The sequence below is a fragment of the Euphorbia lathyris genome, chromosome 7, assembly GCF_963576675.1.
Source record: "Euphorbia lathyris chromosome 7, ddEupLath1.1, whole genome shotgun sequence".
NCBI lineage: Eukaryota > Viridiplantae > Streptophyta > Magnoliopsida > Malpighiales > Euphorbiaceae > Euphorbia > Euphorbia lathyris.
In genome coordinates, this window is record NC_088916.1 from 981,986 (window position 1) to 1,126,164 (window position 144,179).

The 144,179-nt window shown below is 35.0% G+C and overlaps 3 protein-coding genes across 3 annotated transcripts in view; 2 read left to right on the forward strand and 1 right to left on the reverse strand.

Moving 5' to 3' along the window:
• LOC136201169 (uncharacterized) overlaps positions 1-741 on the forward strand; it is a 7,203-nt gene extending 6,462 nt beyond the window's left edge. The window contains exon 9 of the mRNA XM_065991759.1: positions 181-741. Within this exon, the coding sequence (XP_065847831.1) occupies positions 181-366 (186 nt within the window). The 3' untranslated portion in view covers positions 367-741. The remainder of the gene's footprint in view (positions 1-180) is intronic.
• Positions 742-31,518: 30,777 nt separating this feature from the next.
• LOC136201280 (26S proteasome regulatory subunit RPN13) lies at positions 31,519-42,809 on the forward strand. Its single transcript, XM_065991904.1, has 14 exons — positions 31,519-31,621; positions 31,691-31,768; positions 32,747-32,839; positions 32,936-32,995; positions 33,097-33,135; positions 33,223-33,297; positions 33,416-33,482; positions 35,051-35,132; positions 37,040-37,158; positions 37,255-37,278; positions 38,596-38,690; positions 38,764-38,841; positions 39,645-39,699; positions 42,398-42,809. Exons 2-14 carry the CDS (start codon positions 31,730-31,732, stop codon positions 42,532-42,534), a joined length of 963 nt encoding a protein of 320 aa, XP_065847976.1. The 5' UTR covers positions 31,519-31,621; positions 31,691-31,729; the 3' UTR covers positions 42,535-42,809.
• A 7,072-nt stretch (positions 42,810-49,881) lies between these two features.
• LOC136235648 (cycloartenol synthase 2-like) lies at positions 49,882-73,462 on the reverse strand. Its single transcript, XM_066025481.1, has 19 exons — positions 73,407-73,462; positions 73,115-73,324; positions 71,121-71,318; positions 69,509-69,598; positions 68,430-68,624; positions 66,389-66,473; positions 64,440-64,606; positions 62,796-62,984; positions 62,596-62,709; positions 61,812-61,934; positions 60,832-60,954; positions 57,966-58,064; positions 57,792-57,848; positions 57,659-57,705; positions 56,712-56,855; positions 53,659-53,836; positions 52,371-52,451; positions 52,154-52,237; positions 49,882-50,107 (listed from the first exon to the last, which is right to left on the reverse strand). Exons 2-19 carry the CDS (start codon positions 73,310-73,312, stop codon positions 49,982-49,984), a joined length of 2,298 nt encoding a protein of 765 aa, XP_065881553.1. The 5' UTR covers positions 73,313-73,324; positions 73,407-73,462; the 3' UTR covers positions 49,882-49,981.
• Positions 73,463-144,179: the final 70,717 nt, after the last annotated feature.

Here is a 144,179-nt window from a genome sequence, read left to right on the forward strand (position 1 = left end):
ATTTTGCATCTCAGCTCTAAGGGAAAGCAGCCATTCCATGACCTGTGCTTCGGCATACATTTATCATTTGCTTTTGTTTGTCTTCGTGCGTTTGTTTAGTGTTCATCGACTTTGATCTAATACTGTATCAGTTCTACTATTCTTCATCTTTTTGTTTACGTTTAATTACATTTTCTGAAGATGGTACGAGTGCTTGTGGCAACATCAATAAGGGAAGCAGCTGCAGGTGCAGAAGATGATGCTTTACTAAAGCTGATGGATGCTTCATGTCGACGTGCTAGCGCTCCTCCGGCGCCCCCTGACGGGCTTTGTATGGTTGATGTCGGATACGCCGAGTTTGATCCTCAAATCTGCATTATTCCTTGAGTAATGTCATACTCTTACTCCTACTCATAAACGTTACATTTCTTTTGTATCATTGTTGGATTGCTTACTTGAGTTAGAGAAGCTGAAGTTAATCATAGGTTTTGATTAGGAGGGCAATGGAGATTTTCATTTTATGTTATACATTGTTGAATCAATTGTTTTTGGTAGATGGATGTTATTAATTAGGGCTGTAAATGAGGCATCCGCTCATGAGCGGCTCGGCGTTCGGCTCGATTTATAAATCAGCCGAGTTTGAGCAATCGGCTCCAAAGCTCGCGAGTTGACTAGGTTATGGGTTCATGAACAAGTTCGATTATAATGTTCATGAACAGATTTATGAGCAAGTTTTATTCGGCCTTTTTTTATATATATATAATATTTCTATAAATAGGGAAATGTAAAATTATATGAAACTTTAGAATGTTTCAAAGTGTATTTTTATGTTAAAGAAATCTCAAATCAACATAATTAACATAATTAATGATCACGATCAAAGTTCATGTACAGAATTAATGTGATATTTGCAGGTAAAACTCATGAACAAATAAACGAGCAATTTTATAGCAGTTCCGAATAAAATTTAGGCTCGACTCGATTATAGTCTTACTATTGAAATAGTCTCTTATGTTCGACTTAAGGGGGGGGGAAAACAATGTATTTTGATAAAAAAAAAAATTAACTATTTTTTAAGCTTTTAGAACAATTAGTTTTTTGATACGGTATTAGAACCTCTTAGATTAAACGGTTGAGGGTTCGAATTCTGGCATCTCGTTTATTGATTGACTTTCAACACATGGTAATATGCACATGTGTTATACAATGTACATGCTTTAAACTTGGGAGGCATGCGTGTGAGGGATTGTCGTAGAGATAGTAATAAAAAAAACTATTATTGAACCTTAACTATCCGCCTAAACTTTTAGTTGAGTTGGTTCATAACAGCTATATTAATGGTATCATTTTAAAATATACTTAGTAAGATATAGTAATACTTCTAAATATTCTATATCGTTTTTAGGTTAATCATGACCATATAAAAGTCTGCTAATATATCATGTTTAATTCGTGTAATATGTTTATCTACAATTCAAATATAGATATATGGAAAGTTCGAGTTGTGTTTACAATTAATAATTGTAATTTTTCTTACCTTTGTAATTAAGTTGTCATAAACAAACAAACGAGAGGATATGATAATAATTTTAAATATTCATGTCATTTCGTATCATTTTCAAATTAACAGATCAATCTTAATCCAATTCAAAAATATGTGTCAATTTTTTGGTCGACCAAAAATGATACTAAAGAAGTAAAAAAAAAAACATTACAATCAATTAATGCAAAAATATAAATCCCAAAATGATATAAAAATAAATAAATCACAATCATTTCATATTATTAATTTATTAATTTATCACAGCTTGGATGGCCTTCTCAGAACTCTTCAGAAGGAGTTGGAAGCTGTGCTTAGGCAGGAGGAGCTTCTTTGGTTTCAAAAATCTAGGAAAGCCTGGATCAGAGATGGGGATCGCAATACCAGGTACTTTCATCTCTCTACCATCATTAGAAGGCAGAGGAATAGGATTGATGCGATTAAAAACTCTAATGGTGACTGGGTTTATGAGGATGAAGATATTCGGAATTTGGCTCTGAACTTCTATAGGGACCTGTTTAAACAGGAACCTGTTGATCTAGATAGGGCTCATTCTGTTGCCACTTTTCCCATGGTGGGAGAGGATAGAATTCTGGAGGCCTTCCATCCTATATCCCTAAAAGATATTGATCAAGCCATTTTTAGTATTGGGGATACTAAAGCTCCTGGGATTGATGGTCTGCCTGCTGGCTTTTTCCATAAACACTGGGAGGTTGTGAAGGAAGTTATTTATAACTTTATCAAAGGTGTGTTTAATGGCTCTCAGGATATAGGGCTAGTGAACAGAACCCTTCTAGTTCTGATTCCCAAAGTTGAGAAGCCTTCTTCTTTCTTACACATGAGACCTATCAGTCTTTGTAATGTTCTTTATAAGACCATTACAAAGATGGTGGCAAACAGAATCCGTTGCATTCTTCATGAGATCATTAGTCAGAATCAGGGAAGTTTTGTGCCGGGTAGACAAATGATGGATAATGTGGTGATCGCCCAAGAGATGGTCCACACTATGAAGATCAAGAAGGGGAAGAAAGGTATTGTCGTTCTTAAGTTGGATTTGGATAAAGCCTATGATCGCATTAACTGGAGTTTTCTGATGGAGAGTTTGGAGAGAGCCAGGATCCCGGACAATTGGAGAAGATTAATAGAGGTTTGTATTTCTTCTCCTATTTTTCAAGTTATGATTAATGGGGATATGTCGGAGGAATTTTCTCCGGGCTGGGGTATCCGTCAAGGGGACCCAATGAGCCCCTTCTTATTTGTTATAGCAATGGAAAGGTTGTCTCACCTTATCCAAGATGTTGTTGATGAGGGGAAACTCCACCCGGTGGCGATAAATAAGTTCTGTCCCCAGATTACTCACTTGTTCTTTGCGGATGATGTTCTGATCTTTATAGAGGGTAAGGAAGAGCAGTTAAGTGTTATTATGGATATTCTTGATTGCTTCTGTTCTGCCTCTGGTCAGAAACTCAATGTTCAGAAATTCAGGCTGATGTGCTCTAAGAATATGAACCAAGGAGCCTGCAAAAGGTTGAGTGAGTTGTCAGGCATTCCTCTGACTCACTCTCTTGGGAAGTATCTGGGTGTTCCCCTCCATAGTGAAAGAGTGTCGAAGGTGTCCTTTAAAGATACTTTGGATATAGCTAATATGAAGTGTGTTGCCTGGAAAGCTAAGACTCTTTCTCTCGCTGGTCGTCTTACGTTGATTCAATCTGTCAATTGTACGACCCCTAATCACATTATGCAGGCTTGTCATCTTCCGGAGCCTGTGCTTAAGGATCTTGACAAAATTAACTGTAGGTTCCTGTGGGGTGAAGCTGGGGAGGGGAGGAAGATCCATCTTGTTCCTTGGAAGGAGGTGTGTCAGCCAAAGGAGAATGTGGCAGTCTCCTTCAGCTTTGTGGGTTAAGCTTTTATGCGGAAAATATCGGAAGGATAAGGTGTTTGGGGGCCCGAAGGATAGAGTGCTTAATTGTTCCTTTCTATGGAAAGGCATTAGTGCAGTTTTTACCGAGTTCTTTTCAGGGATTGGTTGGAATGTGGGTAATGGCAGGTCCATCAGCTTTTTGAAGGATATCTGGATAGGAAAAAAGCCTTTATTAGAGGTTTGTACTTCTAGACCGCCGTCGGACATTCAGGACTGGTGAAGACAAGGATAGTTACTGTTGGTCTTTGACGAACAATGAGGCCTATTCGTGTAAATCTGCTTTTCAGGCTTTCTATCAGGATTCGGAGATCTCGACACCTGAGGTGTGGAGGACGATTTGGGCTTTAAAAGTGCCTTACCGTATTAGAAGTTTCTTGTGGCTCGGGGTAAGAAACAGACTGCTTACTAACTCGGATAGAAAAAGGAGGCATCTGGTGGAGTCTGGAGCTTGTGGCAGATGCAAAAATTATGAAGAAACTTTGTGCCATGCACTCAGGGACTGTGAGAAGAGTAAAGAGGTTTGGAGGAGAATTCTTCCCAGGGAGTTGCTTTCTTCTTTTTTAGCCCACTCTGAGAATGATTGGTTTGTGGATGGGATTAATGGGATTCTTCTGCCTGATTTGCATCAGAGTGTGCTGTTATTTGTGGTGGTTTGCCATCAGCTCTGGAAATGGAGGAATGAGGAGATCTTTGGAGGAAACTTGGTGTCTGTGCCAAATGTTTTAGATTTATTTTCCAGGAAAATTAGCACCTTGGTGGAGAGCTTTGTTGAGGATCCCTTGGCTAGGACTACTAAGAGGAAGGAGGTCCATCTTCTAGGCTGGGGTAGGCCGAGCGAAGGTGTGGTGAAGCTTAATACTGATGGTTCTTGTCTGAGGTACGGGAGAATTGCCGCAGGAGGAGTTCTTAAAGATGATGGTGGCAAGTGGGTTTCTGGTTTCTCTCAGAATTTGGGGGTTGGGTCGTCGTTTTCTGCGGAGCTTTGGGGGATCCTTTCTGGCCTGAGATTAGCAAAGAGTCTGGGGGTGAATAAGCTTCTTGTGAAATCTGATAACCTTGAAGCAGTCAAGTTGATCTCTGAGAGCAGTGCCACTTGCCTTAGTAGCCTTAACTTAATTAAAGGCATTAGAAGGATTAGTTCCTCCTTTGATTCTATTAGTTTTGCTCATGTTTATAGAGAGCAAAATCGTGTTGCTAACCGTCTTGCGGAGGAAGGGCATTCTAGAATGTTGGGTTTCTCTTTCTTCTCGTCTCCTCCGTCCTTCGTTTCTGCTCTGATCTTGGAGGATGTGGTGGGGGTCAGTTTTCCTAGGCTGATCCCGGGCTGAGTGGCTTTTTGTTTGTTTTTTCCTTTCTTTTCCTACCCAAAAAAAAAATTATTAATGTATTACAAATACTAACCTATTACTAATTTCTGAAATATTAAATAAATAAATATATTTTCTAGACCTTTTAATTTTTTTTTTTTAAGGAAAAGCTCGATATATTAATAACAGAAAGAAGCATCCCGAATTAGAATGCTTTGAATAAATACAGGACTAGTCCAATGAATTAAAGAATTAGCATAGGAACGAGCATTTCGTGCCATGGCGTGAGCTGCCTCGTTCGCTAACCTTGCAACAAAATTCACCTTAAAATTTGGGTGATCATGAATAAAGTCTCTAATGTCTTGAATAATTTGCCCAAACTCAGTAAGATCACGATGTTGAGCTCGGATTGAATCTAGCACAACCTTTGCATCACTTTCGAACATAACTGAGTTATAACCTAAAGATAGAACCCAACCCATACTTTCCTTAAGTGCCATTGCTTCCGCCATTTTGACTGATACCACACCCGACTGATGTGTGCTATAGCCTTGGATGAAACTACCCATACAGTCGCGCAAAACTGCTCCTGCACCGTTTTGCCTGATCTGCTGTACGGCGGAGTCTCTTGAATTCGCGGCCTGACTGGCCTGCTGTGCGCCGGTTATGCCTGGATCTGCATCGTGTCCGATCTGCAATTTGTTATGCCGCTATCAACTTCAGGGAAACCATGAGTTGGTACACGCCCATCATTCTGACCCTGATGATAAGCCGCCAAAATATGGCTGACTGCTCCCGCGGCCGAGGTTCCAACATGTCCGCCATCGTCTTCTGGAGCTGCAAACGCAACACTATTTTGGCGTCTCTCCATCGGACCTGCAAAACAAAAATTGTTAAGAATAAATGTTCCTGGTCCCCTCCTCCCTTCACCATCCCGTGGTATCTCCACCCTAGCCAAACCACCTCTCCCATCATTTCTACTCACCTCACCCCCGCCCCTTACCCTCCCCAACTCCGTCTTTTTGGGATTTTGGGCCTCCTCCCATTCTTCCACAAATCGACATGACAATCTCATAGCCACTTCCGGCCTACAAGCATCCTGATCCCATAACATCTTATTTCTAGCTTGCCAGATAGCCCAAAGTACAGTCATGCTTTTCTGTATGACTATTTTTTCTGAGCAAGCACACAAATTAAGCGCCCACTCTTCGATATACTCCCAGTCCTCTCCAGGTGGAGCTAATCCAACTGAATCCCAACATACTTTGGCAAAAGCACAACCAGCAAACAAGTGCCACCCATGTTCAATATCATTTGGACATAACAAACAATTAGTTGCAATAGGGATCCTTCTACTAGCAAGTTTAGTTCGAAGAGGAACTATACCTGACATTAACTTCCATGCAAATAGCTTCATTTTGGGAGGTATCTCCAACTTCCACAATACCTTCCATCTAGCAATATCCCTAGGATTGTTCCTACCTGAGCCTTGTAAATTGTATCCAGACTTGGCAGAATACACACCATCTGCAGTATAATGCCAGATGAGTCTATCATCTTTTACAGAGAACGGGATAACAATGTCCCCAATAGTCTTAGCCGTTTCCTCATCAAAATAGCTCGCCAGTTTTCCACGGTCCCAAATTCTAGACCCTTGGATAAACAGTTCCCCCACCTTCATCTCCCTCCCTGCCCTATTCTCCACAGGATCAACCCATAACTTGTCCTTTTCCCAAATCCAGGTATCCTGGTGTGCAATAACCTGATCTCCTCTACCAATGCACCATCTTAGGCTAGATTTTAGTAAATCAATTGAACTCCAAATACTTCTCCAAACAAAACTGGGATTATTGCCCAATTTGGATGTAAGGAAAGTCCTCCCAGGGTAGTATTTAGCTTTGAGCATTCGACTAACCAATGTATTAGGTTCATCAATTAACTTCCAACCTTGTTTCCCAAGTAATGCCATGTTGTATTCTCTAAGATCCTTGAATCCCAGGCCACCCACACACTTTTTACCACACATACGTTTCCACTCGAGCCAATGAATCCTTTTCCTCCCATCTGCCTTCTTACCCCACCAAAAGGAATTCATCATCTTCTGTAGCTCATCACATGTAGATTTAGGAAGAAGAAAAGTGCTCATACAAAATGTAGGAAGAGCCTGAGCTACAGATTTCAATAGGACCTCCTTTCCTGCTGCCGACAGAAATTTAAAGGTCCAATTATTAAGACGTTTCGACAACCTCTCCTTTAAGAAGCCAAAGATGGCTCATTTCGAACGTCCAATTAGAGAAGGCAACCCAAGATATCTCCCAGTATCCAAAGGTGCTTGGATTTGGAGAATACCACAAATGGCTTCCCTAATATCATTTTTGACATTTGAACTAAAGAAAATCCCAGATTTTTCCAGATTAACAGCCTGGCCAGAGACCCTTGCATAACTTTCCAGAATTTCTTTAATCCGAATACTTTCAATCTCCGAACCCCCAAAGAACAAGAAGCTGTCATCTGCAAAAAATAGATGAGTGATGCTTGGCGCTCCAATACAAATTTGACAACCTCTTATATTACCTTCCACCTCCCCATTTTTTATCATTTGGGAAAGGACCTCAGCACACAACAACAACAACAACAACAAAGCCTTAGTCCCGAAATGATTCGGGGTCGGCTAACATGAACCATCATATAAAACCGTGAAAATCAAGTCGTGTCAGCGACACAGATTCGCTCCCTCCACTCCGTCCTATCCACTACCATATTTTCCTCAATTCCCAATAAACTCATATCACTCTCGATCACCCTCCTCCAAGTTTGCTTAGGTCTTCCCCTACCCCTCACCACTACATCCCTTTGCCACTCTTCGGTTCTCCTAGCCGGCGCATCAAGCGCTCTACGTCTCACATGGCCAAACCACCTTAGTCGGTTTTCTCTCATTTTATTCTCAATAGATGTAACCCCTACTTTTGTCCTAATTATTTCATTACGCACCCGGTCCTTTCTCGTGTGACCACACATCCATCTCAACATACGCATCTCCGCCACCGACATCTTATGGATGTGGCAGTGTTTCACTGCCCAACACTCCGTACCATATAACAATGCTGGTCTAATTGCCGTCTGGTAGAATTTTCCCTTCAATCTATTAGGCATGCCGGGATCACAAAGGAAACCCGTAGCACTCTTCCACTTCGACCAACCAGCTTTAATCCTATGGGCAACATCTCCATCTACTTCTCCATCCGTTTGGATAATAGATCCTAAATACCGGAAGCAATCCGAGGCCTGAACAACTCTCCCATCTAGGGTGATTGTCCCTGCCTCCCTACTCCTACGGCCGCTAAACTTACACTCCAAATATTCTGTCTTACTTCGACTCAACTTAAAGCCTCTAGATTCTAGAGTTTGCCTCCATAGTTCCAACTTCATCTCCACTCCTTCTTTCGTCTCATCAACCAACACAATATCATCTGCAAACAGCATGCACCATGGTATACCATCTTGAAGTGAACTTGTTAGTTCATCCATAACGATGGCAAAAAGAAATGGGCTTAGTGCGGAACCTTGATGCACTCCAATCGTAATAGGAAACTCTTCAGTTTTCCCAACACTAGTACGTACACTCGTGCATACTCCCTCATACATGTCCTTTATGATGTCAATATATTTCCGCGAAATGCCTTTCCTTATCAAGGCCCACCAAAGTACTTCCCTTGGTACCTTATCATATGCTTTCTCCAAGTCAATGAAAACCATATGCAAGTCTTTCTTCTTATTTCGATAGTGCTCCATTAATTGTCTCATTAGATGGATGGCTTCCATAGTTGATCTTCCCGGCATAAAGCCAAACTGGTTTTCCGAGATCTTCACCGTCCTCCTTAGCCTTTGTTCAATCACTCGCTCCCAAAGTTTCATAGTGTGACTCATTAATTTGATTCCCCGATAGTTGGCACAATCTTGGACATCGCCTTTGTTCTTATACAAAGGGATTAAGGTACTTTTCCTCCATTCTGATGGCATCTTATTGTTTCTCCAAATTTTGTTGAAGAACGTCGTCAACCATTCGATTCCTCTTTCTCCCAAACATCTCCAAATCTCAATAGGGATGCCATCAGGTCCTACTGCTTTCTTCAACTTCATCTTACTTAATGCCATTTTGACTTCACCCTTTTGAATTCTCCGCAGGCATTCATGATTTATCATATCGTGATGGATACTTATATCTCCAACATCTTGTTGGCGATCTCCATTAAATAAGTCATCAAAATAGGACCTCCATCGTTCCTTGATATCCTTATCTCCAACTAGGACTTTCTGGTCCACATCCTTCACACATTTAACTTTTCCGAGATCTCGCGTCTTCCTATCTCTCATCCGAGCAATTCTATATATGTCTCTTTCCCCTTCTTTCGTATCCAATCTTGTATACAGATCCCGATTCACCTTTGCTCTAGCATCTCGTATGACCTTCTTTACTTCCCTTTTAGCCTCTTTGTATTTTTCGTAGTTCTCGTCACTCCTACATTTCCCCAATAGTTTATAGGATTCTCTCTTACTCTTTACTGCTTGTCGTACTTCTTCTGTCCACCAAGATGTGTCCTTACCCGGTGGCATGCTACCTTTAGATTCCCCTAGAACTTCCTTCGCTACTTCCCTTATACTATGCTCCATCTTATTCCATATTGAATCTATATCTGAATCCATATTGCAAGTCCAAATATCTTTTTTGGTCATCTCATCCACAAATTTTTGTTGATTCTCCCCTTGCAATTTCCACCACTTAATCTTAGTCTCTACTTGAGGTGTTTGTTTTCTTATACATTTCCTACTTCGAAAATCTAGCACCACTACTCTATGTTGGGTTGTCGTACTCTCACCAGGGATCACCTTACAATCAATATAACTCTTTCTCCAAGCACTCCTTACTAAGAAGAAGTCAATTTGGCTCGCATTACCGCCACTCCGATAAGTCACTAAGTGGGATGTTCTCTTCATAAACCATGTGTTCATGATACTCAAGTCATAGGCTGATGCGAATTCCAAAATATCATTTCCTGCTTCATTCTTATCTCCAAAACCATACCCTCCATGAACACTCTCAAACCCATCTCGCCTAGAACCCACGTGTCCATTGAGATCACCCCCTAGTACCATTTTTTCATCCCTAGGAACCTGTTGCACCACTTCCTCTAAGTCATCCCAAAAAGCTTGTCTTATAGACACATCTAATCCTATTTGTGGCGCATATGCACTAATGACATTCACAACCTCATCCCCTATCACTAGCTTAACACTCATAATTCTATCGCTCTTCCTAGACACCGCTACTACCTCATCAATATACTCCCTATCAATAAGAATACCTACTCCATTTCTACCCTTATCCTTTCCTGAGTACCAAAGCTTATAACCCCAAGGAGCTATCTCTCTAGCCTTGGCTCCAACCCACTTGGTTTCTTGTAGGCATAATATATTTATTCTCCTCCTCTTCATAACATCTACAATTTCAGCTAATCTTCCTGTCAAAGAACCTATGTTCCATGTCCCAAAGCGTAACCTACTACCCTTACCCCTACCCCTACCATTACCGTGGACTAGCTTATTTACCCGCAACCCTTGCATATTTGACACCACCCCCGGGTCCTGGGGTGGCGCGCCGCTTTGGGGCGACGACCTAGCAACCCTTGCACATTTATCACTACACCCGGGTCTAGGAAGTGCAGCGCGTCGCTGAGTAGGGAACGCCCCAACGGTATTTATATGGAGACAAAGGGTCCCCTTGCCGGAGCCCTCTCCCCGGATAAATTGGCCCAACCAGGTTGTGGTTCACTGCAACTGAATAAGAAACCGTGCTTATGCATAACATAATCCATTTCATCCATTTGTCATAAAAGCCCAGCCTTCTCATCACTTCCTTCAAGAAACCCCAATCAACCCTATCATAGGCTTTGCTGATATCAATCTTTAAAGCCACTTCACCCTTGATTGATCTAAATATGACAGGCAGTCGGTTCACTTGGGAGCGGGGGAGAGGGTCTAGTAATTGGATCAGAGAAAGATTAGACAGAGCCTTTGGTTCGATTGATTGGTGCAGCAGATTCCCGCAATATGTGTTATCCAATTTGGTTACTGGATACTCGGACCACTCACCTATTTTAGTTGAGCCTGGTGGAGTTCCGAAGAGGAGAATTGATCGCCGGTTTAGATATGACAGAGCATGGACAAAGGAGATGGATTTTGAGGGCTTGGTTGCTAACAGTTGGTACCAGAATCGACAGGCAGGCTTCATAAAACGACTCGAACTGTGTTGTGTGGAGATGTCTGTCTGGGGAAGAAATTTTAAGGCCCGGTTTGATAAAAAGATGAGCAGGTGGAGATCGATCATGGAACAAACTCGAGATTGTACTGATCCTGGGAGGGTGGAGACGTTTCTGCATGCTCGAAGGAGGTTGAATGAGTTACTTAAACAGGAGGAGAGTTATTGGTATCAAAGAGCGAAAGCTTTCTGGTTGAAGGAAGGGGACTCCAATTCAAAGTTTTTCCATGCAAATGTAAAGGCTCGTAAACAGATGAACAGGATCTCAAGTTTGTTGAATGAGGAGGGAGCTGAAGTTTCGAGTGGTCATGAAATTTGTAATGTGGCCAAAGTTTATTTTGAGAGGGTGTTCCTGGGGAGTGGGAGGGCTAATTATGATGAAATTGTGGGTTTACCTGTGAAAGTATCTGAGACTATGAATGTGGATCTCACTGATGCCTTTACTTTTGAGGAATTTACAAAGGCTATACACCAAATGCATCCTGATAAGTCTCCTGGACCTGATGGGCTTAATCCGGGTTTCTTCCAACATTTCTGGCCTGCAATTGGTCGTGATGTGTTCGATGCCTGTGTTGATTGGTTGGAGAAATATGAATTCCCTCCAAAGCTGAATGATACCATCATTACCTTAATTCCTAAGTGTGAAAACCTCCGAAGTATGACAGAGTTGAGACCGATTTCCTTATGTAATGTACTTTATAAGCTAATTGCCAAGGTACTCGCCAATAGGTTAAAAGCTATCCTCCCTGAGGTCATCTCGGAGAGTCAATCTGCTTTTGTCCCTGGCAGGTCTCTTATTGATAGTGTGCAGGTAGCCTTTGAAATCCTTCATCATATGAAAAGACCTTTTAATTTTTTTAATGTATACATATTAAATTTAAATTAAAAATTACCTATAACTATATTATTATTTTTTGTAAATTTTTTAATGCGTAATAAACTGAAAATAATTTGCAATAATAAACTAATTTTTTCACGAGAAAACACCCAATAAATAAAAATATATATATAAGTTAGCAAATATAGTGAGTATTTACCAAAAGTGGTCATATTTCCAATAAAGAAGCTTTATTAAATTGGTTATACCACAAAAATTATATAGATACAATAAAAAAATCTAGGCATAAAGCTTCAAAATCATCAATTGGAATCTTCATCTTAAGCAAAAAAATTATTAATTGAGTCATTATCAAAAATCATTCGGTTGAACAGTTTCATACTCTCTTCTTCAAATTCATTTTGAGTCAACACATAGATCATTACAGTTCATATCAAATAGTCACTGTTTCTGATTTTAGGATAAAATAAGAGTTCAATTGATGATTTTTATTTAGTTTACGGACCTAATTGATGATTTTGATTCGTTTAAAATCCTAATTTATTATGAAGTTTTAATTTAAGGGCTTAAATGAGTGTTATACCAAAAATCTAAGATAAAATAAGGTAAGAAACAGATAAGATAATAATAATAACTTAAACTACTATAAATATTCAAAATTATAAAATATAAATATTTAACATGTGAAAAAAAATTACAATATTGTAAAAGTTAAGAAAAAATTATTTTCTCTTCCAAAAAAAAAAAGAAAAAATTAGTTTTTTTCTATATAAAAAAATTAGCTTTGAGCATAAAAAAATTCCAACATTTATTTTATAAAAAAAAATTAACCTAGAATATATTAATTTGAAGATAAAAAGAATAAAACTGTTTTTTTTTTTTTTTGAAGCAATAAAACTGCATTTCTTTTTTTTTTGGTAAGAATGGAAGAAAAAAAACAAACAAACAAAAACCTAACCCGGGATCAGTCTAGGAAGACTGACCTCAATCCTATCCTCAAGAAGAGAAGGTAACAGAAAAGAAGGAGGAACGGAAAGGGTAGAAACACCTAACATCCCCCCATGCCCAGCAGCTGCCAAGCGATCCGCCACGCGGTTTTGCTCCCTATAAATATGGGAGAATGTAAGAGAATCGAAGGCATGATGAAGCCTCAAGATGGCTTTAATGAGATTCTGACTCTTAAGACAAACAACCTGTCTATCCGAAATCCTGTTGATAGCCTCCAAATTGTCAGACTCCACCGAAAGTCTTTTAACACCCATGCGAATGACGAGTTTAATGCCAGACAAGATCCCCCAGAGCTCCGCAGTAAAGGAGGAGCCCGTACCTAAGTTATGGGTAAACCCAGCCAGCCAGGCGCCACCAGCATCCCGAAGAACTCCACCAGCAGCAATTCTGCCATTACTAAGGCAGGAGCCATCCGTATTCAACTTGACAACCCCTTCCCTAGGCTTCCTCCAACCAACTAACTGGACCTCTTTAACCGGGGAGGGGTGAACCAGGGGCTCTCCTTCAAAACTCTTTGTAATAACAGAGAGTTTTTTCGAGAAGTAAAACCGGAGGTCAGGAATAAAGACAGTCTTCTCAGCAAATAACTCTTCATTCCTCCATTTCCACATTTGGTGACAAATAATAGCGAAGAGAATAGCCCCGCGCTCCATACTGGCCAACAAATTCCCATTAACGCCTTCAGAGAACCAGTCAATATCAGAGAACCCCATAAAGGAAGGAAGGATGTGGTGAGGAAGGACCCCTTCCCAAACCTTTCTACTATTCGGGCAATCCCTCAAAGCATGGCACAAGGTTTCCACATGGCCGCTGCATCTGCTACAGGCACCAGATACAGCCAAGTGCCTTCTGTGTCTATCTGCATTCGTGAGGAGCCTGTCTTTGACTCCCAACCATAGGAAACTCCTAATGCGGTAGGGGACTTTGAGGGCCCAAATGGACTTCCAAATTTCCAAGGGAGGATCAGCCCTATTAGGGGTAAAAGCTTCATAGGCCGATTTGCAAGAATAAGAACCATTATTAGTCAAGGCCCAGCAATGTCTGTCCTTATCCTCCTCCTGATTACTAATCTTCACACCTCTAATATTAAGGAGGGTCTCCAGGCTAAGAAAGGAGTCGAACTTAGACCAGATCCAGTCTCCCTCCGAGTCCACCACATCAGCAATTCTCCAGGAGAGGAGATCATTCGGCGGAGGGGCGATGCACACCTCAATCAACGGTTTGTCACCAATCCAGGTGTCATACTAGAAACTAATGGATCTCCCATTACCCACCTCCAAGCCAATCCCCGTACAGAACTCAGCAAAAATAGCACTAAGCCCTTTCCAGAGGAAGGAACAGCTGACAACCCTCTCCTTCGGGCCACCAAAGATTCTATCTTTCCTATACTTGCCGCACAGAAGACGAACCCAAAGGGAGGAGGGGGATTGCCACATTCTCCAAAGAAGCTTCATTAACAGGACTTTATTATTGTCCTTAGCTTGCCTTATACCAAGACCCCCCCTGCTCTTAGGCTGGCAGGCTTCCTTCCAATGGACCAGGTGAATCTTCCTCCCATCCCCAGACTCTCCCCACGGAAAACGCCGATTAATTTTATCAAGGTCGTTGAGGACCGGCTCAGGGAGCTTACAGGCTTGCATGATGTGATTTGGAGCAGCGCATTTGATAGACTGGATTAAAGTAAGGCGACCTGCAAGGGAAAGAGAATTAGCTTTCCAGCTAGCACACAAACCGTTAGATTTGTCCAAAATGTCTTTAAAAGAGGCTTTGGACACCCTGTCACTATGAAGAGGGACCCCAAGGTATTTCCCAAACGATTGAGTCAGGGGAATGCCAGACATCTCACTCAGTCTTCTACACAAGCTATTATCCATATTCTTGGAACAAAGCATACGGGATTTATGGATGTTAATCTTTTGGCCAGAAGCCTCACAAAAGCAGTCAAGGATATCCATCACAGCCTTAATTTGTTCCTCATTACCCTCCACAAAAAGCATGACATCATCAGCAAAGAGTAAATGGGTAACAGGGGGGCAATGTCTATTGATGGAAACAGGGTGGAGAGTCCCTTTGCTCACCGCCTCTTGGATCAGGTGAGACAATCTTTCCATGGCAATAACAAAAAGGAAGGGGCTCATAGGATCCCCTTGACGAATACCCCTGGATGGAGAGAACTCATCCGACATATCCCCATTGATCATAACCTGGAAAACAGGAGAGGAGATACACTTTCCAATCAAATTCCTCTAGTTCTCCGGGATACCAGCTTTGGCTAAACTATCCAGAAGAAAGCTCCAGTTCAACCTATCATAGGCTTTCTCCAGATCCAGCTTGAGAGCCACGATCCCTTTCTTGCCTTTCTTAATCTTCATAGAATGGACAACCTCCTGGGCAATAACAACGTTATCCATCAATTGTCTTCCAGGAACAAAGCTCCCTTGATTTTGGCTGATAATATCTGGAAGGATCTTCCGGATTCTATTAGCCACAATCTTAGTAATAGCTTTATACAAGACATTACAAAGACTAATGGGTCTCATCTGGAGAAAGGAAGAAGGCTTGGCAACCTTAGGAATCAAGACAAGGAGGGTTTTATTAACCAAACTGATATCGTTCGAACCACCAAAGACACCTAACACAAAGCTGTATATACCCTCTTTAACAGTGTTCCAGTGTTTATGATAGAAACTAGCGAGGATACCATCAATACCAGGAGCCTTAGTGGAACCGATGCTGGAGAAGGCCAGATCAATCTCTTTAAGCTCAATGGGATGGAAAGCATTATTAATAGCATCCTCCCCTAAACGAGGAAAGGAAATGCCAGAGTGGGCACTCTCTAGGTCCACAGCTTCCTCTCTGAACAGGTCCTTGTAGAAATCAAGGGCAAGGCGCCGAATGTCCTCCTCCTCAAAAATCCACTCACCACTGGCGACTTTAATAGCCTCGATCCTATTTCGCTGTCTCCTAATGATCGTTGAGAGGTGGAAAAACCTGGTATTCCGGTCCCCGTCTTGAATCCAAGCCTTCCTAGATTTCTGGAACCACAGAAGCTCTTCCTGTCTAAGCACAGCTTCCAACTCGTTCTGAAGAGCTCTTAGGTGACCATTCAGGCTATGATCAAAACGAACCTCCAAGCAACGCTGAACACCTTCCATTCTCCTCCAGAGTTTGTTCTTCCTCTTGATAATATGACCAAAAGTATTTTTATTCCAAACAGCCACATTCCTCCTGAATTCCTCAGTAGCGAGGAGAACATCAGAGTGGGGGATGCCAATTGCTTTTAATGAAATCCTTAAACTCGGGGTCAGACTCCCAAGCCACCAGATACTTAAAAGGTCTATTACCTTTCAGCCGATTTCCTTTGACCAAATTAATGAGGATAGGGCAATGGTCTGAGTGACGGAAAGGGAGATTAAGTACCTTGACCTCAGGAAACCTATAAATCGCTGCAACATTAGTGTACACCTTACCCAACCTAACAAACACACTATTCCTTTTCCAGGTAAATTTGTGGCCAGCAGCACCCAGGTCCGAAAGCCCGCACATATCCATACTTTGCTTATGATTAAGACACCGGTTCACATAATGATTACCCCCTCCTCTCTGATCACTCAAGAGGGCAATGTCATTAAAATCCCCGGCAACCAACCACGCCTCCACCATGTTAGAGCTAAAAGAATGAAGGATCTCCCACAGCCTTCTACGGTTAGTCGAAACAGGATCAACATAGACGAAGGTAATAAAGAAGGGTTTATTACCCGGGTAACACACCTTACTATGGATGAATTGACTGTCCATAGTAACAATATCAATATTGACTTGACCTGGCTTCCAAAAGAGCCAAATCCCCCCTGCCCGGCGAGTAGCCTCCGACCTGACGCAATTCCAATTCTTAAACTTCCTAACCACCTCATCTGCTTTGGCTCCACTAACCTTGGTCTCAAGAAGGACAAAGCAGGAAGGGTTAAACTGTTTAATGAGATCATTGACATGAATGCGGGTAGCCTTGCTCGCCGCACCTCTAACATTCCAAACGAAGAAGTCCATCAGAGGGGGAGACTACAGACGCAGGCCCAAACCCTAGATTAGGTATTTGTTCGGGGCTCCGGAGAGCCTAGAGGCGGTCCCAGAAGGACCCCTTTTATCCAAAGAATTCAAACCATGAAGGTTCTTTTTAGGTTTCCCTTTGGGATTCTTCATGTTTAACTTACTCACTCCTATAGTCTTACCAATAGGAGCATCAACAGGAGGATGTAGAGTACTCGCCTCCCTACTCAAACCCTTCCCATCTGACAGGATAGACTGGGGAATCTCTTTGCCTTTAGCAGAAGCATTAGAGACAAAGAGAGGATTAATAGAATTACCCAGACTAGAGGCATGCTCTACCGACTCCAGACCAGGCATGCTTAAATCAATCTGCTTATCAGAAGGATCCGAGTCCTGATCTTCCTCCATAGACAAAACACCGAACCTTGACCCGGAACCTGAAGCTGAGTCCACTCCAGTCTCAATCCCCTTCTTAATATCCGGGGGTCTGACCTTGATCTCAGGAGCAATCTGGAGAGTAGTCATCTTCGTACTGATATCTGGTGAATGATTAGCATTAACATTAGCCCGTGGCTTCCTTCTCACTGGCCTCTTGGCAAGCATCCATGGGCCAAAGCTCCTTACTTCCCCTTGACTCTTCTCAGCTTCGCCTATGATAGGTTGCACCAACTCCTCCACGTCCTTCCTCCTCTTAGGACAACCCTCAAGGGTATGGCCAAACATACCACATTCATAGCAGATGTTGTGTATACCTTCATATTCAATATGATAGACCTTGTTTTGAGTACAGAACTGAGAAAGAAGAGGCTTAGCGAGATCAATATCGATACAGACCCTGGCAAACTTGCCTCTCAATGCCCCAATGGTAGTCTTATCAACATGGTGGACTTTCCCAACAAGGCTACCAATCTTGTTCAGGAACCTATCACTGTAGTATTCAAGAGGTAGGCCCGGGAACCTAACCCAAGTAAGGATCCTGTTAACAGAGCAATCATGGGGATCAAAATTTGGGACCCAAGGTCTCAGAGCCAACACATGATTGGAGATAATATACGGACCACCATTCACAACAGCATTGAAATCCTCAGCCCTTGTGAATTTAATGACATAATAGTCATTTTCAAGGTCTGTGATAGTAACATTTCCTTTCTTTGCCCATTGAGCCTGGATCCTCTGGGCAAAATAATTGAAACTGATCCTTTTCCCCAACACAGTGACGATTAACGCCAATTTCCACTTTGATCTCATGACCCGCTTGTCATCTGAGGACAGCCGGATCCTAGGACACAGCGGGTTATCAGGCTCTCCATCCTCAGAATCGGAATCAGAGAGAAAATCCCCGGAATCATTCTCAAAAGCATCCACCTCCATCATGGGATCCTCCTCTGACACCCCTAGCAACTTATCCCTCCAGGAGGGGCCTCCCAAATCCACGGAAACTCCCGCTTGAGCGGCTTGCGCAGTCTGTGCGGCTTGCGCGGCCTGCGCGTCCAACGAAAGTCGCACGGCATGCTCATCCTGCTGGGGAGAGACGGCCGGTACTCCCTGTGGCCCAAGCACCGGAAGCGGCCCTCTAACTCCGGAATCAGGCGCGCGTCCCTCCGCGAAAAACGAGTCCAGGGCCGCGGCCGCGGCACCAACACCTTCCAGCCCCCGATCGGCCGCCGCATCCCTAGAAGCCCCCAACTGCACCGACGCACCCCTAGCACCCCCCGTCGAAACCGCCGGATCCGCCTCCCCACCATCCACCCACTCCGATCTACTCCTATCCCTCGACCGATCCCTCCGAATCCCGCTGCTCCGCCTCCTCCCCCGAGGAGATCCCTCGGATCTCCCATCATCCGCCGCCGCCCACGCCTCATCGATCCCGGAGTCATTGCCCCGCCCGCGCCCCGCCACCACCAGATCCGCCACAGGCCAGCCGCCTGCCTTCACCGACCCATCCCCCTTAACCTTCACGATCGCCTTGGTCATCGCCGAGAGAGAGAGATTTACTTTTCTTAAATTCTACTATTAGTTATAGTTAATTTAGTTATAACTAATTGAGAGAGAGAGAGAGAGAGAGAGAAAATTGAGTTATAAAATTGATCCTGTGTTTTAGAGAGAGAAGAGTGATCTGAAAGAGAGGAGATAGATCTAAAAGAGAGAAATAGATCTGAGAGAGAGAAGATAGATCTCAAAATTCTCCATCTTCATAAAAATTCTTCACCATGACAACAGATCTGAGAGAGAGAAGCCAGATCTGAAAAAGAGAAGATAGATCTAAAAGAGAGGGAAAGATCTAAAAGAGAAGAGATAGATCTCAAAACTCTCAGAATAAAACTGCATTTCTAAATATTTGATAATTATATTACAAAATGCATATAATAAAAACATACATATCTACTCAAAGTTTATAAAATATTTTTATAACCACAAAATTAAAAACAAAATATTGTTAGTATAAAATCCTCAGCTAAGTTATTTATTGTTAATGCGATAAGGTGTAAAAATACTCCTAACGTTGACAGCCAGGAGTAATTTTATCACTAACGTCTAAAATGATGCAATTTAAACCCTAGTGTTGGCAGCGAAGAGCATATTTACTTCTAACGTTGACAAGTTTGGTCAATCTCATACACCAATATAAAACACATGTATTTTATTCTTTATTCTGCACTAGACATGTCCACGAGTCCGGATACCCGTCCGGCCCGTTCAAGCCCATGTCCATTAGACCGGACATGAACAATGAAAATTGATCATAGGCCCAGTCTGGCCCAAGTCTGCTAAATCCCGTCTATTTTTTGGACAAGTTTGGGATTGATAAAAATAGAACGGAGAACTCGGCCTGCCTATTAATATTAATTATTAATTTATATATTTATATATTAAATATTTAATTTTAAGTATAATTTTTTTAATTAAAAGTTATATATATATTTTTAGGTGAGTTTATATGGTTGGGTTGGGCTTGGATTGAGCATTTTTACATGAAAGTCCGATAGTTCCGGCTCATGGACAGGTCTATTCGACACCAGTTGCCTACCAATTGGGTTATTTTGTGATTTAATAGCAGAATTGGAGATTAGTATTTTTAAATTCGACAAACCATTTGGATGGTTTTTTAAGTTTTTTTTTTTAATTTCACGTCTATTTCTTTCGTTGTACTCTGTTACCAATGAGTGATAAAATGACTCACATGTGAAGTGTAGATATCACGATTCATAACTAATAAGACAATTTGATAAATTATTTCTCAAATTGACTCAACTTGCTAATATTATGGGTAAATTTACTCTTTACTGTCAATGACAATGGTAAAATTATATCATTTTTAACGTTAGAAGTAAAATTACTTATGACCGTTAATGTAGAAATATTTTTACAGCTTATTCTATTTTTAATTGAAATGTATCACAATGTAAATTTTTAGTACATTGGCTGAAAAACTATGTTAAATCCTGAGTCAATATAGGCAAAATTAAATGTAAAATTATATTGTGGGTGAAAATTAATTACTTAGAAGTTGAAGGGTGAGAATTATAAAAACAAATTTAAAGCGGCACGTGTTTTCAAGGAGCAAGGAAATATAGAAAAACAGGAGAAAAATACCAACAAAAAACGGAAGCCACTCTAATATCAGAGCCAGGTTTCGATCCTGGGACCTGTGGGTTATGGGCCCACCACGCTTCCGCTGCGCCACTCTGATTTGATGTTAGTATTTGAGAAGTAAATATTCATATTGTAATAAGCCTCGCACTTACAGAAAGAAATTGAAAAATGGAAAAGCGCCGTCGTATTTGTCATTCTAAGTATTGCCGTTGCCGAGATATGTGATAATGTTGAGGGATGGTTTTAATTTGATTCGAGAGTTTCTTTCGCTTTTATTTAAAAAAAAAATATATATATATTTGGCTAAAATCATAAGGAATCCCTTTAACTTTTAAAGTTCTAAAAATGGAATCTCTTATCGATTATTTTTTTATATTGGTTTCGATTGTTTGTCGGAAAATATTGTGTTTTGAAAAAATTTGGTGTTGAAAAATAAAATATTTTCAGGTGTTTAACTATAATACCGAAAAACAGAAAAATTGATGGGTGACTATTGTTTTAAAAATAGTAAGGAGGAACGACGTAGGATTCCAAAAGTTTAAGAAATACGTAAAAAAAAATCTCATTTTCTTCGTACATTTTCTGTTGACTGACATAAAAATTTTTGTTGATCTATTTTTCTAAGCAAATAAATACTGAAAAATAAGAAAAAAAATTCCGGATAAACAAAAAGGGTCAAGTCTTTTTTGTTTTTAAGTTTTAAAAATTAAGCCTTTGATCTTCAAATTTCACACCCAATAAACATTTCACTAAGGAAGCGTTTGGTTCAAACTTCGGAATACTACGGAATCAGAATCAGAATAACACTTTATTTCTTTTGTTTGGTTTAATCTGGAAATAGAATCCAATTAATTTTAGAGACTTTTTCGTTCAAATTTTGGAATCGAAATCAAAATAAGATAAAATCAAAATTTTGTTATATAATAATAATATATTTAAAATTATTTATATTATGAAAAACATTGAAAAATTGACTTAAAGAAAATTTAATTATAAACTATAGTATTAGTAATAGTATAATTTTTTTTAGTATATAATCCTGGAAAAGAAAGAAGTTGCATATAGTTTATAATTCAACAATATAGTGGAACATTATATAGATATATAAAAAAAAAATCAGTTATGAATCTTAATTTTTTAAAAATATTATTATAAAGTGGATTAGAAGGGAATCAAATGTGATTGAAGAGATAAGAGGTGGGAATCATGATTCCCATACTTTTGGGAATCGATTCCTATTCCACATAGACCTGGTAATTTTCGTGTTCGTGTCGTGTTCGTGTCGTGTCAGGTTTCGAGTTCGTGTCAAAACCTGAAACACGAACATGACACGAAAACTTTTCGTGTCACAAAATCAAAACACGAACACGACCTGCTCTTGACACGGTAAACACGACGCGACACGAATTTTTTACACAACCAATTAAATTGACACGATCTGACCTGCTAACACGACCTAACATGCTCAACACGACCCGACCTGTCATTCCAAATATTTTGAATTTTATTTCAAATTCATAATTTGAAAAATTAAAACCTAATAAGTTAAGATAATTATTACAAACAATCTGAAATATGTTTCAATTTTTTAGAAAAATGATTTTCCTATTAAATACCCTTACATTTCCAAACCCTAACATCATAAGGGTATATTTGTAATTAAATTTCGTGTCAGTTTCGTGTTTTCGGGTTGACACGGACATGACACAAAAATTAACGTGTCGTTTCGTGTCGTGTCATAAAACCATAAACACTAACACTAAAAAAGCGTGTCGTGTCATCGGGTCGTGTGTCGCTTTGTCGGGTCTAATTCCACACCAATTTTTGTACAACCAAACACTAAGAATGGGAATCAACCATTCTCATTCCCCTTCCCAAGTAAAAAATTCCTGAACCAAACACACCCTAATAGTTTTGTTAGCTATTGTTAGTGAATGACAAAATATATGTGAAAACTAAAAATCAATGGTTTAATTTTTAACACTTTAAAAATTTAATGAGTCAATCATGCATTTTAATATTTAATTACTTAACCACCTTATTATTTTAAAAATGTGATAAAGATTTATATATATATATGCACGATTAAAGAAATGGAAATGAAAAATAAAAGATCCATGAAGATGGTTTTATATTCCGTATGTCATTTGAATTAATTGAATTTAGAATTACATTTCCAAACTAGCTGTAGTATTCATATGGATTTTTAAACTTATTAACTATGAGTCATTGGATTTTTTTTTCCATTCCATGATTCTAGTAAAACTTAGATTTAATGGTGACTGATCAAATTAATTTGATCAGTCAAAGTCTATATCAACATTATTGTCCAAACCGATACATAAAAATAAAAATGACTAACAAAAAATATATTGGTAAAATTAGTTATACTAAATGACGTCATATAAAAGTCTCTTCTACTAGTTAATTTATAGGGTAATTAATTTATTAGTCCCCATATTTTGACAAAACACACTGTTTAGTCTCTGTATTTTCAAAAACACATGGTATGGTCCCTAACCTTTTTCTCAGTGAACTGTTTAGTCCTTCCGTCTGTTTGTTAGATTTTTTTACCATTTATGACTTCGGAAATGACTAAATTACCTTTTACTATTTACCTTCAAACTTTAGAAAAGGAAATCCAATTTAGAAGAAGAAGCTATTTGTGTGGAGAACAAGAAAAAGAATAGACCTAATGCTTACGAAGTTGAACGATTAAGAAGAAAATTAAGAAGAGGAACACTCAAGTTGATTTCAGATGCATTAGAGTTTAAAGGAAAGGAAAATAGATGAAAAGAATAACGCAAATCCAAATTGACTAACAAAATCTTTATGAGAGTCTAACGGCAGGGACTAAACAGTTCACAGAGAAAAATGTTAGGGACTAAACAGTTGATCGAGAAAAAGGTTAGGGACTTTATCATGTGTTTTTGAAAATACAGGGACTAAACAGTATGTTTTGTCAAAATATAGGGACTAATAAATTAATTACCCTAATTTATAATAACTTGAGTATTACAATTCATGCTCGTTTTTTATTGTTATAAACAAAATATAAGTGCACGATTGTGAGCGACCGCGGAACCCGATTACCCTTTACTCCCGCGAGGGAGGATGAATTTCCGCTAAATGGGATTCCGTTTTTACATAACACTGTCACTTACCGTTTTTAAGGACGACGCTTAGCGTGCCCCTTCCGTTGTATGCAATCTTTATGTTTTATACCTTAACCTCTTATCATGTTTTAGGCTAAGGTATTTATATCAGAGTCGCCACCCGAATTTAATGCTCTGGAACATATTTAAAAAAGTTAGATAGCATACGGGCTCACAACATGTTATCTCTTCGGAGTTAGGTTTGGGACTTAATCAGTTATAAGAGTTTGATTAATAAACACGTAGACTTGTCTTTTATTAAAGGGTAAATAATTTATTAGTCCCCTAATTTTTACCTAACACACTGTTTAGTCCTCCTATTTTGAAAAACACATTATAAACTCCCCAGCCTTTTCCAATATTAACCCTTTGGTCCTTTTGTCTAGTTTTTTTAGACTTGTAATCGTTATATTTTAGCATAAACAGATATATATAAAATAACAGAGTAACATGGTCAACTTGTATTGTACCGTGGTTGTCCTAAAAGCTAAAATATGTTTGGTTAAAAATCTAAAAAAAATAGATAAAAGGACCACAAGGTTAATATTGGCAAAAGATAGAGACCTTAAAATGTGTTTTTCAAAATAAGGGAACTAAACAGTGTATTAGGTAAAAACTAGGGGACTAATAAATTATTTACTTTTTATTAAAATACCAAATATTCTATTCCAGTTTCAGTTAAATATTGACAAATCTAACCCTAGGAATTAAATTTATTAAACCTGCAAGACAATAAACGTTAGCTGCAGGTATTTTGGGACCCGTCCTTCGGATTTAACTATGATGCCGGACTCGATCAAGTATGACTCATTTATTCCTAATGTCTAACACGTAACATGCAATTATTCCGAAGCCTAATTTAGACGTCTAGATAGGTTTTAATTGAAATGACTAAAATACCCTTATCCCGATATTGATTTTATCTTCATTTGCAAAGATGGCTAAAATGTATTAAATTTACCAAAAAAACAGGAAACCTAAACTACCCAGACATGAAAAAAGGATTCTGCCCTAAAAGTTCCCTATCACCGATCTAGGGAGATCCCCGATCGAAGAAGACATCTTCGATTGAGGAAGACTTTTCGGGCAGACCCTCAGTTTTACTGTCAGAACCAAAAAAAAAGGGGAGAAATGCAAAATTTAAATTACGTGCAAACAGTAAGGAACATGCTTTTAAAACCCTTCAGATGTTACTTCTGAGACGTTTTTCCAGTTTTCGTGTTTAGTAGGCCGACGGACGCGTGATTGAGACCTTGAACAGCAACCTGGACCCATGCAGCAAGAGATTTGAAGTGATCAAAATGTGGTATCCCACGTACTTAGATCGAAAACCTCTAAATTGGAGTAGATTTGACCCAAAAAGGTCAATTTTGGAAGTGTAATAACTTCATAATTGACGTTTAGTGAAGAATAGTTGTGATAAACGCGTTTCTTCGAACTAAAACTTTCTAAATTGTCATGTTTGGGTGTTTGAACCTCTCAAAATGTCTTGTTTTGGTAAGATTTTTGTAAAAACCTCACAATTTTCACTCACTTTCAAGTGGTTTAACTTTTTTTTCTTTTTTTCTTTTTTTCTTTTTGATTTTGCTCTCAAAAATGGATTTCTAAAGTTCTGTCTTCTCTCCCCGGTGGTTTCTTCCTTTCTTGTAGTGGAAATAGGGAAAAGAACCGCCAGAAAACTGATTAAAAATTGTCCGAAATCGGCAAGGATCGCTGATCGAAGACCCTCATCCTCAATCGAGAAAAAAGTCTTCGATCGAAAGTTATTTTTTACTTCGAGTATTTTTATTTCAGAAATGATAAATCAAAATAGAATTTGATAGAATAAAGTAAAACGAACTAAAATGTCTCAGAAAACGGAGCCCGGGCCTTAGCTCGTATCTCGCACAACACGTTGTGTGGAGCCCACCTACATCAACTGTTAGCTAGAGTGTAACGTAAACTCATCACTAGAGCCGGAAAAATTCTCACAAAGAACTCTCGTCCTGCAGTCGGAAATAAGGGTGAGAAAAGAATAGCAAAGCATCACGTGAGACAATGATGTTGAAAATTGATTTTGAAAAAGCATTGTAGCTGAAAAGTGTATATTCAGATCTCATTTAGAAATCTTGGTAAGAAATATGAAATTACCTTTATGATTCTTTCTTCGGACTTTTCCACTAAAAAAATGTTCACTTTTTAAAATATCCCATATATGTAGGTGAAAATAGATGAAATGGTCAGATTTTACCCGACGGTAACAAAAGTACCAATACGGTTTATAAAACTACAACCGTAAGGATAGTAAGCAAAACAATATGAAAAAGAAAAGAGGATACAAAATAACCATAACAAATGCATCATGGAGACATTAAATGATTGATAGTATACCTTCAGGATCAAACTTTTTATTTCAAAAGGCGAATATATCAAAGTTGATCAATCATTAATGAGTAATCCAATGTAGTTGGTTTTGGCGACAGAGATGTGGAAATAGAGGATCAACGAAGATACGACTTCAACTACTACACTTTTTTAAAAATAGGTTCATGGATAATCAACTACTTATCTAATATTTAAACGCTTAAACTTTGTAAATTTAATTTATCCTATAATTTCTATAATTGATTAATTATTGTATAGTAACACTATTAAAATGGTAAATAAAGAAATCAATTACACATAAATTACAACTCTAGAGGATCAACGAAGATACAAAAATATCAAATGAGAATTTACATCAAGGTGAAATAAGTACACTGAAATAAAAATAAAAATAAAAGGAATCATCTTAAATATAAATTTATTAAACCCGTAAAATAATAGATCATTAGAGTTGATGGTAATACATTGGATCTGTCTTTCATTCTTTTTTTATATGTCGGATTTAACTAGACCTGGGCATAGGCCGAGCTGGGCCGGGCTCGGGCCGGCATGTCAAGCTTTTAATAAAGCCTGACGAGCCCAAACCCAGCCTAGCCCGTAAGAAATTTAGTCGGGTTCGGACTCGGGCTAGGTTCAGACCTAAGATATGAATCCCAAACCCGCCCGTCCAAGTCGATCTATATATTAAAAAACAATACAATTAAATTATATTATAATTTATTACAATTAAAAATACAATTAAAGTATATTATAAATTTATAATTTATTGATTAAAAAAATAGATTATAATTTATTAAAGTTTGCTATAACACAGCAGCAAACTTTAAGTATAAATAATTTATATTTATAAAAATATATTATAATTATAACTTATATAATATAATTTATAATTTATATAAATATATAATATATATATATATATATATATATATTATATCAGGTCGGGCCGAGCCGGTCCGATGTAAAATTCGTAAAGTCCAAGTCCGTCCAATTTTTGGTGGGCTTATATAGGATTGGTCGGACCGGGTCTGACAGCATTTTATATGTCCAAACCCGGCTAAATGAGTTTGGATCTGGACGGGCTCGCCGACCTATGCTCAGGTCTAGATTTAACACTACAGGACTCAAATATGAACTCATCTAAGACAAATATGGAGTAATAAAGAATTAAAGAGTGCTACAGGGAAAATCGTGAAATGTAAGATTATATTATATATATATATCAACTAATTATTTTGATCAAATTACTCAAAGTAATCAATTTCTATGACGCCTTAGAGGAGTTATTGATCGAGAATACCTTCTCTTGGGTGATGGGCTTGGGAATGTGCCCTAGAGGTCTTAGTGGACTCCCGATTGGATTCTTCCACTTGCACGAGTTTTTTTCAGGTCCTTCGCCTTTTGCAGTTGACGTTGGAGATTGACCATCTCTAACTCATGTGCTACTTTAGCATCATCCATCTCTTTCTGCATAGCCACCAAATTCTGGCTAAACCTTTCGAGATACTTCTTTAGCCATAAGTTGATACTGCGGACCCATTTGAGGTTGACGATCCGCTTGTGATTAACTTCCTGCTTGTTATTTCGAGCATGACTAGATTGAGTCATCTCTGAATGATCTGATTAATCGTGGATAATTGGACTCGACATGCACTGCACCAATGATAACTAGTCACCTGATATTTTTGCTTACGCGTCGAAACCGCTCCAATGATCCGACGTCATTGTAAACCTACAAAACAGTACGTAGGTCAAACAGGGCTGAAGTCCGATGAACTTGCTCTATTGCCTAAATCATTTTATGATTTAGGACCGAATTGAAGGGCATGAACAAGTTGAGAGGTAATATTTAACGCACTGATCACCGTGCAAATACCTGTTTATTTATAAAGTTTTTTAGGTTAATGTTGTGTCACCTTATTAGGAATCCTTATCCCTCCGAATCTTGAGATGAATCTTTTATCTCATAAGATTCCGGAAGATTTCCCGTATTTGGAGGTTGGAACCCTATTAGCTGTGTCTGAGCCGTTATCGATGGGCACGAGCCATCAAAAGACACGTTTGGATTTGGGCCACAATTTCCACACACGTTTTAAGCTTGAAAGAGGATGATGCTGACGTCATGCATGTGACATCATTTTGCATGATATCACATATATTCTAAAATGTTAAATACATATTAAAAAAAGATAAAATTCAAAGACGAAAAAATATGAATTTAAAGAAGAAATTTTACCGGTTATTTGATGTAGCGTGAAATCGACTGGAGGTTTTAATCGTAAACCAACAAAGAATGCAATCTTCTCTAGCTTAACTAGAAGGTTGGATTAACCCACAAGGATTGACCTTGGTGCTCCAATGGAGGCTTCTTTAATTCAATATATCAAAAGTTGTGGAACATTACAAAGAGGAGAGTTTAAATACTCTTCCAAATAAGAAGGGAAAAGACCAAAACCCCATGAATAGGGTTTTGGCCAAAACATGTGCACAATGGCAAAATAAGGAGATAGGATAATTCATGGCAAAAGAGTAATAAGAAGGTAATGGCAAAACAGTAAATAATGGTGGTAGAAAATGGTCCCCTCAAGGTAAGAACTTAGAGGAGAAGTATTCTCCTGGACAAGTACGCCCCGCGCCCTAGCACCTACGCCCCGCGTATATGTGCCTCTGAACTGGGAGGTGCTGGTTCGTGCTCGTTACGCGCGGCGTCCTGTGGAACACGCCCCGCGTCATTAGGCTCCTGAGTCTTAAGGTTCGGTGGGTGGAGATCTACGCGTGGCGTCCAAGGTGTACGCCCCGCGTGTTTGACCTTCTGGGGAATTTCCACCTCGGGGTTGTCATCCACGTCCCGCGTACTACTGGTGGCGCCCCGTGTCCCCGCATTGCTTGATTCTCCTCCCATATCCACACTCTCCACGCCGTGCGTCTGGATAGACACGCCCCGCGTGCCCTCTATTTTGGTTTGTGCTTCCTTCTCCTTCGAGGGATTCTCTCGATTAGCTCCTTGCTGCTCCGGGCTCGGGCTTAGGGATAAGATGCCCTCATCATTATTATAACTCTTAGAAATTAGAGTGGAAATGGGAGCAAAATTTTGCACACTAATTGCTTTCAAATTTTTGGGATACGGTTTAAATTTGTCCCTATCGTTCTAGAGGGATTCAACCATAACGTTTGAAATGATTAAATTTTACCTCTAATGTTTTCAAGAAGAGAAATTTTACCCCTATCTCATTGAACATTTGAAAAGACTAGAGTTTGACCGTTATTTGACTATGTTAATAACGTAATAAATACTTTATGCATACGTTGTAGATTTTATTTTTAACATTTTGGCAGTTTTTTTTGTAACTATTTGAAACATAGTAAATATTATAAGCATAATAATTATTGATGTTTAGAAGTTTCGATGTAACGATTAAAAAAATGAGTTAAATTACGGTAAATTAGTTTATTCAAATTCTGTTTAGTAAGAGTAAAATTGATCATAGTTAAAAAAAGTTAATGTTAAAATTTTACCATTTTATACGTTAGATGTGAATTATACTAGAATAGGTATAAATTTAAACATAATCTTTTTTTTTTAATTTGGGTTCTCTTAATTGAGAGACCTTAGGTAGTCGCCATTAATTCACTACTCAGAACCGACTCTGAACTATGCTAAAAATGACGTACTCTTACGTATTATATAGTAACAATGAAAATTATATTTTTATTTACTAATTCAATTGCTTGAAATTATCACGTAATTTTTTAATGTAAAACCACATACACATGGTTATCACATGTCATGTTATATGATAAAACTAAATTCTTTCTATCATGATACTCACTACTTTTATATTTGAATAGTTTGAAATTACTTTTTTTTTTTGAAGGGTTTGAAATTATTATTCAATGAATTTGTTGAAACAGAATTAAATTCAGAGACCTTTTTGAAAATAAATTCAAAGTTCAGTGACCATTTATACAATTTACATGAGTAAATTACACTAATGGTACCTAGAATTTACTCTAATTCACACTTTGATACTTAAATTATATTTTGTCATAAAAATATACCTGAAGTAACAATGACCAGACAATTTAGTATATTTTACCGGCCAGTGGCCGATCAATGCGAGTTTGATGAGTAAATTACATTGATGGTACCTGAACTTCACCCTAATTCACAGTTTGGTACATAGATTTCATTTTGTCTAAAAAATATACATCAAATAAAGATGACTCAATATTTTAGTATATTTGACCGATCAATGATCGGTCAACATGAGTTTGACCATTTTAAATCAAAAATTAAGACCCATCATACACTTAATTAACATAAAAGAGTAAATTACACCAATGGTACCTAAACTTTATCCTAATTCACACTTTGGTACCTAGATTACATTTTGTTTCAAAAATATACCTGAAGTAACGATGACCGGACAATTAAGTATATTTTACCGGTTAATGGCCGGTCAATGCGATTTTGATGAGTAAATTACACTGATGGTACCTGAACTTTATCCGAATTCACATTTTGGTACCTAGATTTCATTTTCTCCAAAAAATACACTTCAAGTAAAGATGACTCAATATTTTAGTATATTTGACCGATCAGTGATTGATCAACCCGAGTTTGACCATTTTAAATTAAAAATTGAGACTAATCATACACTCAATTAACATAAAATTATAATACTGTCATTTAGCTCATAAATGACAATATTATAATTTTATATTAATTGAGTGTATGGTGAGTCCCAATGTTTAGTTCATGTTACCCGGTCACTAACCGATCAAATGAACTAAACCTTTCAGTCACATTTACTTGTGTTATGTTTTTAGGATAAAATAAAATTCCAGGTATCGAAGTGTGAATTATGGTAAAGTTCGGGTACCATTAATGTAATTAACTCATGAAACTCGCGTTGACCGGTCATAACCGGTAAAAATATACTAAATTGTCCGGTCATCGTTACTTCAGGTATATTTTTGGGACAAAATGTAATCTAGGTACCAAAGTGTAAACTATGTAAAGTTCAGGTACCATTGGTGTAGTTTCCTAACATAAAATTACAATTGAGTGTATAGTGAGTCCAATGTTTAGTTTAAAATGGTCAAACTCACGTTACCCGGTCACTATCCGATCAAATGAACTAAATTTTTCAGTCACCTTTACTTGAATTATGTTTTTAGGATAAAATAAAATTTAGGTACCAAAATGTGAAGTATGGTAAAGTTCGGGTACCATTGATGTAATTAATTCATGAAACTCATGTTGGCCGGTCATTAACCGGTAAAATATACTAAATTGTCCAGTCATTATTACTCTAGGTATATTTTTGAGATAAAATATAATTTAGGTACTAAAGTGTGAATATGATAAAGTTCAGGTACTATTAATGTAACTTACCCAATAATAATCACGACAATAAGAGAAATTAATAACTCAAACTCTATGACCGGATTAAAAAACCCTAAAGCCCGTAAAGTTCTCTTTATTCTCCCGGTCGTGCAAACGTACAGATTGAAATCGCAAAATTCATACGGATTGTACATAAAAGGTAGTCTGAATTTGTGAATGCGATTTTTAATTGATAAAAGGTAGTAAGAACTTTCTTTTTTTTTGCCAGTCCTTTTCTCAAGGAAAATCGCCCAATAAAAAATTGGTTATGGATTCTTCATCAACTCAAGATTTTCCAGCAATGCAGGTAATAATCTTCTCTGGCTGTATTTAATAGTATTCCTTTGCTTGAAATTTCCATCTTTGTTCCTTGCAGAGTCAATTTGATTACAGTGAAACACCTTTTTAAGTAACTGAAAGTACAGAACATAAGAGGAATTTAGGGTTTAGCTAAAACATTGAGAAGGGTTTTGGAAAATTACTCTTTTACTTACATGTTGGAGAAAGAGAACTAATTGCCAAACCACAAAAATCTTGTGGCATGCTTCTTGATTAACCAGACACATGTTTAGTGTATTTGTGATTCGGGGTGGAGACAGGGGTCAGCCCCTCCGGCCGCTGGAACCACCCTGACCTGGGGTGGTTCTGGCCCCTGTCTCCACAAAGTTTGAGGCTATGGGGTGCTAAATTAGTGATTTGATTAAACTTTGATTGGGTATTTGATAAATTGGCGATTTGACCTAGAACTTTGATTGTGTATTTGATAATTTGGGGATTGTTATATGATGAATACAAAATTAAATCACTGAGGTTGTATTTAATTAAGGTTCATAGTGGCTAATTAACTCATTGAATTTGTATTTAATTATAAAATTCAACTTGATTAATATATGATAGGTTATAAATTTCCCAAAATTTGTTAAAAAAGACTCAATCTTACTTTTGTAGTCCATATCTAGCTTAATTTTGAGAAGTTTTACATTGGTACGTAAAAATTGGTTCTAAACCACTCAGATGATAACATGTATATAAAAAGGGCGGCCCGGTGCACTATGCGTCCCCGCTAAGCGAGGGTCCGGGGAGGGGTCCCACTACAAGGGTGTACTGGGGGCAAGCCTTTTGAGTAAATTCGATTTTGCAATTTTTTTTACGGACGCAAGTGTAAAATCGCCCCTCAACGGACCCTGTATTCGCCACTGTTTGTGAATTATGAATGTTTCCATCTCTATATTTTTGGTATCAGTAGTTTGATGGTTGTTAATTTCCAGTTATCTGCTGCCTACAGGAAATTATGCTGGAGTTTCGTGCCGGTAAAATGCGTTTAGAGAATAAGAAGGTTGTCCCTGATACACGGAAAGGACTTGTTCGCATAGCAAGGGTACTTGATTGGTTTTCTCTCCAATACCCACATTATCAATATGGTAGTGATTTTATCTGTATCACTGTTTTTACTTACAAAATCCGAATATGTCAGGGTGACGAGGGATTAGTCCATTTTCAATGGCTTGATCGAGTTCAGAATGTTATGGAAGATGTATCCTATTTGCAAGAAATGATTTATTGTTTTTTTAGATGTCCGTTTCAATTATTTATTTGGAATGCTTGGCTTTTTTTTCCTTGACACTTGATTAATAGGATCAAATTATATTTCCTGATGAGGCAGTTTTTGAGAAGGTACTTTGTCTTCACATTAGGGATTGTAAATTTTGTAATATTTAACTTCGATAATGGATTTCAACATGACAATTCTTGTTTATTCAGGTTAATCAGGCATCAGGAAGGGTTTATATCTTGAAGTTCAACACAGATGACCGGAAATTTTTCTTTTGGATGCAGGTGACAGTTGTGTACTTGTGTTTCGTGTTTTTGCATATCCATTTATCGTTGTTTTAACCTTGATGTGTCATCTGCTCTATGAGAGGCCGCAGATTCACAATTGACATTTTTTTTGCAGGAGCCTAAAGTTGAAGATGACTGGCAGTTATGTAGCTCTGTCAATTACTTCATCAACCGGCCATTAGGTTATTTTAGTTTCTTTTTTCTTTGTTCTTGTGGCCTTTCTCGTCACCTAAAAGATTATTTTCTTAATCTTCTTTTGCTTTTGACAAATATGGCTCTTCATTACGTTGCTGGTTATTGCACATAACTCCATCTTGGCAAACACTTTAAGGATATAAATTACATACATAGTTATTAAAGGCGTGCCTTTGGCACATGGCGCACCAGGTGCAGGCCTTAGCGACATGACACCCCCATGGCGTGGCGCAACCGCCGTGGCGCGTGCCTGGTGCGACATTTTGCGCCAAGGGGCAGTTGCCAAAGGCGCGCCTTGGTGACACAGGGGCAGTTTTATGGGTTTTTTTACAGTTACAAGGGTCCCAAATGAGAAAAAAAAAACAAATATTAAAAAGGAAGAGAGAGATTATACGTTTGAATTAATTAGAAGAGGAAGAGATAGTTAGAAGAGGAAGTGACATAGTCTTATTATAAGGAGAAGAAGTTTAGTAGAACAAAACACATAAAACGAATCAACAGAAACAAAGCAGCGAAGAAGGGGAATTCGAGTTCAACAGGAGTGATGAATTTGGAGAGTTTTGATCAGGAGTAGAACTTAGGATTTAGGATTCAACTTTAGCTTTCTAACACGGGGTTTATTTTGTATTTTAAAATTTATTTATGCTTAAGAATATTGTCATGATTTAGTATCCATTGCATTTTTATGTTAGTTTTATAGTTTTACAATTTTTGTTTTTGTAAGTGCGCCTTGTCTTGCTATGGCGCCCCCCATGCGCCAAGGCTCCAGGACCGCTAGTGCCTTAGTGCGCCATGTGCCTTTAATAACTATGTTTATATATATATATATATATATATATATATATATATATAATTATAATAACCTTTCATTCTTTTTAAACGATCATTTACTAAATAAATGCGATTTAAAATTTAGTCATTTTTTCTTAACTAAATACTAATTTCTGATAAAATCATTCTCACTTTAGCGTGTACTCTTGTAATTTCATAACAGCTTACTCTAATTTTGAGTTATATTCAAATAGACATCGAATGATGCTTTGCAGCTTATAAAATGGCTCATAAATGGTCTTCAGTTGTCAGTCGAATTCTCCTTCAATATTAATGATATTTTGCAGAGATTTTCATTTCCTTAGGGATAAATTTTGAGATAGGAAGGGGTATTCTTTTGTATCGAAATAGATATGATTGTGCTTTTGTTATTTAATTTTGAGGGCGAGCCTTGGCGCAACGGTAAACGTTGTTGTCGTGTGACCGAGAGGTCACGGGTTCGAGTCTTAGGAGCGGCCTCTTGCCAACAAAATTGGCAGGGGAAGGCTTGCCCCCAATACACCCTTGTGGTGGGCCCCTCCCCGGACCCTCGCTTAGCGGGGATGCGTAGTGCACGGGGCCGCCCTTTTGCTGTAGGAAGTGGTTTCTACAATTCATTTGTAGGTTTAACTGATTTGCCTTTAGTTTTTTCCTCTATGTAATCAGTGTTGGACTTGTGCAGCTTCGATGTCTTTTGAGGAATTTAGTACTTATGGAAAAATAAAACATATTTCTTTTCTGGCAGAGTTTCTAGCTGAAGAAGAACCTGATGCATCTGCTCCTTTACAAGTTTCTGAAGATATGGTTGAGGATGATATATCATCAAGGTATTTATTGATCACCGAGAAATTTTAATCCGTGCACCTCGATGCTGTATGTACTCTCCTCTTTAAATTACTAAGCACACGGATGCGTAATGCTATGCTCACTTAATTTTTTTGGTAAAAATGAAAATTAGCAATACCTCGAATTTTTTTAAACAAAGAGTGTTTTTGGAAGCATTTTTGTTAAAAATTCAAATTATGAAATATATATAGTTTGAGAGCTCCTCAAGTAGATGAAAATGAATAAAAGGGACCCATAAAACCGGCTCCAAGTACTTTGAGATGATGTTCAATATACATCAGCAATGCATTGTTTCTTGGAAAGAAAAGTGTCGTGAAACTAATTGAACTAAAAGCTTAAGCTTGAAGTTAACAATTCATATTAATATCTAAATACCCCGCATGTGAATGCCCACTGGGTTTGAAGCGTGAACAACGTAGGCCCATCTTACCATGTGTTGAAATTAAATCAACAAATGAGTTGCCAGGAATCGAACCTCGGATCACTTGGTCAGAGAGGCTTTGATACCATGTCATGAAACCAATTGAACTAAAAGTTTAAGCTGATAGTTAAAGCCCAATTCATATTAATATGTGACACATCCCTGCACGTGAATGCCAACTAGGTTTGAAGCGTGAATAACACATGCCCATCTTACCATGTGTTGAAATTAAATCAACAAATGGGATTGCCAGGAATCGAATCCTTGATCATTTGATCAAAGAGGCTTTGATACCATGTCATGAAACCAATTGAACTAAGAAAGCTTAAGCTGATAGTTAATGTCCCAATTCATATTGATATCTGACAAAAAGAAAGAGTTGTCCTAGGATATACTTATATCCCTATCCCTTTAGAGGTCGATGTAAAGAATACGTATTGAAATACTGAATTTTTGGATGAAGGTTTAAAGCTTTCTCTAAAGCAAGACACATGATTGTGGCATAGGATCCTTGGAAGCAAGTTTCCGCTAACCCTAGAATAATTAGGATAATTAAATCCAATACCCTGAATCTTGGTGTCCAGTCAAACATCATAAAACATTACAATGGTGTTCCTAAGTATGAGCTTGGATTAGATTTCACCTATGTTGCACGGAAACTCTGCTTCATTAGCATTTCTGTGTTTCCGTTTCGATTACCATTTCCTATCTAAATTTTCTTAAAAATAACGTTTCCCGGTGTGTCCGTGTCGGCTTCAGTGCAACATAGGATTTCACTATTCTTCTTTCGCAAATGTTCTATTTGGAGAGAGAGATCACTGATCCATTTTGTTTTTGTCAAATGCTTTTATGGTTTGGATACCAATTCTATATACTTTACTGTACCAAATGATTTGTTGAGAATAATTTTAGATATGGAATCTTTTCAACTATACTTCTCAGCTTTTATTTGTGAAAGTGAAAGTAAGTCAAAATACATTTCTTGCTGTTAGGCTCCTAATTTCAAAATTTATGGAGAATATAAGAAGTTTTAGAAAGTAAAATTAAAAATGAGCAATTCAAGTTTTATGGTTGTATAGTTTAGGAATGATACCATAGCTCTCTTAAGCATGTAAATGATCCTCATAAATTGGTAGATATAATTATCCCAAAAGGAGCGAAACTATTTTATTGAATTTTAAGTACTTGGTTGATATGATTTCTTTTTTGACATTAAAATTGCATTTCTAGACTAATATTTGATAACATTTTGAGTTCAGCATGGTAAATATTTTACTTTCTATAATATTATGAATGTGAACCGAATCTTACAATTCACGAGTCACGATTTACAAAATGAGGATTTCGATACACGAGTTGAGTCTCGATTTGACAACTATGATCTCGACTCCTTTTGTTCCTTGAATGATATCATTTGAAGTTTCTTTTTTTCTTTTATGATTCTCTTATTAAGTTCATCCTTGACAGGGCTGGTAACTTAGTTCTACCAAACTTAGGTGCAGAAGTAACGAGTGATGTATCCTCTTCTTCTGGACCAGTTAAATTGGAAGACCTACAAAGAATATTGAGTAACATTGGGCAAGGAGGTACTTTCGAGATAGTGAATTCCGCACTTCCACACTTCTCTTTATTTGTTAATTTTAGAACTTTGACTTGTTTGATTTGATGAAATTATGCTGCAGGTAGTGCTGAAGATCCAGATGGAGGTATGTACCAACCTTTGTGTTTTATATGCAATAGCCTGTACAATTTTTTTATTGTTCTCCTTTTTGGACTTGTTGGATATCTTTCATATTTTTAATTCAAAAAAACAATGATTTTATTTATTTATTTTTGGTTTATGAATCTAAAGTTTCCATGATTGTCATGATTCACTTTTGGTATTTGAAGATGGAAAAATTGGTAGCAATATAGGCTTAATACATCCCTATCTCCCTGCACTTGTCCAAAAAAGTCAATTGCCTCCTATACTTTTAAAATGTTCAATTTACCTCCTAAACTTGTTTAAAGTGGCCCATTAATCCCCTCCTAAAATCCACGTGGCGAAGTAACGAGAGATTTTGGAAAAGTTGAAATGCGTACACTTTAAGAAAGTTCAGTGGGGGCTAATAGATCACTTTAAGAAACAACAAGAGTGAGCCAAACACTAACCCTAGAGTGTATAATTACAAATATAAGCCTAATATATATAAACCTATCAGTAAATAGGTACCTTTCAGAGTGTCAATTGGTCACTTTAACCAAGTTCAGTGGTTAAATATAACTTTTTCAAAGTACAGGGGGAGTTGACTTTCTTGGACAAATACATGAGGCTAAAGATGTATTAAGCCTCGTTTTCCCTTTTTCCCAGTATTCTAGAAGTTTGAACCTATATTGCACGGAGACTTCTAGTTAGTAGTGTTTCTTCTTTTCATGTCCGTGTCCATTTCGTGTCTTTGTCCATTTTCGTTTCTAGGCTATTTTATGAGGGTTATGTTTTAGAAATAACGTTTGCCATGTCTGTTTCTGTGTCCGTGTCCGTGTCCGTGCAACATAGGTTTGAACAAATTCAATTGAACGCAAAAGACTAACAACTTGGATATAAAAGAAAAATGGCTTACTATATCAGGAGCCCGTTAAACTTGGCCTAAAAAGCTAATTGGCCCCCTAGACTTACAAAGTGTCTTGTTAGCCCCTGAACTTACATAAAATCATCTATTAGCCACCTTAATATGTTTAAAGTGACTTATTGGCCCCTCAACTTGCTTAAAATGATACAAATTCCAAATTCAATCACATGTGGAGTTAGGGAGCTAATCATGTCACTTTTAGCAAGTTAAGGGGGCTAACGAGACACTTTGTAAGTTAAGGGGGCCAATCAGCTTTTTGGGCCAAGTTCAGGGATTAATTGATCTTTTTTTTTTGGTTTCAATCTATCAATAGATCCATTATCTTTATTGTGATCTCAGGTGTAAATAGTACTGCATAAAATTATCTCAGTTTCTTCGGTGCAACTAATTTATGGTGGTTTCTTTTGTTGCTAGGCTTAGGACTAGGGGATATTCTGAAGCCTGATTTGATAATGCCACTGATCGATACATTGCCATTAGAAGAAAGACTAGGGGCATATTTACCTGAGGTATGGAATGGAATGGTCCTTTGTTTTGAGATCTCTTATCCATTGCTGTATTCTGAGGTATTTTGCGGTCCAGGGTCCATGGAGCGCAGAAGATATTCTGGAGTTACTTCAGAGTCCACCTTTTCGTCAACAAATGGATTCTTTTACATATGTGAGATAATGCTGTTCTACCTACTTTGTTTTTTGTGGGTTAAATGCACCATTGGTCACTGAACTTTCATGGTTGTCTCAAAATGGTTAATCAAATTTCTCTCAATAAAAGTCACTTTGGCAACTTCAAGAGCAAAAAAACACCGGAAATATGATGTGGTTTCTATGGTACTAGTCAACTTTCACTTTTGACCGAAACGACACTTGGCTACCACCTGGTTTCGGTCAAGTAGGTGGCAGCCACATGTCAGCTAAGTGGTAGCCACGTTTCGTTTCGGTGAGCGGTGAAAGTTGACTGACGTGAAAGATACGTCATCTTTCTGATGACTTAGAATCAGTTTGTCATTGCAGAACGTGTTTTGGGGGAAAGTGTGGAAAAAAGCTGACGAGTGTTTGGTAAAAACACAATAAAAGTCGAGAAATAAAAAATAAAGAATATATAATATTAGGTTATATTGAGAGTTATGACTTGAAAAAATTTAATATCAGCTTTCTTAATAAGTTGCAGCAACTACTTTCCCTAAAAGCTACAAATTGTAGCTTTTCCCGAAAGCAATTTTCCCAGCTTTTAAGGAAAGAAGTTTTACCGAATGCTGCTTTTAACGGGGAAAACAATGCCAAACGTTCCCTTAATTGAGACAAAATTCAAAGTTGAATGATTTTCTTGAGACAAATTGAAGTTGAGTGACCATTTTGAACAACCATGAAAGTTCAGTGAACAACGAAGCATTTAACCCAGTTTTTTGCTTATGTTTGAGGTTCTAGCCAATTCAGCCCTTTGTTTTGTTTTGTTTTTTCTTATAGGTGCTTCGAACTGGACAAGTAGATTTGTCCCAATTTGGGATTGATCCTAGTAAATGTAAGTGATTTGAAATCTTACTGCTTATTTGATTCTCATTATCTTTATTGAAGAAGTAATTTGACACAAAAGCGGAGATACCTAAAGAAATTTTGAGAGAGAAAATCGCAAATCTTAGAGATGATTTCTAGGAAATCCGGAGTTTGAGTTAGGAGTTCTTATATTAAGCATCCGGTCTTTCATTTCATGGAGGATCCCCAATTCACATTTGGATATGTGTGTTGTGACCCCACTGAATAATTAAAATAGTGGGGCATCTTATAATATGTGTGGGTCCGTATTACATATGTCAAAATATGTATGGAAGGTCCTCCGTTCATGTCGGGTACTTCTAATAATTTCCCTGAGTTAGACCGAAAATCGTGAGTTGTGATAGGTATTTGGTTCGAGTTTGAGAGAAAATTGTTGGCCTTTCTCAAATTTAATATATGAGCTTTTTTTACTTAAAGTTTTGGGCGTAGTTGTCAAATTGAAATTCGACTCGTGAATCAAAATTCACATTTTGTGGCTCGTGACTTGTTGAATTGTAAGATTTGGTTCAAAGTCATAATATTGTAAAATAACGAAACATTTACCATGTTGAACTCAAAATATTATCAAATATCGAAATGCAATTTTAATGTCAAAAAGAAAAAAAATCATATCAACCAAGTACTTAAAATTCAAATTTAATGCAAATGCAATCCTAATAAAACTAATTCACAAATTGGACTATGTTTAATAACTTAGTGGAGATGGACAGTTTGATTTTTTGCCATGTTGTTAACTTGGTAACGATGGAATGGAACTAGTTTGAGTTGATAACTTGATAAATTACAATCGGACTAGAGGAGAATGAGTTTAGTAGTTAGTGTTGTTGAAGTTTTTGATAACAATGATTAGGATCCGGCTCAAAGTAGAGCTGAATCGAATCGAATCGTACGAATGGAATCTTAAAATTCTAATAACAGTGATATCATTTTTCCGGTGTCGTTTTGCTCTTGAAGTCGTCGGAGTGACTTTGTTGAGACAAAATTCATGGTTGAATAATTTTATTGAGATAAATTGAAGTTGAGTGACCATTTTGAGGCAACCATGAAAATTCAGTGACCAACGGTGCATTTAACCACCGCTTTCTAAGTCACTTCCACATTTCAAGAAGCCTTCTTGCAGTAGTTATAAGTAATAAAGAAGTGTATATTAGTTTAATCTTTCACGTTGCAGCTAAGTTCACAATGGTTTTAAGTAATAAAGAAGTGTATATTAGATAATAAATACACTGTCGCAGGGGTTAAATGCACCGTTGGTCACTGAACTTTCATGGTTATTTCAAAATGTTCACACAATTTCAATTTGTCTCAATAAAATCACTAGAAAAGTGACGTGGTTCCGATGTGAGCGGTAGTTAACTTTCACTGCTGACCGAAACACGTGGCTGCCACCTAGATGACTGAAATGACACGTTGGCTAGGTGGTAGCCACGTGTCATTCCAGTTAGCTAGCTGGCAAACACTTGTCGTTTCGATCAGCGATGAAAGTTGACTAGTGCTGATGTGGAAGCCGTATTTTTGGTGTTTTTGCTCTTGAAGTTGCCAGAGTGACTTTAGTAAGACAAAATTTAAAGTTTAATAATTTTATGGGTTAATTACAAAAAACTACCCTGTGGTTTGGACTTTTTGCGATGTGGTCAAAATTCTGTTAAAAAGATGATGTGGCACAGGGGCAATTTGGGAAATTCGATTTTTTTATTTTTAGTTTTTAGTTTTTTCTCTCTCCTTCTTCATCGTGTTCTTCTTCTTCTTCTTCTCCTCCATTTTCTTCTTCTTCTCCTCCATTTTCTTCTTCTCCTTCTTCCTCTCTTCTTTTCTTCTTCCTATTTTTTTCTTTTTAGTTTTTTCCGTCTAATTTTTTATTTCTGGAAATTCCAGACTGGAATTTCCAGACGTGAATCTTCACGTCTGGAAATTCCAGATTTCTGGAATTTCCAGATTCACGTCTGGAAATTCCAGAAATCTGGAATTTCCAGAAATCGGGAAATTCCAGAAATCTGGAATTTCCAGACGTGATTCACGTCTGGAATTTCACGTCTGGAAATTCCCGATTTCTGGAATTTCCCGATTTCTGGAACTTCCAAATTTCTGGAATTTCCATAAATCTAAAAAAAATTAGAAGAAAAACAGAAAAAGAAAAAAATAGAAAGAAGAAGAAGAAAAGGGAGGAGGAGAAGAAGAAAAGGGAGGAGGAGGAGGAGAAGAAGAAGAAAAGGGAGAAAGAAAAAACTAAAAATTAAAATAAAAATAAAAAAATCGAATTTCCCAAATTGCTCCTGTGCCACGTCATCTGTTTAACAGAATTTTGACAGTCTCCTTTATTTGTCTAACGGTGACAACCACAGGGTTGTGTTTGTAACAAAAAATACCACAGGTACCACATCGCAAAAAGTCCAAACCACAGGGTAGTTTTTTGTAATTAACCCTAATTTTATTGAGACAAATTGAAGTTCAGTGACCAATGGAGCATTTAACCCGTTATAAGCTATGTTGACACTCCTCTTTAGTAGAGTTTCGAGTCCATATCTATTTTTGTTTAAAGGCTATTTGGTTATGTTTTAGAAATAACGTTTCCGGTGTCCTTTTCCATGTCCGAAAAAGAAGTGTATATTAGATAATAAATGAATTGGTATTGGGGCTAATTATGAGTTCAATCTTTGACATTGCAGTTAAGTTCACAGTTCTATCTTTTCTGGAGGAGTTAGAAGATTCAGTATTGAACGCATCTGAAGAATCAAGTCGAGACGACAAGGATTTAACATCTCAGTCATGCGACCGAAGCGAACCGATGGACGAGAGCCGCTAGATGCGGCAGCATTCTATGTGATCGTGTTGTGTATTTCTCGTGCTCAGGTATTACAGGAGTAGAGAATGATTTACCTTCTATTACCTAAAATTTATGCCTTTTTTAGTTCTTTCTTTAAAAAACTGGTAGGGGTGGGGGAAGATAAAACGGTAAAACTTCAAAGGGTTTTTTACAGTTTAACTTTGTGGTTAAATTATACACAGAAGAACAACTTGAAAATTTCCCCATATGATTGGTCAATTTCATTGATGAAGATTCAGATATTGTAATTCTCAGATGGTCAATTGTGTGTGTTTGTCTGTTTTAAACTAGAAGAATTGCACTGTGACGGGTTTAGGATTTACTGACATGGGGTGTTTGTGGTGGTCTCTCGTGATTTATGGGTGCTAAATCGATATTTTTTGGGTGTTTTTACATAAAACATTAAAACCTCGTACACAGTTTCCATGGAATTTTTTATAATTTCCGACGACCAGTGGGTGCTCAAGCCCCTCCTAGCTCTCCCTGGATCCGTCCCTGATTGCACAAGTGACAGATCTAGGATTCACTGATAGTGGGGTGCTTGTGGTGGTCTTGATATTTTTTGGATGTTACACAAAAAAGTATACAGTTTTTATGGAATTTTTGACATAAATTCCCTGGACATGGAATTGCATGATAATAGAAGTCGATTGCTATTCACCGCCCTTAAATTAATGATCATCGCCTTTTCTTGGACACTTTTGCCCTTTTCATTTTTTAAATTCAAAAACTGAAATTCTCTCAAATTTCTTTGAAATTCAAAAACCCGAACAACATTCATGGGACTTAAACACGGTAGAAGAAAAAGACTAATGATTCCTCGGATAAGTATTTTTATTTGAAAATCGAATCGAAAATACGAGTTCCGTCTCCGGATTTGGAGATAAGCTCGTTGAATATGTGCTAAACGGGTGAGTCACACCACCTGACCTAGGCAGCAAACGGATGAGCTATCCGTTTTCGCTTAGGCATGCAGAAATGGTAGTTCATCCGTTTCTGCCTAGGCCAGGTGGTGTGAGTCACCCGTTTAGGCCAATTTGGATGATTTTTTTAATATACTGATTGGATCAGGTAGTTTTTGGAGACGAATTTCAATTAGTGTAAATAGAAACTGTAGTTATTCGATTTCCTCGATGTTCTCGGATCCATTTTTTAGAAAACCAATTTTTGGCTCGGGAGAGAGGATATTAAGTTTTTGAATGGAAAAATGAAAAAGGGCGAAAATGTCCAAGAGGGGCGGTGATAAGTAATTTGGGGACGGTGAATAGTAAAGTTTCATGATCCACAAACATTGAAAGGTTTAACCCAAACTTGTAGTTGTTAAAGGCGCGCTCGAGGCACGTGAGGCGCATTTTATTACTAGTTAAAACATAAACCAAAAAAACACTTTTGACCACACAAAAAAGACCACATAAAAGAATTTAAATGTTAAAAACATAAGTTAAGTTCATACTTTATAGAGACATACTCATATACTTAGATGCAATTTTATCCTTAATGTTGGTAGAAAAATGCAAATTTACGTTTAACGTTGATAAGTTTGATCAATTTAAAAAATAATTTATCAAGCTGTTTTCTCAATCATAAATCTTGTTATTTTATTGCTCATTAGTAATAAATCACAAACATATAAGCGGACATGAAAAAAATTAATTTAAAAACAAAAAATTATACTGTATTGTATGCGTCGGAAAAAAAATTAAAATATTTTGTCGAATTTAAAAATATTAATTTTCAATTCTATTATTAAATCACAACAAAATGTGAAATATTTTTTTAGACTCAACTGATATGCAATTTGTGCAGAATAAAAAATAAAATATATGTATTTCGTAATGATGTCTAAAATTGTTCCAACTTGTCAATGTTATGAGTAAAAATGTTCTTAGTTGTCAATGTTATGGTAAAATTTGCGTCATTTTAAACGTTAAAGATAAAATTGCTCTTGGATGTTATCGTTATGAGTATTTTTGCACCTTATCCATATTTAACAATGATAGTTTGTGTAGGAATCACTTTGTAATATTAGTGAAATGTCCTAACTTTGCATTTTATCAAGGGTTAAGTTCAAATAAAACCCATGTGGTTTCACTAATTTTTAGATAAAGGACTCTGGTTTACTTTTTGTCAAAATAAGGATTGAGGTTTCAAACTTGGATTAATGCTATTAAAACCATCTTTAACGACCTGAAAATGAAAAATTTCAAGAATTAAAGTTGTTCAATGTCATATTTTCTATCGAATTACATTTTCGACTTTCGAAAATCATCATTTTTGGAACTTTCTCTCTCTAAACACTAACTTTCTCTCTCTTTACCAAACATCATCTAAACAATCTCAAAATAAAAAAGTTGAAGAATTAAAGTTGCTTAGAATATCAGTAGTTCTTAAAATATGTCATTTTTGAAGTCGTCAAAGGCGATTTTAATAGTATCAATCGAAAAAGTCCTTATTTTGTTAAAGTTAAAAACCTCAATCCTCGTTTTAATAAAAAGTAAACCACAGTCCTTTATCTGAAAATTAGTGAAACCACATGGGTTTTATTTGAACTTTATCCTTTTATCAATTATTTTAAATCTTGAAAATTAGAGCGTAGCAAAATTTTGTACATTGCTTTCAAAATCGGTAATTGGTTTTAAATTTTTAGGATAAGTCAAAATTTGTCATATTGTTTCGAAAGAAGTGTAGATTTATCTTTAACGTATTAAATGATAAAATTTTGCTTCCAGTGTTTTCAAGAAGGATAAATTTTACCTCTACTTGATAGAAAATTTAAAAAGATTAGTTTGATTTTAAAAGTTCGTAGATAATTGAAGCAGTTTCGTCCATTTTGTCAGGTTGTTTGTAACTGCGTTAATAACGTAATAAATATTTTATGTAATTTTTTGTGATTAATTTATACATTTCAGACTTAATATCTGACATTTTGGTAGTTTTTTTTTTTGTAACTATTTCCAATATAGGCTTATAGTAAATATTTTAGAAATAATTGATGTTTAGAAGGTCTCGTATAACAGTTAAATTACAGTAAACTAGTATGTTTAAATTTTCTGTCTAGTAGAGGTAAAATTGATCCTACTTAAAAACGTTCGAGAAAATTTTATCATTTTATACACTAAAAGTGAATTTGCATTAAAAAAAAACAATAGTGATAAAATTGGGCCTTATCCCTAATCCTTTTCAAGGATTTAGGCCTTTTTAATTGAGGGCGCTTGAGTGGTCGCCCCTATTTGGTGCCCCAATATCTTCTTGACTTCATCATGGTCATGTTGAGTCGTGATATTTGGGTGCCTCTCCGACTGGGATCTTCCTTGTCTTTATGATCAGACTTTAATAGCTCACACGAAAAACCGGGTGTGACTCCAAGCGAGATGGCATTTTGCCGTGTTAGGACAACTTGTTAATCCTCTTCTTAATTGAAAATGAACTTTCATATCGTCTCACTAATCCATTGTATAACTTGACGCTCTTTTATCTTTGATTAGGAAAAAGCTCCACCATTACTAAGTCCCTCTCTTTGAACGAGTCCATTTCTTCATCTTCTTGGTTGCCTTGGCTCTGGAGGAATTCGTCAATTTCTCTTATAAATTCTTGGAAATTTGAATGCGACTTTTGCAACAACTAGGTCATATGGTGTAGCAGGATGTTGCCCTATAGAATTCTTGAACGAGTTTGTCAAATGATTCAGTTTTCTATAAATTTTAGAAGAATTGAGTAATGTCGAGCAACTTAGTCCAATCTCGTTGATTCACTCACACATAATATCACTCTTATGCAATGTCTCAAGAACATCTCCAACAACGCATTCACCCTTCCGGTTTAGGAATGCAAGTTTATGGAGAAGTTAGAGCTCGGTCCTAATGATTTGAATAGCATCATCCGGTACAACTAGGTCTTAGGGTGTAGTAGGTTGTTACCCTATGAAAATCTTGAATGAGCTAACTTTCAACGATTCAATTTTCTACAAATTGTAGAAGGATTAAACAATGTTGAGCAACTTAGTTAAATCTCGTTAATTCACACTCGTATAATGTCTCAAGAACATATCCAACAACGCATTCACCCTTTCGATTTAGGAGTGAAAGTTTACCGAGGAGTTGAGCTTAGACCCTAATAATTTGAATAGAGTAAATTACACCAATCATATCTGAATTTTACCCTAGTTCACATTTTGATACCTATATTACATTTTGTCTCAAAAATATACCTGAAGTAACGATGACCGGACAATTTAGTATATTTTACCGGTCAGTGGCCAGCCAATACGAGTTTGAAGAGTAAATTACACTGATGGTACCTGAACTTTACCCTAATTCACATTTTGGTATCTAAATTTCATTTTCTTCCAAAATATACATCAAGTAAGGATGACCCAATATTTTAGTACATTTGACTGATTAGTGATCGGTCAATGCGAGTTTAACCATTTTAAATTAAAAATTGAGACCCATCACACACTCAATTAACATAAAATTACAATACTATTATTTAGTAGTCTCTCTCTCTCTCTCTATATATATATATATATATATATATATATAATGACAATATTATAATTTTATGTTCATTGAGTGTATAATGAGTCCCAATGTTTAGTTTAAAATAGTCAAATTCATGTTATCCGGTCACTAACCGATCAAATGAAATAAATTTTTCAGTCACACTTACTTGAGTTATGTTTTTAGGATAACATAAAATTCAGGTATCAAAATGTGAATTAAGATAAAGTTTAGGTACCATTAATGTAATTAACATATGAAATTCACGTTGACCGGTCATTAACCGTTAAAATACACTAAATTGACCGGTCATCGTTACTTCAGGTATATTTTTGAGACAAAATGTAATCTAGATACCAAAATATAAATATGATAAAGTTCAGGTACCATTAATGTAATTTACCCAATTTGAACAGCTCCATACAAAAACGACTAGTGAAGCAAGTGTCTTTGAGCCGACATACTACACTTGTTAGAGATAGGGTATGTAGATAATTATATACTAAATCTAAAATTAATACATTAAAGTTCAAATAATTGATTCATCCTATTATCTAGGCTTAATACATAATTTGCTCTCTGAACTTGTCCAAAAAACCGAATTGACTCCCTGAACTTTTAAAATGTCCAATAGCCTTCGGAACTTGCATAAAATGTTCAGTTAACCCCCTGAACTTGCGTAAAGTGTAATCAATTGATCACTCGGTTGCAAAAAAAAAAAAAGTTAAATGAGGAAAATATATTGCACACGTCTTAGAAAAAGTAAAACAATCAAGATCGGGGTATTGCAGTTATAATATTAGACAATACAAGGTTTATAGTTGAACAAGTAATAACTTTATTTTTACTTTATTTTTTAATTATGTAATAACATTCTAAGACACATGGAATACATTTTTCGCATTTTACTTTTTTGCAACCGAGTGATCAATTGATTACATTTTACGCAAATTCAGGGGGCTAACTGAACATGTTATGCAAGTTCAGGGGCCTATCGGAACACTTTAAAAGTTTAAGGGGCCAATCAAATTTTTTGGACAAATTCAAGGACAAATGATGTATTAAACCTATTATCTACTAAGATTAATTTCATCTTACATACTATATGTTTCTATTTGTAATCATTAAACTGCGTTCATTGGTAAAATGATAAATAAATTTGAAAATAAATAAATAATATTGCAAATAATTATAACTTTAGAGGCAAAATAAAGTTTTGCTAAATTATAGGGTAATTAATTTATTAGTCCCTATATTGTGATAAAACATATTGTTTAGTCCCTGTATTTTTAAAAATACATGGTAAGGTTCCTAACCTTTTTCTCAGTGTTGTTTAGTCCTTCTGTCTGTTTGTTAGATTTTTTACCGTTTATGACTTCGGAAATGACTAAATTACCCTTTACTATTTACCTTCAAACTTCAGAAGAGGAAATCCAATTTAGAAAAAGAAGCTATTTGTATGGAGAACAAGAAAAAGAACAGACCCAATGCTTATGAATTTGAACAATTAAGAAGAAAATAAAAAAGAAAAACACTCAAAGTTGATTTCAAATGCATTAGAGTTTAAAGGAAAGGAAAATAAAGGAAAAAAAGAACGCAAATCCAAATTGACTAACAGAATATAGGGACTTTGCCGTGTGTTTTTGAAAATATAGGGACTAAACAGTGTGTTTTGTCAAAATATAGGTACTAATAAATTAATTACCCTAAATTATATACGTGGTATATAACCTTTACTACAATTTTCATTTTTAACATAAACTATTCCATTTTATGAGTGACCTCTCACTAAAATATATAACCGGAATTTATGGTCGGTCAATGCGAGTCAACCTGCCACATCACTAATTTTTAACCCATCGTTTAAGAAAAATGGGACCCACCTATCTTCTTCAAACTTATATTTCTATCATTAGTTTTTCTCTCCATTTTTTTTAAGCATCTCCTCTCTCTCTAACTCTAACTCTAACTCTCCCTCTTTCTAACTTTAATTTGGCTTCGTTTGAAATTTGGCGATGCGGTATTAGATACGACATACATATACGTGGGATACAAATGTTGGATCCATATTTATATATATTCAACCGTTTTTACAACATCTAAACGCACCTATAAAACAAAAGTGAGAGATATACCTTTTTCTCCCAAAGTTACGGGCTATTTTTGCCGATACCGGCTTCTTTTCAATAAATGAGAATTTTCATGGAATATACAATTAATAGTAAAATAAAGCTCGGGTAAATTGCATACGTAATGTACAACCTTTATCATGTTTCACGCTTTGGTATACAATATCTATTTTTTACGCAAAACTACTCCACTTTCTGAGTGACCTTCCACTAAAGTGTATGGTCAGAAATTATAATCAGTCAACGCAAATCAACCTGTCACATCACTAATTTTTAACTCATCATTTAAGAAAAATGGGACCAATCAATCTTCTTCAATCTTATATCTCTATTATTATTTTCTCTCTCCTTCACTTTTTCCAAACATCTGCTCCCTCTCTCTAACTTTAATTTATCTTGGTTTCAAATTTTACGATGCAGGTATCTATATTTACATACATTCAACCGTTTTTATAGCATTTAAACACACCTATAAAACAAAATTGAGAGACACTCCCTTCTCTCGTAGTTACGGGGCTATTTTGTCGAGTACCGACTTCTCTTCATTCTTGTAATCTCAACACAATATTACAATTTAGTTTCACAATTTTTCTTAATGTAAAAATTGAATGTTTTTTTTTCTATTCAAGAACTTGCCCATTTCAAAGGCTAATAAAATAAGCTTAATCATCTACATATATATATTTTTTAATGTTAAATAAAGGAAATAAAAAGACAAGTATTATATATAATTAATTATTTTCACATGAAGAATTTCTCAAAATTCAATATTCAATATAATTTTTTTTTGAATTAAATTTAACTATTATTGTGAGAAGAGAGCAATACATGGTTGAGATATTCTCCAAGAGCCCAAATGGGGAAGATGTTCTTATAATTTGAGTATGAAATCATACAATTCTTGTTGAATACTCCCATTATTTCCTATTAACAAAAAAAATTAAATCAATCAAATTAATTATCCCATTTAATATAACATAAAATAGAAAAATACAATATTAAATTAATTTACAATTATTTACTAATTAATGATATATTTTTAGGCTTAATTACAAATAAATGCCCTGTAGTTTTGTTGATTTACAGATGGGTACCTATTGTATTTTTTTACGAACGCAACCATGTGGTTTACAAAATTTTGTATTTTTTTTTACTTTGCCAAATTTGATCGATAACGACTTCAAAATGAAAATTTTCAAGAATTAAAGTTGTTTACTATCATATTTACTATGAAACTATATTTTTAATTTTTCAAAATCCTCATTTTTGGAGTTTTCTCTCTCTAAACATTAATTTTCTCTCTCATAAAATACAACACCTAAATGACCTCAAATCTAAAAGGTTGAATAATTAAAGTTACTTAAAATATCATTTAACTCTTTAAATTTTTTATTTCGAGGTCGTTATCGGCCAAATTCTGACAGAGTGAACTCAAATGAAAAATTATGCAAACCATTCCATTTGCAAAAAAAAATAAAAAAAAACCCCACAGGTACCTATCTGTAAATCGGTGAAACCACCACAGGGCATCTATATGTAATTAACTTTTTATTTTATTCAACATTTTAGTCCCTCTATGAGCGACTAAATTATTTAATACTTGGATAAATAATTTATTAGTCATCTCACTTTTACCTAACACACCGTTTAGTCCTCCTGAAAAACACATTATAAGGACCATATCTTTTGTCACTATTAACAGTTTGGTCATTCTGTTTATTTATTTATTTTAGATTTTTAACCGTTATTTTCGGTATAAACAGATAGACAGAAAATAGCAGAGTAACATAATCATTTTATAGCACTATGACTGTCCTAAAAGCTAAGATATGTTAGTCTTAAAAAATAGACAAAATGACCAAATAGTTAGTAGTGACAAAAGATAGACACTTTATAATGTGTTTTTCAAAATAGATGGACTAAACATTGTATTACATAAAAATATGGGGACTAGTAAATTATTTATCCTTAATAATTCAAATATTTGAGGACTAAACTTTTGAATAAAACAAAAATTAAGGACTAAATTATATATATTATTAATATAGAAGAACTAAACAGTGTGTTAGGTAAAAATGTAGGGACTAATAAATAATTTATCTAAAAAAAATAAAAGATCAGAATTTGACGCAACAGGGACAATTTTACTAATCTACCCTTCAAGCTCAAAAAGGTTTCATAAATATGGTCCGACTGTACTTTATATTTACGAAGTACCACTCTTATATCAAAAAAAATTGACACAACGTTGCACCAAAAATCAATGTCTCATATTGGCTCTGCCGTTTCGTTGCGGCAGAGATTATTATCGACATATTAAAATAAAATATCAGAAATTTAATGCACCAAAATCAAAATGATCTCGAAGCTCTCAATGCTTTTTTTTTTTAGTAAATAAGTAGTAATTATTTTATCACACAATTTACTAAAATAATATTTGGCATAAAGCATTATTTGGCCCCTGTCCTATCCAAAATTGTGTCATTTGGCCTCTGATCTATTATTTGGTCACATTTGGCCCTTGACCTATCCCATTTGGTGAAATTTCACCCAATTTGCATGAATATTTAACGGAATCGTTATCTCATTGATAAGTAATGATATTTGGACACTTAAACTTGAAACGTGATATTTCTTAAAGTTTTTTTTCTTCACATTATGTGAAAATAATTAATTAGATTAAAACAAAAAAAAAAAAACAAAAAACAAATTCTAAACTAAAATCTATTAAGTTAAGTGTCAAAATATCGTTACTTATCAATGAGGTAATGATTCAGTTAAATTTGAATCCAAATTAGGTGAAAATTCACCAATTTGGGTTAGGTCAGGGACCAAATGATAAAATTTTGGATAGATGAGAGACCAAATAATGCTTTAAGCCATAATATTTCGATGCTTTTTTGAATAAATAAGTAAATATTTTATCACACAATTTACTAAAATAATATTCTTAATTAATTAAAAATGTACCTGCTGTGGAAAATCTCCATTATCCATCATTGAATTAATTAGCAATTTTGCTGCCCGATGTAGAGGGTCTGGATCTCTTTGCCCCTAATATATCATAATAACATAACATTAGTTAAACTATATATTATATTTTCAAAAAAAATTAAACTATATATTATATGATTAATTTTGGTTTTGTATTATAAATTTCCATTATATTTATTTAAAAAAAAAATACCTGGCCAGCTTCAATGAGAGCTAGCATTGCCCATCCAGTGTTTACCACGTGTGATTTGTAATCTCTTAAATTTGAGTACACCTATTTCACAAAAATAAAATAAAAATAAATAATCTCAATTTTTTTTGACTCGTATTCGTATACGCATTATAATTGTTTTAATTGTTGTTTAATACGTGGATAAATAATAATAAAAAAATTTATTGGTAAAGGCTATGCTTACTTTGTTTTTTACAAAGTAAGCGTTACTTTGTATTAACCATTGGATTAATTTTATACTACATCATCCAATGGTGAAAACACATCAAGTAATGGTACTTTGTCAAAAACAAAATAACCATAGAAGGCACCAAATTTATTTATTTATCCACGTATTAAATCTATATAATTTTTTTTTAAAACGTCTACATAATTTTTCTTTTAATAATTATTACGTATTAAAAATTATGTCACGTGGTAAAAGTTAACAATTCCGTTGATCTTTTTTTATCTAAAATGGGTTAAATATCATATATGAACATATCTCAAAGCGTAAATATTACCAAATAAAGCAAGATTTAAATGCAACATAGGACAAATAAGGCTTTAATCCTATAATTGTTAAATAAATTTTACTTACAAAACATAAAATTTAGGCTTAATACATCCCAATTCTCAAAGTTGTTTAAAAACTGCAATTGACTCACGAACTTCAAAATGTTACAATTAACTCTATCAATTTATTTATTTGGAACAAATAACCCCTCAAATGCACGTAACAACGCATGATTACAGAGGGTTAATTGTAACGTTTTGAAGTTCCAATCACGCGGGTTAAATTGCCAAAAGGGATAATTTATGAATATTGTTTCCAACCTGGTAATTATTAGGAAATGATTCCTTGAATGAGTTTGTAATTAAAAATCGTCCCATTAGGACAGATCCACCGCTGTAATGGTAGCATTACAGCAATGAGTCTTCCGTAATAGTACAAAAGGCAAAAATTTTTTTGTCTTTTGTACCATTACAGTGGGGCCACTGTCGTAATGTGACTATTTTTAACTATAAAGTTAAAAGCAGTTCTTTGACGGAAATTATTTTCCAACCATTATCATATTGAGAATAATTCATTCAAATTACCCTTTTTGAAGGTTTAACTCCAATCACGTGATGTCATATGTCATTTAAGGAGTTATTTATTCCAAATAAACAAGTTAATGTTCTGAAATTCAGAAAATCAGTTGCAATTTTTAGACAACCTGAGAGCTCGAGGATTAGTTCTAAAAATAAGAAAGGGAAATGGACTAACCTTGTGTTGACTTGAAAGGTAACTTTCACCCCAACCACCAGAAGGAAGTTGTTTAGAAAGCAAAAAATCACATGCTTTTTTAATTGAATTATTATTATAATAATTTCTTCCACTTGCTATCAATCCTTCTATTCCAAACCATGTTCCATATGTGAAGCATACTCCCCATGATCCATACCTATTTTCATTATTCCATTTATTATTATTTTAATTACAAAATAAAAAATAAATATTACTCAACAATAATATTAATTATAATATTCCATAATTAAAAAAAAAAGAAAAAAAAACGGGTTAAATATCGAAAAAGGGCCATTTTAAGAGAATTATTCTCAACCTGTAATGGTTGGAAAATAATTTTTTTTAGAGAGACTATTTTTAACTCTATGATTAAAAACATCCTCATTACGGTGGTAGACCCGCCGTAGTGGCACAAAAGAGAATCTTATCTTTTGTACCATTACAACGGCCTGCCGCCGTAGTGGTACTATTGCAGTGCTTTAGGTGTCGTAATGAGGATGTTTTTAAATATAGAGTTAAAAACAGCCTCTACAATGGAATTATTTTCCAACCATTACCATGTTGGGAATAATTTTCTTAAAATACTCCAAAAAAAAGGGCTTAACATGAAAAAAGGCCTTGAAGGTGATCTCGGACGATAAGTAAACGCTTCGCATATCTGTTTGTTCCTGAGTTCGAACTTGGAGAGGGGGTTGGGGTTTTCTCGTGGGGATATACAGGCAATGTAATAAAAGAAACTGAATGAAAATGGAAAATAAAAAGAAAATTAACTCATGTTAATATTTAATAGTACAACTTTAATTGGATTGTCTCGTTTTATAAAGTCTAACTAACTCTAAAACGACGTAAAAGAAAGAAAGAGAAAAATTTAAAGAGAGATGAAGAAATAAATTTGAAACAGTGAAAGGGAAGAAGGTGAAGAGAGAGACTTACTGGGGTTAAAAAAAAGAAATGGATCAAATTAATCTTTTTATAATTCGTGGGTTCCACTTTTTTAATGGATATGATGAAAAATGGTGAGTTTGGATTGACCGGTCACAATCATAAACTGTACATTTTAATGGGATGTCACAAACAATTATATAATTTTATATACAAAATTGAAAGTTATACACCAAAATATAAAACATGATAACTTACCCTCTATATTTGAGTATCACAATAATTATATTAAGATATCATATCAAAGAAATTAGATGTGAAATTACCCAAAACTAACCCAATTTAATATTTATAATAGGCTTAATAGGCACCCAACCCTCTAAACTTGTAACTTTTTTTTCACATGACCCCCTCAATTTAGGGGACAACCTCTCAACCCCCTCAACTCTCCAAAAACATCACATACAGCCCTTTACACCCCTATGTTCGGTCAAAATGTTGACCCGTGTAGAAAACGTGCTTGACTGTTGACCACACCAATGCCACGTGTCATTTTTTTAATTAAATTTTTCCATTGAGACCTGCTCGGCGAGCAAGCCCAATTGTGCTCGGCGAGCAACTATCAGAGATGGATTTCGATCAGAATTCTTATGCTAGAATGAAAAATTTTGATAAAAAAAATGACACGTGACATTAGCGTGGTCAATAGTCAAGCGCGTTTTCTACACGGGTCAATATTTTGACCGAACATAGGGGTGTATGGGGTTGTATGTGATGTTTTTGGAGAGTTGAGAGGGTTGAAAGGTTGTCCCCTAAGTTAAGGGAGCCAGGTGAAAAAAAGTTACAAGTTTAGAGGGCTGGATGTCTATTAAGCCTTTATAATATGTTCGTTTCCTTTAATTTCTTTTATTTTCTTTTCCCTCTCCTTATTCTTTGTAATTTTTTCTATTCTTATTAATAATATTCGGGTTGTTGGAAGTGTGCTGGGGTGCCAACCTAGTTGGGATGTCCGGCATTTCCTTCACGTCCCATCCTTTTAGTTAAAAAAAATATTTATAATATTTATAATATCTAATTGAGGTTAGAATATCCTTTTCACACAAAATATAATTTTTGTGACACTAAACTAACATCAAAATTTGAAAAACCTGAATACTTTTAGTTTTTTAGATGAAAAATCACGTCACATTACAAAATTTAATTCAAAATATGTTATTATTTATTATATATCATAAATTAAGTATGCTTTTATATTCTAATTTATAAATTTTCTACTCCAATTCATAAATTCTAACCTTCAAAGATATATCCTAAATCCTTATAAATTCAACTGTTTAAAATATATTAAAAATAATGATTTTCTTAATTTGATATAATTTAAATAATAATTTTGATATATTAAGAATTAAATTATCAATATTGATTAAACAATAATATTTATGCTGAAATTCGACTCACATAGCAACGAACGGACAGATACCAAACCCGTGAACATGTCTACTTATGCAATTATTCGAGCTCGGTCAGATCGAGATTTTGAGTCTATTTTCAAGTTCAGTTTATGCATAGTCGAGTTTTAACAGATCTAAGCTGATTATGATAAAATACTTATGCCGAAGTTTGACTCTAGTTATGTTAAAATATGTATGTGAAAGTTCGACCCACATAGCAACGAGTGGGTAGATACTGAACCCATGAATGAGTCTACTTATGCAATTATTCAAGTCACACCGGACCTAGGTTTTGAGTCTATTTTCAAGTTCAGTATATACATAGTCGAGTCTTAACAAATCTAAGCTGATTATGTTAAAATACTTATGCCGAAGTTCGACTCTGGTTATGTTAAAATATGTATGTCAAAGTTCGACCTACGTAGCAACGAGTGGGCAAATACTGAACCCATGAATGTGTTATGCAATTACTCGAGCTACATCTGACTTAGATTTTGACTCTATTTTGAAGTTCACTCTATATGTAGTCGTGTCTTAACAGATCTAAGACGATTATGTAAAATATGTATACCGAAATTTGACTCCAGATACCTTTATTGAAGTTCAACCCGCATAGGATCGGTCAGGCAAATACCCGAACCCGTGAACGGATCCACTTTTTAACCCATAAGTTTTAGAGTGAGAAAAAAACTTACTTACCAAGAGCCATCAGGTCTTTGAATAGTCTCAATGAAATTAGCAGCCTTGAAAATGCATACTTCTATTTCTTTTTCTCTATAAGTTGGATATATCTTATTGAAAGTTCTTAGCCCTTTTATTGCAGCTGATGTGCATTCCACATACCTATTTCAAATTCAAATTTAATTAATTATAATCTTTTACAAATTATTAAATTATAGAGATTTTTTTTATTAAAATTACATTTTTAATGAAAAAAAAAATCAATTGATAATCCTTAAATGATATAAAAATAAAATAAAAACAGTAATAGCTAAATTGATTTTTTTTTTCATAATTAAAAAATTAAAAAGTTTGAATATTGAATTTATGAACTTCCATTTTATAGAAATGTATTAATTGAAATATACATTATTATTACCTAATTAAAAAATTATTGATAACTATATATTTTTATTTTATTTATATAAAATAAAATTATTTGTGTTTATAAAATAATATATTTTTTTAAATTTTTTTTTTTATATATTATATAGCATATTTAAGAGTATATATATATATATATATATATATAGGAAAAAAACACCCGACATCTTGATTATTTTGATCGAGTTTTTGATCTTTAATTTTATATATTGATAAAAAAAAACATCACGAGGAATTTGATTTTTCATGTTTTGATTCATTAACTCTCTTCTTTTATTTAGAAACATTACGTTTCTGATCTTTTATTTTTGGTCACATTAAGACTATGATGAAAAAAAAAAATCAGTTTTTAACATAAAATTCCATTGATAAAATATTATTCATTTCACATGCATTTCAAATTTGTATTTTTAACAATTATTTTGTTCTTTAAAAAAACAATTATTTTGTATGTTTGATTTATTTATAAAATAAACTATAAAAACTTTATTTTAAAATGTAAATAAACTATAATAATTGAAATTTCATTGGTAATATCTTACTGATAATCAATCATGATATCTCCAAATAGTTCTGCTGGATTGATCATCTGCAATTTAAAATAATATTTATTGTATTTGCATTAAAATTATATATATATATTAAAAATAAAAGGAAAAAAAAATGCTTGAGTACCTCTAACCAGGCATATGATCTAGTGAGTTCATAGGATGCAAAACCTCCATTTTTATTCTGTAAATTAATAAAAAAAAATTGAGTTTGAGAAATAAATTAATTATTTTTCTAAAAAAAAAGAAATTAATTAATTATTTTTTTTATTCCAAATTAATAATAAAAATAAATAAGTACCTGTAATGATAATAAGACATCAACAGCATCATATAAGCGATCAATTGATATAAATTCTCCTACAACATCTGATGGCATTTTAGATAATAATATTATTGCCTGCAAACAAATTTCAATTTAATTAACTCATTTATCATTTATTAATTTCTTGTATATATAAAAAAATACATGGTAAAAATTTAGTTCTATAGTTATCAGGGAGAGCGGAGAGCGGATTTATGTAAATAAAAGTTTAACTCACATCAAAAGTTACCATGAATAGAAATAGCTCTCTCAATAATTAATTTGGGATAGTTAACAATTTAACTTCAACGTAGAACCTACCGAAAATTTACTAAGTAGTATGATTTCAAACCTCATCAATAAAAGATACAATTTTTATAACCATCCGATCCTGAGTGGTGGCACCCGGGTAGAAGGCTTGATCAAGGAGCGGCTATAAGGGATGTCGATGGGGGTTGGAATGAACCGAATCCCACATTGGAATTGGAGAGGGTGTGTCTGTGGTTTATTAGTGATATCAGACTAAGACATCATCACCATTCTCATTACGGTCAAGGCCCAAAGAATGATAAGATCCCAAACGTATTCAGGATGGCCCCAACCTTATTCCAGCAAGTCTGAAATGATTAACGTGGCCTAAGCCCAACGAGCGGCACACAAGCCTTTAAACCTCAGCACCTCAAAAGATCTTTTAGAATCCCACGAGATAAATAATTCCTCCCAGAATTCAGAATCTGTGAGGGATACATAATCTTAAGCTCGTAAGGATTCCTAAAGGAGTTGACAATCTTACAACCTAACCGTGCACTATATATACACAAATATAGACATAAGGGGATCATTAATTTCATATCGCTAGATTTAAGCTGGTGTTTTCCTCTTTGTGCCTTCTTCTAGAGAATTATGGAAGGAAATCAAACAAGGCTATGACGAAAGTAATGGACCATTGATCTTTCATTTTCCCAAGGATATTTGTGGCAGGAGTCGGGGTACTTTATTAGTTGTTGAGTTTTTCAAAAAAATCAATATGCTCTAAAGCCGGTATTAGCTTGTACATATGGAGAGTCTCGCACAATTGCGAAAAGTGCATTCTCCATCCACGTCACCTTTTTCAATTTCAGGGATAAAAAATTCCCTATTCCCATCTCCTGGGGAAGTTTTTCGAGGATTCCTCGGATACCCCGGTAGGGATAGAGGATTCCTCGGATATCCCGTTTACAATCCTAACATTTTACTAAAGTTTAATACCTCTCCGGCCTTTTGAACTTGTTTCTTTTTGTCACTTAGCCTCTTATATTTAGTGGTTAATGTTCCAGCCCCTAAATTCAACAATTGTAGCACATTTAGTCCATTTTTGTTTACACGACAGTGACATGACACATGTTGGTGTTACCAACATCAAGAGGCACGTATGTATCATGTCACTGTCATGGAGGTAAAAATTGGCTAAATATAATATAATTATGGCTTAATGCTTCTCCGGCCCCCTTAACTTGTCTAAATTGGTCATTTTACCCCTCCAACTCATCGAATTTCCTATTTACCCCATTAACTCTATAAAAATGGTATTTCTCACCCCTTTTAACTTGTCCAAATTTGTCATTTTACCCCTTCTCAACTCATAGAATGTTCTATTTACCCCCTTAACTCCATAAAAGTGGTATTTCTCACCACTTAGGATCATATTTACCCTCTTAACTCCATAAAAATGGTATTTCTTATCCCTTTATAGTAGTCAAAAAAGTTGAAAAGAGAAAGAACTAATAAAAAATGCAAATAACAAGAACATTAATATAAACAAGTTAAATACATTATATGTAGGGATAATGTACCAAAATAGGCCTATGATAGAACATTAATATAAACAAGTTAAATACATTATATGTAGGGATAATGTACCAAAATAGGCCTATGATTTTTGGGGAAGTATCAATTTAGGCTTCGATAACGGATTATAAGGAGGTGAAAAATACCACTTTTATGGAGTTAAGGGGGTAAATAAAACATTCTATAAGTTGGTGGGATAAATGGACAAGTTGAGGGGGTGAGAAGTACCACTTTTATGGAGTTAAGGGGGTAAATAGAACATTCGATGAATTGATGGGGTAAAATGACCAATTTGGACAAGTTAAGGAGGCTGGGGAAGCATTAGGCCTATAATTATTGAAGTTATGGGGTTGAAAGATGGGTTAAATGCACAATTGGTCACTGAACTTACATGGTTGTCTCAAAATGGTCACTCAACTTCAATTTGTCTCAATAAAATCACTCAACTTTGAGTTTTGTCTTAATTATGTCACTCCAGAAATTTTAGTGGTTAAAACGCATCGAAATAATGACATGGATGACACATCAATATGAGTTAACTCAAATCTCTGATCGGAACGAAATGTGACGACCGCATGTCGGGTATTTTTATGAAAAAAACTAAATTTTAGTTTTTTTTTTCCATAAAAATAATCGACACGTGATAGCCATGTGGCGCATATGTGGATATCATGTGTCATTTTAGTTAGAAATATGAGTTGTCTCATATTGACATATCACTTATGTCATCATTCCGATGATTTTTAATCATTAAAATCGTTATAGTGACTTAATTGAGACAAAACTCAAAGTTGAGTGATTTTATTGAGACAAATTAAAGTTGAGTGACCATTTTGAGATAACCATGTAAGTTCAGTGACCAATGGTGCATTTAACCCGTTGAAAGATTGACCATTAAGTATAAAAGTCTAAGTGACGAAAAGGGACCAGTTTATGAAACTAATGAGACATTAACATTTTACCGAATGTTAAACTTAACTATTTTATACGTAAAACCAAATCCGCTGCATCAAGATAACTAATAATAAAGAAATACCTTAAGGGCTTCAGCTGTACAATCAGAAACAGGCCAACCATTATCTGGAGTTGAAAAAGGCCATCCTCCCTTTGCAATATGCCTGTACCATTTCCTTAAATCACCTTCACTGTTTCTCCTAACCTTAAAAATTAATAATAAAAAAAATCCATAAAAAAATATGAATCAATTAAATTAAACTAGGGTTAATTCCAAATAAACTCATGTAGTTACACTGGTTTACACATAAAAGACTGTATTATTGTTTTTATCAAAACGAGGACTGTGCTTGTGACGTTTGGAAATCGAGGACTTTTGGGTTAGTATAGCCAAATTTGACTGTTAACGATCTCAAAATAAAAAAATTCAAGAAATTGATGATATTTTAAGCAGTTTTAATTCTTCAACCTTTTAGTTTTGAGGTCATTTATGTGTTGTTTGGTGAGGAGAGAGAAAATTAATGTTTAGAGAAAGAGAGCTCCAAAGACGATGGTTTTGAAAAATAAAAAATGTGTTTCCCTAGTAAATGTGGTACTAAACAATTTTAATTCTTCAAAATTTTCATTTCGAGGTCATTAACGGCCAAATTTGGCAATATCAATCCAAAAGCGATCCAGAATTAAAGTTTTTTAGTACCACATTTTTATTTTTTAAAATCATCAATTTTGGAGTTTTCTCTCTCTAAACATTAGCTTTCTCATTTCTCACCATATAACACCTAAATGACAGCAAAACTAAAAATATTGAAGAATTAAAATTGCTTAAAATATTATTAAATTCTTGAAAATTTTCATTTTGAGATCGTTAACGGCTAAATTTGGTAATGTCAACCCAAAAGTCATGGATTTGTAAATGTCAACAAGCACAGTCCTCATTTTAATAATAATAATAATAAATACTACAGTCATTTATCTGAAAAACAAAAAACAGTGTAACCGCAAGATTTTTTTTGGAATTAATCCATTAATTTAAAAAAAAAGGAATAAAAATGAAAAATATACTTGTGAAATATTAATGAAATGGTGTGATTTCTTGAGCACTGAACTGTATTCCTCTCCCATATTTGTTGCAAGAATTGCTTGAACAGCAAACACAACATCCCATAATTGTGAACCATTATATCCCTGCAATTATTTAATTAATTAATATATTTAAAATATTATTTTTATATTCATATACCGAAAAATAATTCCGATTAATCAGTTGATGTTGATATGGGCAAATTATTAGAAGCACCCGGTTCTCCATGTCAAATGGAGGACCTCTCATATATATTTTGACACGTGTAACACAGATCCACATATATTATAAGAGATCCCACTATTTTAATTATTACGTGGGGTCACACTACACGTATCCAAATATGAATTGGGGGTCTTTCGAGTGACATGGAAGCAAGGCCGGCCCTGGGCATAGGCCCGGGGTGCGGCCGCCCAGGGCACAAGGCTAAAAGGGGCCCAAATTTTTTAATTTTATTGAATATATACTATATTTTTTTTATTATAAATGTAGTTATAATACTTATTCAGGTCTAAAAGTGGACCAAATAATATGATATATTAGGTCTAAAATGAGTCTAAATTTCTATTTTAGACTTTTAAATACAATTTAAGGGCCCATTATCTCTAATTTCGTCTAGGGCCCATAAAATGTCAGGACCGGCCCTACATAGAAGACCGGGTGCTTAATATAAGAACTCGTTGATGAGACATTTTTTAAGTTACCCTTCTCTCAACTAAAATCTAAAACCCGAATTCGAAATTTCAAATTTAAACAAAATGATACCTGCATTTTCATTCCGTCTTCCGCGATCCATAGATAATCTTTAATTCTTGGTAAATGACACTTATAAGCCTCTGAATTAGGATCCTCCACCCAACAGCAAAGCATGTTTAGCACCTAATTAATTAATTTTTTTTAATTAATTTAGAAAAATTTAATGAAAAAATTAAATTATTTTTTAATAATAATTGAAAAAAAGCAACCTTATTTACAGGGCCAAGGCAAATGTAGTTAGTATTATCATCTTCATAATGGATATGTTTCATAATAGTTTTGAGAGCCAATGATCTTAGCTTTGAGAAAGGCCACATGGAAAGAAGCTGTTCCCCAATGTTGTGTACAATATCCCATAACATGTCTTGAATTAATGGATGTGGATAGTACAAATCTTCCTGCATTATAAATATTTTATTATTATTATTATTTTTAATTTAATAACAAAATAATTTAAAAAAATATTGCTTAACAAAGTGAATTAAATGACTCAGAAACAAAATACTTGGAGGCATCGGGGTGTTAGAAACACCTTTCACTGTGATTGCATCATCACAGTGGAAGGTGTTTCGAACACTCATTGCCTGTAATAATTAATCATGAGATAGTCATCATTTGAGATACTTTTTAGAATGTGTTAAAAAAAATTTACATGGTATGAAAGATATGTTATGTACAATTTTGTTTATGTTTTGTGATTATGTTTCATCCTAGCTATCTATGCACTCTAACAAGTACGAGCAAGGAGCATCTTAGAGGAGAATTTCTTAGAGTTTGTGTTGGAAAATAGTTTCTTGATTTTCCCTGTTGCTTAGGAAAATAAGTGAACAGAAAATTTTAGGTTAGTTAAAAGAAAAGTTTAGGAAGGAAGTGGTAAAAATGTTTTATCATTTTGGAAAGAGTAAAACATTTTTCTAAACTTTTAAAACTCTACTTCATTCTTTTTAACCCGTTTAAAAATATTTTATTTTTCAACACAAAATTTTCTCTTAATTAAATAATTTGGACGGAAATGTATTATAAAGTTGACTTAATTGGATACAATTCTGAAGATTTTCAAATTTTAAAATTACTGAGTTATTTCGTTGGCTTAATTATATACAATTCTGGAGATTTTTAAATTCCTAAAATTACTAAGTATATATGTTGGAGATTCTAGAACCAGACCGAAAATCCGAAAAAAAAATCCAGAACCGGATTGAACCATTGACTTTTTCGTTAAAACCGAACTGAGTTGTACCATTGACTTTATTAGATACAATTCTGAAGATTTTTCCGAATTGTACCAAACCGTACTCACCCCTAGTTTGAGACATAAAAGAGTTTGTGTTCGGACATTCAAAGGAATTTGATAATTGTTTCAACCAATGATGAATACATGACTGCTCCGTTGAATGCCCAAGTTTACACCTGTCTATATAATTTTTTTTTCAGATGGGCTATTTTTTTTTTCAATCTCATTTTAAGCCGAGTTTTTTTTTTCAGTGGATAGGTTGGGGGCATCTTGCACTTCCATACCCCCAATTTGCTCGAAACAAGGGTCAAAACCACCACTACTAGTGGTGGTTTCGGAGGCAGAGACAGGGACTTCAAAACCACCACTACTAGTGGTGGTTTCGGAGGCTGAGGCCAGGGTCCCTGTCTCTGCCCCGGTTTCAACCAATCTTATAATCTTAAGTTTTAGAAATAATATTTTTCTTACTCTTCTTGAAGGTACACAGAATTAGTCAAATCACGTAAATATTATACATATCGAGCACAAAATTAGATGAATTTTTGTTAATTATAAATTAAATAATTGAATATATATATATATATATATATTGATAAAAATAAGAATAAGGATGGAATACCTTAGCACAAAGAAATCTAGCATTGTCCCAATTAATTTCATGATAAGGAATAGTGTAGAGCTCTCTTCGGATGGATAACACAAGGCTGGTTATGGGACCCACAAATCTCTTCCCATACAAATACGACATTGGTAGATACACCATACGACAATGGCACCATAACCTCCCTTTATTATAAAATAAATAAAAAGAAAACTTAATATTAATTCATTTATAAAAAAAAAATACTAATAACAATTTTCCTACTATTTTTATTTAAAAGACGAAAAATACTGAAATTTCAAAAAATACTTAAATTCTAAAAATACTGAAATTCCAAAAACCAGGAATTTCAGAATTTGAAATTCAACATTCTGAAATTCCAGGAACCTGGAATTTCAGAAATTTGTAATTATATAAATATGAAATTCCACCAAAATATAGAATTTCATATGTCTAAAATTCTAGTATTTTCTAGAATTCCTACATTTTCTCGAATTCTAAATTTCTGGAATTCTAGATTTCTAGAATTTCAGATTTTTAGAATTTCAGTATTTTCTAGAATTTCAAATTTCCAGATTTTCAGTATTTTTAAAATTTTGGTATTTTCTGGAATTCTAGAATTCTGGAATTTAAGTATTCACAAATCCAATAGTTCAGATTCAAAACAGTCTAAATCGCCATTTAAACCAAATAGTTTGTCATCTCTGATTTGCAATCCAATGGTCTTTCAGTGCAGAAATCGGAGGAAAGCTTTTGCAGGAGAGAAATCATCTAAAATTGTAAGAACTTGAATCTAGAGACGGTAGTAGAAGGCACGGGGTGCCAACACACCCTCGACCGTCGAAAACCATTCTTTATATCATTCGTTACGTATTTGTTCATATTTTCACATTTTTTTTAATGTTTTTTTGGTTTTTACATTCTTTTTATTATTTTTTTCTAATTTTTAATTATATGTAGTTAATTGGGTTAAACGAGTCAACTCATTTAATAAAAGGGTTGATCCAATCCAACCCATCCATTTATAAATGAGTTGGATTAGATCAACCCTTTTATTAAATGGGTTGGATCAACCCTTTTATTAAATGGGTTGGGTCAACTTATTTATTCATTTTGACATCTTTTTTAGATAAAGAGTGTGACTGCCTAAGGCCCAAAACCTGAAAGAATGCCCAATTCTAAAAAAAAAAAACAATACTATATATGTAAATACAGTAGTGTTCACATGGACCCTGATTACCAAATGAATTGTGGTCATTCACTGTTAGATCTAGGCTGATCAAATATAAACTTTAGGATGCTTTGAATCTCCATCCCATGTTTTTTATCAGCCTAGATCTAACGGTGAATGACGACAATTCATTTGGTCATCAGGGTCCATGTGAACACTATTATATATGTAAATAAAAGCAGGTTAAACCCCCAACAAGAATATTTTTAGAGAATTATTTTTCGCCTAATAATGATTGAGAAATAATTCAATCCGAAGTACTGTTTGTAATCCTAAGGCTAAAAACAACTCATTATGACAGTGTGCTCGTAATGGTCCAAGAGTTACTTTTATATTTTGGATCATTACGGCAGACTTACTACCATAATGGTGTTGTTTTTTACTTCTAAGGAATTATATTCCAACCATTATCCGACTGTGAATAATTTTCTTAAAGGGTCCTTTGTACATGTAAAAGAAATTAAAAAAGCGCATTGAAATATTTTTTTATCCTTTATTGGAATATATTTTAATTATTTAAGTAGATTTTTTTTTATAAGTGGATATTTATTTCGTGTTTCGCTTAGAATCTGTAAAATATAAAGATCAATCCTATTTTCACCCCATGAGGAAAAATAAATATGAATTTTTGTCTCCATTGAGGCGATTCTCGCAGAGAAGATATAATTCCCGAACTGTTTGCAGCCTTAAGTAGAAAGATAAAATACTAATAAAAAATGAGAGAGTAAACGAGAACCTGGGTGTATCGGAAGCATGTAAGGGAGTAGCCATATCTCGGGAGGCAACGGATTATTCCCACTCCACTCGTATACTCCGAGTACCTTACAATTACATATAACTATATCATTATTATTAAGAATTATAATAATTTCAAAATTAATCCGGAAAAATAAATGATTAATAATCGAAAAAGTTTTAAAAAATTAATAATAGGGTTAATTTCAAATAGATGTCTTATGGTTTCACGTTTTTACAGATTTGTACTTGTACTTTTTTTTGTTACAAACTGAACCCAGTGGTTTGCAAAATTTTCATTTTTTATTGGCTTTGTCAAATTTGGCTGATAAAGACCTCAAAATGAAAATTTTCAAGAAATAAAATTATTTAGTATCATATTTACTATGGAACCACATTTTTTATTTTTCAAAATCATAATTTTTGGGGTTTTCTCTCTAAATATTAACTGTCTCTCTCATAAAAAAAAATACCTAAATGACCTCAAACCTAAAATGTTGAAGAATTAAAGTTAATTAAAATATAATTTAATTTTTAAAAAATTTCATTTTGAGGTCGTTATCGGTCAAATTTGACAAAATCAACCCAAAATAAAAAAATTACAAACCATTTGTAACAAAAAAAAAAACCATAGATACCGATTTGAAAAAACGTATAACCACATTATTTAATTTGAAATTAACCTTTAAAAAAAGAATTATAATAATTCCAAAACTAATCTTAAAAAAATAAATGATTAATGATTCAATCTTTTCTTTTTGAAGAATTAATGATTCAATCATTAATTTTTTTTAAACAAATCATTAAAAAATTTAATTATGTGTTTTTCCATATAAATAACATGCATCTTTCTAGAAAAGTTTTCTAATATTGTTTTCATCGAAATAATATCCTACACTTTAAATGTTATTATTATCTAATCATTGTAAAAACATATCAAAACAATAATGTTGTCAACTTTGCATAATTGTTTTAATTACTTTCTCAACTAAAATTAATAATAATAATTCAAAATTTTATATATTACCCTTATAATATTTATCATAAAAATAATCTAGGATAAATTCCAAAAAAAAAATCCACGTAATTACATTTTTTTTGTTAATAACATGTTTGTAGTCATTTTTTTTACGATTAGGAGATGACTGGGGTTTTTCGATACTATAAAAATGACCATTAACAACCCCAGAATAAAAAATTTTAAAAATTAAAATTGTTTAGTACCATGTTTATTTTTGGAACTTTCTTGCTCTAAAAATTTAATTTTTCTCTCTTCACCAAATAACACCTAAATAATCTTAAAACTATAAAGTTAAAAAATTAAAGTTGCTTAGAATATCATCAATTGTTTGAATTTTTAAATTTTAAGATCATCAACGATCATTCTAATATTGTTAACCTAAAGGATTATTGTTTTTAGTAAAGCGAAAAACCTTAATCCCTATTTGGAAAAAAAAAAACAGATTAATACACATATATGTCCATTCTTCAAAAAAAAAAAAAAAATACATATATATGTCCTCATATTTATCTATTTGTCACATATACCTATATGTTAAATAAACAGTTAAATATACCATTATAATTGTTAATGATAGATAAATATACCCTTACAAGTGAGGTAGAGACTGACCACCCGTCTATTCGATTAGGACATTTTTTGTGTGTTAATTTGAAAAATATGAAAATATATTTGACTGTTTGTTTAATATATATATAGATATACGTAACAGAACAGATAAAAAGTGTAATTACGTAATTTTTTTTTTTGGATTTACCCAATAATCTATTATAAAGGGCGGCCCGGTCGTATTACACGTCCCCGCTGAGCGAGGGTCCGGGGAGGGATCCAACCACAAGGGTGTACTGGGGCAAGCCTTCCCCTACCAATTTATTTAGCAAGAGGCCACTTCTAAGACTCGAACCCGTGACCTCTTGGTCACACAACAACAACGTTTACCGTTGCGCCAAGGCTCACCCTCACCCAATAATCTATTATATTTTAAAAAAATTAATAACCTTAATTTTTTAGTATTACTTACCGAAAGCCACATCTTGCCCCATGATGGAATGTGAGTGGCCCCACCATGATCAATAATCCATTTTCTAGCTTTTGACATGGCACCATCTCCGCCGTCCATATCTTCCCCTATCAATCTCAAACTTACGTATGATAGAGCGGTGCAAAACATTGTACTGCACCCTTCTATATGCAATCCCCACCCTCCATCTTCATTCTGCATTTTATTTCCAATCATTTTTTTAATTGAATTTTCTGAAAATTTAAAATATTATATTTTATTTATTAAGCCCTTCATCTTATTATTTTGGCATAATATCCATTTAGCTCCTTAAACTAAAATTTCAAAATCAATTATGACCTGAAACTTTAAAAATCATCAATCAGATCTCCAAACTAAGTAAAAATCATCAATTTAGTCCTCATTCTAAACAAAAATCATCAATTGAGACCTCATCGAAAATAATTCGGTTGAACAGTTTCAAAACCACTTCCCAAACCTATTTTGAACCAACACAAAAATCATTACAGTTCATATCAAATAGTCACAATTTCTGATTTTAAGATCAGATGAGAATTTTTTTTGCTTAATTCAGTAACCTGATTGATAATTTTTATAGTTTAAGTTACCAATTGAGTTTGAAGCTTTAGTTTAGGGACCGAAATAAATTTTATACCTATTATTTTTCCTCAAATTATTATATTAAATTTAATTATTAGAATAAAATTATTTTATTAAAATGTCACTATAAATGACTTTGTAAAATACACTTTTTAGAAAAGTTTATTAAATATAATATAATATAATACATACTTTTTTCTAAAAAAAAGTGGATTTTACAAAGCCATTCACAGTGACGGCTTTAAAAAAAAAATCATATATAGTGACATTTTAATAAAATAATATTATTCTAAATCCAAATTTTACGAAACGTGACAAATAATTTTACGAGATAATGTATTCTAATAATTAAATTCAATTTTTATATTAAATACTTTATTGAATTTTTTTTATGAAACGTGACAAATAATTTTAAAATTATTCTTTTGTGCTAAATTGATTAATATTATGAAAAGCATATAATATACACAATAAAATACCTGATGATTAAAGAGATAGCGACGAATTTCATTTTGATGCGGTTGAGGCAAAATGACATTGATGGCCCCCATTATATATAAGCTAATCACCTACAATAATCAAATATATATTTCAATTAGTAAATATTTAGTCAATTTAACAAGTTGAAAAGTTATAAGTATAAAACGATATACGGCAAGTTGCGGATTCAGAAGTTTTTGAAAGGGGGCAATATCGGTAAAAAAAAACACAATCGATGAGAAGAGATTTTAAAAACGAATATGTCACTTTAAATAAATTGAGGTGACTAATATACTACTTTAAACAAGTTCAAAAACTAACGAAATATCCGAAAAAGACAAATGATTTTTTTTTACCAGTGGCGGAACCACAAAAACAGTACGACCGGGCGGGGGGAGGATACCCCTCTACATCTGCCATTGTATATAACACTTGTGATTATTTTGATTTTGATGAATTGAGTAAAATATTTACAAATTAATTAAATTGGGTAAAACTAAAATTATGTGTACGCTAATTCTTTTTCATATATTATCGAAACAAAGCATTTTGAGATTCGTGATGATTCTGATTTTGGTTGATTGCGCGTCTAGTATTTTATTTCAACACATTATATCATTAAGTTTTTTTTTTGTCATGTTAAATTCATATTTGAGTTAAAAGAGTATTACTCATTTTATCTATATTTGAAACTGTACTTTTACCAATCGTTCTTTACAATTTTTTTTATATTAAATTGTGAATACATGAATGCTTTGTGTAGGGGGAGGGGGGGTTTGGCCATAGGAAAACTCAACCTTAAGTATTGACGAGGTTACGGAGAGACTTTAACAAGGAGTGGTAAATAGAACATTCCAACGTATGCTGACCATGGATGTCAAGTTGGTAAGGAATACTATAGGGAACACAAACTCTCTGCGTTGGATCTTTATTACCCCCTGGATCAGTAGTTAGTGCTAACATAAGTGATCCACTTTAGTCCAATGGAGACTAGGAGAGTTGGACATTTGATTCGTGAAGAGATTTTGATGTCTCTATAGGGGTAGAACCCTATGGGCTCCGAGATCAACCCACGATGCATGCCCCATTATGGGGCGAGGTTTAATATACAAGAGACCTTCCATGATACATTACCGACAGATGCATGGACATGATACATATAAGGGGATAGACCACTTCGGTATCGATTGACTAGCCAAGGACTTGGGGAAGTCTCCACGCCACATAGGGATTTGCCCTACGCCAAACCCATCCCCATGATACTCTGCTAGGGGAGGGGGCAATTTAGCACCTACTTATATAAATTTTTTTCTTGCACGATATAAAATATAATCACATTTGTCAGGGTCAATTTTTTTCAATCTCATCTATGTATTTTTGAGCCAAAATTTTCATAGCCGATAAATTTGTAGGGGCCATTTTACACCCCAATCTACCAGAGAGAAAGGGTCGAAACCACCCCTGATAGGGGTAGTTCTTGAAGCCGGGGGCCCGGACCCCTCCTGGCACCCCATGTCCCACCCATGTTTATATCTACATGATACATATAAAAAAACCTATGTTCGAACTTAAAAATGTAAATTTCGAATGCAGATAAAATGAATAACGTACCAAACCGGGAAGAAGAAACAAAGGGCCACCATAATCACAAGGCCAGAAACCATCATCAGCTTGAAGAGTTGAAAAGAAATTCATTGCCTTTCTCAATGTTGAAATCACCATTTCTTCTGTTACTTCTTCTCCCTTTTTTATTTTCTTCACCATTTTTCTTTTATTTATCTCATTATTTCCTATTTTCTCCTTTGCAAACTATTTTTTTATCAAAAAAAAAAAAAAAAAAAATTAGTGCATTTTCAAAAATTTCAAAAATAATTTAAAAGTTCACGAAACAGTTAAAGTTTTATAAGTAACAGATGTATTAAGCCTTTTAAAAATAATTGATCCGAACCACGGAAGAATTCATCATAAATGTGAATATAGCATGTCATCAAATTCAAATAATGCTTCAACTTTTTTAATGATTGAAATCATTTAGGTTGTTTGGTAGAAAATATTGTGCAGAAAAATATTTTTATATGATTTTTCGGTGTTTGTTTGCTTAGAAAAATAAGTCAATAGAAAAGTATATAAAGAAAGTGAGAAAAATATTTTAGAATAATTTTTTTTCCTAAACCTTACTCAATTTCTTTTTACTATTTTGAGAACAACAGTCACCCACTATTTTTTTTTTCATTTTTCGGTGGGGTTAATACATCAGTTGCATCCTGAACTTGCTCAAAAAGCATGATTTGCCTCCTGAACTTACATGATGTCTCATTAGCTCCTAAACTTATTTAAAATAACATTATTAAGTCCCTAAATCTATAAAAACGCCATGAAAATGTAGAATATAGACAAATAATTTGTTTTAAAGATTTAGAGTCACGAACTAGACCTTTATTTTTGAAGTTTTGATTTTTTTTGAAGATTTAGATAAATTGCACTGTATATCACTTTAAACAAGTTTAAAGGGGCAAATAGATCGCTCTAAACAAATTCTGGGATCAATAAGTCACTTTAAATTTTTTTCCCTTGGCCAATATTTTCCAGCAAACAAAAAGTTTTTTAATGGCTTCCTTTACTTTTTCTATGCAATTTTTTCTGATAAATAATTTATTAGTCCTACATTTTCATTTAATATATTGTTTAGTCCTTATATTTTAATAATACACTGTTTAGTCTTTAAATTTTGTATTATTCAATAGTTTAATCTCTTATAGAGGGAGGAACTAAACTGTTTAATAATTCAAATATTTGAGAGACTAAAATGTTAAATATAACAAAAATTAAGGAATAAATAGTGTATTATGTAAAAAAGTACGGAATAATAAATTATTTATTTTTTTAATAATTAAAGCAGAAAATAAAATTAAACTTGGGACATGCTTTTTCTGACCTAATTCTTTTTTTTTTATGCAAAAGGGTTTCTGTTACAAAATAATAACAACTTTTACTTTTTCTCACCTAGAAAATGTGAATAATAATAATAATATTGCTTTTTATTTCATTTTTTTCATCAAATCTTTGAATAACAATAATAATAATATATTGTTTTTTATTTCATTTTTTCCTCAAATCTTTGAATAAATAATAATAATAAGTATATTGTTTTTTATTTCATTTTTTTTCATCAAATCTTTATTATTCTATCATTTTAATGGAATTCATAAATATTTATTAATACAACAACAACAACAACAACAAAGCCTTAGTCCCGAAATGATTCTTCTAAAATTACATAAAATTATATTTTTTTATTATATTATTTTCTTTATCAAAATTATTATAATTCTTCTAAAATTGACTTTTTTTTAATCAAAATACTACATTATAATATTTGTAATTAAATCAAATAAAACATAATATACTTTTACAATGTTTTTTTTATTAAAATGGACTACATATTTTGAATTTTTTTATAAAAAATAGTACAAAAAAAGAAAAAAGAAAAATACCAATTACACCAATTAAAAACATCATTAATTTTTCAAATTATATAAAAAATGAAATTGATTATAAATATATATATAAAGAAAATTAGTAATTAATTAATTAATTAAACTGACCTGAAACCTCACAAGAAGATCAGAACTTTGTTTAATATGAAACCTATTTTCTGAGAAGTTTTTTCTAAATTCATCAACTTGAGCTTTTTCTTCTTCACTCCCAAAACTTTCATCAAACTCCCAAAATTGCCTTCCAATATTATTATTTACACTTTTAATCCATTCTTCATTCCCTTCTGATATCTTCAGCTTCCACATTTTTCCTAATTTCTGCAAAATTAAACATAAAAGAACATTAATTTTAATTTCCCAAAACAAGAAAAAATAAAATAAATATAAATATAATTCTTACCTTTCTATTTTCTTTGTCATAAAAACAAAAATATGGAGTGTAGGAGGAAGAACAACTAGAGTAACTGTATTATAAGTTCCAAATTATATATAGGCATTATTGTGTGAAATTACTAAATTACCCCTTTAATTAAGAAATAATTTTTTTTATAATGAGAAAATTGATTTTTCTGTTTTGGGCCTTTTGGCATAGAATATTGAATGATGGATCCAACTTGTTTAGAAATAAAATATTATAAATTCAAATTATTATTTTTATTAATTTTGTGATTATTTAGGTTAATTTCAAATATATTATTTGTTGAGAATTGATGGAAAACTACATTTTGTGTGATTTTCGAAAATTACAATGAAATTGATTATTATATTTTAGTTGTCTCAATTATCTTCAATTATCTTCTAATTAAGTAATGGAGTTTTTAATGAGAGAATTTGATCATAATCATAATGATACCAATAATTAAAACATAATTTTAATGAAACAAAAGTGGTCAATTCTTAATTAGATTTATTTAGTTAACAAAAATACAAGATTAAGTTTATCATAAAAATAATTGATATTATTTTATATAAGTTTATAGAGAAGGAAATAAATTACATAGAGAAGAAGAAATCACACTTTGATCAAGTGAATATTACAACTGTATTGAACCAATATATAACTAACTTAACAATCTAACCAGAATTCTAACTGCTGGTATATATAATTTCAGTTAGTTTCACCTCCTTTCAGATTACAACTAGAAGATGCGAGCTCAGCCAAGCTCACATGTTTCTGTTAGTTAATTTGTAAAGAATTGGCACCTTCCTTTTATAATTGATCTTATTGCTTCTTTGTTGCGTGTACTTAGTTCTAAATAGGTGTAAAACTCCTTTTTACTCATTAAGAGAAGTCAATATTATTGTTGAATAGGTTTCTTTATAACTTTCATATGGTATTAGAGCAACTAGGTTGCAGACTCTGATTGTGAATTTTGATCTATAATGGCAAGAAATCAAGAAGAACTCAAGTAGGCCATATTTGTTAAGATAATGAGTATTCTGATAATGATACTGAAGAAAGTGAAAGAGAAAGTTTTGAGACACATAACTAGAGTATGAATCATTCAAAGAACAATGCTATGATTCGTGTGCTGATAGCAAAAGGAAAGTTGCATTATGTTCTTGATGATGAAGAGATACTTGCTTTTGGAACTCTAGAGCATCAAAGATGGAAGAAAAATGATTCTCATGTATCTTCTTGGATAACCAATATGATTTCCAAGGATGTGGCAGGGGATTTTCTCTACATTGCATCTGCTATAGAACTATGGGAAGAATTGAAAAAAAACATTTTGGGGGCAGTTATGGTCCTATGCTTTACAAGATAAAGAGGGGGATTAGTATGTTTTGGCAAGGTAATCTTTCTTTAATGATCTATTTCAATAAATTGGAGAGATATTGGGCTAGTTGTCAATGCGATGATGTGAGGAGATGTGCTTGTAATGCTTTTCAAAGATTTGTAGATCTAACTAAAGAAGATAAGTTGATTCAGATCTCGATGGGGTTGAATGATCATTATGATCATGTGAGGATCCAGATTCTTCTCCTGGAGCCATTTTAAGATATTAATACAACTTGCCTTATGATTTTGCATATTGAAAAACAAATTGAAGTAGCAAGTGATCAACATATTGAAATTGCCAATCTTGGCAGGAAAAACAATGTGCAATCGTGGGAAATAAGGGAAAAGGAAAGAAGATAAGTTTTGTAAGCACTGAAATACTCAAGGCTATACCAAGGAATATTATTTCAAGTTGATTGGCGTTATCACCATTTTAGATAGGGTTCTATAGTCTAATTTTGTCTTATTTTCGAGTCATTTTATGTATTTCAGGTAGTTTCAGGCCTTAAATGAAGGAAATTGGGGATTTTTGCGATAGTTGCTCGGTGAGCTGAACAAAGTTACTCAGTGGAATGGTTACCCGACGATAAAGAGATGCTAAGTCAAATTCACAGAATGCGTATTTACACAGTTGCTCGACGAGCTACAGACAAATCCAAAATCATAAACACTCAGATTATCTTGCTTCTGCAACTCTAATTCGACATGAAGGATAAAAGACTTACTGATTCGTTAGGGGATGTTTTAGGGTTCTTAGGGATCTTTGATCCCTATAAATAGGACCTTCTACCTAGTATTTCAGAACTTATCTTAGGATTTTTATACTTTTACATACTTTCATGTTATTTCAGATTGTCAATTCATTTTTACTTCAGTTTTAGTTGATAGTTTCGTTCCATAGTACTTAGACATCAGTTTGTTATTATACCTTTTGTTCTCAATTAGGTTTATTCAATTCAAGTTTCTCTTCATCTACATTCTCTTCCATTCTAACTTTGAATTGATAATCGAAACTTGTTGAGCATAAAATCATATACATTACATCCCATTAATGCCTCTATGTCTTAGCTCAAACATGAGCTAAACCACTATATAGGCTAGGATGGTGGTGAATTATGTTTAACAAGTATAGATCTTAAATAAGTGTTTATGTTGTGTTTTAAGAGTTTTAACTAGATAATTAACTAAACCATTGGTTACCTCTATCTAAGAAACCTAACCGAGTAATTAGATAGAGAAGTTGAATTGTGAAACTTAACCAAGTAAACAATTCAACTTAATGTTTTAGTTAATCATATTCCCTAATCGCATAATGCGGATCTAGGTTACAGCCCAACCTCCATTTTCATAGAGTCTATTACATGCAAACACAATTAGGGATCTTTCCTAACCAAGTATCAAATAAGAGTGTTTAAAGTAGATTTAGTGGTTCTTGGCCGGAGTTACTATTTTGTAATGGAAAATCTCCTTCTCGAGTTAGCTTTAATACACACAACATACACTTATTGATCCACATGAGCTAGTATGGGGATCCTAAATCCTTGCTTTTTGTTCATACATTTAACAAATTAATTGTTTAATCGCTTTGCTACTTTATTATTTTCTTTATTAGTTATAAAAACACACAATTCACTTAATTGATACTTTAGATAATATTGAATTTGAGTACGAGTAGGGCATTAAGTACTAGTATCTGTAGGATTGATGCTGTTCTTAAGAACTTTATTACTTGATATGATAGGGTTCACTTGCTATCAATTGGGTATCAAGATTGGTGGAAGGAGCTTCGATCCAGGAATGAGAAAACAAAGGAAAGAAAACAAATGCTAGGGAATATGCAATTAATAATGGAATCATAGAACTTCAAGAAGAAATGACAAGGATATGAGTGGTTTAGATGATGAAACAGAAACTTGAAATATGAAGCAAATGGAAAAAATGGTACAAGAAATATACAAGTTTATGAAAGGGAAGAATGTAATGGCAGACTCTCTTATTTAAGGATCAGACTTCAATGCTTTTACAGTAAAAAATGGATTGGGGATCAACCGTTAATTGATGTTTGTAGCTCCCCCCCTCCTAGTGACATCCATAACTGGAGGATTGCAGATGTAGTGGACTCTGAGGGGGACTGGATCTGGTCAAAGTTTGATACCTTCTTTAGCCTGGAGACTCTCCTTAGAATTCGGGGAGTGAAGGTTAGTAATCAAGAGGAGGACATGGATAGGCATTGCTGGGCGCTGACTAATAATGGAGTTTATTCTTGCAAGTCTGCCTTTCAAGCTTATACCCTCAACAGTTCCGATCCTCCCTCAGATATTTGGAAATCCATTTGGGCCCTCAAAGTCCCTTACCGTATTAGAAGTTTCCTGTGGCTGGGAGTTAAGGACAGGTTGCTTACTAATTCGGATAGGCACAGACGGCATTTGGCGGACTCTGGAGCTTGCAGTAGATGTAGTGGCCATGTTGAATCTTTGTGCCATGCTCTTAGGGATTGCTCTAAGAGTAAAGAGGTTTGGAAGAAAATTCTCCCTCACCATATTCTCTCTTCCTTCCTGGCCCACTATGAGTATGACTGGTTCTCTGATGGTATTAGTGGGAAGTTACTGACTTACATGGAGCATGGGGACATTCTCTTTGCTATCATCTGTCACCAAATCTGGAAGTGGAGAAATGAGGAGATTTTTGGTAATAAAACTGTTGTTATTCCAAACTTAGCTGAGTTCTTCTCGAAAAAACTCTCTACTATTATTGAGAGTCTTAAAGGGGATTCCCTTGCCAGGTCTACCCAGGATAGTGATGTCCATGTCGTGGGGTGGAGCAGGCCGAGCGAGGGGGTTGTAAAATTAAATATGGATGGCTCATGCCTTATCAATGGTAAGATTGTTGCCGGAGGTGTTCTTAGAGATGCGGGGGGCGCCTGGCTCTCTAGGTTCACACAGAATCTTGGGTTGGGCTCTTCCTTCTCTGCGGAGCTCTGGGGTATTCTCTCTGGTATCAAGCTTGCTAAAAGCCTGGGCGTTAAGAAGCTGTCTGTGGAGTCTGACAATATGGAGGCCATCAAAATGATTACTGAGAATCATGCTATCGGTCTTAATAGCCGCAACCTTATCAAAGCTATTAAGAGGATTTGCTCTTCCTTTGAGATCTTAAAGTTCAGTCACATTTTCAGAGAGCAGAACCGTGTTGCGGATCGCTTGGCTACGACTGGCCATGAGGGGATGTTATGTGTTACTACCCTTTCTGTTCCCCCCCACCTTTCTCTCTTCTCTTCTTTTAGAAGATAGGGTTGGGGTTAGCTTCCCTAGGCTAATCCCAGGTTAATTGTTCTTTGTTTTGTTTTTTCCTTTCCTATTCCTACCAAAAAAAAAAGTAACAAAGAGTTAAACTGTTACTTAGCCTAATGGATCGTTATAGTCAGTTAGTCACAATGGGTTAGTGGTTCTACATAAGGATTTAGTGCTTTAGAATGTCTTGGTTGTACTTGGATTTTAGTACAATTTACTCTCATTGGGGAAGTTAATAACAGGGTAAATTTCAAATAAAACCCCTGTGGTTTCACTAATTTTTAGATAAAGGACTGTGGTTTACTTTTTGTCAAAACGAGGATTGAGGTTTCACACTTGGATTAATGCTATTAAAACCATCTTTAACGACCTGAAAATGAAAATTTTCAAGAATTAAAGTTGTTCAATGTCATATTTTTTATGGAACTACATTTTTTATTTTCAAAAATCATCTTTTTTAGAACTTTCTCTCTCTAAACATTAACTTTCTCTCTCTTTACCAAACATCATCTAAATAATCTCAAAATAAAAAAGTTGAAGAATTAAAGTTGTTTAGAATATTAGTAGTTCTTAAAATATGTTATTTTTGAAGTCGTCAATGGTGATTTTAATAATATCAATCGAAAAAGTCCTTATTTTGCTAAAGTTGAAAACCTCAATCATCGTTTTGACACAAAGTAAACCACAGTCCTTTATCTGAAAATTAGTGAAACCATAATGATTTTATTTGAAATTTACCCTCAATAAAACAGTCAAGAGCTGAGATCAAATTTCTTTATGATAATTGTTGCTGCTTGCAGGAATATGAGACACGTAAAATGATTCCGGTGATATGGATGATAGATGGATTGTATATCATACTTCTTTATCTTCAAAAATCATTGAGAAATTCCATAAATGTTATATCAACAAGGCCTTAATAGTACAACACACACATGATAATGTTGATCTATGACATCTACGTTTAAGTCATGCTTCTTTTGATTGTTTAAGTCATATAGAGGATTTTGATTTGCAATGTAATTCTACTAGTTGTGAAGTTTGTCCTTGTGAAAAAAATGCATAGATTTTCTTTCATAAGAAGTGAAATAAAAACAACGTAGAGGTTTCAGTTGCTTCACTTGGATGTTTAGGGACCTTATAATATAATTGCTATTTCTAGAGCTAAGTATTTTCTTACCATAGTGGATGATTATACTCGTGTGACTTGGATTGTTTTATTACAACATAAAACACAAGTTTTTAAAACAATTGAAACTTTTCTGCTAATGATCCAAACAAAATATGATGCTTCTATTAAGACAATAAGAAGTGATAATGGTAGACAGTTTTATAAGCATTGTGATGAATTGTTTAGAACAAATAATATTGTTCATCAAAATGGGGTAATAGAATGTAAACACATACACTTTCTAGAATTTGCAAGGGCCATTTAAATACATGATGCTCTGCTAATAATTTTTTAGGGTGAGGCAGTCTTGTTGGTATTGTAAATGTACTTCCTAGTAGAATATTAAGCTAGAAATTTCCCTATTTCAAGTTCTATGGAACACAACCGGACTACTCAAATTTCCATGTATTCGACATTCTTTGCTTTTATAAAAATCATACATTACTAAAAGATTCTACCAAAAGATAAAAAAGGCATTTTTCTAGGTTCCACAGTAGGAAAGAATGGCTATAAGGTTTATGAATTAATACAACACAAAATTGTTACTTCTCAAGATGTTGAATTCTTTGAAGATAAATTTCCATACAAGGACCCTACTACTCTTGAAATTTCAGACAGTAAACATTCATAAAATGTAGTTTCCAGTTTAGTGTCTTTAGATAGTCAAAATTCATAGAACATAATTTCCAATTCACTGTATTTTGCTGATATATAGGTTATATGTCTAGAAGATCATTTAGATTCTCATCTTATGACCAATACTAACTCATCTCTGCACAGGTCAAATAGAATGAATAATCCTACATATTGGATGAGAGATTTTGCTACTCATTATACTACTACTAATTCTATTAATGCAGGATATATCATGGTCTCTATTACACAATTTTCATCAGAACATAGATTTTTTTATTTCTAATATCTTACAAAAAAAGAACCAACGAGTTACTAGGAAGCTACAACCAAATCGACATGGGTAAAAGCAATGGATTCTGAATTGGAAGCATTAGATAGAAACAATATTTGGATAGTAAATACCTTACCAAAAGGGAAGAAACCGATTGCATCCAAATGGTTTTTTTTTTGCATCAAATATAAATCAAATGTCCCAGTTGATAGATTCAAATCCAATTTAGTAGCCAAGGGCTTTAACGAATATAAGGTATAGAATTTCATGAGTCTTTTAGTCTTGTTGCTAGAATAGTCACTGTGATGCTTTTTTATGAACTGATGTAATGTATAACTGGAGTGTTCATCAAATTGATGTGAAAAATTCCTACATTCATGGAATCATAGATGGGGAATTTATATTTCCTCCATAAGGTTATTAGAAATCTTAGCAACGACATGTTTGAAGACTTGTTAAGTCACTATATGGCTTAAAACAAGATGACATGTAATGGCATAGTGAACTGCCAACTAAATTAGAAGGTTTTGGTTTTCTTAGATTAGCATATGATCATTTCATATTTATTAAGAAAGATACAATTGAGTTTATTGCTTTGATCACATGTGTAGATGATATCCTAATTACCTGTGGCACTTCTATTAAAGAGGTTAAAGTGCATATACATTGTCTTTTTTCCATAAAGGATTTTGGCTCTGTAAACTATTTTCTGGGAATTGAGATTGCTAGATCAACCGAAGGAATGATATTATCATAAGTCAAATACATAATAGACATGTTGAAAGATGCATGATTGCAAGATGCTAAAATTTCTATAACTCCTTTACCTTCAGGAGTTATGTTGACTAAACTAGGGAAAGAATAAAATAATCCAAAAATGCATTGACTAATCATCATCAGTCAATTATAATTGGGTTTTTCTAGACCTAATATTATTTATTGTAGTAATAAATCAATTCAATATATGTAGAAGCATGTATTCATCATTTTGATGCAACACTCCATTTATTGAGATACTTGAAGGGAACATAATACTTATGATTGTTTTATCCTCATCATGTAGTTTCTAAAATTCAAGCTTATTGTGATTTATATTGGGTGGGTGCAAAATTACAAGGAAATCACTTACATGATCTTGTATTTTCCTTGGTTTCTCTTTGATCTTATGGAAGACAAAGAAGCAGATTGTTGTCAATCGTTCATCTGCTAAAGTAAAATATAAAAGTTTAGCTTATAATGGTGAACTTAAGTGCATATCTTATCTCCTCACAGATTTTTATTTTCCACTTCAACTTCATATTCTGGCTTCATGTGACAGTCAATCAACTATTGCTATCTAAAAATTTTATTCTTCATGAAACTACAAAAAATGTTGATATTGATCAACACTATATTAGAGAATGTTTCAATCAAGGCTTCATCTAATTGACTCATGTTCCAACTCATCTACAAATTGTAGAAATTTTTACTAAAACTCTCAATCATTATCAAAGGCTTGCCTTATCGAAGATGAATCTTCGTGATTTATCATTTATTTCTTCTTGGGGGGAAATGTTGGCATATGAAATTTCATGTCATTTCATCAGAATTTTAGTTAGTTTCACTTTATTTCAGTTAATTCTAGTTTTCTTATAGAAGATGTCAGCTCAACTAAGCTCACATGTTTCTATTAGTTAGTTTGTAACAGAATTGACCCTTCCTTTAGTAACTAACCTTAATGCTCCTTTATTGCTTTTAATTAGTTATGAATAGGTATAAAACTTCCTTAACCATTAAGAGAATTCAATATTATTGTTAAATTTATTTTATTCATAAATTTCATACTAACTAACTAGTTAACCATGGTTAATAACCGGTTAAGACAACTTAACAACGTACTCAACACCCCTCTCACGTTGGTAGCCGTGTATTTCAAACAAACTTATTTTGTGGAAGAAACTGTAAAAAATATGTGTTGGTAATGCTTTAATAAATTAGTCTACTAATTGGTCTTTATAAGCTACTAGAAATAATTGAGCAACACAAGTTTGCACTTTGGATTATATGAAGTGACAATCAACTTCTATGTGCTTCGTCCTTGCATAGAAGGCTGCATTTTTAGCTAAAGAAATTGCAAAAATGTTTTCACAATAAATCAATGTTGGTTGAGGATGAACAATCTAAAAAGGCTTAATACATCAAAAGCCCCCTAAACATAGATGGTGTCTCATTAGCCCTCTAAACTTGCTTAAAACGTCATGTTTAATTCCCTAAATCTATAAAAACATCATAAAAATGTACAAAATAAAAAGTTAATTTGTTTTAAAGACTTAAAATCATGAATTAAGCCTTTGCTTTTTAAGTTTTGAATTTTTTTTACGGATTTAGACAAATTACTATGTATGTCACTTTAAACAAGTTCAGAGGGGAAATGGATCACTATAAGCAAGTTCAGGGGGCTAATAGGTCATTTTAAACAAATTCAGGTGGATAATATATTATTTTAAGCAAGTTGAGGGGGTTAACGAGACACTATGTAAGTTCAGGGGGCCAATTAATCTTTTTGGACAAGTTCGTAATTTTGTATTTTAGTTTTTTTTATATAATTTATGTGATTTCTTTGCTTGATTCTCGTCAGACACCCTTTAGGTGAATCATCTCCCAATTAAAGTTTTCTGCGTACTCTAGGACTCGAACTCGAGATCTAGTTTAAGCGACTTAAGGTCCTTAACCACTCAAACCAATCTTAATTGGTATGTTTTAGGCGTATTTTAAGTTGTCCGTTTATCTTTGGATTTTATCGTCAATTAGGATTTTTGTTTCCATTTTTAATTAGGATTTTTTTTTTGTCTTTAGGACTTATTTAACCTATTTAAAGTCTTGTTCTCCCTATATTGAATCAGGTGATCATAATAAAATTGTGAGTTTCGAAATACCAAAGTTGAGAATTTTAATAGTTTCTAATAGGGTATTCGTACGTCGAATAACTATTAGGTACATATATGTTTTATTCCCTGCGTCACAATGAGTACTTACTTTGATATAAATGGAGGCCTTTGATGTTCCTTACAACTTCCACTCACATCATAAATTTCAGCTTCCTTAGATCCTTAATGTTGAATTGTCGATGTAGAATTTTTTTTTGACTTCTTGAATCAATTATTGAATACCATTTGCTAAAATAATGTCATCAACATAATAAAATATTTCTTAGCCATTGATGAAAGAATGTGCTAATGTTTTCTTTCAACCAAGCCATTTTGTTGTGGTGTTTCATAGAAATTTGTTGATGTGAAATATCATGTAAAACATAAAAATCTTTTAAACTAAACTCATGACCATTATCAGAATGTATAACTTTAACTTGAGCATTAAAAATTGTGTTTTAACCATAGCAACAAAGTGTTTAACTAGCTTAGACACTTCCGATTTTGCTTTAACCAAGTAAAATGACTATGGTCATCAACAATAGTTAAAAATATATCCTTGTATAACACACATGTTGGAAATCAAAACAACATTGTGACGATAAATAAGAAATGATAATTTATTTTGTTTAACTTGATAACAAATGTCACAATATAAATTCTATTTAGTGTAGGTTGTTGCTCCACAAGATATTGAATAAACGTTGTTACGTCTACTCCACACTCTCTACAGAAAAAATGAAAAATGAAAAAAAGAACATATATAAGAAATATATTTTTTGTTAAAATCTATAAAAACTTAAAAAAACATAAAAAAATATATTACTTGGGTCCCTGCTGAGACAAACCTTTCACATACTAAAATTCTAACGAATCATTCAGAGATTTACCAATATATGGTTCAAATTGCAACAAATCTTGATAGACTGCAAAATTGAAAACCTATGAAGATACATTGACAAAATTCTAGCATATCTCATCTTTTTTTTTTTTATAGATTTTATAGTATAAATATTGGAGGTATTCAACGAATTGTATATATACATATTCCTCTCCCCAATAGCAAACATAGTCAATATCCAATGGCGATTCCCCGCATAAATAGGAATTAATAGTTCATCAACATCTTCTCACCTTCTGTAACACCTATAACTAGTGGTGGAGCCAGCCTAGGGCTTAAGGGTGGCCATCGGCTCACCCCTGAGTAGCATGGTGACGCCTTTTACAGCCCCCCTAATATTGATTTATATTAATGCTTTGTAGTATAATTTCAATATTTCAAACTAGTTGAATAAGTTTGAGTTAGCCATGAGTTCTAATACTATAAAGGTCATTCTTTTAAAATAACGTTTTTAGTTTTTTTAATGTTATTTTGTAAATAACGATGTTACCATTCTTAATTACTTTTAATGAACTTGTTATTTTCATAACATTTTTTAACTTATTTTTTCCTAAAATAGTTTTTTTTTTTTTTTACTTTACTTTTGAGACTAAAAAAACATAATTTTTTAATTAAATTTAATTGATGAAAATTATGAAAAAGATAAAACATAAAATAAAAAGGTAAAAATTTATAATTTTTAAAAAAGTTACGTTAGACTTATAAAAATTTAATGATGTCTAATATTTTTAGATTGGATACTTTTAATCTTTTAGCCTCCAACACATCAAAACAACAAAATTTTAGATTGATAAAGGCCAAATTTTTTTTATCCAACTCTAATAGGTTGGAGTTTGAAAAATTACTCTACAACATAGGGTTAAAATTAGCCCCCCCTTCCATGTGTGGATTCCTGGCTCCGCTTTTGCCTGTAACCACTACCATGCATGTAGTCCGACATTATATAAAAAACACTCAGTCTTTCAACTGAAATATCAACAACCAAATTATTAATAAATTGATGACATCGCATATCAGTTGTTGTGAATTCCAACTTAATATTGTCATTGTACTTCATCTTTTTCTTCAAATAAAAAAAAATACATCCATGTTCTGAGAAAAATAACAAACAAAAACAAATTCAAATTGCCTAAAAAGTTAAAAAAAAATGTACTTACAAAACAAGACCGTTAAATACTCATGGTGGACAATCATAACAAATGATTTAGATGAAACTAATTCAAGCCTTAAATTCAAGCCTTAAAATCAAGCTGTTCATTCAAGTTATCGATTTTAGAGTATATCACTTTTCGGTATTCCTATACAAAAAATTAGTTATTATTTAGGGTTAATTAAAAAAAACATTGTGGTTACACTGATTTGAAGACGAGGCCTTGCAGGTTTTTTTTGTCAAGACGAATACTATGGTTATCATCATTAGCAAATCAATGGCAAGGGACATTTTTGTCTAATTTTTTTTCTCTCTTTCTGACTTTTCAAAATCAAAATTAAATTTTTATAAATTTTTTAATTATTTTTTATTTTCTCTCTCCTCCCTCCTTTTTCTTCTTTAATTTTTCTTCTTTTTCCTCCTTTCATTTTCTTTTCATTTTTTTCTTTCAAAAGAGAAAAAAATCTTTTTAAGAAATTTCATGGCATTTCTCAAAAAAATTCCTAAGAATTCCTTTTGAGAAATTCATGTGGGAATTCCTTAAAAATGAATTCATTCCTTTAAGAAATTCCCAAGGGGAATTATTTTCAAGCAATTTTTTTTAAAGGAGGAGAGAGGAATAATGAAGAAGAAGTTAAATCTAATAACTCAAAAGGGAGAAAATTCACAAATTAACCCTTAATGTCACATCATCACTTTAATAGTGTTAGACGAAAATCTTTGATTTGCTGACACGACATTCATATTCCTCATTATGACAAAAAAAAAAACCTCAGAGATCTGGAAATTGGTGTAACCACATGAGTTTTTTTTATTAAAATTAATCCTATTATTTATACTCAAAGCATATATACATACAAATAAAGTAAGATATACATATACTTTTTTTAAGGAATAATTCAAAATCCAATCAAAGACTGATTTACTCATAGAAACATCAAGTGGCTCACCCAGTTTGTTAGCTAGTGCATATATTCCTCGAACAATTATTTTACATTCTACATGATAATAAACTGCACATGAACCAAACTTGTTTCAAAAGGATAATTTTCAAAACCATTCACAACAAACCTTGACTTCTTTTTTCTTTTAATTTTACTAAAAATTTCTTTTCCAACTAAAAAACATCATCTTCAATATTATTAATTTCACTTTCTTGACGTAAATTAAAAAAAATAAAATTAAAAACAAAATAATACATAAACAAAAAACAACATTAGAATCTGATTAATTTTTTTATAACATTTCAGCCAACATCAGACAAATTAAGCCAATTTCATCCATTTTTAGTTAATTGTGGCCATTTTAGTCCACTTTTAGTAAATTTCACACAATTTCACATCTCATAAAAATTGATTGGAAGTGAATGAAATCACAAATAACTCCTTTGAAAATGATTGAGATATTAACAAAATGAATACAAAATAATAAAAAAGACATCGTAAAAATTAATATGCAGAGGTAAATTATTGATCTGATACATCTCACCAAAAACAGGATCAACAAAATCTGAAAAGCACTCACCCTCGTCTTCACCCTAATTCTAATAATGATATTATTAATAGAGATAATTTTACCTTCAATATATCTAAAGCTTTCAATGCTTGATATTCACTTTAATCAACAACTTTCTCATGTACAACTTTCTCATCTTTATCACCATTCTCCTTATCCGCAACATCATCCTCATTCTTATTACCATGAGGAAACTCTTTTCTCAGTAGATATATGAAATTTCCTCGATGAATAGTGAACTATTAACACCATCTTCGTTCTCGTGATCACTGTTGAAACACCTTTCCACATAATTTTGATTTGACAAAATTGTTTAAGTATAATTGAAATACATATTCTAAACACACTAAGTTTAAATGCTTTGATTTATTCTACTAATGTGTTTGTTCAATGTTGAGTTAAATTGCTTATAAGATACAAGAATTGAAAGGCCCAAGCCCACTACAATCGTCAAAGCCCAAGTCAAACAACTCAGTACAACTCGGCCCGCGTTAGCCAAAACGATGTCGCTGTGTACAAAACGCAACTCAGCAATCGAAGGATCTGGAAGACCTTCGGGAACAACTTCGAGAGGAAGCTGCTGAGTAGATTCGACAAACGTACAAGACAGCAGCTGGCTAAGGAAAACTTCTAGACAAAGTATTTCCACTTCGGGTAAAGTTCAGACGACATAGTATGCTGTCAAGTTGACTTTACCATAAGTAGTGAGACATTCTGCTGAGCTGACCGAGGACAGAAGATACACAAATTTGATTGGCCGAGAGCTCTGAGCAAGTCAGGATGACAACGACAGGGAGCCGTTTCCCTCCAACGGTTATTTCGAAATTCAAAATGACCGATGCCCAGACATCTCTATAAATAGAGTGCCATCAGAAGCTTCAAGACACAGAACTTGACCAAGCCATTACGCTGACCAAATTTCTACGCAAGTTCTGCAAGCAAAAAGCAAAGCAATCTTACACTACATTTTCATATCTTTGTGTAAAAGTCTAGAGTGATTCTGAATCATCTAAAGTGTCTTAGCAAATCTTTGTTTAGGACAAACACTTATCATTTCTAGAGAATAGAAAGGAGAGGCTGAGTACTCGGTTATAGTACTCAGCGAGAGATTAGGATTGAGTAGAGGTATAGAGGAAGGTACTCTTGTTATACTCAGTAGCTAAGATTGTAAAAGGTTTGAAGCTCTACCTTTAAAGAGCTCAGTAGAGGATTTGAAATCTCAGAACGTGTTCCGGGGACAGGACGTAGGCTTAGAAGAAGCCGAACCTGGATAAATCTGCTGAGTAACGTATTTCTTACCTTAAACTCTTTATATATATTGCTTGCTTAAATAACCAAAACTGACCAAGTAAAAAGGTCAAGCTGAGTTGTGCGCATCGAACATCTGAGCTCAGGAATAGACTTTAAGTGCTATCTCCTGACTCAAGTCAAGAAATTGACCTAGTCACCAATTGACTAAGCCAGTATCTTACTGATCACTCAGTGCCGCTGTTAAAACCTTTTCTCTTAAGAAAAGAAGTTTGCCCAAACTTAAGAAAAAGTTTAAATAGTTCCTAACCCCCCCCCTTGGAACTATACTTACACTGTTATAAGGGACCAACAAGTGGTATCAGAGCCTAAAAGCTCTCTGTAAAAGGTCTAACAACCTTAAGCTGATCCCTACCATGGGCGCAAACAGTACTCGGTTTCTCCCAGGAAACCAAACAACTCAGATACTGCCTGAGGGGCTGTCCATCACTCGGCCTCCCCTATTCTTCGGGTCTAACTATACCTTCTGGAAGAATAGGATGAAAAATTTCATTCAGGCTACAAATATGAGTGCCTGGCTATCTATAGTTCAAGGCCCATTTGTACCTGTCGAAGTTGTGGCTGGCCAAACAGTTGTAAAAGCTGAGGCCAAATGGACAGAGGATGATCTTAAGAAGCTTCAAAATCACGCTTCGGCTATCAATATGCTTCACTGTGCGCTCGATGCTGCAGAATATAATAAAATCTCAGGTTGTGAGTCGGCGCAAGAGATCTGGAAAAAGCTGGAAGTCACCTACGAGGGAACAAATAAAGTAAAGGAGTCCAAGGTGAATCAGCAGATGAGACTGTACGAACTGTTCGAGATGAACAATGATGAGGGCATCTCAGACATGAACGCAATGTAAGAGGAGCTCGATCAATTCAGAAGAAACGATGTATGGGAGCTAGTGCCTCATCCAAAGAGTCAAAAGACCATTGGAACAAGATGGGTCTTCAGGAACAAGATGGATGAACAAGGGAATGTAGTCAGGAACAAAGCAAAGCTTGTAGCTCAGGGCTACAGTCAGCAAGAAGGTATTGACTACGGTGAGACCTTTGCCCCAGTGGCAAGGCTAGAAGCTATTAGGATCTTATGTGCATATGCATCTTACATGAACTTTAAATTATTCCAAATGGATGTCAAAAGTGCATTTCTTAATGGAGTTATAAACGAGGAGGTTTATGTTAATCAACCTCCAGGTTTTGAGGACCCTAAATTCCCAAACCACGTTTATAAACTCAAAAAGGCTCTGTACGGCCTCAAGCAAGCACCACGTGCTTGGTATGAGAGGCTGACCAGTTTCCTGCTGACTAGAAATTACGTCAGGGGCAAAGCTGATACAACCTTATTCATTAAGAGAAAGGGTAAAGATACCCTGCTGGCCCAAATTTATGTTGATGATATAATATTTGGTGCAACTAACGAATCAATGTGCAAGGAGTTTAGCAATCAAATGCAGACTGAGTTTGAAAATTCCATGATGGGAGAACTCAACTTCTTCCTCGGTCTTCAAATTAAACAAGGAAAGAATGGCATCTTCATCAGTCAAGCCAAATATGCCAAGGAGATATTAAAGAAATATGACTTGGAAAATTGCAAGCCAATATCCACTCCTATGGGCATTGACACTGTCCTCTGCGCTGACGAGAATGGTAAGTCAGTAGACAGCAAATTATATCGAGGTATGATAGGCTCTCTACTTTACTTAACAGCTAGTAGACCGGACATTCAGTTTTCAGTATGCTACTGTGCTAGATATCAATCTAACCCTAAGGAATCTCATTACATTGCTGTAAAAAGAATCCTTAGATATTTGTAAAGCTCAGTGAACGCAGGTTTATGGTATCCCAATACTCATGATTTCACACTCATCGGATACACTGACGCTGACTATGGACGGGATAAGCTGGAACGTAAAAGCACCTCTGGAGGATGTCACTTCTTAGGAAGCTGTCTTGTATCCTGGTTCAGCAAAAAGCAGGCGTCAGTAGCCTTGTCTACCACTGAAGCTGAGTACATTGCTGCTGGTCATTGTGTTGCTCAAGTCCTATGGATTAAGCAATAGCTTGAAGACTATGGTGTTCAAACAAAGACAATTGACGTCAAATGTGACAACAAAAGTGCAATTGATCTTTCAAAGAACCCAATTCAACACAGCAGGATGAAGCATGTCAGCATCAGACATCACTTCATTAGAGATCATGTACTCAAGGGTGAGATCAAGCTTACCGTTGTCCCAATGGACGAGCAGCTTGCTGATATCTTCACGAAGCCACTGGCCCGTGAGCAGTTCAGCATACTGAGAGAAGCTATTGGTATGTTTAATCCTCTTCAGTAAATTCCTGAACTAAATGAATATGCATGCTGAGTGAATTACTATGCTGAATGATTGTTTTTGCTGAGTACTCATTGAAATTAATTGAACAGCAAATACTGTGTAAATCTTCACACTAAGTAAGTTAGTTTAAATTTAGAAATCATCCCTTTATGCAATACTGGCCACTCAGAATATGAAACGCTTAGTATTCTAAATGCTGAGTGTTAGATCCGTTAGAATAAATGCAAGAGCACGCGTATAGCCACCTAGGATGACGTACGCGCCGAATGTGTCATAAAAGCCATGATTTTTGTCGTTTCACAATCCCGAGGCAAAACTGACACATGGATTCGATAAAATCCACACCACACCTCACCTCTATAAATAATGGGTAATTCCCCATTTTTTATTCTTTATGATTATCGAATCACTAAGGCAAAGAAAACTTTCTCACTAAACACACACTCTCTCTAAGATTTCCATACTTTCTTCTCCAAAACTATGACTAAAGTTACCTTCAACATCTCCGGTGCTGGCCACTCTAAGCCCAGCTCCGATGAAACTTCCAGGCAAACCTCTGTGCCGGAATCTACCAAAGTCACCTCGCCGAACAAAGGAAAAACTGGCCAAACCTCCTCTGGTAAGGGAAAGCCTGAAAAAGTCAGGACCTATTCAAAGGTCTTCGAAAATGTCCGAGAATGGAAGGTTGAACCCTCAAGATGGGTATCTGAAGCCTTCGTACAATCCGAACAACCCTTCTGTGAGTGGATTTCACAAAATGGATGGACTGAGCTGTTTTCGATTAGGGATCACACCTATCCTGACCTGGTAAAGGAGTTTTACCACAACCTTCGCGTTGCCAATGATAACCAAGACTACTTGGTAACCGTGGTGAAAAAGAAAACCATCTTCATCAACCCTCTCTATTTAGGAAATTTGCTCAAGTTAAAAACTGAGGGAGCAAGGCTAAGGAGGTCTGGAGATCAGGATGGTATAGGGTACGAGATCAACTTCTGCAAACCTGAAGGCCACTCAGGAGAAGTCTCCGCATCATCTATGGGTCAGCACCAGAAGATGGCTCATTATCTACTGAGTTATTTTATCTACCCAAAGATCAACTGCACTACCTCAGCAACGAACTTCAAACAATGCTTTATCTGGAACATGCTGACGTACAAGCCGATCAACATGCCAGTATTTCTCATTGCTGGCTTCCAAAGGAGTACGGGTACTCTAAGGCTAGGATCCATCATCACCAGGATCCTCATTGATCATAAGGTAGACCTAACTGATGAAGAAATAACTAGAGGATCTGAGATCACAGCGGCTTCACTAAGAGCGTTGAAGTTCGGTCAGCCTTTGAAGAAAGGTAAAGCTACTGCTGAGGGAACTGCTGTCCCACAGAAAGGAAGAAGGACTAAGGCCCCAGCTTCCCGGAAAAGAAAAGCTGTTGGGACTCCTTCAAAAGATGCTGAGTCTCCAGCTAAGAGACAGAAGTCAGCTGCTAAGTCAGCTGAGAAAAGGAGCAGGCAAGATGAGCCTGAAACTGAGGACACCAATGATCAACCTCAGAAGAAGCAAAAGTCTTCTGCACTGACTCCCCTCGACGCTATACCTACTGACATAGTTGTGCCTGGTGACTCTCACTACACACAGTGTTTAGGAACTTTGTCTGAGGAACAAGAAGAAGAAGTGCATCTGGACGACCAGTTTATCGCACAAGTAGAGGAAGAATTGGATGGGGACTCTGATGACGATGATGAAGAAGAAGAGGCCAGCGGTCAGGATGACGCTGAGGATCATGAGGAGACAGCTAGTGAGAACGCAGCTGAGTATGCCAATACTAGGTTGGCTGCTGAAGAAGAACAAGAACTTGACCAACACAACGTTGATCAAGCCCATGACCAAACTGATCAGCTATATGCTGAGCAAGAAGAATCTTCTCGATCTCACTCAGGAGAGTCTATACAAGCTGACACTCCTCCTAGAAAAAGAAGGTTGGTTAAGGCATGTGAGAAGATAGTCAGTAAGCCCCCTGTACAACCACCAACTCTTCCTGACTTCGCCATTCAACAATCAACCAAAGACCCTTCTGCCCTAAAACTTAGATTTGTTGGTAGAAAACCTGCGGCATCCATCGAAAAACAAGCCTCTGTTTCTTCCCAACAGGAACATGCCGACCAAAATGCCTCTTCCACCTCAACAAGTCAGGTTGAGATGAGTACTGTCAATGCTGTCCATCTAAGCATTGTGCTGACTCCAAACACATCTGCCCCTGTCAGCACAGACAGTATTCGAGTATCTACTTCTCCAACTCGTCTATCTGCCGATCAAACTCGTCCTCAAATGAACCAAGTGCAGATTGAAAACACCATTCCAGTCACTAACCATGTCATTCCTTTGACTCCTCCTCCTACCAGTCACACTGATGTCACTGAAGGCTCTCAAAGCTATCTGAATGCCACTGAGTCCGGCAAAAGAATAATCGACTCAGTGCAAGCGTTGATCAAAGACCTTCAACAATCCACTCTTCCTGCTGCTGGGTCTTCAACTATTGAGACTACTCAGCTTTCCCAGGTCACTCAGCTTCTTAACGAAGTTAAGGGATTCAAGGACTTGCTGAACGTCATCATCTCCTATCAAACACAGCAAGCTAAGCAAGACTCTATCGCCAAGCTGGCCGAGATCCAGCTGACAACTGTGCAACACTTAAACGCTCTACAACAGCAAGTACATAACTTGTCAGCTGTGAACCCTGGATATGCAACTTCTGATGAGGTAAAGATGCTTTTTGCTCAGCTTCACACTGAGCAACTCAAGACCAATGAGCAAATGGTCTCTTACTCTCAGTGCTCAGTGGAGCAAATTGGTGAAGCTGTTCGATTGCTGAATCTAAACAAGCAAGAGATGGATACTGACGCTATGAAACAAAATGAAATGCTGTCTATCACCAGACAAACCTTCAACCACATACGTCACATCAATATTCAGCGTCAATACTTTGACACCTACTTACTCAAAACATTCCATCAAGTCATTGCTGGCCTGACCGAAGCCCTTACCTGGGTAGGTAAATCTCAAGCTTTCATCATCAGCATGATCAGCGCTGCGGAGCTTACTATACCCGCCGAGGTCTCAGATAATGGAGTGGCTATTTTTGATGGTGTCAATGAAAGCGCTGACAGACTTAAAGCGCTGTCCAACGAACTGACCAGGACCGTCTTAACCGACAGCTTTAGAATTCCTCCTCCCGATGCTGACAAAACGGGGGAGAAAGATCAAGCGAGAACACCAGCAAGAACACAGCATGGGTCAAGTCAGTCCCAACAGAAGAAAAAGAAATAGATATATAGGCTAGTTTTGTATTTCTTTTCCCTATCTTTGAACTGTTGATTGTAAACACTGACTATCTATTTTTAATATCAATACATGTATCTTCCGTTCAAAACTCTGAGTTATGAATTATCTGTATACGATGATGTGTACTGAGTCATTATGTATCTTCAATTAAAACTGATAACATGTTTGACATTGACTTATATGCCTATATAACATTGTCTTATAGAACTCATTGAACAACAAATTACTCAGCGCACTCTAAATGTTTAAACCTTCCGCTTAATACTGAGTAAATAGAATATTTTACATAAGCTGACCTATATCTGAAAACTGACCTTAGACTTACTCAATTAAACCTTTAAATGTTTAGAGTAAAACTAAGTCAGTAGCTCAACCCTGACGGGGGAGTTTGCTAAGTTATAATAGGTCAACTATCATGGGGGAGCTCAATACTGAGTTCCTCGCTGAATAGTTTTGCCAACATCAAAATGGGGGAGTTTGTTGAAACACCTTTCCACATAATTTTGATTTGACAAAATTGTTTAAGTATAATTGAAATACATATTCTAAACACACTAAGTTTAAATGCTTTGATTTATTCTACTAATGTGTTTGTTCAATGTTGAGTTAAATTGCTTATAAGATACAAGAATTGAAAGGCCCAAGCCCACTACAATCGTCAAAGCCTAAGTCAAACAACTCAGTACAACTCGGCCCGCGTTAGCCAAAACGATGTCGCTGTGTACAAAACGCAACTCAGCAATCGAAGGATCTGGAAGACCTTCGGGAACAACTTCGAGAGGAAGCTGCTGAGTAGATTCGACAAACGTACAAGACAGCAGCTGGCTAAGGAAAACTTCTAGACAAAGTATTTCCACTTCGGGTAAAGTTCAGACGACATAGTATGCTGTCCAGTTGACTTTACCATAAGTAGTGAGACATTCTGCTGAGCTGACCGAGGACAGAAGATACACAAATCTGATTGGCCGAGAGCTCTGAGCAAGTCAGGATGACAACGACAGGGAGCCGTTTCCCTCCAACGGTTATTTTGAAATTCGAAATGACCGATGCCCAGACATCTCTATAAATAGAGTGCCATCAGAAGCTTCAAGACACAGAACTTGACCAAGCCATTACGCTGACCAAATTTCTACGCAAGTTCTGCAAGCAAAAAGCAAAGCAATCTTACACTACATTTTCATATCTTTGTGTAAAAGTCTAGAGTGATTCTGAATCATCTAAAGTGTCTTAGCAAATCTTTGTTTAGGACAAACACTTATCATTTCTAGAGAATAGAAAGGAGAGGCTGAGTACTCGGTTATAGTACTCAGCGAGAGATTAGGATTGAGTAGAGGTATAGAGGAAGGTACTCTTATTATACTCAGTTGCTAAGATTGTAAAAGGTTTGAGGCTCTACCTTTAAAGAGCTCAGTAGAGGATTTGAAATCTCGAAACGTGTTCCGGGGACAGGACGTAAGCTTAGAAGAAGCCGAACCTGGATAAATCTGCCGAGTAACGTATTTCTTACCTTAAACTCCTTATATATATTGCTTGCTTAAATAACCAAAACTGACCAAGTAAAAAGGTCAAGCAGAGTTGTGCGCATCGAACATCTGAGCTCAGGAATAGACTTTAAGTGCTATCTCCTGACTCAAGTCAAGAAACTGACCTAGTCACCAGTTGACTAAGCCAGTATCTTACTGATCACTCAGCGCCGCTGTTAAAACCTTTTCTCTTAAGAAAAGAAGTTTGCCCAAACTTAAGAAAAAGTTTAAATAGTTCCTAACCCCCCCCCCCCTCCCCTTGGAACTATACTTGCACTGTTATAAGGGACCAACAATCACCACCATCAACACCCTCCTTAACATTAACCCTCATCTTCCTTCTCATCATCATCATCATTATCGTCATCGTCGTAATTCTCATTGTCACCACTTTCCTTCTCCTCATCTTCATCATTCTTTATAATTCCTTCAACTTCACATTCTTTCTCATCGTGCATATCAACACTCTTCATATATTCAAATTCATTCATACCCGTCTAATCAGACTCAATAACATTATCAGCTTTATCATCTTGAACATGTCTCATATGAACATCCCCATCATCCGCAAAAATATATCCAAAACATGCATTCATCTCAAAGTTAATCGTTTTAACATGAGCAACATCACTTCTAGTCAAATTTTGTAAAATAACACAACATTTCAAAAAAAAAAAACTGAATACAATGCATGAGAAAAATTAAAATTTCAACAACTTTTAGGAACTTGAGTTAGTTTCACGAATTTCAACCAATCTAAGCCACTTTCAGTCAACTTAACATGCATTGTAAATTGCTTAAATTGGATGAAACTTAGTATGTATGTATGTATATCCATTTATTCGATCTTTTGTTAAGATTATCAAACATCTTAAAAACTTTATGAAATGACTCATCCACACGATCACTTAAAGCATCAATCATCTTCATTACAAAACTTTCTTCACTCTTATCACTTAAATACCTTCAAGCGAAGTAACATTCTCTCTTAAATAAAGAAAAATACCCTCATGACAGCCAGAATCATCACCAAACTCATAAGAACCTAAAACTTCTTTAGCCAAATAATCTTTCATTTTCTTCAATTCATTCTTATCATTTTCAAACGGAGAAATATCATTCAAATTCATCTAATAACAAAAAAAAACACAAAAAAACAAATATATTTTTTAAAGAAACATATAAAAATTTTCCAAAAATACCTATGATGAAGACTTTGAAAATAGCATGTTTTCAAACTCTATCAGGCCCGTCCCTGAACATGGACAGGAAGGGCACCTGCCCAGGACCCAAGGATGAGAAGGGCCCCAATTATAGTAATATATTAGTACCTATTAAATTATACTTGATTAAATTCAAAAAAAAAATTATAGTTGATTAAAAACGTTGGCATTTCTTTCCAAATTAGTTTTTCCAAATAAAAAACGTTGGTATCAGTTATTAAATAGTCTTTCTAAATTCTCTAATTTATCTCGGATTTTTTCCAAATTTCCTAATAAAAACTTTGGGCATCAATTCCCTAATTTATCTCAAAGTATTTCTATAATTATCTTTCCCACCTATTAATCCCAACAAAAATTTATAATTTATCTCTCCTTTTTTTAATCACACTCCAATCCCAAAGAATATTAAACAGTAATATCATCCTACATCCTCAGTTCATCTTCTCAAGTCATCAGCTATATAATCAATTTTGTTTTCTAATCACCTCACTGTGAAACTTCCAATTACTAATAGTCTTTTTTGTTGTTTTTGAGAAACTCTATCAGATTCTGATTTACTCGGTCTTCAAAAGAAGTTTGGGAAAAACGTATCAAAATCTTCCAATTTCAAGAACTTAGGCGCTAAACCTCGTTAAATGATGTGGTTTTCAAATTTGGTTTTTCATTTTTCTGTTATCATGCTTTGTATCGTAAAGAACATAAAATCTATTAGAACTATTTCATAATTTATTAAATTTAAGAATTTTACTTCTAGAAATGCTCATAGACATCATTTTGTATAAGTACTTAAAGCAATATAAAAGGTTTTTATTAAATATTTTGTTAAATGTAACAAGAAAAGTGACATTTTTAAGTAATATTCTTTTATACAATTTACTTTTCTACTTTTTTTTTATTTCCACTTATTTATTAGGATCCCATTTGGTAATTCGCCCACGGGCCTCTAAAATCTCAGGATAGGCCCTGAACTCTATTATGATATAATATTTACCAATAGAATGCTACTGATAAGTGCATAATTCGACAATAAATAACTCCGCTTTTGTGCTTTATAATTGTCATGTTTTGTTATTTTTGCGGGTTTTATTGTTTGTTTTTGGTATTTTCATCTCTACAGGCCAATGATGGCTAAAGGGAGATAAATTGGGCTTAATTTGGGCCAAGCTGATGTTGGGTCGTGATACAGAGCTGATTGGGCAAATATTGGTCTGAGTCAGAGTTAGTCTTGCACAAGACTAAGGCAGTTACGGGCTGACAATTTCCTGGTTCGAATAGGACTGCTTTCCTGATCCGGATTGGACAATTTGAGAACAAGATTTTCAGCTAAAGCACGAAATTATAGGAGACAAAGGAGGAGGCAATTAATTTCAAATTTGAAGAAGGATTCTAGAGCTAATTTCAAGGGATTTTAATTCCTTATTTTGAGGGCCATAAAAACACTAAAGAACGTAGATTTTCCAAGCATCTCTTCACTTCAGTTTTTACATTTTTACATTCTTATTCTTCCACCAGAAAAACATATACTTTTCATGGCTATTGATAGCTAACTTTTTAATTTCGGTTAAGGGATAGTTCAAGGGATTCTTCTCCGTTATCGTGAGATCGTTGTATTTCACTTTTCTCCATTTATTAAGTCGTTTATTTGTTCATCGTGTTCAGAGAATTATTCTCAATTGATTATTTGTTCCATGAATGATTACTGCAGGTTGTTTGTCGAATTGAATAATCATAGGGCTGATTTGGTTTATTAGAGTTTCACCTAAGACAATCGAACAAGGTAGCTATTGACTATTTGAACCAAGCTAGTTTCGTGTTTGGAAGAACGGACCCAAGTCTGACAAACCTGAGTTTGTATTCCGCGTGACATTAACACGAATCAAGTTGGGTTTATCTCAGTCAAATGAACAGATAATTTAGTCCAAAATCGCCGACGCTGAGAGACGATTAACTAAGATCAGGTTCTTCTAATTCCTAAGCTGTCAATAAATTAAATCTTAGGCGCTGAGATAAGATTGTTTGTTGATTAGGATCTAGTTATTTGCCATGCTTAACTAGTTCGTTACTAAGGAAGAACATTCAAACTGACCCGACCAAAAAATGAGAATATAATTTTATCTGTCAATGATCGTTAACGAATGAATTATCCTGCGATTTCCCTTGACTGAACTTTTCCAAATATTATTCACAACCCATCTTTAATTTCTGTTCTGTTTTTTTTGCCATATCTTTTACTTGCTACCTTTAATTTAATAAACTCCACAATTTTAAACCCCCATTTAATTATTTTGGTAGGTCGTTAGAAGTTTTAAATCAATATTATTCCCTTGGGTTCGACCCCTACTTGCTCTATTACAAATTAATCGTTTAGGGAAAGTGCGGATTATTTTTGGTGGATTCGGCACCCATCAAATTTTGGCGCCGTTGCCGGGGATTAGTTTAACTTGATTTAATTTTATTAATAATCAGGTTTGTATTTTTTGTTCATTTGAGTGATTTTTCATAATTATGGATCATGTGCTTCAACTCATCAATGAGTACCGCTGGAATTCTGATCCATATTACTCTCCATGTCCCAATTTCTTTTGCAACCAATCAAGTTCAGATAATTATCAATCATATTCTATTAATTCTTCAACCTCAGGTATGTCTCTTGATGAAATTGTTTTGAATTTATCCACTCCAATTTTAGTTCATGACTATGCGTTTGAGGAAGATGAAATAATAGAAAATGACAAGGTAATTGATGATAAAAAATTGTATAGCTGTCGATGAGTTAGATTATTCAAAGGATTTTTATGTTTTGGGTGCAAATAACAATTCAACAATAAATTCTGAACAAAATTTTCTGATTGACTCATCTAAGGCTAATGAAAATTTGGATATTCAAGAGGGTATAATTTTATATCCAATTGAATTTAATTGTGCTTTTCAGGTTGGCTTGATTGATTCCACTTTGCAGGAAAAGAGTAACCCGGACAATCTTGAAAATATTTTTGGTTATGATTGGGATGGAAAGGAGGATGAACGGTTAGGAATTGGATAATGTAAAATCACAGACGTCAGGCCAAAGACGTTAAATAGAGGCGCTTTTGGGAGGTAGCCCATTGTTCAGACTACTGTTTAGATTTAAATTCTTGCATTTGTTTTTTTGTTTTGGTTATTCTTGTATTGTCTTCTTCTTTCTTGATCGGGTTGTTTCTCTTTTATTTATTTACTTTATCCAGGAACTTCATGGATTACGGTGCTTAAATATGGAAATATGGGTTCAGCAACGTGATAATTACCAGCAACGCAACTCTCATCAACAAGTCATCAATTTCAGTTTATCGAGATGAAGCCACGGAGACCTCTACATTTGATCATCAATCACAAGGCAGTATCATCTCCATCTTTTGTTTATTTTTTTTACTGTCATTTCTCCTAATTGTGCTTTGTCTGTGAAAAATTAAGTGTAAGGTATTTAGGGGTCTCTAATCTAATTAGAAGTGCTGATTTACTTGGTTTTTGCTGCTGGTATATTTGAGATTAAATTTCTAAATTTGCTGCTGAAATTTTCTGGTTTTGGTGCTAATTTGCAGCTTAATTTTGGGTGAGTTATCTGCAATTTACTGCTGGTTTTTGGCGCTGATATACTGTTATAAATTGATGAATTTGCTGCTGTAAATTTATGAATTTGCTGCTGAAATTTGGATGGATTATGTGCAATTTTCTGTTGCAAAATTAGGCATAATTTTATGGGATATGTGTTGAAAATAGTGTGAGGTGTCCACCTCTTGCTTCGTCCCTAAAACTACCAATGTTAGCTCTCTGTTTTGCGCTCGATTGAAACTAGGTTGCTGACTTAGTACTGAAATCCTTAAGTTTTGTATTGAGTAAGGTTGTTGATTTCAAAATGTCAGGATTGCATAATTGCCTTAAGTATGCATATGAACTACTTGATTAATCACCCATGGCATGAAAAGATGTTTTGAAAGAAGCAACACCATTTGTATCCCTATTTTTGGAAAGACTTTGAGCCTAAATGCAAGAACAAAATACATTACACTTTGTTCTATTTTTCTGAGTGTTGTCCAATTTTAGTTTGAAATTCTAGAACTTGCCATGTTATACATTTCGAGACCACATCTGATGAATTTGAGCATTAAAAATGATAAGGGCAGTAGGTTTTTTTTGTTAGCCATTTCAAATAAATTCGAACCCTTAGTCTTGCTCAAGACTAGCAAAAATAACAGTATCCAGCCCTTAGTTTAGCCACATTTGAGCCTTTTCCCCATTCTTAACACAACCCTTGTTTGAGTCCTTTGGTCAGGGACAATTAAGCCATCAGAGTCTGTATATTCTTTTACTTTATTCAATGATAATTGCCGCTTTCAGCAATTTCCATGTTCGAAAACCACAAGTTCATCAAAGTATAAGGATTCAATTGAATAGTCCTTTAGTTATAGTATATGTGGGTTTGCTTCAAAAAGTGTCTAAATAGACATTATCGGCAAAATAACAGTTTTCTTGTTCTAGTTCAAAGGTGTTCTATATTAAAAAAAATTTCAGGAAAAAAAAAGCCTCAGAAAAAAAATAAGAAAAAAAGTCAGAGGAATAAAAAAGAGGCAGAAAAAAAGAAGAAAAAAAAAAAAAAAAGAAACAAAGAAAAATTTTTTGTTAGTTTTTTTCTTTTTTCATTTCAGTCTGTTTATAGTTGTTAAAGTTCATCTTGAACATTCATTCTGAAGTTTGAGAATTGTAAGTCGTTTGTAAATAATTGAGCTTTGATTTCCATTTTGGCCATTTTCAGAGTACAATGTACATTTTTACTACTCTCGGTTTCCCTTTCTTCATCCTTTCCTTTCCAAACCTTACCCATAGCCTATATTACACCCTGTTTTAAGTCCCTTTGATTTATTGACTTGAATTCATACTAAGTGGTGGAGATTTGATATATTGGCAAGCTTATGGTAATTTCATTCTAGGTTGTGAATTGAGCGATTTCTTGAAAAATTAATCATAGCCTAAAACACTTGAGTGCAATGAGTGAACTCCGTGAGGGTGTTGCCGAAATTTGATTCATCTATCATGCACATGGTTAAAAGCTTTTTTTACTGAGATTTTTCAACTAGTTACATTGTGTGTTTAAACATGAATAATTTCTTGACTTGGAGGATTAACGGCTGATAATCTTTGCATTATGAGGGGGGATCGGGAAAGGTTAGTAAACACGAAATCATTAGAGCTAAGAACTGTTGACATGATCTGGTATGCTTGAGGACAAGCATTGGGTAAGTGTGAGGTGTTTGATAAGTGTCTATTTCAGCGATAAAATACCCACTTATTATGCTTATTTGTTAGCTGGTTTGATTGTTATCACGACTTTTATTGCTGTTTTGTGTATTATGCCTCTACATGGACTTATTATGAAGAAAGGAGCTTAATTGAGGCTATTTGGAGCTAATTTGGTTGAAGATAAAATCTGGAACTGTTTTAAAGACCTGACGACGAAACTGGGAGTTAGTCTTGCGCAAGACTAAGAAGCAGACGGGCAGAAATCTTTCCAGATATATCAAGTGCGAAGCTGTTCAATTCCATCACGTTTTCAGATGTCTATTAAAGAGTTTTAAGCCTACAAATCAGGAAGGAAGAAGCCAAGTAGTATTAGGAAGTTAGAATTTTTATTTTTTATAATTAGCTAGTATTTATCTCCTAATTAGGGTTGGAGAACTCCTATAAATAGGAGAGGATCTATCTCTAATGGGAGAATTCGGTTTTGAGTTCAGTTTTAAATTCCGTTTTTAGTTTTTAGGTTTAGCTTTTATTTTTATTTTTGTTCTCTCTTTCACAAGAGAGAAAGGTTGTTCTTCATGGCTATTCATAGCTAAACTTCTATTTTCAGTTAAGGGTTAATTCAAAGGAGGTTTTCTTCATTATTGTGAGGCCGTTGTGCTTTAATTCTTATCTTACCGCTTATTTGTTCATTGCATTTTAGGGATTTATTCTCAATTGATTATTCATTCTTCGAATGATAACTGCAGGTCGTTCTTTGAATTGGATTGTCATACGGCTGAATTGGTAAAGTTAGAGTTTTACCTAAACGAACCAATCATAGTAGCAATCGATAATATAAATTAAGTTAGTTTTGTATTTGAAAGAATATATTCAGATTTGACAACCTAAGATTGTCTTTCATGTGACATTAATACAAAACTAATTGGGTTTATTTGAGTCGAATGAACAAGTAACTTAGTTTTTGAATCGTCGTAAGGCTGTCAATGGATTGAATCTTGACCGCTGAGGCTGGATTATTTATTGATTAGGAACTAGTTATTTGCCGTGCTTGACCAGTTTAATATTAAGGAAGAATATTCCAAACCGATCCGGTATGTGTATAAGAGTCTATTTTATCTGTCAATGATCAAGAATAATTGAATTCCTTGTCTGAGAACCCCTTAGCTGAAATCTTTTTTATTTATTATATTCAACTTCAATTTTGATTTCGTTATTCATGTTAACTTAGGTGATCAATCTACTCAAAACCCCCCATTTTATTTTACTTGTCTTTTTGGTTATTAATTTAGTTAAATCAGTACTAATCCTTTGGGTTCGACCTTTATTTACCCTTGTGCAAACCTGTTACTGAGGGTTGTGAAGTTATAATTATCTTTGGTTGGCCTCGTTAGCGGGAAGGCCAACTCTGATAAAATCTGCATTAACGGGTGCTCTTATTCACTCACTTATGATTTACAAGTGGCCTTCCTCTCTCACCACTAAGATTGCTAAAGCGCTCAGAAACTTTCTTTGGACTGTGGACAAGGATCAGAGAAAGCTTCTCACTGTTAAATGGAAGAAGTGCTGTGAATCGTATGAATTCGGGGGGCTTGGTATCAAGGATATCGGTCTGTTCAACAACTCTCTTCTTGGCAAGTTCAGCTGGGATTTGATTAAAACAAATGGTTTTATCCCTTCTTTGCTGCGAAATCGTTTCCTTTATCACTCCAGTATGCCCAAGCGCTATATTTCAAACTCTACGGTTTGGGTTTCTGTTCGACCAATTTATGAGCAGATTAATTTGGAAGTGAGCTGGTGGTTTGGAGACAATCCTGTTTTGAATTTCTGGACGGACTCTTGGATTGCCCCGACGGTTGCAAATCAGCTTGGCATCTCGACAAATATACAGCGCAAGCTTTATGATCCGCTTCACTTCTTTCGCGCTGATGATTCCTGGACTAATATACATCGCCTTCCTGGTCCTGTCCAATTGAACATCCAGAAGGTTTCTGGTAACCGGGATGGAAACGATACTTGTGTGTGGAAGCCGGCTATGTCAGGTATGTATACTGCCAAAGGGTTTTATAGCTCATTCTACAACAGCACTCCAGTTGAGTGGAGCAAATTCCTCTGGAATGCCTTTGTGCCGCCTAGACGGTTTGTCACTTGCTGGTTAGTGATTCATAAGAAAATTGCAGTACAAACCAATTTACAGGCATGTGGTTTTTCACTTGCATCGAGATGTGAGCTGTGTAAATGTCATATTGAATCAATTGATCATCTTTTCGTCACGTGCCCAGTGTCGAATAGTCTATGGAATGTTGTCTTCTCTATTTTTGGCATTCACCGTAGTAGTATTCTGACCTTTGGGAGTCTTTTTCGGGATATTAGAACTGTTCGTTTACATATCTCTATGGGAAAAGAGTGGAATTTGGCTTCTATAACTGCTGTTTGGTACATTTGGTACATCAGAAGTATGGCTATCTTTGAAAATGATCTCCCTTCAATCCAATTCCTGCAAAATCGCCTTCATTTTTACATTCAGGAACCTAAATGGATTGTCAATTTGCCGAGCCATGCTAGGCCTCCGCCGGATCCTATCATTGTTCATTGGTGCCCGCCACCGTCAAACTGGATAACAGTTAATACCGATGGTGCGATGGATGGTGCGACGGGTATCTGATAGGGGTTTAGCGCCTGGGTAGAGCTCTATGAAATATATTATGATAAGTGCGTTACGACTATGGATGTGATCTTCCTAACTGCTCTATCTCTACTAGACGCCACTACTTAGGGGCAAGTGTACCCCGTCGTATCAAGTAATAATCTGGTTAAGACCGGGTATCGAATCTACGGGATTTATAACTACAAGTATTAAACGACTCGGTTTTATATGTTATCTAAGCAGTGAATACTTTGAGTTGATTCGGGAACAACTACAAACTACTCCTAACTACGGGTGAGACGAATATATATAACAAAAACTCTACGAAATGATACGGATGACGATAAGTTATAAATATGACAAACAATGACTCCAAATATATATACGGTTAATGATTTACTCTTGCAATGACGACTACGTGTAGTGTGACCGACCCGTGAAGTACTTAGACTACGTGGTTCCTAGTCAAGGCGTGTCTAATGCTTGGGACCAGAAATTAGGGCCCGTAAGTTCCATGGTTTGTCAATTCCTACGGTTTCCGGAGTGTCACTTCCGGTAAGGCAACACCTATATGAATCCCTAAAGATAGCCCGAATGGCGTCGGAAATCGCGTTCCCCTACACAATAATCAATTACGAGTATCAAAACAAGTAGCAAACATCAACACATATATAGAAAAAGAGATTATGAATTATAAATTATAAATATGGAGAATGTAAATATGGAATACAACCAAGCCTAGTACATAGGAAGAGTACAAGCTAATTAGCAAGTGAAAAGGGAAGAATCCACCCTCGGAACTAGCTAACCGGACTCAAGGCTGTCTCTTAGGACTTGGAGGTGGAGCTTTCGAGCTTGATGGAATGCCGGAATCAACGAACAAGCTCTCAAGATGATAGAGTTTTGCTATGTAAAATAAAATCTAAAACTAAGAAGCAAGAATTTAATCTAAAGCAAGAATTGTATATGCAAAAAGTGTTGCTTCTAAATGAGTGCTAGTCACTCCTATTTATACACATCAAGTTAGGGGTAGAATTGTAATTTTACAAGATACAAGTATGGAGGAACATGATTTTCTGCAGATTTCCCATGACACGCCTCGCGTATGGTGGAGTACGCCCCGCGTATTTGCCCATTCCGTCAGAAATCTTCTGCATGTGGACCAAATCCAGATCTTGTTGTCTCAACCACGCCCCGCGTAGACTGGGATGCGCCTCGCGTTGTTGAGTTTCTGAGATTTTATTGCTTGAATTGGGTATTTTACGCCACACGTAGTTGAAGCACGCCTCGCGTAAGTGAGTCTCTAGACTTTTAGACTGGAGAACTTCCCATACACACCCCGCGTGTATGGTTATACGCCCCGCGCATTTGAAAGTTGACTTAGAAGATCCTGTAGTCTGACATGCATGATTGAGACATTATTGCTGATCATTGCTCATACGCCCCGCGTGGCAGTGGGTGAGTTCCACGTGGTGTCTGCGGATTGAGCAATTATTTCTGACAGTGTGTTCCACGCCCCGCGTGGAGGGGGATACGTCCCGCGTATGTCGGTGGATTTTTGCTCCTTGCTCGTACCTGAAATACAATTCTCGAGAGCCGAGTTAGCTTGACGTTTTATTTTCTAAATTTACTCAAAATAAAGACAATTAACCGAAAGTGCGGAATTTATTTTTATTTTGTTATTTTATTAAAATCTACTTATTTTTGTAATTAAACTTATTTATTTAGTCTCAAATTAAACCGTAAATCACGCTAAAAGATAGGGATGAAACGCCCCTATCAGTATCACCGGGGCTGGTGGGATTTTCAGAAACTCTCATGGGTTTGTTATTGGTTGTTATGCTATTAACCTCTCTATTTCCTATGCGCATATTGCTGAGTTGTCTGCCATTATTTTCGCAGTAGAATCTGCCTGGGAACGGGGGTGGCACAATCTTTGGATTGAATCAGACTCCGCATATGCGGTGGATATGATAAACGGAAAGATTTCTATGGCTTCCTGGAAAATTAGACAGGACTGGCTTCAGTGTTTATCTAGGATCTCGAATATGAATTACAGAATCTCTCATATCTATCGAGAGGGTAATCAGGTGGCGGATCAGCTTGCTCGTTTTGGCAAATCAGCTTCGGCTATTACGTGGTGGCATTCGGCTCCTCATTTTTGTCAATCGTCTGTTTTTGATGACCTTTGTAATGTTGCTCATGTTCGGTTTCATTAATTTCGCTGTTTTGAACCTTTTTGCTTTTTCTTTCTCTCCCTTTGTAATTTTCCTTTTTTTATTAATAATATTTCGGGTTGATTTGGTGTGTTAGGGGTGTCAACCTAGTTGGGATGTCTAACCACTTAATCGCGTCCCAGTCTTTCATGCAAAAAAAGGTCGGGTTGGGCTAGGCTCAAAATTTTGAGACAAATTTCAAGCCCAACTCACTTTATATGCGGACTTTTATGAATCTGAGTTATTTTGGGCCAAGTATTAAATATGTATGTTTAAGTCCAACTCATGAAGGGCGAGTTAGGTGCGAAAATGGATTTGTGAATCTATCTACTCTTAGCTTAAACTCTTGGTTAATTAGTTTCTTCACATAAGTATTACTTAGGGATAAGGTGCAAAAATACCCCTAACGGTTAAAACCATGAGTAATTCTACCATAACGTCTAAAATGGTATAATTTTACCCTTAACGTTGGTAGCAAGGAGTAATTTTACCTCTGAGATTAGCAAGTTGGGTCAATTTTAGACATTATTATAAAATACATATTTTATTTCTTATTCTGCACCAATTATATATATGTTGGTTCTAAAAAAGATTTCACAATTTTTATGATTTAATAATAGAATTGGAGATTAATATTTGTAAATTCAGCAAAATATATGATTTTTTTGTTTAACACGTACAAAAGACAATATTTTTTTAAATTCTTTTACATGTCTAATCATATATATTTTATTTATTACTAATGAGTGATAAAATGACTCGCATGTTGAAATATAGATGACAAAATTCATGCCCGAGAAAACAGTTTGATGAATTATTATTATCACAATAATTATTATTATTATTATTATTATTATAGTAATTTAACGAACAAACTAATCACATGTTAAATTATTATTATTAATTAAATAATATTATATTAAAGAAATTATATCTTGAATATAACATGTTAAATTAATTATGTAAGTCATATTAAATTAAAATAACATCACATGAAATTAATTTAATCAATTTCATTTCTTTTTTTATTTGTGATGAAAATCACATGACAATATTAATAATTTATGACAAAACAAATCATGGGCCTTATTTTACAAAAGCATCAACAATAGAATATTTTTCTAACCAACACAAAATTATATAAAATTTAGGCGTAAATCATACGTAGTCCCCTGAACTTGTCACTTTTAGTCATTTTGCCCCCTGAACTTACGGGACGATCCATTTGCCCCTTCAACTATTTAAAAGTGGTATTAACAACCCTCTATTTTCATTATAACGGAAATAATTATGATTTGTTCTCATTGCAAGCACCAATGTCATAATAAAAGCGAGTTACTAAACCCAGCCACTAATTTATACTTCTAGCCCCGGGAATAGACCGAACTACCCTTTGCACTAAATTTGAAAAAACCCAAAACCTCTCAAGAACCCTATACAATTTTTGCTCAAATCCGGACAAATTGTGAACCGAATCATGGATGGTGACAAAAGCCGTAAAGGGGAAGCTAAATTCGTAAGATTTACAGTTTTATTTCGTTGATTTTAGCTTTGATTTGAAATCAGTGGTTCGTTTTCTGAAATCGCCGGAATCGCAGTCGGGCGTATGAACATCACGCCCGACCTGTGGTTCCGGCGTAAGACAATCACGCCCGACCTGTGGTTCCGATGTGAGACAATCACGCCCGACCAGTGGTGCGGGCGTGATAGCCACATTTCTGCACCTAAGGGCGGGCGTGATGTTCATACGCCCTAACCTTAGGTCGGGCGTGATGTTCAAACGCCCGACCTAAGGTGAGGGCGTGATGTTCATACGCCCTTTGGGTTTTTTTTAAATATTTATATTATTTACATTTAAATTAATTTAGTTCAATTTATAATTTAGTGTAATATTTATTTACATTTAAGATTAACTTCAGTATAATTTTTTATTAGACGGAGCGGCCTACTAGGGGTGGGAAATCCATCCCGTCGTCTGCTCGTCGTCTAGATATGGACGACGAGGATGATACACCACGCCACACGAAATTACGTGGTATAGATATATCCGGTCGTAGGCGGAGAGGGGTTGCGACGGAGCAGGTGAGGACGGTGGCGCATGTGGATCAGCCCGATATTCATGGAGGATCGGAGGGGGCGACAGATTTTGCTGACAGAGAGCCTGATAGCCAGTCTGTGGAGGACTACCTGGCGGTGGTAGCCCAGGCAGTGCGATAGTCTGCCTCTGCACGTGACCGCGCCAGTGAGGATATTGATGATCAGCCGACCCTGATCAGACAGCCGACCCAGCGCGTAGAAGGTCGCTTTGCCGCTACAGGTATTTTTTAGTATAACTTTAGTATAATTTAATAACTTTAGTATAATTTTAGTATAATTTAATAATTTTAGTATAACTTTAGTATAATTTAATAATTTTAGTATAATTTAATAACTTTAGTATAATTTTTGTATAATTTAATAATTTTAGTATAACTTTAGTATATTTTTAATCATTTTTCCTCATATGTTTTTTTTAACAATAACTGCCTTCTTGGTCTTTCTTTTCCCTCTCTATCATGATTTTGATCGTTTGATTTTGTAGGGTGTTCTTCCCCAATTTTTGGTGGATTGTTGCTGTTCTAATGTCTTCTTTTCTTTTCTGTTTTCTTTGTGGTGATTTAGTGTATGTTTATTTTTCTGTGAGTGAAGTGTGCTTTGTTGTAAGCATGAGTGGAAGTTTAAAGGGTATGTTGGAACAGGTTAAGTTGACAGATTCTGAAGATGTTTTGGTGGATTTGGCTAGCGATCCGGTTTCGGAGGATATTTCCAAGAAGAAGATTTGTCTGGTGGGAAAGACACTGTCCCAAAAACCACTTAATCTAAAAGCCATGGCATATGCTTTTTCAGTGGCATGGAAAGTGCGAAGTTTCGAATTAAAGGATATAGGCAATAATCTTTTTGTCTGTGAATTTACAAAGGAGCGTGATTTGATGAAAGTTCTCCGGGAGGGTCCTTGGCATTTTGAAAGACAACTTGTTATTCTTCGAAATGTGTCTGATGTTGAGCAGTTATCTGATATTGCCACGGATGTCTATGATTTTTGGGTAAGGGTTTTCAATCTTCCGCTGAATAGAAGGGATGTTAATTCTGTGAAAGCAGTTGCATCATGTGTTGGTTTTGTTTTGGAATTGGATGACGATGGCATTAGTTCATGGAGTAGTTATGTACGTGTGCGAGTGCGGTTTAACATTTTGAAGCCACTTGTACGTGGAGTTAAAGTCAAAATGAGTTCAGGGAAAATTGTCTGGGTTACATTTCAGTATGAAAAATCGCCTAATTTCTGCTACTGGTGTGGATGTTTGGGCCATGGTTATGATGAATGTCTGGAGTTTCCTAATGAGACTGAAGTTACAATTTGGCCATTTGGGCAAGGTTTACGTGCTTCGCCAATTCGCAACAAGAATGTTCGTGTTGATTCTTCAAGTAATATTATCTTGGACAACCCAATGGAGAGTAGAGGTCCATGTAAGCGAATTAATTTTGGTGTTGATAATACATCTCTTGGTTCGCCTAGTGTTGAAATTAAACACACTAAGGAATCAATTTCAACTGTTCTGGTGGCCTCAAGTCGGGATAAGGGTAAGGGAGTTTTGGGTCTGCCTGGAGATGGTGTAGTGTCTGATAATAATCTCAGGGAAGAAATTTCTGATGTTTTTCTAAGTTCGAAGGGTGCAGATGTGGGGGAGGCGGGAATGGTGGCATCTTCTGTTATAAAATCATTTAATGCTGCTTCAGGTGTTGGATTAGCGCAAGAAGAAATAATTAATTTAAGCGAGTCTACGCCTATGGTGCCTGCTCAGAAAGGAAAAAATAATGGAGGAAAGCTGTTTATTAATTTGTCATGTCCAAAAATATCTGCTGAGAGAAATAATGAAATTGAGCAACAAAATTTAACTGCCCCAACGAAGATTGGCTGGAAGTCTTCAGCAATGAAGCGTCTGGTGCGAAAAGATATAGCAGAGGGTGGGATTTCTAAAGATAACAGATGTGAAAAGAGAAAGGGAATGAAGGGTTTGGAGAGGGATGATATGGAGTGTGATACTGCTAGCCCTAGGAAAAAGGTATGTCCTCATCCTACTCTATCAGGAAGAAATATTACGGTGGAGGCTGTGAACCAGCCCCACAAAATATTATGAAAATCCTAAGTTGGAACGTTCGAGGTTTGGGCAATCCTCGAACGATCCGTGTGTTGACTCGATGTATTATGAGTCATTACCCAGATGTGGTTTTTCTTATGGAGACAAGGTTGTTTGGTAGTATTGATGGTTTGAGGAGAAAATTTCAAGGGTATCAGTTCTTTAAAGTTGATTCAGTTGGGCATTCGGGCGGGTTAATTTTAATGTGGAAAAATGATATTGTGCTGCATATTCTTGGTTATTCATTACATTGTGTACACTTTGGCATAATGAATGATGAGGGTGTTTTATTTTGGCGTGGTACTGGAGTATATGGTTGGCCTGAGGGTGCGAATAAATATCGCACGTGGGAGATGTTACATGATATTCGATGTTGGGAAAGTTTGCCATGGGTTTGTTTTAGTGATTTTAATGAAATCATGTATTCTCGGGAGAAGGAGGGTGGTGCTTTATTTAATTATCGTTCAATGGAAGCTTTTCGAAAGTGTTTGGATGATTGTGACCTATTTGATTTGAGGCTTTCTGGGGGTAATTATACATGGACTAATTGTCGAAGAGGTGTTAATCGAATTCGAGAGAAGTTAGATCGTGCTGTTTGCCAGGTCCAATGGGAATTATTGTTTCCAAAAACAATAGTTTCTGTTTTAGCAAGGGTATCATCTGACCACTCGCCTATGTTGGGGTTTTGTGTCCTATAGTCAATTGTTACAGGATACAAACTTATTGTAAATGAATTGTTCTTTATATCATTTGTTTTAATGAGATATATGTTTTATAACTATATAAAGGCAATCCCTTTTAAGCACTAAATAAAGTCTAATAAAAGGAAATCCGTAAGTTTGTTTAAAGTGATTATAAAGTGTTCATACAAGCATGAAGTGAGACAAAACTTTATAATAAACTAATAAACTTAAAACCACCCCAAGTCAAGTGATATATTTAGGATTGATATATCACAGTTGAGACTTGTATGTAACAATGTCTTCTGTCCAACAGAAAGCTGATCTCACAAGCTTCACATATATAGATATCTGGACAGTTACATAGATCCGGTGAAACGTTGTTCATTAGGATTGGGGATCCGACTTGAGATAACAGGATGGGTAGATTCATCCTTGTCAACTGTTCATCTCATTGGTATTAATAGGTATAACTAATCCTCGGACTCAAAGGAATGTTAATTGGTCATCCTGAATTACTGAATGTGAGACTTTGATCCTATGGTCCTACGATCCTTAACAGAGATGACTCTGGGGTGTGAACTGCAAAGGTTGGGTGTCACAGGAAGTAATTTCAGGGTAGTTATACATTGGATTGAGCATTTATCACTCCCGATTAATGGGAGATACATCCAAAGATCGCTTGTGGAAGACTCGACTCTAAACCCTTGCAAGGTGATAGCTTAAGAGTAGAAATTCGGATTTCACTTAACCTATCTTTTTGAGTTGACTCGGCCAATAACAAGTAAAACGAACGTCTCGCTATATGTGACTTGACATTACCCATAGTCATAAGATTCAGTTCAAGGATGTAGTTGATAAAGGATCGTATTATACCGTAACTAATATGGAAGGGTTAACGACAGAATCAACCTGTCTTCTTAATGGACTCTGGGGGAATGATTACGGACTTGCCAATAACATACTCTGTACATCATTCCGTTATGCAAGGGATTAAATATAATTCTTGAAGAAATTAATTTAATAGGTTGCATACGGCCAGAAGTAGTAAGGACCTAATGGATCACACATAAGACTTGGAACCAAAAGAGAGATGGATATGATTAATAGATGGAAGCCCAATTAAGCCCAGTAAGGCCCAAATACTAGGAGGGGGCCGAAATTTATATATGTTAGTAAGGAATTAATTTTTATTCCATTAATCCTAATTAGATTAGGATTATGAATTAAATTAATTAAGAGATAATTTAATTAGGAGTTTTAATTAGATTAATATTCTCCTATTATTATCCAATTAGGTTATTTATTAGTATCCTAAATATATTAGATATATAGTGAGATAATAATTAGGAATCCTTTTCCGAATTGGATTCTTATTAAGTAACCTATTCCTATCTAACTAGGGTTTAGATACAAGCTAATATATATACCCCTCCCCTAATGAATTTCGACTAATGCACATATCCCTCCCCACTTGTGATTTTCAAAATTGCTTAAGAGAGAGAGAAAAGAATTCTATTCCCAAGTTCGTGAACAAGAATTCATACGACATTCCATCGATTGATTAATCTTATTCATCCCTCTTTCTCTTTGATCTTGTGTTGGTTTATTAGAGGCAATCTATTTTGGTTGCATGTCATAAGGGTTAATTCTAACTTAATCTCACCGTGTTCACGAAAGAAGGAAAAACAATCAAAAGGGAGAAATTCGTTTTTCTTCGCCTACATCAGGTCAGTTCACTATTTCGGGGATTCCCGGAGATTGAACCGTCGGATCGTCGCGATTTTTGGACAGTAGCTTCTAGACATATTCTTCCACGTTTCCACCGAAGGGATTGTCGTTCGGAGGTCTGGAAGGTCTGTTTCGGATAGCGGCAGATTGGTAAACAGTTTATATCTCCTTTGAAGTTGTGGGCACTTCGTTTGCAACGGTAGATTGATCATCGAAAGGTATTTCTTCTTATCCCTCTTTATATGAAATAACGATTAACGGATCCTATGGTTAAAAGGAAGTAGGTTAAAATTTTTATATTTCCGCTGCTATACCTTAGCCTTAATTTCCTTCAGTGGTATCAGAGCCATCGTTAAATCCGTTATTTCATATATGAAAATATAGAAGTTTTCAATAGGATTGAATAAATATTTATGGTTAGGATTAATTGACAAATAGTATTGATTGATTAATTCTAAAGATAAATAAAGTTTTGATTAATTGTTAATTAAAACTGATTATGCTTATGTTCCTAATTATTTCGGTTGATAATCATTATAACAAAATCTATTAGTTTTATAGTTAGGTTGATAAAATTAGTTTTATTAATTCTAAATGATAAAACGGAAATCTATTGTAGATTATCCTATTTCTGAAAACCGTTTTAAAATTGTTTTAGAATGTTTTTAGAAATTAATAGTTTTCTGTTTTGATTATCGAATGAATAATTCGTTTAAATGTTTGTTTTTACCAATATGTAAATCAAAGTGTTAAATGAATTAAAATCAAAATAAATGGGACGAGCATAATCAACGTTTTATATGGTTATATTAATCTAAGGATTAATATAAAGATACAAAACGATTAGAAGTAAAATTGGATGAAAGTTAATTTGACGAGTTAATGTGATTAACCTAAATATTACATAAGCCGGTTATGTAATCAACCAATTAAATTTATTTAATTGAGTCTATGCATGTTTGGAGTTATGGACATATTTGTACCATCTTTTAGTCTTTTGGTATTTTTGAAATAGGGCCTGCGCGTCCTGCCTTTCTACTATCTATTGTAATTTCTCCTCTCATCTGATTCCCTTCAATTCAATTGAAGTTTTCTTATAGTAGTATAGAAATTAATATGTAATTTCAAGGCGTCATGGAGAAGACGGAGGACCTAAAGAGAAATATGTAATAGTTAGTATTTCCTTAGGTTTGGCCTTTTATTCCGTCTCTGGCTCGACGGAATAATTTAGATGATATGTCCATAACGCCAATGTATGTGAATGTATGTATGTCTGATGTATGCTAAAGCAAATCAAGACTAAGTTAGATTATGAGACTTAAATAAAATCCCTCGTTAAAAAGTTAAGTAAATAAGCAAGTTATTAAAATCGGTTGCCCCTCCCTAATATTATAATTCAGCCGGCAGTACTGGGGGCCTTTGGGTTGTTGGCTAAAGTCAAGCTCGGGGTCTTATGGTAACACCTGGATTATCGAAAATCGTTCTTTCATGAATATGGGGTAATACTTAAATTAGATTATGATAATTGGATGAGCAAACTCATGTTGTCATAAACTAATGGGCAAAATGGTTGGGATTAATATGAATGACATATTAGTTACTAATGTGGTTAGTAACCCAATAACCTAGGAATCACATTCGAGATGTGATTGATTATATGAATCTACCTAACAAATGGGACTAGCTTGTTGGCTAAAGTCAAGGCGAAATCTCAGGAGTTAGGATCCTAGCTCACTAAAGGATTTGTGAAATTCTTCGAATTAATATGGAGGGTTATTAATTTGGCAAAATAGTGGGAGCAATCTGAAATAAATTAAAAGGCCTATCATTTTGGATTGTTAAACTTTAAAGCAAATGAATGACATACGTTTACTCTTTCTCACTCTCAGGTTTTGTTTAAACACACTCTTAAAATCATGACTAAAACCAATCTGCAAAACATTCTTACCGATAACAAATTGAATGGTTCAAACTTCACCGACTGGTTTCGTAACCTCAAAATTGTTTTGAAGTTCGAGAAAATTGGGTATGTACTTGATACATCGATACCCCCTGTCCCTGAAGATGATGCTCCCATCGAGGAAATTGATGCTTACCAGAAGCACAAGGCTGATGATGATCATGCCACTTGCATCATACTTGCATCGATGACATCGGAATTACAAAGGCAACATGAGGAGATGAATGCCTATTCCATCATCATGCACCTAAAGGAATTGTTTGGGAAACAAACCAGGTGCGAAGAGCTACGAGATATCAAAATTGTTATATCGTTGTAGGATGCAAGAGGACACATCTGTCATGACACATTGTGTCAAGATGATAGGCTATATTACCAAACTTTCTAGTATTGGATTTGTGATGGACAACGAATTAAGTACCGACTTGGTTCTTCAGTCTCTCCCAAAGAGTTATTCATAGTTCATCATGAACTATCAGATGAATGACTTGCAAACCTCTCTTGAAGAGTTTGCAAATATGCTCAAGTCAGTTGAGCCTAATATAAAGAAAGACAAGGCAATATCGGCTATTGTCATAGAGGGATCAAAGAAGTGGAAAGGGAATTCTCCCAATCCTAAACATCCCAAGAAAGGTAAGAAAGCCATGCCCACTAAAGTTAAGGGAAAGGAAGTGAAGAAGCCTAAAAGAAAGTGCCACTATTGTGGTGACGTGGGGCATTGGAAGAGAAATTGTTCTTTGTACCGAGCTACCCTCCAGAAGGGAAAAGCCGGTACTCCAACATCTGGTATGTTCTATATTTCGATAAAGAACAAACATTGCGATTTTTAATAGAGATGGGATTTTCTATTTTTCAGGAATATCACAAAATGGGATTTATGTGTTAGATTTCTGTTTTCACAATTGATACCAAAAGACATAAGCTAGATAATTCAACTTGCTTGTGGGATTGTCATATAAACAAGAGACGCATACTAAAAGCTACATTCAGACGGGCTTATAGATCCAATCGATTCTGAATCATTGGAAACATGCGAATCATGTTTAAAAGGTAAAATGACAAAGACACCCTTTAGCAATAAAGGTGAGCGTGTATCAGACACTCTAGGACTCATTCATTCAGATGTATGTGGTCCTATGTCAGTCCAAGCAAGAGGAGGATTCAGATACTTCATTAGCTTCATAGATGACCATACTCGCTATGGTTATATATACTTGATGAGGCACAAATCAGAAGCTTTTGACAAGTTCAAATGCTTCAAGAATGAAGTGGAAAATCAATTAGGAAAGAAAATAAAGACACTTCGATCTGATCGAGGTGGCGAATATCTTTCTGATGATTTTCTGAATTATCTAACTGAATGTGGGATATGCTCACAATGGACACCTCCCTATACACCACAACACAATGGTGTATCCGAGAGGAGAAACCGTACCCTATTAGATATGGTACGATCCATGATGAGCATGGCCTTACTTCCAAAGACGTTCTGGGGCTATGCCTTAGAAACTGCCCTCTTCACCCTGAATCGAGTACCAACTAAATCCGCTAGTTCCACGCCATATGAATTGTTCATTGGTAGGAAACCCGTGTTCTCTTTCATGAGAGTATGGGGTTGTTCAGCATATGTCAAACGCGTTGCGTCCGACAAATTAGATTCTAAATCTGATCAATGTTTCTTCATTGGATACCCTAAGGAAACTATGGGATATTACTTCTATCATCCAGATGATCAGAAAGTGATCGTATCCAAACACGCAACCTTCTTAGAGAAAGAGTTTCTCGAAGAAACACAAAAGGGAAGCGTGATTGAACTCGATGAAGTTCAAGAGGAAGAAACACCAACTGAAACAACGGAGGCGGTCGAGGTACCCGAAGAAGTCCCATTAGATAAGACTCCAGTGGCACCTATTCGTAGATCACGAAGAGTTCGTGAACTCCTAGTTAGATATGGTTTTCTAGTGGGAGATGATGACGAGGTTCCCGTGTTAAACGACGAACCCGAAAACTACGAAGAGGCTCTTACTAGTCCAGATTCTAAAGCATGGCTTGAAGCCATGGATTCTGAAATGGATTCCATGTATACTAACCAAGTTTGGACTTTGGTTGATCCACCCGAAGGGATAAAACCCATAGGGTGCAGATGGATCTTCAAAAAGAAGACTGACATGGATGGAAAGGTTAGCACCTACAAGGCTAGGTTGGTAGCGAAAGGATATCGTAAAAAACAAGGTGTTGATTATGACGAAACCTTCTCTCCCGTTGCTATGTCCAAATCAATCAGAATCATGCTTGCAATTGCCGCTCATTTTGATTATGAGATTTGGCAAATGGATGTGAAAACAGCTTTCCTAAACGGAAACCTGCTTGAGGATGTATACATGATGCAACCTGAAGGTTTAATATCAAAGGATGCAAATAAAGTTTGCAAACTTCAGAGATCCATTTATGGACTCAAGCAAGCATCTAGAAACTGGAACAAGCATTTTGACGAAACCATAAAACAATTTGGTTTCGAACAAAATTGCGAAGAAGCTTGCATTTACAAGAAAGCAAGTGGGAGCTCTATAGCATTTCTCATACTATATGTGGACGATATACTGTTAATGGGAAATGACATTGCTCTTTTACAGTCAGTGAAAATATGGTTATCCGGTAACTTCTCAATGAAAGACCTCGGTGAAGCAGCCTATATACTTGGTATAAAGATCTATAGGGATAGATCACGTAGACTGCTTGGTCTTTCACAGGCTACATACATTGAAAATGTGCTAAATCGGTTTAGCATGCTTGAATCGAAACGAGGTAACTTACCCATGGTACATGGAGTAAAGTTAAACAATCATCAATGTCCTAAAACTGATGATGACAAACGACGCATGGCTGTAGTCCCGTACGCCAGCGCGATCGGTTCGATTGTGTATGCTATGCTATGCACTAGACCCGACATAGCGTTCGCGTTATCTGTAACGAGTTGTTACCAAGGGAATCCGGGAGACGAGCATTGGATTGCCGTCAAGAACATTCTTAAGTACTTGAGAAGAACTAAAGATATGTTTCTAGTGTACGGAGAAGGAGATCTGAAAATACAAGGATTTTCAGACGCTAGTCATCTCACAGATGAGAATGATTTTAAATCCCAATCAGGATACCTGTTTATCCTGAATAGGGGCGCGGTCAGTTGGAAAAGTTCCAAGTAGGGAAGCGTAGCTTTCTCTACGACCGAGTCAGAGTACATCGCTGCTGCGGAAGCAGCAAATGAAGCAGTTTGGATTAGAAAGTTCATTACAGAACTAGGTGTGGTGCCTGACATTGTCAATCCCATTACTCTGTACTGTGATAACAATGGAGCCATTGCGCAAGCAAAGGAACCACGGTCTCATAATGCATCCAAGCACTACCTAAAGCGATACCACATCATTAGAGAGATTGTGGCTAGAGGAGATGTGAGAATAGAAAGAGTACCTATAGAGGACAACGTTGCAGATCCGTTGACAAAGCCTTTAACCCAGAAAGTACATGATCGTCATTTAACTTCTACTGGGATAAGTTTTAGAAACAATTGGCTTTAGTCCAAATGGGAGTATGTTGGGGTTTTGCGTCCTATAGTCAATTGTTGTAGGATACAAACTTATTGTAAATGAATTGTTCTTTATATCATTTGTTTTAATGAGATATATGTTTTATAACTATATAAAGGCAATCCCTTTTAAGCACTAAATAAAGTCTAATAAAAGGAAATCCGTAAGTTTGTTTAAAGTGATTATAAAGTGTTCATACAAGCATGAAGTGAGACAAAACTTTATAATAAACTAATAAACTTAAAACCACCCCAAGTCAAGTGATATATTTAGGATTGATATATCACAGTTGAGACTTGTATGTAACAATGTCTTCTGTCCGACAGAAAGCTGATCTCACAAGCTTCACATATATAGATATCTGGACAGTTACATAGATCCGGTGAAACGTTGTTCATTAGGATTGGGGATCCGACTTGAGATAACAGGATGGGTAGATTCATCCTTGTCAACTGTTCATCTCATTGGTATTAATAGGTATAACTAATCCTCAGACTCAAAGGAATGTTAATTGGTCATCCTGAATTACTGAATGTGAGACTTTGATCCTGTGGTCCCACGATCCTTAACAGAGATGACTCTGGGGTGTGAACTGCAAAGGTTGGGTGTCACAGGAAGTAATTTCAGGGTAGTTATACATTGGATTGAGCATTTATCACTCCCGATTAATGGGAGATACATCCAAGGATCGCTTGTGGAAGACTCGACTCTAAACCCTTGCAATGTGATAGCTTAAGAGTAGAAATTCGGATTTCACTTAACCTATCTTTTTGAGTTGACTCGGCCAATAACAAGTAAAACGAACGTCTCGCTATATGTGACTTGACATTACCCATAGTCATAAGATTCAGTTCAAGGATGTAGTTGATAAAGGATCGTATTATACCGTAACTAATACGGAAGGGTTAACGACAGAATCAACCTGTCTTCTTAACGGACTCTGGGGGAATGATTACGGACTTGCCAATAACATACTCTGTACATCATTCCGTTATGCAAGGGATTAAATATAATTCTTGAAGAAATTAATTTAATAGGTTGCATACGGCCAGAAGTAGTAAGGACCTAATGGATCACACATAAGACTTGGAACCAAAAGAGAGATGGATATGATTAATAGATGGAAGCCCAATTAAGCCCAGTAAGGCCCAAATACTAGGAGGGGGCCGAAATTTATATATGTTAGTAAGGAATTAATTTTTATTCCATTAATCCTAATTAGATTAGGATTATGAATTAAATTAATTAAGAGATAATTTAATTAGGAGTTTTAATTAGATTAATATTCTCCTATTATTATCCAATTAGGTTATTTATTATTATCCTAAATATATTAGATATATAGTGAGATAATAATTAGGAATCCTTTTCTGAATTGGATTCTTATTAAGTAACCTATTCCTATCTAACTAGGGTTTAGATACAAGCTAATATATATACCCCCTCCCCTAATGAATTTTGACTAATGCACATATCCCTCTCCACTTGTGATTTTCGAAATTGCTTAAGAGAGAGAGAAAAGAATTCTATTCCCAAGTTCGTGAACAAGTATTCATACGGCATTCCATCGATTGATTAATCTTATTCATCCCTCTTTCTCTTTGATCTTGTGTTGGTTTATTAGAGGCAATCTATTTTGGTTGCATGTCATAAGGGTTGATTCTAACTTAATCTCATCGTGTTCACGAAAGAAGGAAAAACAATCAAAAGGGAGAAATTCGTTTTTCTTCGCCTACATCAGGTCAGTTCACTATTTCGAGGATTCCCGGAGATTGAACCGTCGGATCGTCGCGATTTTTGGACAGTAGCTTCTAGACACATTCTTCCACGTTTCCACCGAAGGGATTGTCGTTCGGAGGTCTGGAAGGTCTGTTTCGGATAGGGGCAGATTGGTAAACAGTTTACATCTCCTTTGAAGTTGTGGGCACTTCGTTTGCAACGGTAGATTGATCATCGAAAGGTATTTCTTCTTATCCCTCTTTATATGAAATAACGATTAACGGATCCTATGGTTAAAAGGAAGTAGGCTAAAATTTTTATATTTCCGCTGCTATACCTTAGCCTTAATTTCCAATAGCCTATTCTACTGGATACAAATGGCGTTACAGTTCAAAGAAAACGACCCTTCAGGTTTGAACAAATGTGGGTTAGGGATCCTGGATGCAGAGATGTTATAAAGTCAGTATGGGAATCTGGGGAGGTGACACATTTGGATGTGTGTTCAAAATTGGTGCAATGTAGCATTTCTCTTCAACAATGGAATAGAAGGAGCTTTGGTCATATTGGTCATTCTTTGAACAAATTATTTAAGGACCTTCGGGCTTATGATAATAGTCTTATGACGGATACCAAGGCAGAGGCTATATCTTGTATAGAGCAGGAGATTGTTAAGCTACAAAAAGATGAGGAAATTATGTGGAAACAACGCTCAAAGGTGTCTTGGTTGCAGGAGGGGGATCAAAATACTAAGTTCTTTCACTCCAAAGCAAATGTGCGGAGACGTGTGAATTATGTGCATAGGTTAAAGGATGGTAATGGTGTTTGGCATGAGACGGAAGATGAAATTGAAGATGTTATTATTTCTTATTTTTCAAATCTGTTTACTTCTACAAATCCATCTCCTTGTGAGGAAATTATGAATTCTGTGGATCTTCACCTTTCATCTGAGGAAGTTGATTCTCTCTCAACTCCATTCTTTACTGAAGAAGTTTTAACGGCAGTAAAGCAAACAGATGGTTCTAAGGCACCTGAACCGGATGGTATGTCTGGCTTTTTCTATAAAAACTATTGGGATGTTGTTGGTGATCAGGTTTTATCACTTGTCCTTAGTATTCTTAATGGTGCTTCGATGCCTCCTTTGCTAAATCACACGTTTATTACATTGATCCCAAAAGTGAAAAATCCTGGGACATTAAAAGACTTTCGTCCAATTAGCCTTTGCAATGTTGTTTATAAGCTTGTCTCTAAAACAATTGCAAATAGACTTAAACATTGCTTAAAATCCATTATACACCCTTCTCAAAGTGCTTTTGTTCCGGGACGATTGATTACTGATAATGCATTAATTGCTTTTGAATTATTCCATTCGATGAAACATAGGAATAAAAGCAAAAAAGGTGTGTGTGCTATGAAATTGGATATGAGCAAAGCATATGACAGGGTAGAATGGAGTTTTATTAAGGATATGATGGTTGTAATGGGTTTTCCTGGTTGCTGGGTTGAGTTGATTCAAAGATGTCTTTCTTCAGTTTCCTTTTCTTTCCTATTAAATGGGGTGCCTAAAGGCTATGTTAAGCCGAGCAGGGGTCTTCGTCAAGGAGATCCATTATCTCCCTATTTGTTTCTAATTTGCGCGGAAGGGTTATCAGCATTGATAAGGAAATCTGAATGTAATAGAGCTTTGCATGGTTTTTGAATTAGTAATTCAGGCCCTGTTATTTCACATCTATTCTTTGCAGATGATTCTGTTATTTTCTTTAGAGCTACCTCTACGGAGTGTGTTGTTGTTCGAGACATTCTTGTATTGTATGAAAAAGCACCAGGTCAATGTATTAATTTTGAAAAAACAGATATTACTTTTAGTTTAGGGGTGAGTGCTGATAATAGAGTCCGATGTGCTGAGTTTCTAGGTGTGAGGGAAGTCCAATCTTTTGATAAATATTTGGGCTTACCATCTGTAATTGGTCGTTCAAAAAAAGCAGTTTTCAATTTTCTCAAGGAGAGATTAATGAAAAGGGTTAGTGGCTGGCATGAAAAATGTTTATCTCGGGGAGGTAAAGAGGTTTTAATAAAGTCAGTGGCTCAAGCAATTCCACAGTATATCATGAGTTGTTTTTTGCTACCAAAGACATTCTGTGATGAATTTCAACAGCTTATGGCAAGGTTTGGGTGGAATAATGATGCTAAGGGTAAACGGATTCACTGGTTGAGTTGGGAAAAAATGTGTTTGCCAAAAGAAGATGGTGGGTTGGGATTTAGAAATATTTATGCTTTTAATCTTGCTCTCCTGGCTAAACATGTGTGGAGACTGATTGAAAATCCTAATTCTCTTTGTTCACAAGTTTTTAAGCATAAATATTTTCCGAGAGGTGGAGTAATGGATGCAACAGTGGGGTATTGTGTTGGTCATGTATGGCGTAGTCTTTTGAAGGCTAGGCAAGTAATAATTGATGGATGCTGCTGGAGAATTGGAGAAGGTCGATCAGTTAATTTGCTAAATTCCAGATGGATTCCTGATGTTCCCTGTAATCGGCCTCTTTATTTATTAAATCAAACACCTACTAATCTTGTATCTTGTCTAATTGATTTTGATTCCTTTAGTTGGAAAAAGGAGTTAATATGTTTCTGTTTTTCTACTGATGTAGCAGATGCTATTCTAAGGATTCCTTTAAGTAGGCGAAATGTATTTGATTCTTTGTTTTGGGTTTACTCTAAGACAGGGGAATATCTAGTTAAATCTGGATATAAGGTTGCTCTCAAGGTGGTGAAATCATTCTCTAATTTAGCGGCTTCTTCTGTGGGTGGTAATCATTTCTGGTATTCTCTTTGGAAAGTTAAAGCGCCAGCTAAGTATATTCATACAGTATGGTGTGCTGCAAAAAATGTTCTTCCATGCTATGATAATTTATTGTCAAAAGGGATAAATGTGGAAGGAGTGTGTTGTTTTTGTGGTTCTAATGCTGAGTCTCTTCTCCATTTATTCAAAAATTGCAAAGTTACTAGATTGTATTGGAAGCAGGCAAACCTGGTGTATCCCGTGTATAAAATTACAGGTTCTGACTGTCTTGAATGGTTTGCTGCTATTTTTAAACTTTTATCATGGAGAGAAATTGCAATTTTCTGTGGTTTAATCTCATCCATTTGGTATGAAAGGAATCAGCTAATTCATGGAAAAAAGAGATTGGGTTGTGTCCTCTCAGTTGTTGGGGTTTTGGAAACAATTGATGGTTTTGCCAAAAGTTCTATTTTTGGGAATCTTGTTGAAGAGAATTCGAGATTTCCTTCTATTTCTGGTTTTTCTACTGTTCGGGATGTCATTACTGGTGGTTCTGGAACTTCTACTATGGTTGTCGCTGCTGGTGTTGTAGGTATTGCAGTTTCTGATGTTTTTAATGCTACTGCTGTTCGTGATGTTGTTGCTTCTGGTTCTGGCATTACTGCTATGGCTGTCGCTGCTTGTAGAACAGGTTCAAATTTAATTTTTTGGCAACCACCAGTAACCTTCTGCTATAAGTTAAATTGTGATGCGGCATTCGCAATTCGCACTTTTAGCGGATCTTTTGGATTGGTGGTTCGTGACTGTAATGGATTAGTTTATCTCTCTGGTGGTGGACCTATAGAATCAGCAATGTCAGCTCTTCATGCGGAATTATTAGCGATCTTGTATTCATTACAAGTTGTTCATGATTGTGGATTTCATTCAATCTTGGTAGCATCTGACTCGGCATCTACAATTTCACTGCTTAGTGGGGGTCAACAACTAACAAATTGGTTGCGCATTATTATTAATGATATTTATGAGGTTGCCCGATCTTTCGTATCCATTGAATTTGTGCATGAGAGAAGAAAAGCTAATACAGTGGCGCATTCTTTAGCAGCATGGGCAAGTACTCTTGATGAAACGGAAATTCTCATTGAAGATTTTCCTTTATGTGTTTTTTCTTGTATTCAAACTGATTGTAGTTCTTTAACTCGTTAATACAAGTGTTTATTTATAAAAAAAAATAACTTTAGTATAATTTTAGTATAATTTAATAATTTTAGTATAATTTAATAACTTTAGTATAACTTTAGTATAATTTAATAACTTTAGTATAATTTTAGTATAATTTAATAATTTTAGTATAACTTTGGTATAATTTAATAACTTTAGTATAATTTTAGTATAATTTTATAACTTTAGTATAATTTAATAATTTTAGTATAATTTAATAACTTTAGTATAATTTTAGTATAACTTTAGTATAATTTAATAACTTTAGTATAATTTAATAACTTTAGTATAATTTAATAACTTTCAGGGACTAGCAAACGTCCCAAAGGTAGTGAGGACGAGAGCTGGCTAGTTAGTGGACCAGTGGATGGGGGGGCCCGTTGATGGTTCCGTGATTCCTAGTTTTCTAGGACATGTTGCCTCACGGATGCTGACAGGAGAGATTATGTCGTTTCTGACATGCTACAACAGATCGACAACATGCAAAGATTTGTGGCAGTGGTTTTCTGGTGCCCCACCCGAGGTAAGAAGAATAATTTAGTTTGTCAACATTTATTATAATTTGTATTTTTAACTATAAACCCCAAAAACATTCAGTAATTGTTTATGTGTCATTTTACAGCTGCATGAGATGATCGAGAGGACTGCTTTATCTCACCTTCCACATATCATGTTTAAGAATCTCGACACTCCGTTGTTGACTGCGTTTGTGGAGCGGTGGCAGCCTGATACGAACTCCTTCCACATGCCGTTCGGGGAGATGACTATCCAGCTGCATGATGTCTGGGAGATTCTTCGGATCTCGATCGATGGTCAGATGGTGTCCGAGTCTCCCAGTACTGACCGACTTCATGTCATGTGCATGATGATGTTTGGGGTGGATCGTCAGCAGCTTCTGGCACCGACCAGTCATTTATGGGGTGGTGGAGGTGTATTTGTTGATGCTGTACACAGGCTTGTCAGCGAGGATAGGGATGACGCTACACGGGCCACAACGTGGATGTGGCTTATGCTTGGATCCACCTTGTTTGTTGACAAGAGTGGAGATAGGATTAGGCCGACGATTCTTGCTGAGGTTTATGGCGGTGTCAGAGGGGCAGCTTGATTTTCATGGGGGTCTGCTACACTTGCCACATTGTACCGGCAGTTGGGGATAGCGAGCAGAGGAGATTGTTCTGGTATATGCGGTTGTTTGACCCTACTACAGGCGTGGATATATGAGTATTTTCCAGTGTTCCGGCTGCATAGACTAGCTCACGCGATCCCAGGTGACCGTGCCCGTGCACTTAGATGGGAGGTCGGGGTACCAGGCAAGACGACCGCCCGACTAGATACCATACGCGGGCAGCTGGACCGTATGACGGCAGTAGAGGTATTTTATAAAATTTTAGAATTAATTTATGTATTATTTATAGTATATTATTATTTATTATTAAGTATTATAATTTTTTTTCAGGTGACGTGGTTGCCTTATGGTCCTGTCCCCGATGATGATCGGCTTCGAGTGTCCTACGCCGGTTGGATACGGTGTAGAGACATTGTCGAGCCGTATATGCCCGATCATCAGGTTGGATATACTCAGCCTATCCCAGCTGAGCCTTACATCAGGTTGGATATACTCAGCCTATCCCAGCTGAGCGTATTAGACCTGATAAAGCAGTACGACCATGGAAGTCTATATCGTACAGGCTCACGCATTCATCTGTCACAGTTGAGGACACCTGGCGGAGATTTCCATCGGCTCGGGGCATTGATCGAAGGAGATGCCGACCAGTTGGATACGATACCACTGCCTGTGATCCTACTTATATGGACTGGTATATGCGATATTCACATCCTCATCTCCTTCATGCACCACAGACTGGACCGGTCCAGCATGATCGCGCCAACAGCGAATTTGTAAGTTTATTATTATTTAATATTATTAGTTAGTATTAGTTTATATGTGTTTATTTTTTAATATTTCTTTATTTTATTTTTTTACAGTGGGTTAGCTGATTGTGGCGTGTCACCCAACCAGCGGCTACCCACCGATCTGACGATGATGTTCCACGCATTAAGAGGGAGATGGATGCGTTTATGGATGCGTGGCGTCGGGCGAACTAAATTATTTTTGTAGAACTTAATACATTTTAACACTTTTGATATTATATTTACTCTTTTATGTATATAATTTTTATGTTTATTAATTTTTATTTTAATGTTTATGTTTTTAAATTTTGTTTGTTAATTGGTAATCCGAGTTAAAATGCCGTAATTTTATTTCTAAACGGGTAATTCTAACCACAAGCATCAACAGTTTTTTTTTTGTGATTTATACATGCAGGTGTGAGGCTATCACGCCTCACCTTAAGGTGAGGCGTGATAGCCTCATGCCTCACCACAGGGTGAGGCGTGATTACCTCACGTCCGCGTGCCGGGAGAGGTTTTTTCCCCCATTTTCCCACCTCAAAGCATCAAAGGGTACTTTCGTCCTTTCACGGGGCTAGAGGTGGGAAATTGAGGCTGGGTTTAACAACACCCTAATAAAAAGGGTTGTGCACTACTAAAACAAGCTGCAAATGAGGTTAGTATAGACAGTACACAAGTTTTCTTGTAAAAATTGCATATAGGGTTGTGCATTACTAAAACAAGCTGCACATATATGCAGGCTGGTTCCAATACTTCCATGAACACTTGTACTAATGTTTGAACTTTATTTTGTTTCCGTTATAATGAAAATAGGGGGTTGCTAATACCACTTTTAAATAGTTGAGGCAGTAAATACGTCGCCCTGTAAGTTCAGGTGGCAAAATGACCAAAATTGACAAGTTCAGGGGACTACGTATGGTTTAGGCCTAAAATTTATTATTACTATCCATGCACGTATATATATATATATATATATTCGAATCAATGTTACGTGAGTTTTGAATATTATTATTAAACGGATTATTATTTAAGGTAATGTCGTAAGGAAAAATTTGTCCAAACAATGATTGGGGTTTTCATTTGTGATAAAGAGAAATGGAGGTTTTCGCTTTACTAACAACAAGGACCTCAAAATTAAAATGAGTGTTGACAACGTCAAAATTGAAAATTAAAAGAGTTAATAATATTCTAAATAACTTTAATTTTTCAACTTTTTAAATTTAAAGTCATTTAGGTGTTGTTTGGTGAGGATAGAAGAAGTGAATGTTAGAGAGAAAAAGCTCTGAAAATGATGATTTTGAAAAATAAAAAATTTGGTTCTATAATAAATGCTGTACTAAACAACTTTAATTCTTGGAATCGTCCATTTTGAGATGGTTAACGGTCATTTTTATAGTGTCAAATTAAATGAAAACTTCGGATCTTGTTTGGACAAAAAGAAATTTACAGATATCAGTTTGATAAAAAGTGAAAAAACGTTTTTTAATTTTACCATATTATTTATTATTTACATGTATATTATATATTATTAAAAAAATTATTAAAAGAATATATTATAATTATATATTTTTTAATTAGAGTTTACCTTAATTACAAGTTATAAATGCATAACTACACAACAATAGAAAGCTTATTATAGTCTCTCTCTCATATTGCACTAAGTTCGTGGAGTCATTATTTTTTCTCTTGAATAACTTTAGTATAGAAGTTGTGTGGCCACTAATACGATATCTGTGTTGAATTCTTCCACTATAACAACCCAACGATAACCTGCCCTACAAGGGGTAACCTGATTACCCATGTTTTACATTCAAATGTATATATGAATAATTTCTTCATTGGTATCAGAGCCACAAATATCGTGTTCTGTCGAATTTGATCCATGATTTAGCGCAAAAATTTGTTTTTGATACGTATAAATAATATTTTTTTATTAAATTTGATTTATTATGCATGAATATGTGTTTTTTATTAAAAGATGTCTCAAATCACCGAAATACACTATATTTTGCAATTAAGGTTTCCTGATTCAGATCTGAAATGGTTTCAGTCTCAGTGGAGGGATATGACTCTCAAACCTTAGCATGCGTTTGTTGGTTAGACAAATGAGCTTCACCAATGTGATCAAAGACTGATAACCCCCCACTAAAAAATGCAAGGTTAAAAAAAGGATGGGAAAGAGGCACATGTGTTACACACGCCACCATCGGGGGCATTACACTAAGAAAATGCCTAATGCGAGTGCACCATGTGCCGCATATCAATTAGTCTGTTGCACAACATGTGGTTCCCCCGCCACAATACATGCACACCATAGGGCACACATGTGACTCACACAATGAGCTCATGGGTACCGTATGGGTCCTTATTATGTCGGTGTTTGGCTACTAGATTTTGGTTGCTCTTGTTTCTTTAATTATTCTGAATTGATTTTTATTTACTTTTTGGGTAAAGATAATATTGGTTTTGGTTTTCTAAATATTCTAAACTTATTTTAAAGTTTCAGAAATAATTTTAATTTTCCAGCAATTATGAATTTTTTGGACAAATTTAAATCGACCAAAATAAGTTTTGATCAATAAAATATATTTGTATATGTAAATTAATCTTTTAATTACTTGTAATATGTTACCGTAATAACAAATGATTTGAGTTTTGAATATTGCTTGATTTCCTAAACAGTTGGCAAAGGTACAAAACTTGAGAAAAGAATTAAAAATTATAATTAAAATGGAATCAAATTTCATGGGATGACGTTGAAGCAATAGTATTTCACCAGTTTTCACATGACTAAACTGAAAAAGTTGATGCAATAGTAGATATGGGCCACAAGTCTCGCCATAGGGCAAGGTTAACGACTTCTCTTCAATATGTTGAAAAAATTCATCCGAGCATCCGTGCTTAGGCGCTTGTTAACTTTCGTGTTGGATTGAAAGTCGAAATCATTATGGACGAGCCATAATTAGATTTATGAAATAATTGAGCAATCTAAGAGTTATAGCTCTCATCGACCTGTCTTGCATGACATTAACACATGGAAAACTTATGCTTGTATTGTTGTATAAAAGATAGTTACATGATTCCTGATAGGTTTGTACTATAAGGTCAATGTGTCGATCCCGACGAAAGTAAAAGATATTATTAATTTTTTTTTTTTGGTAGAAAAGGAAAGAAAAAACAACTAAGGACCCACAAACTAGCCCGGGATTAACCTAGGAAAGCTAACCCCCACTTGATCATCCGAAAGTAAAGAAGAGAGGAAGTCCGGAGGAGAAGAGAAGGTTGTTACACCCAAGGTCCTCATATGGCCTTCAGCGGCAAGACGGTCTGCCGTCCGATTTTGCTCCCTGAAAACGTGGCCAAACCTGATGGAATCGAAAGAGGTGCCCAATCTTTTGATCTCTTTAACTAGGTTCTGGCAACCTAGACTCATAGCTTTGTTATCAGATATCATTTTGACCGCTTCGAGGTTGTCTGATTCCATGAATAGTCTTTTAGGGCCTAGATTTTTGGTGATCTTCAGTCCAGAGAAGATCCCCCAGAGCTCAGTAGTGAAGGAAGACCCCAACCCCAGGTTCTGAGCAAAGCCAGACACCCAAGCACTACCGGCATCTCTCAAAGCACCTTCAGCCGCAATCCTGCCATCACTGAGACAAGAGCCGTCAGTATTTAATTTAACTATCCCTTCCCCATGTCTACTCCATCCAAATTGATGAACAATAGATCTCTGGATGGTATTGGATAAAATATCCTCCTTGAAACTATCAATAATAGTATTGATTTTTTTAGAGAAGAAGGCAAGTAAATTAGGAATAATAATAGCTACATCTCCAAAGATATCAGCATTCCTCCACTGTCAAAGCTGGTGACAGACAACGACAAAGAGGATAGCACCATGCTCCAACTCAGGCAATAACACTCCACTAACCCTATCAGCAAACCAATCACGGTCAGAATGGGCAAAGAAATTAGAAAGCAAATGATCCGAAAGAACTTGCCTCCATACATTTTTACTTTTAGCACAATCTCTTAGAACATGGCAAGTGGTTTCCGCCTGGGCTCTGCATCCACCATAAGTATCAGAATCCACTAAATTGTGTCTTTTCCTTTCGACATTTGTCAGTAATCTATTCTTAGCACCAAGCCACAGGAAGCTTCTAATGCGAAAAGGAACTTTTAAGGCCCAAATATCCTTCCAGGCGACTGAAGGGGGAGAATTCAAATTCAGATTAAAAGCCTCAAAAGCAGATTTGCAAGTATAAGCACTGTTGTTAGTAAGGGACCAACAGTGTTTATCCCCATCTTCCTCTTTACTACTAACCTTAACTCCCCGAATTTTCAAGAGCGTTTCTAGGCTAAGGTAAGCCTCGAATCTAGACCAAACCCAATCACCCTCTGAATCCACAACATCTGCAATATTCCAATTACGAATCTCCAGAGGCGGCAGGGAAGTACAAATCTCTAGTAAAGGCTTCTTCCCAAGCCAAGTGTCATTCCAAAAACTAATAGATCTGTCGTTTCCCACAGACCAGCCAATCCCAGAGCAAAACTCGGAGAACACAGCATTAACCCCTTTCCATAAGAAAGAACAATTAAGAACCCTCTCCTTAGGTCCCCCAAAAACCTTATCTTTTCTATATTTTCCGCATAATAACCTCACCCAAAGAGCAGACGGGGATTTCCACATCCTCCAAAGAAGCTTCATTAACAACACTTTATTGTTGTCCCTAGCTTGTCTAATCCCCAAACCTCCCATATTCTTAGGTTGGCAAACCTCCTTCCAAGGAACAAGATGGATCTTTTTTCCCCTCTTCCGAATCCCCCCACAGGAAACGACGATTGATTTTATTGAGACCATTAAGAACAGGCTCCGGCAATTTACAAGCTTGCATAATGTGATTAGGAACTGCACAGTTCACTGATTGGACCAAGGTTAGACGGCCCGCAAGAGAGAGGGATTTAGCTTTCCAACTAGCACACTTACTATTAGATCTATCAAAAATCTCTTTAAAAGAGACTTTAGAAACTCTATCGCTATGGAGAGGCACCCCCAGATAGTTACCAAAAGCTTTGGTAAGAGGGATACCAGAAATCTCACTCATCCTTTTACAGACCTTTTGGTCCATATTTTTAGAGCACAACATTCTAGATTTATGGACATTAAGTTTTTGACCTGAAGCATTGCAAAATTTACCGAGGATATCCATAATCACACCAATTTGATCCTCACTTCCCTCCATGGATCGCTTTGAAGGACAAGTCCAGAGGTATGGCTCTAATAAAGTTCCATTCTACAATGATCAAGTTCGAAACTTACCAAAAATATCATAATCATGCTATATGAACAAACAACTAAGGGTGTCGATATGATCAATGAGCTTAATGATGCGGGTCACAAGTTGACTGATGTGGAGAAGGTCGAAGTTGTTATCCATTTTTAAGTAACAATTGGGAGCATATAAAGATCACCTAACCCACCGCAAGTATCAATAATTTCTATGATGTTATTCACCACCTTGAACATTGAGAAGGATCGTCTAGTATCGATTAAGATCAATTTTGAGGCGTATTATGCTGGGGCATACCCAGTTGGAAATAATACCAACAATCAAGCCAAACAGTGTAAGAGCTTCAATTGAAAAGGTAAATAATAGGCTAACAAGCATAAGAAGTTTAAATAGAAAGGGAACAAGATGAGGTGTAAGAACATGAAGCCAAAAATTTCACGAGTGAAATGCTTTAAATGCTAATTAAAGAGGCATTACCCAACATATTGCAAATCTGTTGATAAGGTACATTCAATGAACTCACGACTGAGTGAAATATGTGTATGTATATATATATAGTATTGTTATTCTAAGCTCATTAAATCCTTTATGGTTTATTGATTCAGGTGAAATAAACCACATGATGAATGAGCAAGAGCCTTCATCAAGTTCTAACGAATCCTAGTTGGACTAAGATAGGTATAAAAAAAACTCAAGAGTTAAAATACGAGGGATTGGAACATGCATATTAACTCTACATGGTGCTTAGACTCTCCTCATGCATGATGTCCTGTTTTCTCCCAAGATTCGAAGGAATTTGATTTCTATTACATCCATATTGAACTTAAGATTCGTTTTTTTATCTTTAGGATAACAATTTAAGGTTGTGTTTGGAAGATACATTTTATGTTTTTTGTTATATTTCGAACCATTTAACTATTTTAGATATTGATTTAAGAAATTTCATTAACAGTGGTTTTTCAGTACATACTCTTTCTTATCCTATGTATGATGAAAAAATGATGTTTTATTGTACAATGATAGATTAAGCCACATAGGCCAAAATAAAATGATCTGGTTAGCCAAATAAGGTTTACTAGGTAGTTGAAATAAAGTTGAATTGCCCCCCCCCCCCCCCTTCTAAATCATGTCTTAAGGGAAAAAGGTTTAGACAACTATTTGAAAAGGAAACTAGAGTTGAGTATCCTTTATAATTTATCAATTCTGATGTCTTTGGTCGATGAATGTGAATGCAAGGCATGTGGCATATACTTCATCACTTTCATTGATGACTATACTAGATATAGTCACGTCTATTTGAGCTCTCGCAAATCTGAAGCGTTAAACTATGTTAGAAAGTTTATAAACCTTGTTGAGAATTAATTAGATCACAAAGATCAAATCTTTGAGAATTGACATTGGTCGAGAAGATCTCCTAGATAAATTCAAATATTATATAATGAAAAAGGAACTAAACATTTGTTATCAATTCTCCGCACTCCGCAACAAAACGGTGATACCAAAAAGAGAAAAAGAACTCTTCCTAATGGTTAGGTCATTGATGGTTGACGAAAACTTACCCATTTACTATTAGAGGAATGTCTTGCTTTTGAACATTTATGTCCTTAACCAAGTTCCCTCCAAATCTTCCACTTCTACTCTATATGAGTTATGAAAATAACGCAAACCCGATTTAAGTCAACTATATCCACGAGGATGTAAAGTCTTTGCCTATGACACCTTGAATAAATTTAGGAAAGTATGCCCAAAAGGTAAAAAGAGTATCTTTGTAAGATACTCAAACATATCAAGAGGATATGCTATGGTGGGTGAAAACGCTGAAGGAAGGGTGATAAAATTATAATCATAATACATTGTTTCCTTAGAGAATGAGTTCCCTAAGTTAAAAGAGGATGACCATGATCACACTTTATATGAGGAAATAGATTCAAATGGATCTCTCCATTCGAGTTAGAGAAATTTTGAGGAACAAGAAAATGTTCAAATACCTTAAAACGTTTGAATGATCTAGATGCTACCTTAAATATGAGTATGATTTCTAACTCTAATGAGAGTGTGGAACATGGTCCAAGTGGGAGCATTCTGAATTATGATGAATATATGAGATATGTTTATCAAGAGTCAGAACTGCATCGAACTAAAAGACAAAAGTCAACCACCATTGATTCAATATCAAAGACACGGTCCTTTTAGTTACTCCACAAGATGACATAGAGGCTAAAAAATAAAAAAGGCAATCTCATGCCTCAAAAAAGACAAAATGGATTAGGAAATGGAAGAAGAAATGGTTTCTATAATATAAAACCGAGATTGTCAACTGGTTTATCTAACTAATGGACAAAAAGAAATTGGGACTAAGTGTGTTCATAAAATAAAATGAAAGGTGGATGGTAGTATTTAAAGATGCAAACCTTGTCTGATTGCTAAGGGCTATATACAATGGGAAGGTATAGTTGCTAAGGAAACCTTCTCACATGTTGTGAGGTTTATATTAATAAGGTTAATTATAGCTATTGTGGCAAGTTTGGACCTACAACTACATCAAATAGATGTAAAGGCTGATTTTCTCAATGGATAATTGGATAAAGAAATCTACATCCAACAACCTGTACATTTTATCAAATAAGGTTGCGAACAAAAGGTTTGCAAATTGAGCAAATCAATTTATGGTCTTAAATAGTCTTATGGAAAATAGTAAATTCGTTTTTAAATGAGATGATATCAAACGACTTCAATCTAATAAGAAGACCATTGCGTATATACAAGAGCTATGGAAGTAAATTTGTCATCACGTCACCATATGATGATGACGTCCTTATAGCTGAAAATGACATTGATACATAAAGGAAATCAAATCTTGGCTCAAATCGAGTTTTGAAATGAAAGACATGAGTGAAGCAACATATATTCTTAGAATTAAGATATTAAGAGATCACTCAAAAGAAATTGTTGGCCTTCTCTTAAGAGAAATACATGAAAAAGATCCTTGAATGATTAAATATACGAGATTACAAACCTATAGATAACCCAATGGCTAATGATGTGACCTTTAGTATTGAAATGTGTCCCTAAATATGACAAGAGAGATTGAACATATGATAAATGTTCCTTATACTAGTACAATATGTAGTATTATGTATGACATGTTGTGTACAAAACTCGATACATGTCACGTTATTGGGATTGTAAGTAGATATTAGTCTAACTATAGATAAGCACATTCAACAACTATGAAAATAATGATAAAGCAACTGTGGATTACTCTCTATGAACTACAACTAAGAGGAAACACATATACGGGTTGGGCATAAGCCTTGGATGTGAGAAAATCCATGTCTACTTATGTTTTCTTATTAGGCTAAGATTTCATCCTAATTGAGTACTGAGAAAACTTGTGTTTCCCTATATCCCATAAGAGTTGAGTATGCATAATACTTATCTGTAATGCAAGATGGAGTATAGGTAAATTAATATATGAAGAATTTAAAGTATCAGTCCTTGTATTAATTAACAATGATAGTCAATCAACTATAAGCTTTTTCTAAGGATAAAAAATTCCATAACAAGTCAAAGCATATATAGATCAAATATCATTTTGTTAGAGATTTAATTGTACGTAAAAAGTTAGTGCAAAGTATGTATATACTCATGACATGGTAACAAATCCCCTTACTAAACCTATCACGAGACATGTTTATGTAAAACATGTTAGATACTAAGGTTTTGTGTCGTATCTAAGCATACTTCATTTTTCATGTATCATGAGAACATGATTATTCAATAAAGTATGAATTTATACAATACATGAGTTCAAATGTTATTCGTTAATATTTTATTCGTTAATATTTGATGTTATATTATTATACACGTCATACAGATAAGTAACTCACTCACACAAGTGTTTACCCTTATTTTGTCACATGATGATAAAGATAATGATGATGTTGTTTTTTAACAAATCGAGAGATTTTCAGCAATACGGGACATCTTACTTAAATTATGAAAATGACTTTATTAAATTGCATGATAAACATACACGTTTAAAAGAACCTCTCTATATAAATAATTATATAATACAAAAGTCAAGTTAAGAGTGACTTTAGGCCTTCTGTCCTTATAGCCGAAAGTAGTCGTTAAAGGAAGTTGACTAAAGTTAGATTTTTTAGGTATATTTGAACTGATGTTTTTGTTCGGTGTTTATGAGAGACATGCACCTCTTTCAAAAGGAAATGGACGAACACCATAACACATGATTTCATACCATGTGCTTAGCGATCCTAAGATGGAAAAGGCACGACCTCAACTTTTCCTAGTGTGAGGTTCAGTTTGTAAAACTATGGTTTTTCGAAGTTTTATGTTCAAGACCCTTAACTTATTGTGGACATATAATCTAATGTGGCTATCTTGGAATGATGTTTTATAAAGGTCGTGGCTGATTCAACTTGGAAGGGACCGACCAGAAAAATGAGTTAGATTATGATAAAAGGAATATAGTATGAGAGAAATATTTACATATGTTCACATCTTCAAGTGTCTATGATTTATTACTCGAGTCATTATGCAAAAGTGCATAATTATGATAATGGAAAAAACCGTAGAGATCAAATGAATCACAATGGATGTGAGATGGAAACTAGGAGAAAACATAAACTTTTTACAACATGTTCAATAAGAAAAAGCTATATATCCCAAACGAGTGTGTAGTACTAGATTCGATACATGTCACTCGAGAGGTTATATATCTCCAATAAATGTATAACATTAGAGCTCTCGACTGTATATCGGTTCACACGAACTATTGCAAGTATAAATGAGATGGGATAAGAAATATATTTGTGTCGATGTAGAAAACATATTCGGATCGAATATAATCCACTTGTAATTTAATTGGTCGAATAAATTTTACGTGGGTAAATAGGATTTGCCCTTTACAAGCTATAAATAGATAGCTACATCACCATAACACTAATCCTAACACATTAAACAAGAGGAATCTTATTGTAACCTCCCTCTCTCTCACAGATGGTGCACTTAGTTCAACGAATCTCTCTCTCTTTGTCTCTCTCAGATATCACACTTAATTCATGGAATTATTGTTTTTCTTCCCAAATAACTTTGGTGTAGGAGTTGTGTGACCGGTATTACAAGAACACGGTTTGATTATTGTAACCTCTTTCTCACTCTCACACATATTGCACTTAGTTCATGGAATCTCTCTCTCTTACATATATTGCACTTAATCCATGGAATTATCGTTTCCCTTCCCAAATAACTTTGGCGTAGGATTTATGTGACCGGTGATACAAGAACACATTTCGATTTTTCTACTACAACAATTCAACGATAATCAACACTATAAAAAGTAACCCGACTACTCATGTCTTATATTCAAATTTATATGAATAATTTTTTCAATATATATATATATATATATATATAGTGGAAATAGTCTATTTTTTATATACAAACACTTCTCCATTAACATATCTTTTTTGAGTTATAATAGAGTTTTCAAAAGGAGGACACCTACTTCAATTTCTTGTTAATCATTATTTCCTTATTGTATATATATATATATATTTTATGACATAATAAAACTATATAGTTTTAGTAAGGAATCTCAACACAAAAACACGTTAACCTAAAACGCGATTCAAACCTTCCTTCTTCACTATTATTGATCAATTTTCTTCTCCTCGACTTACACAGATCACCGATTTTATTATCTAGCTTCTTCACCAATTTTCTGAGATTTATTTGATCGAGGTTTTCAGCACTATAGATCAATTTCTAATCTGTATTGTTCCAAGTAAATTTAGCATATGTTCCAAGTAAATTTACCATTTCTTTCTAGTATTTGTTTGTTCTAGCTTCAATTTTCTTACACTAATTATTCAAAATGACAGTACTCTGTATTCTAACTAACTGTACCACTTGTTTCATGTAACTGTGTTATTTGTTCCAACTAAATGTACGATTTGTTCCGAGTGAATGTACCATTTGTTTCAAGTACATGTTGTTTCCCATGGAACAATATGGATATTTATACAAGCCCGTGAAATTACGATGATGCCCCCGTGCGTTTTTTTAAAATTTCCATTCATTTACGAAATTTCCACAGTCTCCCTTCTTTGTCACACATGATCTCTTCTATATATATATTGTCCTTTTTTATTTTTTCAAAAATAATATATAATAACACAAATTGGTTACTATTTTATTTTAGTTGTTTCAAATAATGGATCTTTATTTATTCTTTTTTTAAGAAACTTTTATTTATTTATTTTGCTCGAGTTTCAATTGCAGGACCACTACTTTTTATTGTCAATCATTAATTACAATAATTAACTATATATAATTAGTTATAGGCTCGAGTGATGCAAGGACAATATTATTTTATTGGTTAAATTAAATATTAAATAAAAAAATAATTGGAACTTTCTTATTATTTTTTAATAATGTAAACAAAAAAATCAAATCAAATTAAATTGAAAGTAAGAATATTTTTTATAAGCTTATTTTCCAATAGAGCTATTCATGGGTTGGGCTCGGACATATCTAACATGCTTTTTTCTAAAAATGCTCAGTTTAAGCTCAGCTCGCTATTAATTTAGACGGGCTCATATCGAGCTGATCTCGGACTCAAAAATCAAATCTCAAGACTGTCCATATAAATCCACCTAAATATATATATATATATATATATATATATATATATATATATATATATATATGTGTGTGTGTGTGTGTGTATGTGCGTGCGCGCGCATTATTTTTAATAATAAAATAAATAAATTTATACTTAAAAAAATATTAATTTATTAATTAATATTAATAGGCGAACCGGGCTGGACTGTCCCATGCTTTTTTTATAATTACCAAGCCCGCCCAAAAAAATAGGCATGCTTTAGCGGGCCTGGACCGGCCAGGGCCTAGAGATAAATTTTCATGCCCAAGCCCGGCCTAGGAGACATGGACCTGGACCTGGACGGGTCGAGCGGATACTCGGACCCGTAAATAGGTCTATTTTCAAATGAGCTCCGTAATAGGAATAATCTGCCTTACAATAAGTATCTTGATAATTGTATTTATATTCATATCTATATGCGTATAATCTCCTTTTATTGGTATCTAAGTTATATATCTCACATTTTATCGGAGTTGATCCATGATTTAGTGTAAGAATATATTTTTGTATGCATAAAAATAATCGTTATGTCAGATTTAATTTTCTATGCATGCATGAATACTTATTTTTGGATTTATTTTGAATTTAAAAAACATGAAAAACACGTCTAAATCATCGAAAAACAATCGTTTTTACAATTAGTGGTTTTCTTATTCAGATTTGAAATTTTTTTAGTCTCGATAAAAGGTATGTGACTGTCAAATATAAAAAGTGTAAACCGACTCGAGAATTATACACAGACCCAATGGCGGATGGCGATATGCCACAAGGAGACCCAAAAGTGTAAGACTCATGCATATGTTTACACACAATGCACATAGTTGCAAAACTAATGATTAGAATGAATATACACACGGTGGATGTACAAATGTTCCGATCTCTAACTGGATGTTATTCGCAAAGAAAGAACACAACGAAAGAATATATAAGCATCGCCAATATATCACCCACGTAAAATATGCACTCTTTTCCAATTTTATTACTCCTCGTGGTCAAATGAATCCTTTCATAGGTAGTTGGCTTGTTTTTTTTATCAACATGAGATAACAAACACATCTCTTGTGTATTTAAATGAAATAGTTCTGGTAACCTAGTGGAGATTACTACAACTACCTCATAAGTGGAAAACGAAATGGTGTGGGTTAACATCAATGCTCTCATAGCAAGATATACTTACATCTTCCCACCCAATGGTCAAATGAGAGGCAAATGCTACTGGGCTAAGAATGATGTATAAACATCTACTCCCATGCCTCATGGAGAACATCAAAAGCAACAAATGCACATTGTGGCTAAAAGGGATCGAACATGTTACATGTGAAGTGTATTATGCAATAATAATAAAATCACTTGTGAAAACTAGGGAATTCCTTAATACCATAGAAGAGTAAAAAACAATATATTGTCTCTAGAAGTATAAGTGAGGTAAAATATAGAGCGTTAGCTTTGACAACTTGTGAAATACATAGGTACATTCTTATTGAGATAGGATTGCATCAACAAAATCCTTCTAGTTTATACTGTGATAATAAGTTTGCTATTCACATAGCACAAAATCCAAGTTTTCAAGAGAGAATGAAGAACAGAGATCGATTGCTATTTTGTAAGGGAGAAGGTGCAGAACAAAGTTATTCATTTGCTTCTGTCAAAACATAACAACGATTGACAGATGTTTTGCAAAACCTTTGGCTATTGATCTTTTTCGTTTTATGGTTAAACAAGTTGGATTATGTAATATACATCATCCAACTTGGGAGAGAGAATATTAGAGATATGGATTTGTTTGATAGTTATGCAGAGTTTAAGGATTAGGGAATATTAGAGAACATTATCCACTTCACCTTTGGCTCCTCTACTCTTATGCTCCATATAGTGGAGGGTTTCAAATACTACATGCACACTATTAATTAGGGATCTGCCAGGTATAAAAGCTGATTGGCTTTCTGAGATAACCACGGGTAGAATTTCTTTCTATCTATTGGCCAAGACCTTAGCAATTGTCTTATACAACATATTACATAATGAAATAGGTCTTAGTTCAGTCATTCTTCGCGGGTTCTCACATTTAGGGATAAGTGTCACTATAGTATCATTTAAGTGGGCAGGAAACTCTCCCCTATTTAGCCACCCAAAACAAGCCAAAAAGACATCCCTACCAATTAAAGGCCAAAAGTGTTGGAAAAAACCTGGATTTAACCCGCCAGGACCTGGGGATTTGTCCGGATGCATCTGATTAACAGTACTTATAAATTCTTCAAAAGTGAATACCTCGGTTAATCTTTCATTCGTTATCATCGTAACAGTTATCGGTAGCACATTCACTGCCCCATACTAAATGTTGACACTTCCCTGAAAAAGTTGCTCAAAATACGTCTTAACCACTTCACTCATACCAGGTCCATCTGATAACTCAATCCATGCTTTATTGATCAAACTCGGTATAAAATTCACATGCTTATGAGTATTGACACTAGCATGGAAGAATTTCGAATTCATATCACCATCAATTAGCAAAAAGACTTTTGCCCGCTAACGTCAATAACTCTTCTCAGGTTCAAGCAGGACATTTAGACTTCTTCTTGCCTTAAAGTAATTTTTGACTAACAGACTATCAATACAGTCACGCAAATGCTCCATCACATGTTTACACATCGTAATTTTATGCATGAACGGCACCCAAAAATTTTATCCCCACTTCTCCATGGTCGAACTACGAGTCGATAACTTCACTGGCACCGAGAACCTGCAATTTTGCCTATAACGTTCCGTAACTAGCCCTTCAAAATCCTCTTCCCAAAGCCAAATTCTCTCAAATCAAAACCGTTTATATGATTCTCTTCTCTCCTGTCCGTATATCTCCAGCAATAGTGGTGAATGATCTGAGTAAGAGGCTATAAGATTGGTTAGCTTATAATTAGTGAATCTAATACACCAAGTGTTAGAGCCAAAAACTCTATCAAGTTTTTACCTCATCCAAAGTCTCGAACCCTTCCCTCGTTCCCAAGTAAATGGACTTTATCTCATCCGTAATTCAATCAGTGAACTCGATGCAATTGTTATCGTAGACTGATTTATCAATGATTGCGATATTACAGGCCTCCTAATTTCCGACTTGGTCCAGAATGCAATTAAAGTCGCCCAAAATTGCCCATGGTAATTTAGAATTTCTCGCAAGTCTCTTCATCAATTCCTAACATTCTTGATGTTTGCTTCGATCAGCCAGCCCATAGAACCCAATCAACCACCAATCACCATCCACATTGTCAAGTATAATAACTTCTATATGATGATCTGAGTAAGACTGAATTACTACCCCATCCTTCTTTTCCCACAGTAGTGCAAATCCTCCAATATGCCTTCTCGCCTCGATAGCAAAACAACCTTCGTAATGGAACTTTCTTCTCAACCCTTCAATCTGAGATTTGTTAACTAGTGTTTCAATATAAAAAATACAAAAGATGGTGCATGAGCTTTCAATAGCTCACCTAGAGAATGAACTGTCCGGGGGTTGCCCAATCCCTAACAGTTTCAGCTTAGACAACTCGTAATTCCCAACAGACCTGCTCGATAGGTCACACCATTTTGATATCAGTAGCAGCTGATTGATCCATATTTTGTTTAGAAGAACCAGCCCACGGGGTTACGTTACTGATTGGTACTTATTAGTTTTGTAACTTTTCCATACCCTCCTTCGCCCTTCTTTGTTTCCTAGCCTTCATCAAGGCCATCCCACTTCCTCATTAAGTTCCATGTCAACATCCTGCTCCTTCTCACCTGTTGTCGCAACCTCAGTTACTACAACTACTCCCACACTGCCCCCTCTGGTCGGTTTACCCTAATTTTCATTTCGCTGTTTATAGCCACCCGAGCCATTGCTCCCACTTGGTTCCTGAAGCCAATTGGAATGCACCAAAGTCACTTCCTCTCCTCATGGTAGCGCTAAGCCACTCTCCCCACTTTCTCTTGATCTCAGCTGCAGGTAAACGAAACAACTTTTCACAAAACCTATTTGTGTGCCCAACGTGACCACATATATAGCAAAAGTTATATAGTCTCTCATATTTAAACCGTATAAAGGACCACTTCATTGTCGAGCATCTGATCTTTTTGCATTGTTTTAGTGGTAGGCGAGTATCCAATGAAACACGGATTCTCATAAATTGTCTCCTCATTCCACTGTTATTATTAATGTCATATTCCAGGAACTTGCCAATAAAGTCACCTATCTGCTTCCCAATCCCTTCTACCACACACCCTATTAGTAAGTCATGTATCTGTACCCCAAATGTCCACATAATCCATCGCTACATGTTCAAGTAACTCTCATGGTTTCTAGCCCACAAGGACGAGCATGTTGTTATCAAACGGCCACGGTCCGCCAACTAATACTCTGTCTCTGTCGACAATATAAAAGAACTCAAAAATAAAATGGTTCGATTGTACTTCAGATATAGCAACACCACGACCAGGTCTCCAGAGGTCTGCCAATTTAGTTTTATGGCAAGAAAATTCAGAGGTCTGTCAGTAAGAAACTTGCCCACCATGGACAACCCATTCGCATTCGTTATCCCCCCCTCCCCTCTTGTATCGACTCAATAAATCGATCATATCACCTTCCTCATTCGACAAAGCCAAACTTGCAAATTCATTCTCCATCCCTCTCAGCACGAAAACTCTCCCACAGCACCGCGCGAACTATTTCAAGTAGCAGAAACACAATATACCTTCAACAAACAGAACAACACAGCAATAGCAACCACTCACCGTTGGCCTTCGGTAAAACTCTAGCATCGTCACACTCTTACACCGTCACAGAAAGAGACACTCTCACGTAGGACTTTTCATCGTAGGTTACAGAAAGACCATATTATACTTCAACATTTTAATGTTTATTTTTAAGTATACATTTAATTTTTTATTATTAAAAATTATACATATATATTTAGGTGAGTTTATATGGACTGGGGTTGGGATTTGATTTTTGAATCTGAACCCGTCTAAATTAATAGCGGGCTGGCTGGATTTGAACTGAGTATTTTTAAACAAAAGTCTGGTGGATCCAATCCGAGCCCAATCCAGTCCAGCCCATGAACAGATCTAATCTAGATAGAGCCTAAAGCTCAATTAATATTTTTTTTTGTTTTTGGGCCACTTGCCAAAGCTATATCATCAAGATGATAAAGACATTCAACTAAAATAATTAATTAATATTGTTATTAGGTGGTCAAAATGTATGTTTTGTGGGTCTCTTTTGGTCTTCTTTCTTCTTTATTAGTATTTGTCAAAATTAATTGCAATATAGTATTACTATTCTCCCTACATTTATATTGGTATGACAAGATGGGTCCAAAACGACGTATTTCTATTAAATTCTACAAGTACTTTACAAATGAATAAAGAGGTAAATAACATTCATGGTCACAGAACTTTGCACATTTTCATAGTATAACCATTAAATTTCAAAACATTTTCATAGTATAACCACTAAATTTCAAAACATAGTATAAAAATCACTTATTACTGTTGGGATAATTTAACCATTTTTAATTCCCACATTCGCGTATCAAGATTGAATATTTCGAAAATATCGTCAATAATTACATTTTCTAATATTATGACCACTAAACTTCAATCAACGCCTTAAAATAAAATAAAAATCTAGAAATGATGATATTCCGAGCAAATTTAATTCTTCAAAAAATTTGTTTTGAAGTTATTTTAATGTTGTTTGGTTAAGAAAGAGAAAGTGAATTTTTAAGAGAGAAAATCCGTGGTTTTGAAAAATAGAAAATATGGTTTCATTTTGAAGTAGTTAACAGTCATTTTGAAATGTTCGTTAAAGTTTAGTGATTATGATATTAGAAAATATAAAGTTGAGTGACTTTTATATTACATTTTAAAATACAATGTAAGTAAAACCTAGTGGTCATGAATTTAATTTATCTGTTTATATTGGGTATGAGGTTCCAAAACGATTTTCA

Excerpts from the sequence above, each read along its gene's own strand:
- LOC136201280 (XM_065991904.1), top strand. The coding sequence starts at position 31,730 with ATGGATTCTTCATCAACTCAAGATTTTCCAGCAATGCAG. Across the intron at positions 38,691-38,763 it reads TAGGGGCATATTTACCTGAG|GGTCCATGGAGCGCAGAAGA; the intron begins GTATGGAATGGA and ends TTTGCGGTCCAG. Across the intron at positions 38,842-39,644 it reads AAATGGATTCTTTTACATAT|GTGCTTCGAACTGGACAAGT; the intron begins GTGAGATAATGC and ends TTTTTCTTATAG.
- LOC136235648 (XM_066025481.1), bottom strand. The coding sequence starts at position 73,312 with ATGTGGAAGCTGAAGATATCAGAAGGGAATGAAGAATGGATTAAAAGT. Across the intron at positions 61,935-62,595 it reads AAGACGGAATGAAAATGCAG|GGATATAATGGTTCACAATT; the intron begins GTATCATTTTGT and ends AAATAATTGCAG. Across the intron at positions 56,856-57,658 it reads GATATCATGATTGATTATCA|GTATGTGGAATGCACATCAG; the intron begins GTAAGATATTAC and ends AATTTGAAATAG.